Source organism: Microtus oregoni, unplaced genomic scaffold (assembly GCF_018167655.1).
Source record: "Microtus oregoni isolate MIOR12 unplaced genomic scaffold, Mior012 000010F_ref0000083, whole genome shotgun sequence".
Lineage (NCBI taxonomy): Eukaryota > Metazoa > Chordata > Mammalia > Rodentia > Cricetidae > Microtus > Microtus oregoni.
The window spans coordinates 9,984,339-10,128,517 of record NW_024543069.1 but is presented as its reverse complement, the minus strand read 5'-3'; the positions used below and the strand labels follow the sequence as shown (position 1 = coordinate 10,128,517).

General features: G+C 35.6%; 1 protein-coding gene across 1 annotated transcript; it reads right to left on the bottom strand.

Moving 5' to 3' along the window:
- Window positions 1-67,403: 67,403 nt before the first annotated feature.
- Window positions 67,404-133,470, bottom strand: Si (sucrase-isomaltase). Its single transcript, XM_041659225.1, has 48 exons — window positions 133,436-133,470; window positions 132,399-132,516; window positions 130,908-130,999; window positions 126,214-126,331; window positions 125,829-125,938; window positions 123,388-123,539; window positions 121,707-121,878; window positions 121,030-121,129; window positions 120,263-120,375; window positions 118,956-119,081; window positions 116,512-116,643; window positions 116,309-116,428; window positions 114,093-114,206; window positions 112,014-112,098; window positions 110,581-110,698; window positions 109,169-109,340; window positions 107,168-107,284; window positions 105,298-105,452; window positions 102,932-103,016; window positions 102,133-102,189; window positions 100,427-100,551; window positions 98,885-98,973; window positions 96,934-96,983; window positions 95,780-95,950; window positions 95,382-95,537; window positions 92,063-92,269; window positions 91,693-91,847; window positions 90,775-90,943; window positions 88,541-88,637; window positions 88,320-88,432; window positions 88,103-88,228; window positions 86,714-86,842; window positions 85,673-85,780; window positions 83,884-83,946; window positions 83,349-83,465; window positions 82,118-82,205; window positions 80,642-80,780; window positions 78,760-78,893; window positions 77,796-77,830; window positions 77,593-77,709; window positions 76,848-76,996; window positions 75,002-75,092; window positions 74,870-74,920; window positions 74,194-74,318; window positions 72,811-72,899; window positions 71,432-71,481; window positions 71,060-71,227; window positions 67,404-67,877 (listed from the first exon to the last, which is right to left on the bottom strand). The coding sequence occupies exons 2-48, from the start codon at window positions 132,514-132,516 to the stop codon at window positions 67,809-67,811; spliced, it is 5,436 nt and encodes a 1,811-aa protein (XP_041515159.1). The 5' UTR covers window positions 133,436-133,470; the 3' UTR covers window positions 67,404-67,808.
- Window positions 133,471-144,179: the final 10,709 nt, after the last annotated feature.

Below are 144,179 nucleotides of genomic sequence, written 5' to 3'. Positions count from 1 at the left end.
AGGACCAAGGCACTACTCCCTTTAAAGTATCCTTCCATAGGGAGCGGGCTCCAAAAAGCCAGTGAGTGCACTAGGGATAAATAGTGGCCCCACAAACAGCCCAAGCCACACAACTGCCTGTGAGTCTATATAGCTATCCTCTCACTACACATCCATAAGTAAATCTCATACACTATCAAAACATTGTGTTTGTGGGAACTGAAGAGGTTACATTTGAGCACTTGAAATAAAATCATTATTTAAATGACTATTTATGTATCATGGTGGTCAAGCACCCATGCAAAAATGGTAACTAAATAATTCTGAATCATCTTTAATTTTCCAGAAACCTCTATTAGTATAAAAACAGCATGAACCCCTGTATTGCTTGTACATGTAACATACACAGCTTCTGACCAAACACTTATCATTTATACCTTTCTGAGGACCGTGCTTAAAGTTTCTACTGTATTCTGTATTCTATCACCTTAAGTAAATAAATGTCACAGAAGAAAATCATTGTTGAGTTATTCATTCATAGTCATAATGGAGATAAATGACTCTAGAATCAAATATCATATACTAAACCACTGATCTTGTTACTTTGTGTAGGAACTTAAACAGTTAATCTTCAGAATTTTAGTTCCTTTACTTTTGTATAAGTTAAGCAATGCATTATTCAAAATAATCTTCACATTTGTATATCAGTGTAATTATAAACATTTGCAAACATAAAACCCTATAAAAAAAAAACACAGGAACTAAATCGTTCAATAACAAAGTAAAACAAGGCTATTTAAAAGAATTTTAATCCATATGCAAAAGCTTGCTAAACTTTGTATTATTCATCATGATGTCCTATATAATTGACAATTTTTATAAGTTGGCATCATCTATAATGATGCATTTATTTATTCATATTCCACTTACTTTCAAAATATATTAATAAATATACCAAAAGTAATACAATAAGTTCAGATACTATTAATAAAAGATGTAGGACAAATTGTAAAAGGGAAATGGAAATATTTTAAATTTTGATGGAATTATGTCACAGTCAAGTACACAGTACTAATATTCGCACAGCATTAAAAAACACGAGACGTCCTAAAAATAGATGAGAAGAGCCAAATCTCATCTACATTTTAGTAAATTATAAATACGTTTGTATCTTTGTGGCATTGTACTACAATTCTCAGTACCAGAGCTACTTTTGATGATAGCAGCCAGCAGAAGTAAAGCTCAGGAGACAGTGTAAGACAGGAAGTTAAGGCACGGTCTTTATAGTCCACCATGATGGAAATTCATCTCTGACCTGAGTTACCTGCACAGACTGGGGACATTATCAATATCTTTTTGTGTGGCCCCATAAATATAAATGTATGGTTTGCAAGCTGGTTTGGCTCTGTTGAATCTTGTGAACCACATCAGTCAACCATAAACTGAAAAATAAGTAATGGGTCACCTAAAATACCTTAAATTATCCCACCTAGTTCTTTTTCATTATAATGATTCAAGGAAAGCCTATGGGTTAGTGTTGGTTTGTAAAATAAATGAAAAAAATAAATAAATAGATAAAGTATTTTACTCTGCTTAATATCAGATGCTTTCTTTTTAATTAGTTTTTATGTAATACTTTCTATCATATTAAACCTAGTGAGAACACAAGAAAACAAATATCATTTCGAATGTTCTTCAAGACTGGTATTCTAGTAAAAATAACTTGTCTTGATAACTATTGAGTATTATGATGCTTTAGAATTCAGATGTGACAATTAACCTCAAATTTGGGTAGATCATTGAAAGGGGTCATTGCTGCTTTCAAAGAGCAGAGCGCAGTACAGGTGACCACACATCTATAAATGGTGTACACCGATGGGGTAAGAGTAACAAAACTATAGAGAACACAGTATTCTACTACTAATCTCCAGCAAGGGAAGGTGATGCTTATATTATTCATAAAATCAAAAAGTCCCAGAGATCCTTGGGATTGGGTGATAAACACGCTGCTGAAGAACAATTGTCGAACAGTTTTAATCAAATGACTTAAAATTTTATTCTGCCTTCAACGTTGGGAGGTAGGACATATTTGGCAAGTAAGTCTGTAATAGGTTGTGCGCAAAGTAGGGCATATTCAAATTATATTCTTGGTTCTGTTAGCTAAATAATCGCTCAGTCTTTTATTTGATTATGGAGGTATATTATGTTATTATACATTTATGAAATATCATGTTTTATGTCTTTTTAATTTAAAAGTCCTAAAAGTATTATTATTTTTCATGTGATTTTTCATAAACAAGTGGTTATTTTGTGGAAGTCAACATTATAGCATGTTAGTGTCAAACTATAGCATAAACTGAGAAGAAAATGGAGTTTTATAATGTTAAAATGCAGTTAGTGTTTGAAAATCTAATTAGTAAATTATTTTCTAAATTTTAGTTTGGATTTCTGCATACTTTGTCTTTATCAGAGCAGCAGGTGTGTGGATTGATACATATCTTAGGAAAGGTGTTTAAAGATGATAACTCCTTCTTTTTAATGGTTAATTAGAAATTTTCAAAAGAAAATTATTTCACTTTCCAAGTGATTAAAATCCTTCATCCATTCTTTAGACAAGAGCAGGTAATTGTACTAATTTTCTTATACACAATTCAGTGTCCCCTAAATAGTCACATTCATTTTTAGTAAATTCAATTTAATTAAGTCTATGTCATATACAAAGAAAGTAAGGAGATTGGGACACAGGAGTTTTTATTAAGAATTTTAAAATCATTGTCTATTACAATAGAATTAAAATTTATCAACCACAAAGTGATATAATAAAATTTTACTACAATTTTAAATTTTTTCGGGTAATAATGAATATAATTATCATCATAATTTGCTTGCACATGAACATTTTAAGTATTTCAAAGCCTTCCATCACCATTACCGCCCATTAGCTCAACAGCTATAGGATCACTGTTTTTGAAAACAATCTTACTTATGAGGTAAGGAGTATTATCCTTTGAAGCTCTCAGACACCACACCATTATTTAACAGCCTGTGTTCCTTTGAGTAATATCATAATGTATTTCCTTGGATATATTTATGTCCCTTGTTGTCAATTAGCTGAGTATAAGTTGTCATTCTAAGCAGCATCTTTACTTCTGTGTCTGGTGTGTCATTTGTCAATGTGTCCACATGAAAAGGCAGTGACTGTTGAACATTGTAGAGTATTTTCCATAATTACTATTTCATTTCTTGGTGTATACTTAAGCCATGTTTCCTTCAGATAATTTTAATTGCCTGAACACCCTAAATTCACACACAAATGAAAATTTTAAAGTATACGTTTATTTGTTTTATCTGCAATGCTTAAAAGAACAAAAGACGAAGGCATGGTATTTACTGGAAGCAGAAAATTAAAGAAGTTTGAAGCCAAGAAAGCATGATGAAGTGCAGTGGGCTTACACTCTTTATCATGCCTTTGATACAGAGGAAATAAAGCTTTATGCATTGTCATCAAGTAAACATTATTAAGCATATTGGTGTGGACCACTGCATCTAAGCAGAAATTTAGTATAAATTTCCCTAACGTACTGCATTAATCATGGAAGAAAATGAGAGTCAATTAAGAAGCAATAGTTGCCTGTGCTACAGATGTGAATGAATGTTGTGATAATCCAGGTATGCCAGTGTAACTTAACAATATACTCCAATGGTTATATTGATGATAAAGAATATAATAACAGCTTTACTCAGTGTTAATGGAGCTGAACATGAATAACTTCATTAAATTCATGGGCAGTAAATGGGCAACGATAGCCAAACAATATAACCATGCATAAAACTCAGTGTTGGAAGTAGACAGTGTAGCTGAGATTGCCCTCATTACACATCTTAGAATATTTGAAAGGGATTAAAATTTTTCATTGTGTTAGTGTAATGAGAGTCTAAGTATCAATTCGAGATTCTGACTCCTCTGAACACCATAACTAAGTGGTTCCCTAAGAGTATTTTGGAGAAAAATACAATTTTCTAGAACTTACAAATCATCATTTTTGGATAATAAGAAAATGAGTAAACAGGTATAGGTTCGTGAAGAAAACGAAACAGTTTTCAGATTACTCACATTTTAGCATCATTTTTTCTGAACATTCCAAGTTTCAATATAATTTTTATAAGATTTTTATTCAAATTTGTGTAAAATACCTGTCTTCCTGCTGCAGGACACTACTGATAGCCTTGTCCATTGGTCACTAGGAGCAGGTGTGACCCAGTGAAGCCAAGGACCCACTGACACACTTGCAGTTTCTTACTCGTCTCTGTTTAACCTGTGTAGCTATTAGTATCAGTAATGAAGACATAAATGTTAGGTCCACAACTGTTAAATTCTTAAAATGTTCTTAAATCCATCCACTTCATCATGTCATTCAGCAACCATGTTTTTCAGGCTCTTGTTTTTCTTACTGGACTCCCTCTCTACTATCACTCTGCTTTAATTTTATCTGACCAGAAAACAGAGTGTTTCAAAGTGAAATTCTCACTGTGATCCAGTCTTACAGACACTTCTTTGTTTAAAAAAAAAAATACCTACAAAAGAATAAACAGAAATTTTACAAAACCATTTTTTAATTTTTTTTATTTATTTTTCTTGAAAATAGATTCGTCATTCACACAATCCATAATCTAACCACAGTTTTCCCTCCCTCATTTCTGGCTCTCCTCCCACCTCCCCCCAGGAGCCCCAGGAGATCTCCCCTCTCTTCTGCATGCACTCCCCCTCCATTTCATCTTAAGAAAAACTCAGGTCTCCGGGAGAACATAGTTAGACATTAATACAAGATACAACATGACTAGGTGAACACACACATATTCATGCACACAAAGCAAGCCAACAGAAGGAAAAGAATTCACATATATTTATTATTTTTAATTTTATTACACGTTCTCCTCATATTAAATGCATTAATGTCTTATATACCATGCTTACAATGTCACATTTATAAGCTTATCTATTTAGTTATATTCATTTGTATGATTTACATCTTCTGATTTTATTTATATATATTTTAAATATTTTCATAATGCAACTTCTTTTTTTTCCAGTTTAAATAAGTTCCTTTCTTCACCCTTTATTGGAAAAAAGCCTTTTCCAGGGGTGTAGCAGCGTAAACGAATGCAGACAGAGTGTAAAAATATATATATATATATAGCTTTAATGTAGAAATAGACTTACAGAACCACCATTCCAGCGGAGCCCAGGAAAGCAGAAGGGAGAAGCTCGGAGCCTGCTCGCCAAATTTATAGGCAGACATTAGCCCGAGGCGAACACGACCCTTAAGGGGCGGGACTTATCCCTACATCTCCCCTTTTTGTCTAAATAAGACAGAACTAAACCAAATACAACTACATACAATAACAACAAATAATAAATACAACAAACAATATTGAGAACAAAAGCTTTGCTAAACATTCTATCTCAAGAAGTCCAAATAATGTAAAGAATAACTACAATTATATAATCTTCAACTCAGTCAAAGATCTGAGAAGGGAATAAACACTACTCAACAAACGAGATATATCCAAAATGTGCAACAATTGACAGAGACAACTGACTACCTGGGCAATCACCCAAAGTCTCGTTTGCAACGTTGAGTCAACCAATTTTGGCTAAGGCCTAACATAACTGACATACCATTATTAAAGGCAAGGAACTTTTCAAAACTATCTTACCCTGTCTTGGCAGGATATGACAGTCCTGTTTTATCCATTGATGCACGCTCTGTATCTGTGTCAGTGGTTGAGGTATGGGCATTTCTTTGCCCAAAGGCCAGTTCTGCCAAATAGAAAGGCTCCAGGTGAAGTGTTTTTGGTGCTCAACATTCTCTAGGGAATAGAGCGGTGTTGCCAGGAGCAATTGTGTCTCACTATCACGAAACTCTGAGTTAGATTAAAGGCCATTTTCTACAGCTCTTTGAAGAGGTTGAAGATTATCTATCTATACTGAGTATAATCTCTATATATCTAAAGAAACTGATTAGTCTAATTATAATGACAAACTTAGATGACTATTTATCTATATAATTCTCAATATCTATCTAACTTAAAGACTAAGACAATAAACAACTGTGTAACAAATGAGGATAATGACCTCCAAATATAAACACTGTACACATATACATAGCAATATGGCAAATATATATCAATACACAAACATTATATAAGTATCTTAATCAGAGGTAGAAATGTACATTGCAATATGGTAAATATATACAATATATATATATATATCAATACAGTATATGTCAATACATAAAAATGTTTTAAACAGACATAGAAACATGCAGGCATACAATAGTCAATATAATTTAACTTTGTTTCAATATACAAGAATCTATACCAATATATTTGTCTATTATCCCATCATCCCTCTTTTTTTTTTCAAAATGATCCCTGAGCTTATAAAATTCCTCCCCCAACCCTCAATCATATACTAATTATAATCAACCCCTAAATGATGTCCCTAAACCCAAGGGCAAACTTTACTGGGAGAGGGGACGTCGTTCTCTAGAATTACTTCCAGCTGTCATAGGGGCGACGTTCTTTCTGGGGGATCCTGTGAAAGTAAAATGATGGTTAAATTTCAAGATAATGTCTTTTAAAATTGCAAATAGTCTCTGAGTATTTTCATGCAGGTCTGGCCAAAATGTTGTATAAGATGTGCACCATTTCAGCTAACCAAGTTGGAACTGTCTTGTGCAGCTGGTACCCAAAGCAGGTCTTGTAGTAGCGCTATCAGTATCATGACGTCATATCAACCAGGTGGAGTTGTTGTTATGGGGCCCCATCTTCTTCCTGGAAACTTCAAATGTCACTTCAGGAAAAACTCATTGTTCATTATGAAAAACTTAAACATTAATCATATAGACATATATATATATATATATATATATATATATATATATATTCAATGAAAGACATGATAGATATATTCAATGAAAAGTATGATAGATATGAAGAAAATCAAAGATGTTTTCTAAACTCATATTTCTTTCTGTCCCATATCATGGCTCTTGACATGAGACAGAAACTCCAGAAACTCTGGGTTTTTCTCTTACTAACAGGCTTGGAATTGGAGAGGGACTGAGCCAGAGTCCAACTTCAAAACCAGCTTTATAAATTTAGAAATATGGTTTAATATTACTTACACAACCCATTCAGTTGTCTTGATATTTCCTATTGGGCAGGTATTTTTCCATCTGTCGGTATCCAAACATCCAGGGTCCCTTGAATTTCTCAAAGATGAGTGGTTTCTTGTGGAGATAAGAACAGAACCCTTCCCCCATTCTATATGTTTTTCTTACCACCTGTATGAATATCATCATTGTGGATGAGTTGTCATTTCTCCTTTCCAAGAGGTTTCTCCTCTTCAAATCGAAACTTTATTAATTTTGATGGTATCCACAATTTTTCTTCTCCTGTGGAAACAAGAGCAAAACCCCTTCCCCAACGTAGCACATCTCCTGGCTTCCACTGAGAGGTCAGCACATCTTTGAAATAAATCGGTTGATTTAGTTCAGCAGACTTTTCCATTATCCAATGTCTTTCTGCTTCTGTCGTTCCTTTCTCATTAGAGTTAAGAAAATTCAAGGTTAATAAAGCATTATGTAATCTATTTCTGGGGGTATTTTCAGTCCCTTTCTGTTTGTTCAGCATATCCTTTATAGTACGATTTGATCTTTCTATAACTGCCTGACCTGTAGGATTATTTGGTATACCTGTAATGTGTTTTATATTATAATAAGCAAAAAAGCATTTCATTTTCTTAGATACATATGCTGGACCATTATCTGTCTTTATTTGCGCAGGTATACCCATGATGGCCATAACTTCCAATAAATGTGTGATTACTGAATCAGCCTTTTCTGAGCTCAGGGCAGTAGCCCATTGAAAACCTGAATACGTGTCTATGGTGTGGTGTACATATTTTAATTTGCCAAATTCTGCAAAGTGGAACACATCCATCTGCCAGATTTCATTCCTTTGGGTGCCCTTTGGATTAGCCCCTGCAGGCAGTGGCGTTTGGTTATAGAAAGAGCAAGTAGGGCATTTCTTTACAATCTCCTTAGCTTGTTGCCATGTAATTGAAAACTCTTTCTTCAAACCTTTGCTATTAACATGATGTTTTTTATGAAATTCAGAGGCTTGTAGCACACTACCAATCAATAATTGATCAATTTCTGCATTACCTTGTGCTAGAGGACCTGGCAGACCCGTGTGGGATCGGATGTGTGTTATGTACATAGGGCAAAGCCTGTTCCTGATCAAATCTTGAACCTGGAGGAACAATGAGGTTAGTTCAGTATCATCAGGTATAAATTCAGCAGTTTCAATATGTAAAATATCTCTTTCTGCATATTGTGAATCTGTAACAATATTAATAGGTTCTTTAAAATCCCTTAGCACCATAAGAATGGCATATAATTCCGCCTTCTGGACAGAATTATACGGACTTTGTTCCACCTTACCCAAGTCTTCTGATTTGTAACCTGCCTTCCCTGATTTATTGGCATCAGTATAGAATGTACGGGCTCCAGTTATTGGAGCATCACGGACGATTCGAGGAAGAATCCAAGAGGTTCTCTTTATGAAGTTAAGCCTCTTGCTTTTTGGATAGTTGTTATTAATGTCTCCCAAAAAATTAGCACAAGCTCTTTGCCATGGTTCATTATCTTCCCATAATTTCTTTAGTTCATCAGCAGTGAAAGGCACTATAATTTCTGCTGGGTCTATGCCTGCTAGTTGACGAAGTCTCAGCTTGCCTTTTATAATTAACTCAGAGACTTTTTCCACATAAGTTTTCAGTTTCTTACTTGGTTTATGTGGTAAAAAGATCCATTCCAAAATAATATCATCTCTCTGCATTAAAATTCCTGTAGGAGAAATTTTTGATGGTAGTATGACGAGAATACAATCGAGCTCTGGATTCACCCTGTCCACATGTGCCTGTTGTAATTTTTCCTCAATCATTGCCAATTCTTTTTCTGCTTCAGCTGTTAATTCTCTGGGACTGTTTAAATCTTTATCACCATCCAAGGTTTTGTTCAAATGAATTATTAGATCAGGTGTTATTCCAATAGCTGGTCGTAGACTGGAAATGTCTCCTAACAGTCTTTGAATGTCATTAAGAGTCCATAGGCGATCTCTCCTAATTTGTGCTTTTTGTGTCTTAATTTTTTGCAAACCTATTTTATAACCTAAATAATTAACAGAATCTCCCTTCTGAATCTTTTCAGGAGCGATTTGCAATCCCCATTTAGGTAAAAGTATCTTTATTTCTTCAAACAGTCTGTTCAAGGTATCCATGTTTGAATCGGATAACAAGATGTCGTCCATGTAATGGTATACTATAGATTTGGGAAATTTCTTGCGTATTATTTGCAATGGTTGGTTCACAAAATATTGGCACAGGGAGGGGCTATTTAACATACCCTGGGGGAGGACAGTCCAGTGATGGAGGAAGGTCATTGGCTAATAAAGGAACTGCCCTGGCCCATTTTATTGGTTAGGACATAGGTAGGTGGAGTAAACAGATCAAAATGCTGGGAGGAAGGGGAAGTGAGGAGAGACTCCACAGCTCAGCTCTCTCGGGAGCAGATGCCTCAGAGAGAGACGCCATGCTCCCGGCTCCTGGGCAGACACACGCCATGAAGCAAGCCACCAGGTTAGACATGCTGAACCTTTCCCGGTAAGACTGGTGCTCACAGATTATTAGAGATGGGTTGATCGGGATGTGAGAATTAGCCTGTAAGTGCTAGAGCTAAAGGGCCAAGCAGTAATTAAATGAATACAGTTTGTGTGTTGTTATTTCGGGCATAAGCTAGCCGAGCGGGCAGGCAGCTGGGGTGTTGGGGATGCAGCCACGCCACCCTTATTACTTCATATGGCGCCCAACGTGGCGATTTTGATCTGTTTACTCCACCTACCTATGTCCTAACCAATAAAATGGGCCAGGGCAGTTCCTTTATTAGCCAATGACCTTCCTCCATCAGTCCAGTGGTACCTCCTCGAAGGTTGAGAATTGTTATAAGTAGGCACTGTGAAGGCAAATTTTTCTCTATCTTCTTTTTGCAAAGGTATAGTGAAAAAACAATCCTTTAAATCAATAACTATAAGAGGCCATCCTTTTGGTAATAAAGAGGGCAAAGGAATTCCAGATTGCAGAGGGCCCATAGGTTGAATAACCTTGTTGATGGCCCTGAGATCTGTCACCATTCTCCATTTACCTGATTTTTTCTTAACCACAAATACAGGAGAATTCCAAGGGCTGGTAGATTCTTCTATATGTCCAGCATCTAATTGTTCTTGTACCAGCTGTTCTAAAGCCTGTAACTTTTCCTCAGCTAAAGGCCATTGCTTTGTCCATATTGGTTTCTCAGTCAACCATTTTAGAAGCAAGGCTGTTGGTATCTCTGAAGGGACATCAATCGCTTGTTCTTGTACAGCCCGAATGGCCGGTTTTCTCCGTTTGTAATATCTTTTAATATTATTCTCAGAAATATAGGCTCTAGATTTAGCAGGAATGTTAATTTTGGTATTCCATTGATGTAATAGGTCACGACCCCATAAATTCATTGCGATATTGGCTACATATGGCTTTAATTTTCCTATTTGTCCCTCTGGCCCTATACATTCAACCCATCTCGTGCTCTGCCTTACTCGAGATAGGGTTCCAATTCCCAGGAGCTGAACATTTACATTCTGAAGAGGCCAGTATGGATGCCAAGATTCTGGGGTAATGATACTTACATCAGCACCTGTGTCCAGCAGGCCAGTAATAAAAATGCCATTTACACACACTCTCAGTTTAGGTCTTTGATCATTTATAGAAGTTTGCCAAAACACACGTAACTTATCTTTCTGATCATTATTGCTTGTAACAGTAGGCATGGGGCTTCCTAATTGTCCTGATGAGGCACGTTCTCTGCAGAAACTGGATATGACTGAACCATGTTTGCCATGGGGGCCTGTGAGGCCCCCCCTCTCACGTTTCCCGACTGTATCAGGTTGCCTTGTCTATCTCTTGTAGACCTGCATTCATTCGTCCAATGTCTCCCCTTTCCACATCTTCTACATAAACCTGAAGGCTGAGTCCTCCTATTTCTGTTATTTCTATTAGATGCATTATTATTATTTCTGAAAGATGCATTATTATTATTATTATTATTATTATTTCTGAAAATCCTTTGTCTACAATTCCTTTTAATATGACCCATTTTTCCACAATTAAAACATTTGGTATTCTGGTGTCTCCTTTTACCATTGGAAATTGCTTCTTCTACCCATGCTTCAGTGCCATAATCAAATGTATCAACATTGAGTGTATACAAGACCCATTCTTCCAAAGGCGCTGATCTGAGCTTTAAAGGACCCAAAATCCTTTTGCATTCCACATTTGCATTTTCATAAGCCAAAGACTCAATCATTATACGTCTTGCTTCTGGGTCAGATATTCCTATTTGTACAGCCTTAGTTAATCTTTGTAAAAAGTCACTAAAGGGTTCTCTCTGACCCTGTTTAACTCTGACAAATGATTCCATTCTCTGTCCTGGGTCTTGTACCCTGTCCCAAGCCCTTAAGGCTGCTGTAGTACACATGGAGAGTGTGTTTTCATCCAAATTAGCTTGTTCCTGATGATTGGAAAAGAGCCCTTCACCTAGAATTTGATCTAGGGAAATGTCAATTCCCTTCGCTTTTTCCTGCTGTTCTAAGAGTCTAGCCTCTTGCCTGAATAAGCATTTCCATTTCAATTGCGGTCCACTCTCGAGTACCGCAGAGCTCAGCTGGAGCCAGTCTGGGGGGGTTGCACTGCTTGTCGTGGCCCAAGATCTTAGCATCTCTTTAACAAAATAAGCTTGCATCCAAAAAGTCATGACAGCCTGTTTTATTTCCTTGAGATCATTCTTACGCACAGGCTCCCATGTATCCTCCTTGATGACCCTAGGGTTTTTGGAACCAATCACCTTCTCTGTTGTTATTACTGGAAAGGCAGGTAGAGCTGTAGGTAGAGCTTTGTGGAAATTGTCCCGGAGAGACTTACCCACAGATGTAGTTAAAATTTGCCTTTCTACCCTTTGCTCTTCTTCATCAGAATTTAGAAATTCCTCAATCTTTTCAATTCTATTCACCCATTGCCTTCTGCAATGTCTGAATCTCCTGTCCAGAATTATGTTCCAAAGCCTTCATTGAGGATTCTAAAGTATGAAGTTTGTCCGTTAGAGATAACATCTCATCTTTGGACATAATTTTTATGGCATAAACCGTGCCTTCTTGTATTGACAATCTTTCCGTCAATCTGTCATAAGCTTTAGACAAAATCCGATTGTCACATTCAGCAGTTTTGATTCTCTCAGTTAATGTTTCATTTCCTACAGAAAGGGACTGAATCTTATGGTCCAGATCAGCTGTTCCCTCTTCCATAGTAATGAATTTCTCCTTAACATCAGCCTGAAGAACTTCAACCTGATTCTTGAGAAGATTGTTATCAGCCTGGAGAACTTCAAACTGATTCTCGAAAAGATTGTTATCAGTCTGGAGAACTTCAACCTGATTCTTGAGAAGATTGTTATCAGCCTGGAGAACTTCAAACTGATACTTGAGAAGATTGTTATCAGCCTGGAGAACTTCAAACTGATTCTTGAGAAGATTGTTGTCATTCTCAATTGTTTTTAAGCGTTCAATCTCTACCTTAAGAATCCTGGATTCGTCTCGTAAAGACTTTATCATATTTCTATTATCAAACCATTTGGTGCCAATGAAAACTACGAATCCCAGAAGGATCCATATATGTGGGGTGATAGACACCTCTTGTAAAATCTCCCACATGGTACAATTAAAAAAATCATTAAATTCTTGAACAGTAATGTGTTCAGACATTTTATTTATAAAAGAAAATTTTTTTACCTGCAATGATCGGTTCCTGCCAGTGGTGGTCTCTGTGTTTTTGGAGCCTGTCCTAGAACTAGCTCTTGTAGACCAGGCTGGCCTTGAACTCACAGAGATCCGCCTGTCTCTGCCTCCCAAGTGCTGGGATTGAAGGTGTGCACTACCAAGGCCTGGCAGGCCTCAAACTCACAGAGATCTGCCTGCCTCTGCTTCCCAAGTGCTGGGATTAAAGGTGTGCTCTACCACTGCCTGGCCGGCCTCAAACTTGTGATCCTCCTGCCTCTGCCTCCTTCAGCAAATCCTACCGGCGTGGGCCACCACAACCGGCCAAGTCACTTTGTAACAGACCAAATCTGATGCTGTGGCAGATTTTATTGCAAAACTGCAAGTACTTGAGCTTCTGCTAATTCAGGCAGTGGGGTTCCGCTGCAAAACTTAGCCAAGGCAGGCAGAATGGGCCTGTGTCGCCGAGTGTGTCTCGGACTCGGCACTGGGGCCGGAGTCACGAACTGAAAAACAGCACCCGGGAGGGTGCTGTGTTAGCTAGCGGGCTACCCTCTTGAGTCGGGGGCAAAATAGCCCGATGTTGGATGCCAAAATGTAGCGGCGTAAACGAATGCAGACAGAGTGTAAATATATATATATATATATAGCTTTAATGTAGAAATAGACTTACAGAACCACCGTTCCCCAGGAGCCCAGGAAAGCAGAAGCAAGAAGCTAGGAGCTTACTCGCCAAATTTATAGGCAGACATTAGCCTGAGGCGAACACGCCCCTTAAGGGGCGGGACTTATCCCTACACAGGGGTGTTTTTAAGACAGTTTCTTTGTGTAGCAGCCATGGCTGTTCTGTAACTGACTTTGTAGACCAGGATGGCCTGGAACTCAGAGACCCACCTACCTCTGTCCCCTGAGTGGTAACACCTGAGGAAAATTCCCATAGTCTTTTCCAATACATTCTTTTTGTCTTTATATGTTCTTTTTGTCTTTTTTTTTCTACATACGATTTTCCAGTATATTGTCGTTGAGCTCACTGAATCTGATTCTCAATCGATTGTGCTATTTTTACATTTGTCTTTAAGTCTGATTTAGTGCACTTTTCAGTTCATGATTGGCTTGCTTTTAATTGGTTCCATATCTCTGTTAATCTTTAATATTAGAGTATTGAGTAGATCTTTTTCCTTTTCATTCATTAAGCTTCCCTAAAACAACTGTTTTGACCTCTCCATCCTAGTATCCATTCTTATTGCCTGGCATTCCTTTCACCTTTATGTGTTCTGCTTGCTAAGTGTCTTAGGGTTTTTATTGCTGGGAAAAAACACCATGACTGCACCAACTCTCACAAAGAAAACCTTTAGCCGGGGTGCCCTGATTACAGTTTCAGAGAGTCTGTCCATTGTCATCATGGTGGGGAGCATGGCAGTGTACAAACAGACATAGAACTGGAGAGGTAGCTGATAGTCCTACATCTTGCAGGCAATAGTAAGTCAACTACTCTGATCAAGATCAAGGTTGAAGCTTCCACATTAGTGAAGAAGAGAGCTTCACAACACCAATGAGGACACATCTGGTTCTGCATTGCACTGCTTGAGGCTTGGGAGACTGGACGTGAACTGTTATTTGCTTCCTGCTTTATATATATATATATATATATATATATATATATATATATATATCTTTAATGGAGAAATAGACTTACAGAACCACCATTCCCACGGAGACCAGGAAAGCAGAAGCAAGTGCTGCAATCACTCTAGCCAGATTTTTAGGTAAACATTAGCCCGAGGCGAATACGCCCCCTAAGGGGCGGGACTTATCCCTACATCTCCTCCTTTTGTCTAAATAAGACAGAACTAAACTAAATACAACTATATACAATAATAACAAATAATAAACATAACAAACAATATTGAGAACAAAAGTTTTGTTAAACATTCTATCTTATATGAATCTTTGTTGCTGTTAAAATAAATCAAACACTGTAGTATCTCTTTCAGACTTTGGAATTTGGCTTCATGTGTGAATAGTTACTTAAGCTGGGTTGTCTGTGAGATCCATCACTTGTTCTACTTACCCTTCTGGCATTTTATAATTATTTTTAAATGGTAATTAAAATGTCACAAGTATACTTTGATTTTGCTTTCTAAATCAATCGTCCTAGTTTGAGGCTAAAATGGAGAAAAGAATTAAGATAATAATAATTTATCTTTGTTATAATTTGACAGCTTATAACTGTTTTTGCATAAAATAGGCCTTCATAATTCAAAATATCGTAAATGTTACATGCAATAACCTGAATTTTAGTATGCAAAATAGGTAAGTGACAAGCAGTTGATTGATGGCTACATTTGTAATGATTATTTCTAACTTATGATTACAACATGTGGATTTAATCATCAAATTTTTATCTTGTTATATCTCATATAAGAATATTTAATTATAAAATTTCAGTGAGGTTGGAGCAAGACAGTCACCAGAAGAAGCATGAAAATTTGTCAAATTTGCTGAAACTATGAAGTGCTATATCCATGAATGCAGAGAAGAAAAAAAAAAGCAATACAGATTTGGATAGATTTGGTATAATAAAATTCAAATTACAAATAAGTCTTATCAGGTGAAAAGAAGAGGAGTGAATTGCAGGCTAAGTAATTAAAGTAATTACAAGTCTATTGAGATAAATAGCTGGGCTATGTATTTGCTCTAAGTAGCTGCCCCTTCATCTAGAAGAAGAGGAAGCAGTTGTTGCAAAATAAAATAAAATGGCATTTGTCAGAGGAATCTAAACTCCTTTTGTCCATGCAGAATTCTAAAAGAAAACAGAATAGATGATGTCATTGAATATCATCAAAATTTTCATGATTCCAGATGGTGATTCTTTGAGTAAGAATAGATAAGATATCTGGTGAGCTCTCCCATGGAGGGTATGGGGGACATTGCAGATGTTACAGCATCCTGAGTAGTAAAACAAAGTTCTGGTTTTGTGGGTAGAGTGTAGAAGGGTATATTTGGCTTTTATGTCTGCATTATTGTTCATCATCAGAGAAAATCAAGAGAACTCAAACAGCACAGGAACCTGGAGGCCAGAGCTGATGCAGAGGCCAAGAAAAAGTGCTGCTTGCTGGTTTCCTCCTCGTGGCTTGTTCAACCTGCTTTTTCACAGAACCCTGATGTTGATGCCCTTCCGTATACGTGTTGCTTTCATTGGTTAATGGATAAAGCTATTTTGGCTAATGACTTAGCAGAGTAATGTCAGACGGGAAATCTGAACAGATATAGATCAAGAGTAGGCAGAGACAAGGAGAGACCATGGAATTGTCAAAGGAGAAAGAAAATACTGGAACCTTACTGGTAGGCCACAGCCTTGTGGTGATACACAGATTAATAAAAATGGGTTAATTTAAGATATAAGCGCTAGCTAGGAATACATCTAAATTATTGATTATACATTGTAATTTGATGTAGGATGTCCTTCTGTATAAGTGTTGTTTTATATGATAATGAATAAAGCTGTTTTGAGCAATGGCTTGGCAGTATACAGCTAAACAGGAAATCTAAACAGAGGTATAGAGAGAGAGTAGGCAAAGTCAGAGAGGTACCATGTAGCTGCCAAAGGAGAAGGACATGCCAGAACCTTAGGATTTACTGGTAGGCCACAGTCTCATGGTGATACACAGATTGATAAAAATGGGTTAATTGAAAATGTAAGAGCTAGCTAGGAATATGCTAGAGTCATTGGCCAAATTGTGTTGTAATTAATATAGTTTCTGTGTGATTATTCCTGTCTGAGTGGTCGGGAAACCAACGAACAGCCTCTATTTACACTAATTAATATAGTTTTTGTGTGAATCTTAGTGTCTGGGTGGCAGGGAAATGAATAAGCATAAATGGTCTCAATTCTCCAGTTAAAAGAAACAGACTGTAGAATTAATTCAAAAATAGAATCCATCCTTCTGATGTATCTAAGAAATACACCTTAACTTCAAGGACAGATATCACCTCCGGTTAAATGTTGGAGAATATATTTTAAGCAAATGGAGAAAAAGATGCCATAGCCACTTTAATATCTGACAAAGTAGATTTCAAATTCAAAATAATTAGAAAAGATGGTGAAGAACATTACATACCTATCAAAGTAAAAATCTACTGTTAGAACATAGTCTAAGAATGGAGTTGAGTGAGGAGAATTCTGAGTACTTGTGATACTAAGAAAATCAAATTGGACTTTTGTGATCTTGTTAATCCCATAGAGGAGAAATACCAGCAATCCAAATCATGGCCAAAATATTTAAAGCAAGTTTTTATATTCATGTAAAAGGAGAGTCTTCCCTAAGGAAAAGAAGTTTAAGAATTTTAAAAGGTCAGCATTGAAGATTGGGAATATAAAGTTTTTATAGTTCAGAAGTGCAGTGTTTTCAAATGGTGTATTTATTTCAGTTACAGAAAAAGAACATAAGCATATAAATTGCTTATGTTCTGAAGCAAAGACATGGCCACAAGGTGGTCATAACAATATGGTCATAACATCCTTCTAAAACAAAGGCATGGTTGTCATTTTCTGGAAGACACAATAAGAACCATTTGTAGTTAAGATTATGGGTGGGGCACAGTCCAATCCTTCAAAAAAACATATTTAATCCATAAACTTTTGCCTGCTAAAAGTCTTCTATATCCTTTCTTCTCCTAAAAATGACATCTTTGATTAAATTCTAACTCCTTTTTTAAACTAATTTTGCCAAAGACCAGCTTCAACAAAACTCATACATTCCAGGGTAGGAGCATAAGGATTAAAAATATTAAGCAAAAGGAAAAAAGATAATAAGAGACAGAATAAGAGATAGAAACACAGAACGGCATTGGGAGGGACATTCAGTGAATACTGAATCTGCCTCGTTTATTTTCCACAGGCTTATATACTACACTCCAAAGGGGAAAGGGTATAAGGAATACATTTAAATTATCTGACCTTTGGGCCAGGTGGAGCAGATGTACTGCTGAACCCGACATATTAATTAACCACACTCTAGCTCTTCTTTTTTTTTCTCAACTTATCTATTTTTAGTTCTATGAATATAGGTGTTTTGACTGCATGTGTATGTGTCCATGCAGTGCCCATGGAGGGCAGAGGAGCGTATCAGGTACCTAAGAACTGGAGTTACACTTGTAAGCTGTGGGTTCTGGAATCAAATTTGGGTCCTCTGGAAGAGCAGCCAGTGCTCCCAGCTGCTGAGCCGTTTCTCCAACCCTGACTCTCCTTAGCATTTCAATTTTCCTACTCAACCAAGGATACCAGGAAAGGAAAATCTTCCCATACATCCACTGACTATTAGAATACAGTCTGGATTCTCACAAGCTGTCATTCCAGCCCCCATCACTATTTAAATGTAAATCTGCAATTTCTCCTTAGTGTGCTTGAAATAATTTGGACACATCTTTGTCAGGTACAGTTGTTGAAAAAAATATTGTCACCTTATTGAAAAAGATTGAATCTAACTTTGGAATTACTTTTTATTTTTCATGCAGAACTTATTCATTCAAGAACCAAAAACAAGCTTCTAAAATGATTTAAACGTTGAAAATAAAATGATTACACGAGCACTCGATGTTTCTTTGACATTTGCTCAGAATTAATATGAAGAACTGAATAATGTATACTAAAGTCGTGAATATACTTCAAACTGTCCTTCTGGTTTCTTTCATACCTCATGGAGAACTGTAATGAAGCATTTGGTTTAATTTGATTTCATGTAAGTGATGAAATTTTGGACATGTGGCTTGTTTCAGAGTCTATTAAATTACAGTGTATGCTGTTAGCACAGGGACACTCCCTCCCTCTTGGAAAAACCCACTCATTATCAAATTATGAACCCAACGCCAACAAAAAAAATGAATAAAATTATTTGCTAAAACTAATGTTTCCCACAATATCTTCACCCAGAACACCTAATCTCATTTTAGTAGTATTTTCTTTAAATACAGCTAACAACTCCAGGTGTATGTGTTTTCGGTTTTATATTGGAAAACAAATTCTAAAAGTAGATATCTTAAATACATAAAAGAACTTTGATTTATAAATGTGAATGCACTCTGTGTGCTTTTAGACAATGTAACATTAATCTATGATATAAGTTTTATACACTTACTTAAATTGTAACTTATTCAAACTCCTTATCTCTCCTAATTACAAAATATAATTTGAAGGAATAATGGTTCATATTGATTTTTAAACTGACAGGATATAGATTCAATTAGAAGACAAGTTTCTGGACTTATCTGTGAGGTGGGAAGACACAGCCTATGTATAAGCCATACATGGGCCCAGACCCCAAACTGAATAGAAAGACTGAAGCTGTTTCCCAGTCAGGCTATTGTGTCTTCTTTGCCATAATGGACTGCAACTGTTCTTAAATTCGAAACCAAAATAAATTCTCCCACCTTAAATTGCTTCCACTTAGATATATGGTCACAACACTGAAACAATGTAACAGATAAAGAGAGTGAGAAAAGACCCAGTTACTGATTTAATATTGGGTAGAAAAAGTCCTATGGTTCGACTTTAATCTAAACAGGAAGTTTTAAATAAAATCATAAATCAGAAATAAAACATAGGAGGTATGCTGTTGTCTCTTTTGGGGAGACACGGCATTTATATGTCTACAAAACAAAAACATAAAAATAAATTTCACAGAAGTGAAAATTAAATGATTTTTAATAATATTTTTAGATTTTATAATAAACAGGTGTTTTGTTTTATTTTCCTTTATCTTTAGCCACTCACCATATCTAGAGAAACACAATCTCTTATGATGAGAAAAAACAAAATGAAATTAGTAACTTCATGTATTGAAGTGATATGTTTTATTCTAAATCTACAGATATTCCCAGAAATGTGAAAATGTCTTATAATTTTAGGAAAAAAAATATAACTTTTTCTAAAAATTAGTCACATTGAATCACTTTTTAAAAAGCATATAATTCAAGGTAAACCTATAATACATTAGTGCAAGCCATGTTACTAAATGGTGATTTGTTGGAGACTATTAATCGACAAACTACAAGACACTGACTTCATCAAAGGAGTCTGAGAATTAAAAAAAAAAAGAGTTTTCAATACTTCAATACAGCTTTCAATTGGAAAATGTCTTTAAAATATGTAAACTCAATGGTGTTAAGTAAAGGACTCTTCTATTTCTTCTAAAAGCTTTAATATGTACATACCATAGGTTACAGTCTTTAACACATTGTCTTCTGGGAACCAAACTAACAGTTACCTACTCAGAGGGACAGCCTTCATCCAGAGAGAAATCTCAAAGCAGTTAGCATGTTTCACAACTCAAAGACTTTCTCCACTGGGCCCTGCTCATTGTTCTCCCTGCAACTTTTCACAAGTCAACAGCATATATGTTCCATTTGCTTTTAAAGCCGGACACAAGGGATATATTTATGTTCCAAATATGAAACAATAGAATCCAATATGGAGACTGAACATATGATAAATGATGGGCTAGAGACAAAGTAACATTTTTGTAATGAGTAATTATAGCAATGGTGAACTTCAATAGCAAAAATAACAGGTTTGCTTCACTTCACAAATGAGGTCAGCTATTATATTATCAGAAGAAAATTATTATAGGCTCGATACACTAAAAACACTCTCACCATTAGGTGAGAAAATAGAATTCTGTTTTCAATATTCATTTAGTCAAAATACTTCTATTATCTGAAAATGCAAATTGGCATGGGGTAGGCAGTGAACTAGCTGAACTCAAGGTTTTGTTTCTTTGAAATTTAAAAGGGAAGAAATCTGAAAGCCTCAAAATGAAATTACTTCATCAGAATTCACATTTGATTTCCATCGTTTCAACCGCTCAGCTGCATCAGGGCTCGGCTGACTCCGTTCCCAGCTGCATTACTCAAGGATGCTATTCAAGAAGGAGTGCTTGCAATGTGTGGCGCACTGAATCCTTAGCTAATTAAAAGAAACATGCAGCTGGGCTTTGAGAAGGCTTTCAGTGATTGTGATGGGCTAAAAACGCTTCGGGGTTGGATTCTGCTCCTTATACCCTGAAAGTGTAGTCCTCCCTTTTAGGACAATTAGTGAGAAGTTTTCATGAATGAATGAATTCTTTGCTTTCTTATTCTTCCTCGTACAACCTCATCAAATAGGTATTGTACATAAGCCTTGTTTTTAAAGAAATTTTTCCCACTCCCAAAAAATGGTAGGATAGAATACTTCATCCTACTGGAAGCGTCTATAGCTTGCATTCCTAAAACCCTCACATTAAAAAAGAGAAATGTGCTCTAAAATTGCCTTCTCATCAGTGGAGAACTGCAAAATATCTGTTAACTTTGCTATGGGTTGACTTTCCCCTCAATTGTAAAACTCCATTATTACTAACTTGACTCCAACACTTAGGCCACATGAAATCTAATGGGAGGAGGGAAAGAGATCATCTACAAAAAAGGAGATGTTTTATTTATTTCTATTAGACAAAAGTAAAGGGAAACAGACAGCTCTCTTTCATCCCGCTGGATAAGGGAAATGAACAGGCCATGGAATTCAGGCCTTAGTATAGTCCCTTAGCCTTGGGAAACACTATTTTGTCCTCAGCTCTGGAGAGAAGAAATTGCTTGCTGTCTTTTCCTATATGAAAGCATACAGGAACACAAAATAATGAATAAATTAAACACAACAGGCTGTGTAAAAACAGTGTTTTTGAATATGCATAGAGCAGTGTGTGTGACCTGTAATCCTTTGCTCCTGAATAGTGTCACTGTCTTCAGTTGCCAATAGCTGAACCCTGTATACCTGCGTTTTTATTCATAAAGAAAATCATTATCTGTCATTTCTGACTTAAGTAGGGGAGATGGCACATGAATTAAAGACGGAACAGAAACAACTCTTGGAACTGGAGCTGAGCTAAAATAGCACTCTTCCTTCAACCACATGGCCTATCTCTCAGTTCCGTCAGTGTCTGATCCATTCTTACTACTTATTTCCTTTCTCTTCTTCAAGTACTTTCTTTCTTCTGGTACCATAATTGAGTAAGTAGAACTGAGGTATCCTATACATGAATCCCATGTCTCCAAATTCACAGCCCTCAAATCAAACCAATTCTGTATGAGTCTGAGTCAGTATCTGCACTTTTGAATTAAGGGACGTTAAAGAAGTGGATGATGGAGCTCACTGTTTTGTGGTAGCATTTCATTTGTATTTCAATAAATACAAAGAGACCCAGGCAGCCCAACAATCGCAAGCAAAGCCGGACAAGCAACCTGTCTACCTTATTGATAAAGAGACTATTAGAAAACTTTGGAGGTCAAAAATCATAGTATGAAAACAAAAATATTTATTCAGGAAGCTAGAGAGATGGCTCAGCAGTAAAGAGCACATGTTGCTCTTTCATATAACCTAGATGCCATTCCCAGCACAGACATAGAAGATTATAACCATCTACAGAACCAGATCTAGAGACTCAGATGCCCTCTTCTGATTTCTGCAGACATCAGACATGCACATGGTGCACACATTTACATGCAGGAAGATACTCACACACATAAAATAATATAAAATAAAATGAAAATTTAAAGTGAGCTTTATGAGATCATTCAAAATAGTATTATTATTATTATTCTAAATATACTTAAAGTTTAATGTTAAGTATTGTTGGATAGACAGCATATATATGTATATATATGCATACACATGCATATATACGCACACAAACACATATATAACATATTACTATAACAAATAGGGATCAGTTTGATTTATTTCCCTGGTTAGTTTGGACAACATAACAAATTCTACTCCTAGCCTTTTAGAGTGTTTCAATTTATGCAAGACCCAGTGAGCCGTTCTTATCTAGTCTAAATTAAAAATTAGGAAAGAAGAATTGCTGTTTGCTTTATATCAGAAGAATGGTATAGCTGGACATTGAGTGCAGGTATATTCATCTCATTTTAACTACCAAGAGCACTTTTGTTCCGTCATCAGGGCCATGATCTTCATCAGAACACCTGTGACTACATACAAAAGATGCTTAACAACAGGCCTATTGACTGCAGAGATCTCAGCTATTCTCTCTTTTACCGCCTTGATAATTTTGTGCAAATCTGCCCTAATTGCATATGACCTTACTGGCAAGATGATAGAGAATATAAAGGATGGGAGGTTAATTAAAGCAGGGGCTCCTTTTATGCAGCAACAAAGAAGATATCATTTATACTGGGAATTTTTGGAAGTGTGACTGATTTATGGTCTCCTATGTAACTAGAAATAATACCTCATCCATTCTTTATAACTAAACCCAATAAAAATTTTGCTTCACCAAACTGGACTAGGATATAATGATTATTTTGTCTATCATTGACAATCTATCTGTGATGAATAGGCAATTATTTGAGTCTCCCCAAAAAGAGTACCTACAACATGGACTGATGATAAAAAAAAGAATAAGAAGACTGCAAATTCTTTGACAAGCTGGATAATATTGTGAAATTGTGTGTGTGTGTGCGTGTGTGTGTGTGAGAGAGAGAGAGAGAGAGAGAGAGAGAGAGAGAGAGAGAGAGAGATTGTGTGAATTACATTCTGAACCTCAACTCAAGATTCAAGTATCTTTAAGAAAAGTGAGCAGAGGGACTGGAGTGTTGACTCAGTGGTTAAGATCACTAGCTGCTTTGCCAGGGGACCCAAGTTCAAGTCCTATCTCACAACTGTCTATAACTCCAGTTCCAAGGGATCCAACATCCTCTTCCAACTTCTGTGAGCACCAGGCATGCAAGCAAACACCCACACACATAAAATAAAAAATAATGATAAAACACTAAAATATAAAAAAAAAGAAAGAAAGAAAAGGGAACAGAAAGAGCTAGAAGTGTTGTATGACTTTAAGACACAGCAGGGCAGATGTCTACAAGAACTCACAGTGACAACATGCATAAGACCTGTGCAAGCTCAGCAGACAAAATCTCAGCATAAAGAGAGTGGCCACATATCCCACCCCAGCAGATGAGCTATTAGCATTCAATAGTTGCTAGGAAAGACAGAATCAGCTTTCTTTAACAGAGTGGCATCTGGTATATCACGAGCATTCCTGGTCTGATTTGACTCGCAAGAGTATTTGATCATCTCTGGACTTGAAAGGCTTAAAAGTAAATAAATAGAGAGACAAGAGTGTAAAAGGGAGAGAGAAAGGCAAAGTTGTGTATAGAAAGGTGGAGTTTAATTTAGGAAGAGCTGAGGACATGGGGACAATACAATCAAAATATATTATTTGAAATTCTAGAAGAATTAATAAAATATTACTTTAAGGAATTATAAGTACACAAAAAGAACCCAGAGACACTGGAGTTTTGTTGTTTGGATTTAGTTCAATAGAAGAGTTCTAACCTAATCATACATGATTCCTGTTTAATTCTCAGTATGTCTCCAAATAAGATAGTTCACAATGTTAATGATTTCACTGACAGATTTTCAGAAATAAAGACACAAAGCCCAGGCACACACCTTGACTCTGCTTTATGCTCATCATTCTCTATATTTTGTTTGTAATGTGCACAGATACTTTCAAATCTTCCTATTCACATGCAATCATACAACTGAGCTAATATTTTTTTATTACAACTAGTTCAAGAAAAGTTTTCAAAGGAAATTATGAAGTTCTTTCAAATTATTACTCAATAATAATTGGATAATATTGTGTAAATATTATAAGCCTATAGTGTAATATAATATAAGCCTATAGTATAAATATATAACCAAAGAGGCATGATTCTTTTGGTTCATTATTTATGATTTAGGTAAATTCTTCTTTAGTTTGTTTGAAATTTATCCTGAACTTCTGTATGCTATGTAGGAGTACACTGACATGCTCATTGCTTATTTTTCTCAATTAACCTCAAGTTTGTGTTAGAATTCTAAGACTTGGAGGTTGCTTTCATACCAGTGTAACATATCTTAATGTTTTGCCAAAAACTAAAGAATAATAATTGTTTAAATCAGCTAACTTTTTGAGTCATGACTAAGCCTGAATATTATCTCATTCCAAAACAAAAAACAATAATCAAAACTAATAACTATAACTTATTCCTTGATTAAATATATCTAACTAGAATTCTTTTACTGCTTGTATTAATACGAAATTTTAAAATAATTATTAAAAAGTTAGTTTATTTTTCTATGTGTAGAGTCTTGTTAAAATCTAAATATTATCTCTAGTATTAGCAGTCATGCAGATGTTTACTAGCATGCATTGATGAGTACAGATGTTCCGTTGGCTCCCTTCACAGGGATGAAACTGAGGTATGGAAGCATGCTGCTGTTTTCCCATATACTTGGCAAGCAGTAGAACTGGTGTCTGAACTCAAACAGCCTGGATAGCAAATTTCCTTAGATGTCCTGTAGGTGGTTTCATGTTGATACAGCTTAGATATGGGTCAACTGGCTGATACTTCTATTTACCCCATTGGATTTCCCCTGTTGTGTAGCCATTGTTATGTAAATCCTTAATAACTCTTACTTTTGTTCATTGCCATTCTCTGAGTAGCTGGTATCTTTCCCTTACTATCTGCAAATGTATCTCTTGCTGGCTTTATTTCTCCTCATGCTGAGCACACTTCCAGGTTTAGAATAGCTTGCATTTCTAAGTTGAATAGCAAAACAACACAAACACATAGAAAATAAGAACTATTAATCAAAGACAGAAAAACATAGCTATCATTTGGATAATATCTCTATTTGGTCACAATTTTGTTGCCAACAAAAATATTTTTGTTTCAAATTTCCCTCAATTTTATTAGTCTTTTCATACAATATATGTTGACCATACTTATCCTCTTCCCCCAACTTCTCCCAAACTCAAACCCCCTGCCTGTCCACTCAACTTTTGACTTTTCTTAATAAACCCATCAAGTCCAAATAGTATTGCCTATTTTTTTTTTTTTTTGGATATATGGCCTTTCAGTGGAACATGTTCATCTTATTAGGGGTTCCACCCTTAAAGAAAAACAACTCCTACCCTCCCATAAGTTATCAATAGCCAATGTATTCCCAGGAAGGGGTGTGAATTTGTGCCCAGTTGCTGTCTCTAAGATGGGATTTTATTTGGCTTACACTTTTGCATACTTTTGGAGTCATTGTGAATTTATATGTGCAGCAACATTTCTATGTCTGGAATTCTGGTTTCTTATAGTTATCCATCACCTCTGTCTCTTATAGATTTTATGACCGCCCAAAGGGTTGGGCATGGATGTCATATGTAGGTATGGTCATTTTGCAGGCTCTTATTCTCTGCACCTTAACTAGCTGTGGATTTCTTTGTTAACCGGTATCAATTGCAAAATAATAGCAAGACGAAAAAGAAGAATAGAAATCTAAAAGGAAATTTTTCTGAAAAGTTGAAAAAGGCATTAATCTATGAGTATAATGAAAAGTCATTTTAAGTTGGATTATATGTTCTTTTACCAAAATAATAGCATAACCTTACCCTGAGGCTAGTAATTTATCAGGCAGCAGGTTCTTGGCTTTTCAACCTTACTAGGTATGAGATTCATTGCACAGAGCAGGACTTGCGCCCAATTGCAAAGAGCTAACTTCATGACATTTATGCTGCTATTGTACCAGTGGCTGTGTGTTAGCAGAGGGTTCTGTTCTGCCCAGTCCTGCAGCTTTTCAGTCTCAAAGAAACACACAGAGGCCTACATTGATTATAAACTGGTTGGCAGATTAGATGAGGCTTCTTAATAACTCTTATAACTTACACTAACCCATAATTTTTGTCTGTATTAATCATGTGGCTTGGTAACTTTTATCAGCAAGTTATTCTCACCTTGCTTCCTCTGTGTCTGGGTGACGACTGTAACCTGAGCCTTTCTTCTTCCCAGCATTCTCCTGTTCTTGTTGCTCTGCCTAGACTTCCTACCTGGTTGCCCTGCCTAGACTTCCTGCCTGGTTACTGGCCAATTAGCATTTTATTAAAACAATACACATGACAAATCTTTACAGGGTACATGACCATTGTCCCACAGCAGTCACACTTCGTCAGAGAAGTAGTCCTTGTAGCTCACAAAGCTCACAGCTGAATAAGGCAGATGGCTAGTATTCTCCTCCAGGAGTGTGCAAAGCAACTATCAGCACTAAGCATGATAGACAGTAAGGAAGAATCTTCCAGGTTAGCATCATCTTGAATATTTTATGATCTATAAATCAATTATGTGGTATCTTTAGCAACAGAGTCTAAATAAATAACAGTATCAGAAAGAGCTTGCAATTTGGGGAGATATATAAGACCTCACTGATGAGCAATTCCAAAAAAAGTAACCCATTATAGTCCTATGATTAATATTTGCTATCCAGAAGTGTTTAGTTGATATATCTATTATCACCATATGATAAGTTAATGCCATTTTAGTTCTTTTTATACATTCACAGACATACAAACACACCTATCCACAAGGGCACTTGCTTCTAAAAGAGTAGTTTCACATATGATGTTTTAAAAGGTTTTTAGCATTACTTGGCCCTCCTCACACCCTTCTCTGCCCTATTGTTCCATTTCCCCATGCAAATTTAATACTTTTCTAAAATTCTTCTATAACCCCTTATAAAACTACAGTTTACCTCTGGTCCTTTGACAGCACTTATACACATGGTCTCTTGACACTTTTCTGACTTTTATAAGTTTCAAAGTAAAACATGCATATCTGAATATTGAAAAGTAAAATTTATAAAATTAAAAGATGATGTTTTTCTTCTTGTATCTCAGATATTAAACTCAGAATGATTGTTTATAGACACATTCATTTACAATGCAACTCTTCACATATATTGAAAAATATTCTTACACTTAATATGGAACACAAAAGAATTAGGAGAGCTAAAACAAACCCAGCTAATTAAAAAATACTCCTGGAAGTATTACCATACTGGGTTTCAGGTTACGTTACAAGATACAGTGTTGAGGCCTCAAAATGTGAGCCTATTTCCACCTTGTCGGATGGTCAGAGAGTTTGGAGGTTGCTCAAAACTGTTGACAACCAGGGCTACACATCCTGACTCAGGATGTGATTACTTAGTTCTTTTGACATTAAAATGGCTCATACAAGTAAACCACTCCATCCTGACAGATGGTGAAGATATGCAAGCATACTTCTGCTTCTTCTTTTGTAACAGGAAGTTTAACCTAGAGAGTGGCTGCCTTCGAGATACTTGGTCTAGGGTGGCTTCACTGCCTAAACAACAGAATGCTAATGACTTGATGTCTCAAAGTGTTGGGCATTTAACTATTTGAGTTGTCCTTTGCATCATGTTAAAGAAGTCTTTTGTTGCCTTCTCTCCTCTTTTGTATTGGGGCATAAAAGTGTATGAAAAGTTAACCATGGGCGTTCGATTTCAATATTCACTGACACTCCCTTTCAGTACTATTCTATGTTTCAATTTATTATTTTTACTTACATTTTCATGCTACTTAATAACTTTTTTGAGTCCCACACTCCTAACTTGGTAAACTGTATTTTTGTCAAAGCTGGTCTCAAACACTACAGAAAAAAGAAAAAAAAAATGATATTGGTCAAGAAACACAATAACACTTTGTTCAATGGAATACAATTGAGAACCCACATCAAAATCCACTCTCCTACACACTCTTTAATATTGACAAAGAAGGCAACAGTAGAACTGGGAAAACATAGCATCTTTCACAACAGATGCTGGTCACTTTAGATAGCTATATCTTTAAGAACGAAAATTAGTCCTTAGCTCTAAGTTCTCAACCTGCATGAACTCAAAGACAACCTAACTCTGATAAAGAAGGTCAGGGATATGCTTGAACTCATTAACACATTAAAGGAATCACCGAGCTTAGCTAATGGTAGAACAGGCTTTTAATACCAATAATTAAAATGCAACATTTCATGCAACTAAAAAGTAGTGTAGGACACTACTATTTAACTAAAGAAAAAGTCTGAAGTTTGGGAAAAAAACATTCACCAGTTATTCATCTGATCAAGAGTTAATATTTGGAATAATCAAAGAACTTAGAAAGCTAAACATCAAGAAAATATTTTGAAAAATGCATGGAATTAAAAAGATTTCTCAAAAGATGCAATGTAAATGGCTGAGAGAGTTTTTTTTTTAATCAACTTTGTTAGCTCTCAAGGAATGGTTAATGGAACTACTTTGAGATTCCATTTTACTTCAGACAGAATGACTATGATTAAAAATATCCAATGATGACTAATGCAACTGAGGATATGCAAGGGGGGGTATACTTACTCACTGCTAATGAGAGTACATACTGGTGTAGTGTTGTGAAGTTCAATGTGGAGAATCTTCAGAAATCTAGAAATAGATCTACCACATTTCCCCAAGTATATGGCTTTTATCCTGATACACAGATAACTATAATCACAACAGCTTGGAAATGAAACAGTCTAGATCATAATCAACTTTTGAATGGATTGTGAAAATGTGATATATTTATCCAATGGAATAGTACTAATCTATAAAAAAATTGAAGCTTACAGGTAAATGGATTTATTAGGAAACAAACATGTTTATATTTATGTTGAGACACTAAAATGTTCAGAAGAAAAAAAGCTAATCCACTGATTACAGATATTATAAAAATAGTATTCAGTTCTCAGCATTATGGCTTATAATTCACCTAGCAATAATATTTCTGAAAGAATCTGTCATTTAACAAATCTCAGATTGCCTCAACCCTTTTACTTTCTGTGGTATAACTGGACTAACAACTTCATTATTTATAATACCATTTGTAAGCAATCAAAACAATCATCATTTTTTAAAACAACTCAATCACATCTCTGGGTATATTACTGAGTTAAACATATATTTCCAGCTAATTGAAGAGTTATTCTTCTCTAAGCATTTTTTTTAAAACACATATCATACTAATGACCTAATCTAGAAAAAAATCAACTGTTCTTCTGTCTGTCTCCTCTCTCTCTCTTTCTCTTTTTCTCTTTGTTGTGTGTGTATATGTGAAGAAATAACCTTTCCTAGATAAGCCCTCTTATTGGTGATTAGGTAAAAAGTAATAAGCCTAAAAATCATATAGACACAAAAACAATAGAAAAACAACTCAGAATTTGCACTTATATAATTGTGCATTTATATATTAAAACATATATATATATGTTTTATAAGGATATATATAACCATAATAAATGTAAGCAAAACAGGCTATCCACTTGAGAATTGGGATTACATGGGACGTGTCTGAGGGACAATGAAGGGCTGGAGGGAAAAAGGAAAATGAGAAGGTGATGTAATAAGAATTTGTAAAGCTTTAGAAGAAGCTTATTTGTTAGAATTTTTACAATTTCAAACACTAGTCATACAGAGAAAAATGTAAAATTGTCTGGCAAGAATAATACACTATGCCATTTATTTTCCATAACAACATTATTGGTAAATGCAATAAATAAATATTTGTTCAATTGAAGGGTTGTATTTGAATTCCAACACATTTTTATATGCAGTACGTAATAACAAAAATAAGCAATTATATTTGCGCAGTTTACTATTATAACAGAATTCCTGAGACATTCAATTTATATTTTTTGTTAGAGGATTCATGTCCATACTCATGTAGATCCAGCTATTTGGAGCTTGGAGTAAAAAAAAAAAAATTTATAATAGTACAGTGAAGTCGATTGCTGCTTGTTTATTTCCCGGCTGCTCAAACCTGAAATAATCACACAAGAACTACAATAATTACAATACTGTTTGGCCAATAGCTTAAGTGTATTTCTAAAATAACACATATATCATAAATTAACCCATTTCTATTATATTTTATTTTACTGTGAGGCTCCTGGTTTACCAGTAAGGTTTCTGGGGCATCTGTCTACTTTGGCAGCTACATGATGTTTCTTTGACTCTGCCTATTCTCACAATATATCTTTTCCAGCCTGGGTATATTGTGTTAAACCATGGGCTGAAAGCAGCTTCTGTATTAACCAAGAACAATAAAACATATTCACAACATTCAGAAGGGAATCCCACATCAGTACAAAGGCTGTAGTAGACAGAAACCGAGAGAGAGACAGAGAGAGAGAGAGAGAGAGCGCTTTGGTCCTCTTCTATCTCTCTGCCACTAGTGGTGCCCAGCAAAGCACCCAGCCTCCAACCCATTTGTCTTTTCAGCCTCCCAAATTATGTATAGACATATACATAATTTCATATGTACTCTGTCTTACACACTCATAACACAGAGACAAGGACAGAGAAACAATAAAACAAAAATAAAAATAAACGAAGTGTCACACAGCCTTTCTAATCCATCAAATATCAGCATGCTATTTTAAATAACCCCAATTTTAATAGTTTTTTCTTCATTTGGTGACTTTCCAAAATGTAGGAACAAATTGTATCATTGGGAACTATGCAGCATTAAAAGACAAAAGAAGTAATTGTGGGCATTTTTTTTTTAAAACAAAAGTTGCTGGAATAAAGCAGTAGTTGTTAATAAAAATAACAGATTAATTCTGCCAATTCCTTAATTATTGTTTTCTGGCAGGACTTCTCAAAATTACCATTTTAGACAATTAATTATTTGTTAATATTCACTGTAGATGAATATCAACAATCCTAATTTCAATCCAAAAGAATTCAATAGTATATACCATGGCCTGAATACAGCTTGTCTCCATTAAATCCCTTGGTAAGGCTTAATTCCCTAAACTAAAAGTTCTATATCCTTGAACCTGTAGGACTCTGCCTGATGTAGATGGATGCAGATAGACTAACTGCAGATCTTCACCTCTCCCTCCGTCTCCCAACCTCATGCCAGTTCTGTAGCAAACACCTCTCTGCACCCTCCAGTTCCTCTATGCATCTGCAGCAGATCAAGCAGATCTTCTGCTCCAGCCTTTATCTTTGCACCTCATCCTGCTGTCCCAGCCCCCAACTGCAGCAGGTCTTTCATAGGAATCTGCCAAGACTTCCAAAGAAGACATAGGCCAGCAAAGCATGTAGGAGAACTTCAGATCCTCACTCTCCAATCTCTCCTCTAAATCCATTGCTCCAGTCTCATTTCCAGCCCTGCAGCAGACTACCTGTTGTGACCTTTCTGCTCTCTCTACCCTCCCAGGGAACTAAGTAGACCTTGGTGGAAGACCCTGCTTTCCTCCCTCCTGGGATTCCTCTTAGCTCCCTCTCTTTACTATTCTATTCACATTCCTGTCAGATCAAAAAACCTAAAAATACATTCTATACAAAACCCCTATTTGCTCAACCTGATAGGAAATTCAGATTTTTTTATATTTTTTGATGTTGCGTAATCAGGGAAAAAACAGATTATGCAACATCAAAAAATATAACAGTTATTATCAATCATTGGTCATTGATATCTCTCAATAGCAGTGGACTAAGTTACCCAATAAAAAGACACAGGCTAACAGAGTGGTTGCAAAAACAGACGTTACCTCAGAGGAAATCATAGGAAAAATATTTTCCAAGCAAACTGATCATGCCATTCTCATATTCAAAGCAAAGCAACTCCCAGGCCAGGGGCTGGGGCCACGCCCCCAACTTAACAAAGATCATCCACTATAACAGATTAGACTTCATACAATAGTTACAGGGATGGTTCAACATACACAAATCACTTTCAGGAGTCCCCCTTCAGCAGGGTTCTGAGCCTCAGGATGGAGGTGTCATATAAAAAGGTCAGTGGAGGGATGGAGAGATGGCTCAGAGGTTAAGAGCATTGCCTGCAATTCCAAAGGTCCTGAGTTCAGTTCCCAGCAACCACATGGTGACTCACAACCATCTATAATGAGATCTGGTGCCCTCTTCTGGCATGCAGGCAGGCATGGAAAGAATGTTGTATACATAATAAATAAATAAACTTTTTTTTTTAAAAAGTCAGTGGAAAATAAAGAGTCTGACCATAAGTTGTCTTTGGAACAGATGACACCAAATAACTCAGTTTGTATTCATATAAGCTCTAATGTATTCAAGCACGAACAGTTTCAATACATTTTTCTTAAATGATTTTTCAAGAATTATTAATGTTTGCCCATTTTAGTTTCTTTTCCTTTTCTCCACTCTCTTGATGGCATTGACCTTTATCCTATATCATTAATTTTGTCTTGCAAGTCAAATGATTCTATCTAACCAGGCACATCCTATCCATATTGTGCCGAGCCAGCAGCAGGCATGCAGTTACGAAAATAAAAGAGATTCAAGCCCTATGATTAGTCCTTTGCAATATGACGCTTTTAAACTTTTGTAATCAGCTGACTGTTTTATGCCATACCTATGATATTATTTTCAGGTGTAAGTCAATTTTTAAATTATTTGTATAGCACCTTTATGTGCTCAACAGTTGTAATCCTATTCTTTAGAAATTCTATAAATGGATATGATTATCTAGCTTTTTAACTGTTGGCACCAAGTTTTTATTCTTCCTGGAAGTTTCCACTGGGAGTTTTAACTGAAAAAATATGTAACCGTTCATGTCCTGTAACCTGAGAGATATCTGACCTTTCATCTCCTTTATATTTTCCTTATATGTTCCTATAAGTTTTTAATGTCATCTCTTAAGTAATCATCCCCCAAGTTCTGAAGTTCTTTGGAATATAGTTATCTCTTTTTTAGGACAGTTACGTAAGCAAGAATCATTAACCTTAGTGAGTTTCTCCTGCTTTCTCAGAATGACTGCAAAGACAGCCAGTGGCAATGGGAGAAACCAATTTCTGTGATAGACTGCAGAGAGCCTTAATTTCTTTGTAGAAACTTTCTAAAAAATTATCAGTGTTTGTTCCTAGCAAACTCAACCACAATTACAACTGACAAAGTAAAACTAAGACTCACCATAAGAACAAGAACAGCTCACGTTAGAAAGCCCTGAAGCCCATAATCTCCCTAGGATAAGCGTAGGAGTCTGCTGCATGGTTTTTACAGGTCCTTGCCAGGTGGGTGGGATTCTCCAAAGGGCTTTATTTTATGATAAGGAGCTCCATTTGCAAAGTGTTTATGTGATGTTCCCAGGGGTAACAGCATGACTTCTGCCAATCTGTCACTGTAATACACACTATAAAAAAAAAAACAAAAAACAAAAAAAAGCAAAACAAAATATGAATCCCTCCTTAGATGCTGATAAAGCCTTTTACAAAAAAACAAACACTTGGAGCAATCAGAGATACAAGAGGCACACCTAAGCATAATAAAGACAATTTACAGAAACTCATAGCCAACTTTCAATTAAACGGAGAGAAACCCAAATCATTTCCACTAAAATCAGGAAGAAGACTATACTGTCCGCTTTCTCCATATCTATTTAATATAGTACTTAAAGTTCTAGCTAGAGCAATAAGACAACTAACGGAGAAAAGAAGGTTTGAAATGGAAAGGAAGAAGTCAAAATATCATTATTTGCATGTGATGTGTGTTGTGTGTGTGTGTGTATATAACAATATTATCAAGAATTCTACCAACTAACTCCTACAGCTGAGAAATACCTTCAGTAAAGTAGCTGGATACAAGATTAACTTTAAAAAAAAATCAGGCCGGGCGGTGGTGGCGCATGCCTTTAATCCAGGCACTCGGGAGGCAGAGGCAGGCGGATCTCTGTGAGTTCGAGGCCAACCTGGTCTACAAGAGCTAGTTCCAGGACAGGAACCAAAAGCTACGGAGAAACCCTGTCTCGAAAAAAAAAAAAAAATCAGTATCTCTCATATACCCAAATGACAAAAGGGCTCAGAAAAAATCAAGAAAACAACACCCTTCATAATAGTCACAAATAAATCAGGTGTTCATAGGTTTGTGGGATGTTCTATGGGGAATCCACTAAGGCCAGCTGGCCTAGGTCTGAAAAAGCATGGGATAAATCCGGACTAGCTGAACATAGCGGACAATGAGGAATACTGAGAACTCAAGAACAATCGCAGTTGGTTTTTGATCCTACTGCACGTACTGGCTTTGGGGGAGCCTAGGCAGTTTGGATGCTCACCTTAGGAGACCTGGATAGAGGTGGGTGGTCCTTGGGCTTCCCACAGGTCAGGGAACCCTGATTGCTCTTCGAGCAGATGAGGGAGAGGGACTTGATGGGGGGGAGGGGGAGGGAAATGGGAAGCGGTTGCGGGGAGGAGGCAGAAATCCTTTATAAATAAATAAATAAATAAATAAATAAATAAATAAAGTCACAAATAATATAAAATATCTTGGGGTAACTAAAACCAACCAAGTTAAAGACTTGTATGACAAAAACTTCAAGTCTTTCAAAAAAAAATTAAACAAAATAGTAGAATATGGAAAGATTCTCATGCTCATGGATTGGTTGAATTAACATAGTAAAAATGGCCATCTTACTAAAAGCAATCTATAGATTCAATAAAACTCTCATCAAAATCCCAACACAATTCTTTACATAACTTGAAAGGACAATACCAACTTCATATAGAGAAATAAAAGCCCCAAGATAGATAAAACAATCCTATACAATAAAATAATTTCTGGAGATACCACCTTTCCTGATTTCAAGCCTACTATATAATTATAGTAATAAAAGCCACATGATATCAGCATAAAACAGACAGTGGATCAATGAGATAGAAGTAATTACCCGGATGTAAATCCACACACCATGGACACCTGATTTTTGATAAAGAAGAATCCAGAATTAACCAATGGAAAAGAAGAATTTTCAACAAGTGGTGCTGGTCTAACTGGATGGGGACAGATTTGTATCTGCCAAGTGAATAAAAGAAATAAACACAAAGCCAGATACACTGAACCTGACAGAAGAGAAAGTCAAGAATACTGTGGACCCATTGACACAAGAGACAATATCCTGAACAGAACACCAATAGCACAAGCGCTAAGATCAACAATTAATAAATGGGTCGTCATGAAACGGAAAAGCTTCTGTAAGGCGAAGAACACTGTTGATAGGACAAACTGAAGTCGACAGATCATGCTACTTTTTTTCAACAGTTGAGTAATACTACATTGTGTTAATGTATCACATTTTTTTTTATCCAGTCTTTGGATGTCTTCTGAAGAGGAAGAAGGAGCCATTGGGTCAAGATCACCACAAGAAAACTATAGCATCAACTAATTTTCTTTTGTAGGAACTCATGGAGACTGAACTAGCAATAAGAGAATCTGCATGGGTCTGACCTAGGTTCTCTGTATATATATGTTATGGTTGCATAGCTTTGTCTTCTTGTAGAATTCTTAAGAATGGTAACAGAGGTAGTCTCTGATTATTTTGACTTCCTTTGGATCTTTTTCCTCCTACTGGGTTGCCTCTTCCAGTCTTAATATGAGGGAAGGTGCCTAGTCTTATTGAAACTTGATAAGCCATGTTTCGTTGATATCCCTAAAAGGTCCACCCTTTTCTGAATGGAAACAGAGGAGGAGTAGATGGGGAAGAGGAGAGATGGGATGAGGGACAGGGAGAAGAGAAGCAAGGGGGAACCCTGGTACAGATGTAACATATTTGAGAATTAAAAAAAAAAAAGTTAAGTCATGACAGCATAATCATAGGAAAGGATTAATGCAATTGTTACAGAATTGGGTTAGCTATTGAGACTATGCCTTGTAAAATGAGTGATCAGAGAATATTTTCACAATTTCCTACCTATCACGTAGTATCTTTTGCACATTTTCCTGTCGTGTGATGTCATCTGCCATGTTGTGATGACTCTCAGGAACCTTGCCACCCTCACTAGATATAGTTGCTCAATCTTTAAATATTGTTATTCAAAATATCAAATACCTCCATAAACAATAGTTGAAATACCAAAAGAAATATCCCTTTAATAATAAAGGATTCAGATACTTCTTTTCACCCTTGGATGCTGGTAACTAACACCCTCTCCAAACCTGAGTTTTATAAAAACAAACAAACAAACAAACAAACTTAAGCATTATCAGCCCGTTATAGCCTCAGGCTTAGTATTTTCTCATATCAAAACAAAATAAATACAAACCTCTGCACATGGCTCTCAACCTAAGACAACTGAAAACAGAGCAGAAATGATGATCACCACCTCTCAATTACAGAGAAGAGACCAGGCAGGTGAGAAGAAAGAAGCATATTTTACTTTATTTCCATCCAAACCACGTGTTATTTTTCACTTGCAAAATAGATTAATCATGTAAATACATATTACATCATGAGCTTGGATATCCTGGACGTGTACCTGACTATGAAAACTCACAGATTTCTACTACTTATCTAGAATTAATTGTTTTGAGTTTTTTTTTTTCCCCAAAGAAATTCAAGAATTTGGGGTCAAGAGTACTAGCAACTTTAGTCTGGAGTTTCATTGCTAGAGTCGAATTAGGAAGTGAAGAACTATTTAAACAAAGGATATTCATCTGAGCCACCAGTGGAAGGGATCTTTCCTTGTGCTGGCAAAACAATTTCTACAAGTATTAGCTGGCATGACCAAGTGCATCTCTGCATTTCTTGGTCTTCTGTAAGAACAAAGGAAAAATTTATAATGAATATTGGTACATCCACGGGTATTTTTTGAGACTTCAGGAAATGACTGAATGTTTAAAAACAAGAACCTCAGAAGAGCTGAGAAACTCCTGACTCAGGACACGCATAACATTATCTTGTTGACAAAAAAGGCAACACTTGATAGAGCACATTCACTGGTATCATTAAGCTTTGAAATTACTGGAAAAACTCTCATCCAAGGTTCCCTTTACTGCTCTATGAAGCTCACAGTCCCCCTCTCTGGGCACACAGTCATGACTCCTGAGGAGAGACTGATGTCCTTCAATTCTTCTGAATAAAAAAAAAAAAAAATTCGCTGCTTCTGTACAGGTCTCTCTCCCCTCCTCATCTCTCTCCATACACACACACACACACACACACACACACACACACACACACATCCCACAATACACAAATTTCCATATTACCTCCATCAGTCCCAATCTGAAAAGGATAACTTTGATTTTCCTCCCAGAGTTGTTTATTTATATTTTTAGATATGTCAAGACAGAAAGATATGACATTTGTTGCTTTGTTTGATATTTATATATCTATGTAAACTGGCAATGTCTTTAAGAAAAAACAGGCTGTGAAAACTGAGATTTTCATGCCTTAGCTGGTTTGACAGTGCTCGGGAGATTAAGAGCAGTGAAAAGGAAAGAACATGTATCTGTACCAGGTCACCTAATCCCAATAATGCAAGCACAACAAGCAATGCTGAGCTTTCAAGTATCCTTTGGCAATAAGCAGAGGACTGTCTCTAGCACCATAGGCAGCCTCTGACCAGTGGCATTTCAGAAGCTTTGGCCCTTTGGGGATACCCATGGACATAAGCAATTACACCAAGAACATGGATGGAATCTAAGTGAAGCCTTCCCTTCTGGCATCTCCAAATGGGAATGCTGCCTTTCCCACGCTTAGGTATCTGTCTAGGGAGACGATAAAGCGATGACACTGAATGCTAGTTTGACTCTGATTAATCTCCGTCTTCATCTGGGTTTCTATCTCTGTGATAAAGACCATGACCACAACCAACTTGGGGAGAATAGTGCGTATTTGACTAACTCTTCCACATTGCCATCCATCCTTGAAGTAAGCCAGGGAAGAAACTCAAACTGGGCAGGAACCTGGAGGTAGGAGCTGATGCAGAGGCCACGGAAAGGAGCTGCTTACCAACTTGCATTATCTAGCTTGTTTAGCCTGCTTTCTTACAGAAACCAAGACCAGCAGCCCCAGGACTGGTTGCACAACAGGATGGGCTCTCCCACATCAATCAGGCTGGCCTACTGCCTGATCTTCCAGAGGAATTGTATCACTTGGGATCTCCTCCTCTCAGATTGCTACAGCTTGTGTCAAATTGACATCAAACTAGACAGCACAGACTCTTAGCCAGTAAGATATATGGGATTAAAAAAATTGTGCGTTTTAAATCTATTTACTTATTACACCATAGTGATTTCTCCTAGGAAAGCATGTCCTATAACACTTTTCTGGGTTCTGCAACGTGACTGAGTCAAATGGTGTAGGGAGGCTAACCAGAACAAGCACTGAAAGGGACTTACTTCTAAGAGCTAAGCCAATTTCTTTTGAGATGCATGCTGCTAAATTATAGGACAGAATACACCTTATCTTATAGGAAGTCTCAGATAATAGGGTGCAGAAACCTGATGTTTTAAAAGAATTGTGTACATAATAAACATAATGAGAACAGAATAAAGGATTTCTTTTAAAGATACGTTTGAACCAAGTGCAAGCTGGCAGTCTCTGAGGAAAGTAGAAAAGCTGGGATAGAAAGAGAAATGAAAAAATCCTAATAGGATTTTTATAGGGATGAAGTCAATCATTCGAGTAGCCGACATGAAGGATTCTCTGTGCTGGCGTGCGTATTTGACGATGTAGAGAATTGGGAGGTGAGATGGAGAACTGTGCCAGGGGCGGTGTTTATCACCTTGTTGATGTGAGAAACAAATGAAATGAATGAAAGTCAAGGCTTCATGTCCTTCCTCACAAACTATTGCCGAGAACTGGACACTGCTGACAGTGTATTTACTGAAAAATGAAACACGCACGATTTCTCTTCCAGTACAGGAACCAAATTAAAAGATAAAAATGAAGATTGGCAGTGTAGCTTGAGACTGAGGATATTCTATGAAAACGACCACACACATACACAAAAACAGAGAGAGAGAGACAGAGAGACGAGAGACATGTCGACAGAGAGAGAAAGACAGAGAGAGACAGAGACAGAGAGACAGAGACAGAGATTGCAGCCTGAAGCAGGAAGGGAACAACAGCTGTGAAAGATCAAGCTTTTTGATGGTAGACAGAGAATTCATCTCTGAAAAGTGAAATAAGACTTCAGTGTCCGATGAAGACGGTCAAGTGAAGGTGAAAGGAAGCCATTCTGCACAAGCTCTCGAAGGAGAAGTGGAGGATTTCCAGTACAAAACAGCTCATTGTGCTGTAAAAGGGGAAAGGGTGAGGGCAAAGCTGGAAATAGTTGAGACCTTGACATGAGCCTGGGGTGAAACAAGAAGTGGATCATATAGAACCTTGTATTACTGGCAGGAAAAGATGGATTTTGGTCTGTGTACAATGTAGTCAAACTGTAGTGTTTCAAGCAAGTCTCAAATGTGATCTTTATTTTTCTACAAGTCTGTGTGGGGGATAGGGAAGTAAACAAGTTTTTCTGGACTAAGATGATGGCAAACCATATATGAAAGAAATTGAACAGACTTGTAGAATATTTTGAATTTAGAAATTAAATTCTTTGTGAATACGGTTGTTTTAAGGTTTTAAAAGGAGGAAAATTCCAGTAACAAGTTTTAGACTTTGGAATTAGCTATCTTGGTAGTAATGACATTTAAAGAGAAAAACTGTTAATAGAACATGTTTATTGTGGAAATGTATTGCGTTTATTTAGGTGATTATTAAAAGCTGAATTTTGAAACTAAGGAGAAAAGACAGATAATGATTGATGCTGGCTAAAACATTGGTAAACAAAGTTTTATTGGGGAAAATATCTAATTCTGGAGACAACCTTCATATCAATGTTGTTTCTCTAATAGTGGGTGCTTCTTGACAAGAAAAAGAAATCACCTGCATGGTGGAGAACGGACACACACACAGAGACACACACACACACCTTTTCTTCCTCCTCTCGATATGATACACAGTGAATTGACCTTTAATATATGATATTAAGTTAAAAAAAGTTAGTCACAGGAAGACAAGTATTTAGATTTCTACTACTTAAAGTAATACTTTAGCAGAGAATGGATGTGGCAGTAGAAAAGACGCATTTAATGTCTCATGAGACTGGAGTTGTAAGCCTACAACAGGAAATCATCTAGAGAGCTGTCACTCAATGTCCACGTACTTAACAAAGTACTGAATACTTAAGACTGTTAAGAAGGTAGATGCTCTGTCATGTGTTTTCTGTCCAGTTCAATAGCAACTGGATTGAAATACAAAGAAAAATTTAAGAAGAGGTGGAGTAGTTTGCCACTGCTTTTTATATAATCATCTATCTTAGCAGGGCTTAAAAGGCATCTTCCCATCACTCTCCAATCACTGGGACTAAAACACAAACATGCTACACAACAATAGGATTATGAATTCATTACCCTCATATAAGACATCAAGAAACAAGGCATGAGAGCTGAAAATATTGCTTGTACTAAGCTTCAGTAGCAAGGTCAAGTTTTTCATGTGATTAAGACAGTGAACCAATAAGTAAATAGTAATTTTTTAAAAAAATTAAAATATTAGATTGTTTCAATTTGAGGAATCATTCACTTTTGAAAAATCACTAACATCTGATTGAACACGGTGCCATATACTCTAATAATCTGAAAGTGGAAAGGAACATCTGTGTTTTCTTTGGAGCTATGTTATTACTAAAATAGCATGGCTACATCATACATGTTTGACCTTACAGTATATTTAATTTGGCATTTTGTAAATGAGAAAATGATCTTATCTAAGCTCCCTCATCTGTCCTGACACTTTACTATAGAATAGCAAGAACAAAGGGCTTTGTCTCTAGAACTACCTGGCCCATCCGAGTCATCCTGACTCTGTCACCATTAAGCATCCTAATGTTCTATGTAGAAGGTAACCTTGAGATTGTGTTGAAAGTTACTGTTGCAAACATCTGGAAAATAATGCTTCTAAACAGGAATGAAAATCCAGCCATGGGAATATTGTCTTAATCTGACTCCTTGACAATCAAAGCTTCAACCAGCGGTACCCTGGACGTTAAGACTGAAGTCATTTGATTTTCAGTAAAGAGAAAACTGTTTTGAATTCTGTTAGCACACTACATACATATACACAAAATACCCGCAAGACATCATACCCACATCTTTCCTTTCCTGTTCTATTCTTCTGCCCTCCCAATTACGTGGGAAGTTTTCCTTTGCCTCGTGCAGGCTAGGCAAGCACTCTCCTTCTGAACTCCATGCTGTACCCGTCTGAACCCTTTATGGAGTTCAGATAGACCTTTCTCTTAATAGCTTCATAATGAAAATTCAAACGTTGTCCCTAATGTGTTTCCTCATTTCAGGTAATGAATATCACAGCTGCACTTGACTATCGTGCAAGAGTTCATCTTACAAATAGAATCTCCCGCTTAAGGGCCCAGTATTCCCCAGTGCAGTTAGAAGGCCTATAATCATTAGCTATTCTTTTCACTTAGTACTTCCTCTTGAAAGTTAATCAGGTAAAATCAGATTTTGCTCAAAGCTAAATGCTTCTGCTTAATTCTGACGGGACCTTAGAGCTATGAATCTTTGATTGGACATAATCTCTTATTATTCATCTACTGTTACTAGAAAGGAATTGAATTAAGTTTCTGTAAATAATATTCTATATCTTAAATCTTATTCTCAAAGGCAAATTCCATCACAACTACATATTACCTTTATAAGGGCTTCCAAATTTAACTGCCTAATTTTCATCAATATTACCTATTAAGGGATCTTTCTTCCCTGTAAATTAATTCAAGTTTTATACCTCAAAGGAACAACTATATGAACTACATTTTAATTGTACAATACAATTGATCTTTCACTACAGCTTCCAGGCATTATTAAACTTATTTTAGGGAATGATGATTGAGATTCCATTATTTTAATATTCATTGCTCTATGAATATAAACATACATGAAAATTAATCATGTGAAATGGTTAACATTGGTGCATTTAACAGTGTATCTTTACTAAATTTTAAAGTGAAAATTAACTAATTTATGCAGGATGGTGGTGGTACACACCTTTAATCCCAGTATTTGGGAGTAGAGGCTGACAGAACACTGAGTTCAAGATCAGCCTTGTCTACAAAGTTCTAGAACAGCAAGGGCTACAAAGAGAAACCCTATCTCAAAAAAATAAAAATATAAAACAGAAAGAAAGAAAGAAAGGAAGAAGAGAGGGAAGGATGGAAGGAGGGAGGGAAGGAGGGAGGGAAGGAGAGAGGAAGGAAGAGAAAGGAAAGTAACTAATTTAAAGATGTCTATTACCTACTGTTACTTACAATCTTTTCATTAACACATATGCCTGTCATATGCAGAGTTTAGTGTTATATGACTGTTTCTCAATATTTTAACAGATGCATTGTAATGTATGAATTTGTTATCATTAAGGAATTTCTCATTTTTATACTCATTTATTGATTCTGTGTAGAAAAGGCTGAAAAAAAAGTAGACTAAGATGTTCCTATTTTAAGAAGGATATCTATATCACAATTCCTCCACCCAAGGCTCAGGAAACATCATAGAAAGGGGGTCATAAAGAGAATGAGAGTCTTAGTGTTAGAAGATACTGTGTCAGAGGATCTTCTGACTGTGACAAGGATGTGCAACCATAAATTCTCAGCTATGTGTGGTTGCCTGTACAAGAACTACCCAAGACCACTACCGTCAACACTCCAGCATGGACGGGGAAAGCTCACCATGGACCACCTTTAGTTGGAAAATTTAGGCAACTGTCAGCTGCTGAGGGAAACAACTCCTCGCTCCCTGTATGTCGCTGATCTGTGTGAATTCCTGCCTTGTTTTCCCTCAGTAGACTGGGTTTCAGGTATTTAAGCCAATTATAACCTTTCCTCCACAGGTTACTTTGTACATGATATATCATCACAGCAACAGAAAAAAAACTAAGACAAAGTGGTCATCTACCAGGAAATGAAAGTGCTTGTATGTCTTCTGTGTTTAACTTCTTTTTTTTTTAACTTTTTTTTTATTGAGAAAAGGAGAAAATAAAAACAAGTTTCCCCCTCCTCCCAGCCTCCCATTTCCCTCCCCCTCCTTCCACCCTTCTCCCCCTCCCCCCACTCCTCTCCCCCTCCCTCTCCAGTCCAAAGAGCAATCAGGGTTCCCTGCCCTGTGGTAAGTCCTAGGTCCTCCCCCCTCCGTCCATTTCTAGGAAGGTGAACATCCAAACTGTGTTTAACTTCTGAGTAACAATGACAGATATCAGCTACAAGTTGGAAATTACAGCGATCACAAATTGAAAGTTATTGGGGAAACTTCATTATTGTTTCTAAGCACTTTGATGCTGCATGGTGTCAAGCACATGAACAGAGCATCATGTGTCAGAAATTTATCAGCCAGGGAAGCTTGTCATAGATCCATGAAGAAATCAATATGCATAATGCTGCCTATGACAAATTAGTAACAGAAAACAAATATCATATAGTTTGTGTAAACAACTCATAAGTTATACTGAACATTAAGTAAGAAAACAATATTAAAAATAATAAAACCATTATAAAGTAAAACATTTCAAGGGTGACAATATTTCCAATTATCCTGTTAATCATCATTAAGGTCAATTGTAAAAACACCTAAGTATCTTTAGTTTCAGATAATACAAACTGAAAACTATAGAATCACTTTAGTAGAATATTTTAAATAATTTCCATATATTTTACTATAAGAGATAATAACAAATTCATATTATGTTATAAGATTATGAACATTAGAATGCTGTATTAATATCTCACTTGCTTCTAAAATTCATGCAGTTTTTATTGCTGACATTTCTGCTGCCTGAAGTATTCATAAATGCTTGAATATAGTGATGTAAATTGCTTTTCTCACTCCACTAATTTTATTTATTTTCAGTTTAATTTCTTTCATGTAAACACCTGACTTATTATGCTCTATAAGTGTCATATAATCTGACATTTTAAAAGCACTGCTTAATCATTTTTACTTGCTAATTTAGGGGACAAAAATATTAATTAAATATGTTTGCCTTTTATGTATGCTGAAAATATAATTTTAATCCCAGAATGGAAAGGTTATTAATATGCTAATAAAATACTTTTAGATGTTAGCAACATAGCTTATGTAAAGTTGATACTATTATGTTTAACTTTTTGCTTATCTTCTAGAAAGCATAAATAAGATGCCAAAAAGTATCACCCAATAGTTAAAATGACTAGAAAACATACGTATTTAATATAGCAGTCTTTTGAGACGTATATGAATATTACACTCTATCTGCGGATAATTCACATTGATATACATATTTTTCCAATAAAAGTAAAAAGTCTATATTTAAAATACAGATAAATATATTGAATGTGATTCTTAGTATAAACACATAACTCAATGGAATTTTATTTCTTGTCTTGAAGTTATCTGGAAAAGAGGAACTCAGTATCTCCCAACTCGGGAATATTTCCTTAAATGCATTTTAGTCATACTCATAAATGAAGTTCAAATATACATTATGCATGTATTTTATGGAGGGAAATAAGTAGTATATATTTGTTATTGAGTTGCCACATTGTCAATGATGATAGAAAATAGAAAACTCCCAGATTTTATTTATAAAATTTTGATTTACTTTAGTTATGGAGCTCATAAACTTTCTCGATGTTAAATTAGAGTAATTGACGGAGAGTATAAATTAACTTGTGTTATAAATAAATTTCAAATGTGACAAAGATGAACTTAGACACTTTAAATGCTCATTTGAAGCAGAAATGCTTTTCTGCCAGACTTTTCAGAGAGAGAACCATGTTATAACGCTTCTGGGAATTTACTCTGGTTAACTTCACCCAAGTTAAAGGGCTTAATTTCTTAGGAGTGGAAAAGCTAAGGAGGCAGCTCATTGGGGTTGTAGAAATAAGGAGAGAAATCTGCCTTAGCAGCATGTGTTGTTGTCATTCAGTCAACTTTATGTTCATGACTGTCTATAAAGAAACACCAGGGAAGGGAAGACAAATCCAGTAAGTGCCAGGAGCAGCCTCACTGTGCACAGACCACCTGTGAAAGACACACAAAGAATTGCATTCTTTGTCTCTTTCCATTACACCAATCTCAAGATTTAATAGTACTTAATTTGGCTCCTACAGGCAAAATCCTCACTGCTCTATACACACAGAGATACACACACACACACACACACACACACACACACTACATATATACACATATGGGGATACACAAATACACATTCATAAATATGTATGTATTCTTATTTAAATATATATGTATATAAACACACACAAAAGAAGCTTCCCTTAAAACTGACAGAAATAAGTGGGAAGGAAAATCCCCATGTTAGAAGGAAAGCCAAAGGTTAGAACTGCAAATGCGTCATGCCAGCAAATGAATGTTTAAAGTGCCTGATCCTACATTATCACATGTGAAGAATACTTTGATTTTAGCTATCCTGATGAGTTAGAATGAGTAATAAATGTAATAATATCATAAATGCTTACATGGTATTTAGGACAATCTGAATAATTATTGGCTATCACAGCATACTCGTATATTTCTTGAGAAGTCAGTTTTCTGATACTGTTTCTTTACCAGGATGTACTGTAAGCCAGTGCGAAGGACAAATGAAAGGAGACATAGATGTGTCCCTTGTAGTGGCATTCGTTATCCTAAAATATTCTTCTCTCTGCTTTTGTGAACATCGACTCAGAAAACCCTGAGTCTTCTCTGACTCCTTCAAAAGAATATTGACATAAAAATTGCCCTTTCAAACATGTAGTTGAAGAACGAAATGACATCCTGAAATTCACTATATTTGCATGAATTAATGTTCATTAATTCTAATTCTTCCTTTGAATTCAACCATCATCTCTTTAACACTAATGCTTGAATCTACTTCTTTATGGATATGTGTATATTGCCTTGACAATTGCTTCCAGAGAGCAGTGACTAAAATACCTTTTTGTTGTAAGGCTAAATTCCATATGCACAGATGCATACATCTGTACAAAAGGACTGGTCATAGGTTTCAGACTTCTGTACTAAGTGCTAAAAGTAAATATAAAGGATTATATTTTTGAGATACCACTAGTTGTCAGAAATATTCTCTTATTTTTGATTTTTCTGGGTTTCATGACATCATAGTCCAAGAACCTGTCAAAGATAATACCTCATAACATTCCTGATTCTTGATTTCATTACCTATAAATTCATTTCATTAACCTCAAGAAAAATAACTTAAAACCCACTAAAGAAAATATTTTGCACACATCCCACAATTACATACAGCTCTCTTACATTTCATCTGTATGCAGATTTTTCTTTGCAGGTTGAAAAGTCTATAACAAAAAAAAACCTTCTATTTGGATTAATATTTGCATTCATTTGAGTATTTGTCAGAAACAGTATAAAATGATTCTGAAATTATTTAAGCAAGAAAAATTTGTGAACTGCAGCAGTTGACATGTTTTATAATGCTAACCGGTTTCGACTATCAGTGAAATCATGTAAGCGTGCACTGTTTTTAGATTACATAATCAGAAAAAAGAGTAAAACAACCTAGTATTGTTTAAAATGTGCCTCATGAACCATCTGTATGTGATATCTGGAAATTACTCTATGTAAACTTTGAGCTCAAACTGGCTTATAATACTGAATTACAAACCAGTTAGAATAGAAACCAGAAGGTGACATGTACGCTTTTCTATATTGTTCTGAAGAAAAGATACTTAAATTCTCACCTCCAATCTCCTCTTGTTCATGGAGAAGAAAGGTCTTCAGCAAAGGAAAGGCTACCATCCAACTGACTCACTTGTGGCAATGCTTAGTAAAAAGGATAGAAGAATTTCATATATACTTTTCTACAAATTATTTTCAAATGACATTATATACAGAGAGTGCAATCTATTTGTTCTACAGCTTTAAGTAGGCATACTGCTGTAAATTTATAAATAAGATATGACCCTCCCAAGTGAATAAATTCAAACTAATAGTGGTCCATTGAAATGACGTTAGGAATACAGACACCAATATTCTAGAAATTTCAAAATAATAAAAATGTGAAATATTTACTTCATAGATATGTTTCTTTAAAATATTTGCCACTCTATGAAGAAAAAGAGAAACTTTGAAAGTCTTTGTAGAAAATCAATAAGACATGGCATATCCAGTTGTAGTAAGATTAAGCCCCTCCCCGTGTATTAAGGCTAGGCAAGGTGACCCAGTATGAGGAGTAGGGTCCCAAAAGCCAGTAAAAGAGTTGAAGACAGATCCTGTTCCGACTGTTAGGAGTCCCATAAGAGAAACAAACTACACAACTATAACATACATGCAGAATGCCTAGGTCAGTCTCATGCAAGTTCCCTGGTTGTTGATTCAGTTTCTATGAGTCCAGGTTAGTTGATTGTGTGAGCTTTTCATTGGTGGTCTTGAGCCATCTGGCTCCAACACTTCTTTCCCCTCTGTAGGATCCCAGAACTCTGCCTAATGTTTGGCTGTGGGTCTCTGAATCTTCCTCCATCAGTTGCTGGATGAAGCTTCTGATGACAATAAGCCAGTTCAAGCTACTTATCCACTATTGCTAAGAGTCTAAGCTGAGTTCTTCCCCACAGATTCATAGGAGATTCCCCCATGTGAGGCTTTCAACCAACCACAAAATGCCACCCCCAGCAGTCCCCCTGAGCATTTTCCTGCCCCAGTCTGATTGCTTATGTTCCTACCACTACCTGCCCTCAGCCTACTCGAGAAATCTCTTCTATTTCCCCTTCCCAGGGAGATATGGGCACCCTCCACCCCCCATGAACTCTCCTTGTTACCTAGTCTCTCTGGGTCTGTGGATTGTGTCATAGTTGTCTTTTATCAGATATATTTCCTTATGTCTGTATAGAAAAAAAAAAACCCAAAAACTTATCCTTGAAAACTAGTAATATATCTCATCTCTACAAGAGAACTGTACTTTGATACATAAATATACTATCCCTTTGTGTTAAATATATTTAATAAGAGGTATATTGGGACCAAAATTTATAAATGTTTACCTATTATGCATGGAAAATTGTCTATGCAAAGCAAACAAATAACATCAGAGCCAAAACTCAGGTCTCACCTAAAAGGGAATAGAGCATATTCTGAATCCAAATTTGAGTGGCCATAGCCCTGGGAGTATGGAACCAGATTGCCTCAGGTTCCGTGTTCTAACACAGAGGCAGTTTCACAATGTTTTTATTGGAGCAGAACAAACAAAAGTCATAAATCAAGGTGATTTGTAAACAGACTGTTGGGTATATCAGAGAAGGAGGTCACAGCAATGCTGATAGGTCCAGATACCATTTGATAGCATTATTCACTCTTTCGTTTTAAGTCTGCTAGGCCAAGGGCAGATAATGACTCTTTTGCGGGCCAGAGAGAGCCCCAAGGAAATTCTCAGAAGGCTATCAGCAACATGTTAAACTTTCCAGTCTTTGAAATTTTTCTTAGCCACCAATTTATTTTCAGGAATTCTCCTTTATATCCACAAGGCTGGTGGCCTGATCAATTCTGGACTCGGGGTGGAAAGAAAGAACTAAGTCTTGATTGCTGTGCTCCAACTTCATTCCTTCTTTGCCCCATCTCCACTCATATCCCAGACCCACATCACACATGTCTGCGAGCATGCATGCACAAGCATGAGCATGTACATGTGTGTGTGTGTGTGTGTCCGTCTTTCTTTCTGTGTGTGCATAGGAACACGCAAAAATGAAAGATTTCAGGAATCATCTATGATATTGAAGATAAAACACAAAGATCCTACTTCAACTCATGAGGCTCATAACCACAAACTTGTACCTGTGCTTTAATTAGCTCTTCATATTATTCTGTCCTCCCAAGAGTTTGTTAATTTATAACTTTAAAGTGCTTTAACTTTTCACAAGATTTTGGCTGAAACAGATAAGATGTTAACATATAAACAAAAACTACTGAATGGAACAGATAAGTTGCAATAAACAAGAAAACCAAGAGTACAGAAATTCGAATCATATACAAGTCTAAAATGGAGTCTAAGCTGCTCTGTGTCTTCTCTTCCTCTCACCATGTAAATGCTTGCTACTTTTTATTATGACCTGGAAAAGGACACCTTTGTTAAAAGTTTCCCTTTTAACTGATGTAAAAATATACTAACTGTTGGAAGAGTTTCATATATAGGAACAGAGACACTACTCCCTGTGCCCTATAAAAAGTATAGAATATGATGGGTCGAAGAGGGCTTCTACAGCTCTAGGAATAGAAAAATGTATCTTTGTGGCTCATTTTCTCCATTATTGGGGTGCACGTAGGCTAAAAATACTCACCAAGGCACCTGTCAGAAGGTCAGAAGATCTATTTTGGGACAAACAGGATGCACTTCCTCCTAGGTGGGTACTGATGGAGGCAGCACAGGAGGGGTCTGCAGGAAGAAAAGGGGAACTTATGTGATGGAAGTTTCCATTTCCCACACTCACTTGTTTCACACAACCTTTATATATCAGTCATAGAGGGATACAGTTGCTGTCTCTCTAGGCCCTATATCCTACTAGACAACAAACTCACTTACGGCAATGAACACAGAGACACTCTTTTCTTTTTCCTATTCCCCCTCTCTATTGCAAATATCTTTTCCTATATAGAACAATCTGAGATTGCTCACTAGTGAGCTGCCTTTACATTTTCATACGTGCTCTAGTCAGAGTGATGGCCATCCAGGATCCTAATCGATTTCCTTTTGCTTTTCAAATACAATGAATTAGCGACCACATTTTCAAACAGAGCACATATCTACTGCCAGAAAATGATGGAGGAGGGTCATCCTTCTATCTGTTGTTTTATTGGTTAAGTAATAAAAAAAACTGCTTGGCCTCTGATAGGACAGAAAATTAGGTAGGCGGAGTAGATAGAACAAAATGCTAAAAAAAAGATACTAAGTCAGACGGTCGCCATGATTCTCCCACTCCAGACAGACACAGGTTAAGATCTTTCCTGGTAAGCCACCTCGTGGGGCTATACAAAATATTAAAAATGGGTTAGATCAATATGTAAGAGCTAGTCAATAAGAGGCTAAAACTAATGGGCCAAGCAATGTTTAAAAAAAATACAGTTTCCATATAATTATTTCAGGACATAAGCTAGGCATGCGGGCGGCCTGGTGTCAGAAACATAGCCTGCTGCTCCTCTTACTACAAGAAGTGGATTTTGCACAGAGGGAGATGTGTGCATGTCCTGAGGCAGGAAAGGGGAAGCATGTCATGCTGTTTCTTAGTTACACCTGTATAGAGAGTTCTGCTGTGCCCTATTTTATATATTACCTCTGTGATAATTTATACACTACCTCTGTGATTTTTAGATTGAATTGAAAATTGGGGCAAAATTTCTATGTGTAATCTGAGACAAAGTTCCTTTTCCGTCGACATCGGTTTTGGAATTTAAAACTCTAACACTGCTGGATGAATCTTACCTGTGTCATGAAAGTAACAATATTTACTTAATGTAAAAGAGCTGGTGAGATGGGTCAGCAGGTGAAAATCACAGAGGTAATTAAATCTGAAAGGGTTAGTCTTAGAAGCACTGTTATCCACTTGGTCAAAGGGATGGCAAAGCTGTTTCATGAACTTCGCTGGCAGCATGCTGTGGTTATGGACATCCACACCCAAGAACATGTAGAATAACTAAGTGTCTATCCAAATACAGAATGCTGAAATGAAGTGATTATGAATGTTAATCACAACTGCAAAATATCTTCACAACAATGTTTCACTAAGATTTGACCAAACAAGTTAGACTAGCCAGGAGGGTGTATAAATTTATCTGTCACCCATCTGCCTACTCAGGTCTGTTCTTTCTCCTCTAAAGTGTTCTGATTTTGAGATTCATTCTGTTCCTTTTGCTTTGTGGTAGAACACTGGAAATAATCTGTGATTTCCCAATTGAATACTTTCAGTTAGGAAATGAAGAGCTCTTGGGGGACAACATTTCTACCCAGACTAAAATGATGTGGATGACTAAAGAACTGACTGAAGAACCAGATAGCACATGTCACTCTAGGGGTCTATTTCTATGTGATTTCCCAATGCAGAAGTCCAGTGAATTAGATTCATCCTTTGACAACTCACTCTAAACCTGTTGTTAATATTGTAATCAGCTGATATTAATATTTTAATCTATAGTTGAAAGCAAAATTTAAGCTGAATCAATTTTCCATTTATATAGTATTTGCAGATTGGGTTTAAGAAAATAAGAAAATGTATGCTCTACTCAACACTCAGTAATGATTGAAAACAATATTCTGCAAAAATAATATGTAGAAACAGGTTCAGATTGATAAAGTGTAAGAATATGAAAAACCGTTTTCAGCTGTAATTAGATATTTTCTATTTATATCAGAGCATAAAACAGTCCTTTCTCACTACTCCTATTTACTATTATCCACAAAGTCCCAGGTTATTTAAAAAAAAAACCAACATAATTAAATAAAAGAAATCAAGATACAGAAGAAAGATGTAAAGTCCTTATCTTACTGGCTGTGAATAGACACCATGGCCAAGGCAACATATAAGAGAAAACATTTCAATGAAAGTTTGCCTAGTTTTAAAGGGTGAGTCCAGGGTCATTATTGCAGGGAATAAATCAGTAGGTAGGCAGACACAGAGTAGACGAGGTGGGAGATGGATGGGCCTATCCATCCTGTCTCAAGAGTATGCTGCTTTCACTTTCCAGAGCTGCCAGATACCACTGACATTCAGAGAACCAGCCAGCGAGGAAGATAGCTACAGTATTCTCTGTCCTTTATATCTTTGAGACAGTGTTTATTTGAATAACAATGGTTGCCAGAATCTCATATATTCGAGTATTTAGTTTCCAGTTGGTGGAACTGTTTGGAAAGAATTAAGAGGTGTGGCCTTGTAGAAAGAGGCATCACTGGGGATAGATCTTGAAGTTTTAAAAGCCTATGACATTCTCAGTTCTTTCTGTCTTGTGCTTTTAAATGGCTAGAAAACCTCCCGGAGTTGGGAGACTCTCATTCAAGTCTCAGGATAACATGACCCCCCAAGTACTCACGCGAGACCATCCTTGCTGTAATCACACGAGGTTTATTGACAGGAACCAGTGAATTGGGGCAGAGACTCATATCCCACGCAGGGGTAGAGGAGCTTGACCCCGAGTAACTGGGAGAAGGGGTATTTAAGGGAAGAAATCACAACCCAAAGGGGGTAGGAAGGGCACCATTGGAAAATTTGGAAAACCCCAGTGATAATCACAAGGGGGTAACTCCCCGTTTCTCAAGATTTTTCTCCAGATTATAATCTAACTTCATGGTCAGCTAGTTCCTGGAACAGAGTCACTGAACCAGCTAACCTAGATTTTTGGCTCTTCTCTTCCTGCTAGATTTTTGGCTTTACTCTTCCTGCTAGGGGGCCTGGATTTATCGGGGCTTTCAGGCTCAGCTACAACTCCAGCTCTCTACCTTCCTAACTGTCACTATACACCCTTGCCCTAATGGTCACAGACTCTAACCATCTAAAACTGTAGGCCCCACATAGAGTCTTCTGTAAGTTGTTTTGGTCATGGTGTCTGATCAAAGCAATAGCAATGAAACTAAGACAAAAACAAATATTCCCAAGCATGACAAAAGATTTTATAAAGAAAATAAGAACCCATTAGTGGGTAAATATAGAAAGCAGAACATATTATCGTTATAGTGTTTACTGTTTCAAAATTTGAGGGACAATTTCAACAATTAAAGAAATTTGGATCTAAATAAACACTAGTATTCAGTATTCAGAGAATTTTTCAGTTATTTTTATGTATGTTCTTATGAAATCAGCATTCTAACTGCTGCTTGAGAGTTTAACATTAAAAATACAAGATTTAAGTCAAGTTGTTCTAGCCCGGCAGTGGTGGGGCATGCTTTTAATCCCAGCACTCAGGAGGCAGAGGTAGGATCTCTTTGAGTTCGAGGCCAGCCTGGTCTACAAGACCTAGTTCTAGGATAGGCTCCAACGCTACAGAGAAACCCTGTCAAAAAAAAAAAAACATAAACAAAAACAAATAAACAAAAAACCCCACCAAAATAAAAGAAATACAAAAAGGTTAAGAGGTTAAGTTGTTCTTACACTCTAGATTCAAATTAAAAGAAAAACATGCTTGATTGTAGAAGAAAAAGTATAGAAAAATAATTTTCTTTAATCATTTTAAAAAATAAAACCTATCTGTTTAATTCAGTATAGCTTTGACTTCTCTTAACAATGATTGTCATTGTGAGACCATCAAGAAGCAAATCCTTTAAGAAAAAAAGTCACAAGAAAGGCACTCTTTGGGCGGTGGTGGAGCACACCTTTAATCCCAGCACTCAGGAGGCAGCGGTAGGCGGATCTCTGTATGTTCGAGCCCAGCCTGATCTACAAGAGCTAGTTCCAGGACAGACTCCAAAACCACAGAGAGGGGCTGGAGAGATGGCTCAGTGGTTAAGAGCATTGTTTGTTCTTCCAAAGGTCCTGAGTTCAAATCCCAGCAACCACATGGTGGCTCACAACCATCTGTAATGAGGTCTGGTGCCCTCTTCTGGCCTGCAGACAGAATATTGTATACATAATAAGTAAATAAATATATAAAAAAAAAACACAGAGAAACCCTTTCTTGAAAAACCAAAAAAAAAAAAAGAAAAAAAAGAAAGAAAGATAGCCACTCTCACAAACCTCACAACAAACCTCACAAACAGATGAAAGACATTATCACATAATTTTAATGAGCTGATTATCATTAGTGAGAGGTTTTGAAGACAGGCAGGAGGTATCTTACCATAAAGAGACACCAAAACCACAGCAACTCACATAAAGAAAAATATTTTCTTGGAGGTCGGCTTACAGTTCAAAGGTTTAGTTCATTGTCATCATCTCAGGAAACATGGTGGCATTTAGGTAGTTGTGCTAGAGAAGTAACTGAGAGGTCCACATTTGCATCAAAAACAGGAAGAGAGAGTGAAACAGGACCTGCCTTGAGCATCTAAACTACAATGCCAGTTCCCAGAACACACTTCCTCCAACAAGGTTACACCTACTCCATCAAGGCCACACCTTCTAATAGTGCCACTCCCTATGAGCCTCTGGGGGCCTTCTTCTTTCTTTCCTTATCTATCTTTTCCCTGTACCTGATACTCTTTGCCATGTTATTCAACAAGTAGATCCTCTTTTCATTCAGTCTTTCATATTTTGGACTCCTAGATTCTTCACTGGAGAGCTAGCAGGAATCTTTAAATATAATTTACTCAGTTTATGATTGTTTTTCATCATAATACTGCTACTGGCTTTTAAAAAGTTTGCTTTCATACAATATTTTTTGATAATATAGTTTTCCTACCATAACCTCTCCCAGGTCTTTACCACCTGGCTGCCCACACAACTTAGTTTTCTTTATCTCTCTCAAAAAGGCAAAAAATGCTCACACACACACACACACACACACACACACACAAACACACACACACACACCGCAACTCCAATCAAACAAAAATGACAAAAAAAAAATACTAAATGAAAACAAAGCAGAGAAATATACAAAACCACTGTTCAGATTTTATTGAAGACTGTTGAGGACTGGCCTTGACAAAAATACTTCTTACCAGGGTAGGGGTCTGGGGATTTTAGAAATATAAGTAAAGAATATAAAAATACATAAAAAAATAAAAGGACAGAAGCCATAAAAAGTTTGGGAGGCTATTTCAGTGACTGAAATCATGAAACCACCAGCTTTTATTTTTCCATAACTTTTATACCCAATATAAATGGGGGGTTGAAAAGGTAACCAAAGACTTCATTAACTTAATACAAAGGATAACTCAACACCGTCAATCACTTTATCTTTCTGAGACATCAAATCATTAGCATTCCGTTGTCTAGGTAGCAAAGGTGTTCTGAATCAGTATCCACATCCTGGTGGCTGCTTTTCCCTAGGTGACCTCATAGTTACAAAAGAAGGAGCAGAAGTAGATTTGCATATCCTGACCACCTGTCAGGATGGAAGGCAGCAATCTTAATTTCAAAAAAACCAAGTCATCACATCCTGAGCTGGGGTGTGCAACAAGGCAGCCAGGGCTACAGGGGTTCTGTCACTAAAACAAGTAAATAGCAAACAAATATTTTTAAAATGCATAAGTTCACTGACTGTTGAAAACTAAAAGGTCTTAAGGTTGAAGAGAATCTTGGACAAGTAGGTGACACAATAGTAGAATCAGAGGAGCAGTTAAATCGCCTGTGAGGTTGCATCTTTGAGAAATAACACCCTTGAAGATAAAACAGGGATGCTTAAGAAAGACGTGAACAAATATGACATAATTGACAAGCTAAAATGGAAGGACAAGCTCTCTAGTCACCCAAATTGTTGATAAAGAACAAAAGGCAATTAAAAATGCTGAGATCTGAAGAAATCATAACTTTCTTCCTCAAGAAAGAGCCTGCTGAAAAAGTTATCTAACACCAATGAACAAACCTGAAATCATATATACATACAAGTAAACATTACACAGACAGAGAAATAGATATTTATTTAAGAATAACTTGTTATTTATATGGATGATTTCAGGGCTGACCACTTTGTCACACAGATTGTCTCTAATAACTTCCTTTGGCAATCTTAGTATGAGTTTGAAGAATATGTTTTAAATTTTCATTATAATTTCTGTACATGGAAATTTGAATCATAGAAATAGATTCCCTCCCTGCCTCTCCCCTTTTTTTCAACCCACTCCTAAGGTCCCCATACTTCCAATTTACTCAGGAGATCTTATCTTTTTCTACTTCCCATGTAAATTACATCTCTGTATGTCTCTCTTTGGGTCTAGGTTCTCTGGAATTGTGATTGTGGGCTAGTTTTCTTTGCTTTATGTTTAAAAGCCACTTATGTGTGAGTACATGTGATAATTGTCTTTCTGGGTCTGGGTTACCTCACTCAAAATGATGTTTTCCAGCTCCATGCTTTTGCCTGCAAAATTCAAGGTGTCATTATTTTTTCTGTTGCTTAGTACTCCATAATGTAAATGAACCACATTTTTCTTATCCATTCTTCAGTCAAGGGTCATTTAGGTTATTTCCATGTTCTGTCTATGACAAACAATGCTGCTTTGAACATATTTGACATATTTGAACACATGCCAATATGGCACGATTGAGCATCTTTAGGATATATACCCAAAAGTGGTATTACTAGGTCTTGAGGAAGGTTGTTTCCTAGTTTTCTGAGAAATCGCCATGCTGACATCCAAAGAGATGATTTTTTTTATATCTGTAGACAGGAGAGAGATGGGAAGGAAGGTCTCAAAGAAATGAGTACCTACCTACCGGTTGCTGCTACCTTGTCTAACAACCCTGATGCCAGAACGTGCCCTCAAATCTTTTGCCTGTGAAGAATATTTTCTAGCAAGTGACTAAGAGAGAATTTGTCTTCCTCAGAGTCTAAAAAGACAGCCTGATAGCATTTAAATAATTCAGAGCAACTCCTTGAAATTCAAACCAGAAGGGAAAATATAAATATGTGAAATGAAATGCCATAAAAACTCTCATCTTCATTTTTGGTTTAGATAATTCAGAAATGACAAGAAGAGTCTCTGGCATGGTAATTTTCCATTCTGTAGTGGCATAAATCCCAATCACATACATACCTGGACATTTATAGGAGTAAGGGTCACGTTTATTTCAGAATAGAGACCAGCTTGTAATACATCCTCATGTTCAAGGCTGTCTCTGTTGTCTCCATGTGAGCTGTTCCTTTGGTGATTTTAGTGTGGGTTTGAGCAAGTGTCCTTGTAGGTGTGAAAAATACAACTTACATTTTCATTATAATTTGCATATATGAAAATTTGAAATTTGAATCTTAGGAATAGATTTTGTGACATTCATTTACTCTTAAAGGTAAAAATTAAACAAGTTCTCTAAGCTTTCAAAGGAAGATTAAAGTTAGATGGAAGGGTCACGTTGTATTTGTATTATTGTTCTTAATTTCTGCGGGTTTGACGGCAGAGACGGTTACGCGAGGAAAAGACACAGACACGCGGCGGTCCCACGTGGGTGAACTTTTAATGGAGGAGGGGCAACAAACAGGTGGGGGGGGCGTGCAGACACGGTAGGGAAGGCGGGAAGAGAAGGGGCGAACTCGTGACGGTCCTTGCTTTTAACGGGGAATGCAAAGGCTTCTGGGAAATGTGTTCCGCGCTTGCGTGCGCTGGAGTCCAGAGGGATGCTGGGAGTTGTGGTCTCGCAAGGCAACAACATTTCACCCTTTTGGTTTGATTAAAAAAAATTGGGGGACCTTAAAGGGTAGGGAATGGGGGCATAGTCAGGTCTCTCATGGCTGCTTCCTGCTGGCTTTGGGCGTTGAGGGGTCCAGGAAATGTCCGATTATCTTGGCAATGTCCCATTGGCATTTGCGGTCACTGGTGTAGTTGGTTGATTGTACCGCTGGCATTTGAAGTCCTGGCTGTCGTCTGGGGTGGCTGATTGAAGAAATCTGTGTGGCTTTTCCTGAGTAGCTGGATCATCATTAAGATGCTGGAAGGCAAAAGTTGCATTAGTAAAAGAAAAAAAATTAAAAGAAGGGGGGGAATTTTGGGGGGGGGGAGCTGGGGTGAGGGGGGGGAGAGGAGATCCAGGTGAGGGGGTCTTAGGATGTCCGGGGTTAAGAATGATAAAAAATTAAGTGATACTTATTCCATTATTCCGTTTGTGTTTGATTCGTTTAGATGGGTTGGGCTGGCATCCTGGAGCTTAAGGAAACTGTCTTAAAAGAAATAGATTCTAACCATACATTTCTTAACAATTCAGGGGCCACTGCTGCAGTCAGCGGCTGGCCTGTTATGTTAAAGAGCTTTGTAGAGGAGAATCTGCTTACCACTTGACTCCGTATTTGATGGGGGTACCTGTAACGACAGCTAGACGGTTATTAATGAATTTAAAGAAGGGAGGGTGTGTTAACACAGCGACGGATCAGGACCATTGTTTTCCTTAGACTGTAGTAGGGGGGCTGAATCCGGCGTCCTTTGGAACTTAAGAGAACAGGCTCCAGTTTGAGTTACCGTATATGAAGGATTATCTTGAGCTGTGGAGATAAACGGTTTAAGATGTGACAGGTGAATCCAATGAGGAATTTCTTTAAGCTTGGCAGCTGTGGGAGTTAAAAGAATTACTTTGAAAGGGCCCTGCCATTTAGGGGAAAGGGGTGAAGGGCACTGGCCTGGAGGTGAGAGTAATACCTCATCCCCTATTTTAAATCGGCAGCGGACATGTATTAGCACATGGTCGAGGTAGTGAGTGTTCTGTGAAGTCCCATAGTAGTGAGCGTAAGTGGGAAAGGAGGGGAGTGAGCAGGTGGTCAGGAAGGGGAGAGGTCTCCGATGAGAAGCCGGGGGTTAAGACCGGCCACCCATACATGAGTTCAAAGGGTGAGATGAGGAGGGGGCCCCTTAGAAGGTCTCGGAGTCGGAGAAGAGCTAAAGGCAGGAGCCTTAGCCAGTCCAAGTGGAGCTCTTGTGACATCTTAATGAGGGCTTCCTTTAAAGAGCGGTTAGTTCGTTCTACCTTACCTGACGACTGAGGATGGTACGGTATGTGAAAATTCCAGGGGATCCCGAGCGCTTTAGACAGATTTTGAGAAATCTGAGAAGTAAACTCTGGACCGTTATCTGACTGAAGAGAAGTTGGGAGTCCAAACTGAGGAATAATCTCTCAAAGAAGAATATCAGAGACTGTCTGGGCCCTCTTGTTAGAGGTGGGGAAGGCTTCAACCCACCCAGACTTTGTATCCACCAGAACCAGGAGATATTTAATTCTCCTGACTGTGGGCATATGAGTAAAATCCAGCTGCCAGTCAGTTCCCGGAAGGGAGCCCCTTGCTTGGTGGGTAGGGAAAGGGAAGCCACGATATTTAGTCCTGGGATCTGACTTTTGGCAGATCTGACAGGAGGCAGTGGTGGCTTTTAGAAACCTGATGTCCTCAGGCGTGGGTTTGATATGTGTTTTTACAAAATGAAGCAGAGCTTTTTCATTGGGATGAAAAAGCTGGTGTAGGTAGGACAGGATCTGTTGAGTGTTAGGAGGTGTCTGTGAGGTTGTGGGCTGTGCTGTAAGGACTCCCTGAGGTAACTGAGGCAGATCTGAGCTAAGTGCTGCTGTCTTAGCTGCTCTGTCAGCCCGGTTATTTCCCTTGGAAACAATAGAACTGTCAGACTGATGAGACCGACAGTGAATAATTCCTATAGCTTTAGGTAGATAGGAGGCCCTCAGCAAGTCCATAATATACTCTGAGTTGGTAATGGACCCTCCCTTTGCTGTGAGAAGCCCGCGTTCCTTCCAGATGGCCGCGTGAGACAACAGGATATGAAAAGCATATTTAGAATTTGTGTAAACATTTAAAGATTGTCCCGCAGCTAACTGAAAGGCACGGGTGAGGGCTATCAGCTCAGCCTGCTGGTTGGTAGTATGAGCAGGGGGTGCCTTTGCCTCAACTATCTCTGTGTCTGACACTATGGCATAACCTGCTCTACGGGTCCCGTCACATAGAAAGGAGCTGCCGTCCGTGTACCAGGTGTGAGTAGCCTGGGGCAGACTGCCCTCCTGTATATGTGAGGGGTGGGGCAGTAGGTCCTCTAGGACCTCAATGCAGGAATGGGATGGGGAATCATTAGCACCAGGTTGAGGTAGAAGATTTGAAGTGTTGAGAGGTGGGCAGCACTGGAATGTGAGACTCGTATCTTCCACCAGTGCCACCTGAAGCAAAAGAACTCGAGAAGGAGGTAGGGTCTGTAGGCCTTTGTAAGTTAAGAGGTTAGACAGGTTATGATGAGAGAAAACCGTAGTAGGTGCTCCGAAGGTTAGCTTTATTGACTCACGAATAAGAAGTTCCACAGCTAACAAGGCCCGTATTCAGGGTGCCCAGCCCCGAGTGGTGAGGTCCATCTTCTTTGACAGGTAAGCTACAGGTGCGAAGGAAGGTCCCAGTTGATGGCCTAGAACTCCCAGGGCATAGCCCTCTTTTTCTGCTACGTAAAGAGAAAAAGGGCGGGTTAAATCCGGAAGATGGAGAGCTGGGGCCTGGGTAAGGGCCTGTTGGAGTCTCCAGAAAGGTTTGGTGATGGGGTGAAGCAGGGGCTCATGCATAGAGCCGAGAGCTGCTTCGTATAGGGGGAGGGCGAGGAGAGAGAATGAGGGAATCCAGGATCGCAGGAAACCGGCCACTCCCAGGAATGACAGAACCTCTTCTTTGGTGGAAGGAACTATAAGAGATTGAATTAGTCTCTTTCTGTCTAAGGTGATAGCCTTTTGTGTTGGGGTTATAGTTAACCCCAAATATGTTACCTGAGTGGTGGACAATTGAGCCTTAGAAGGCGAGACTCTGTAGCCCTTTTTGGATAAAAAATTTAATAAGGTGGCGGTGTCATTCCTGCTAGTCTCCAAAGAGGGGCTACATAGCAGGATGTCATCGACATAGAGTACCAGTTTTGATTTAAGGAGGGACAGTGAGAGAAGATCAGAGGCCAGAGCCTCACCAAAGAGGTGTGGGCTGTCCCGGAATCCCTGAGGAAGAACGGTCCAGGTTAGTTGTGTGGAGAAATTAGTGTCAGGATCTGTCCAGGTAAAGGCAAAGATGTTCTGAGACTGAGGGCTGAGAGGAATAGAGAAAAAGGCATCCTTTAGGTCTAAGACTGAAAAGTGGGAGGTCCCTGAAGGAATGTTAGACAGAAGTGTGAGAGGATTGGGTACCACTGGGTGTAAAGGAACGACAGCAGAATTGATGAGCCGGAGGTCCTGAACCAAACGATAAGTTCCGTTAGATTTTTTGACAGCCAGTATAGGAGTGTTAAAGGGGGATGAGGTGGAGCGAAGCAGCCCCTTCCTCAAGAGATCAGAGATTATAGGTTTTAGACCTTTGAGGCTTTGGGAAGGAAGTGGGTACTGGGCTTGAGTGATATACCCAGTAGGGTTTTTTAACTGAATAACAACGGGGGGGGGGGGGGGTGGTGGTGTTTAGCGACAGCTGGGTTTTGGATGTCCCACACGAGAGGGTCCACCTGGGAAGCTGGGAGGGGAAAAGGCATGTTAGTATCAGAGGGTCGCGGAGCCAGGAGAAGCAGCAGCTGTGTCACCGACGAATCTGAAACGAAGCGGGTAGGGGGCGCAAAAGAAATGGAAGCTCCCAGCTTGGTCAGAAGATCCCTTCCCAAGAGTGGGACTGGACAGGTTGGTAGAACTAGGAATGAATGAGAAAGATACCTTTAAATATGCAATTGAGAGGTGGAGTTTGGAGAGGTAGATAAGGCTGTCCCCCTACCCCGACAATAGGGGAACTTGAGGGGGAGGTTGGCCCCCAAAATTCCCTTAGAACCGAATATGTTGCTCCAGTGTCCAAGAGAAAAGAGATGAGGCGTCCCGACACTGTAAGAAGTACCCACGGCTCCTGGTTGCAGATGGGCGTAGCAGGCGGGTTGTCGGTGGAGGAGCCCGGGAACCTTCAGTCTTCCAGAGCCAAACCCAATAGGTCAACCTGGGGGTCCTCTGGGGCTGCTGCCCCCGTGTCACCGAACGCACGAGGCCAGTCTGTGGACCAATGACCCTCCCTGTGACACTTTGAGCAGGGGCCCCTTGGGTTGCGATGGGGATTGGGGCACGCCTTTGACCAGTGACCTGTCTTACCACACTTGAAGCATGGGCCAGGGGGTGGGGGAGCCACGCGCGGAGGGCGGGCAGTGGAGTCTATCACCTCTGCTGGCCTGGCGGGTGCGGTGATCACGTGGCAATGATTCTTGGCCTTGTCATTCCTCGCATGGTAGATCTTGAAGGCCGTCTCCATGATCTGTGCCTGTGGGGTTAGGGGACCCTTCTCCAAACGTCTGAGCTTTGCCTTGCCTTGATGTCTGAGTAGGACTGGTTGACAAAGTGGGTCATCAGGAGCTGTCTGCCCTCAGTGGATTCTGGATCCATGTTTGTAAACTGTAACATAGCTTTGGTAAGACGGTCAAGAAATGCAGAAGGATTCTCCTTTGTGTCCTGGAAAATTTCTGCAAGTTTAGAATAATTTACTGGTTTGAGAGCCGCCTTTCTTAATCCCACCAGGAGGCAGGTTAAGAATCGGTCTCTGGCCAGAATGCCCCCGGGGGAGTTGTAATCCCAGTGGGGTTCCTGTTCGGGCACTGCCTCTGCACCGGGTGGATAAGAAGGCTGAGTCTGGTGTACTTCATCAGCATGCAGTCTTGCCTGCTCCCAGACCCGTCGGCGTTCCTCAGGAAGCAAGTTGTTACAGAGAATCATATAAATATCATGGTAAGTTAGGTTGTAAGATTGGGTTAAATATTGAAACTCTTTTGTAAAATTAGTGGGGTCAGCTGTGTACGACCCTAGTAGTTTAGAAATATGTGAAAGTTCCGATAAGGCGAACGGGACGTGAACCCGCATTAAACCCTCAGCACCGGCTACATCTCATAAGGGCAGGACTTTAGCTGGTTTGAGTTGATCAGAGTCTGCTGTTGTAGCAGCGGCGGCTCGCGAGTGCTTGAGGGGAGGGGTGAAATTAGGCGCACGGCGGGTGGGGTTAGGGCCTGAGGGGGTTTTGGAAGACCAAGGCAGAGGGGTGGGGCGGGGAGGTGAGCTGGAAGAATACGAAGTTGATTTGGACAGCCTGTGCCTCCTGTGACAGGAAGAAATTGTGAATTGTCTTCGTAGTCGAGTCCTGCTGCGAGAGAAGTTAGGTGAAGCTGGATCGGAAAGGCTGGGATATATGAGACGGGGGGGGGGGGGAATGAGATTTTTTTGGGGGATTCAGAGGAACGGGAAGGCGACCCAGAAGGATGTTTACGCGGAACTCCTGGAGACCTAGGAATGAAGCGTTTAGAGGCTTGGGGGGAAGGTGTAAGCGACTCCTTTTTGTACCTAAAAGAAACCTTTGAAGGAGGGGGGATAGGGGAGGTGGCCCCCGATTGGGCAGGACGGGAAGGAGTGGTCCCACGAGGTCGGGGAGGTGGGGGGTCGTCAGCGGGGTCCATGGTCGGAGCGGAGGGGCCCATGGCGGGAGCTGAGGGTTCCTGGAGGGAGGGTAGGGCCAAAAACATGTGAGCAGGTGAACAGTGCGACGAGGTGGATGGGTCAGTCTTTAGAGCCATATAAAAGAAGGCCATCACGTACATTAATTCCTTCCATTTAGCTGACCGGTGACAGAAATTGGCCAGCTCCCGCAGAGTGTCAGGGTCAAATGACCCCTGGGAAGGCCAGCAGATAGAACCTTGTAAATTGTACTTAGGCCAAGTTTTGGAACTAAGCCGTGTTAACTTGGATAGTTTTATGGAGGGGATGAGGGCGTGAGGCTCAAGAGCTTCCAGAAGCTGCCCGAGCAGGGAGGATGGAGGGATTGGTTTTGAATGCTTAGAGCCCATAGTCGAAGCGCAGCCCACCCGCAAAAAAGGTCCCCAAAAGGTACCACGAACACGGCAGGCCAAAACCACAGGCGTCGGAGTGTTTTTGGGGCGTGCTAACGCTTAACTGGCCCGAACCCAGCTACCATATGGGGGAGAAAAAGCCCCGGCTGGGAGGAGACAATTAAGCTTTTCAGGGCCTGCGTACGGCCCAAAGGCACCACAGCAGAGCGGGCCGGAAAGAAGACAGGAAAGGTTAGAAAAAAAGAGGAAGAAGCCCGGAGCACCGAACTCCCGGGCGCGCGGACTAAGGCAGGCTTCGGCCAAGGGCAAAAAGCCGGGGGAGGGAGGTTGGCGACCTAGTCCAGGATGCGCAAAGAAAGCCAGCCGGACAGTCTTTGAACGCCCCGGGGGGAAGGAAGCCAACTCAGGTTAACTCACGGATCAGGATGAGGCGGTGGAGAATGGCTGTGGCAAACAGGTGGAGATGAATGCAGGCGGTCGGTTCGTTTAGACCTTGTGCAGGTGAAACCCAGAGGCAAAAGCCTCGGGCGCCGGGATGAAGAGGTCACCGAGTCAAGGACGGCACCAAATATTGTTCTTAATTTCTGCGGGTTAGACGGCAGAGACGGTTACGCGAGGAAAAGACACAGACACGCGGCGGTCCCACGTGGGTACACTTTTAATGGAGGAGGGGCAACAAACAGGTAGGGGGGGCATGCAGACACGGTAGGGAAGGCGGGAAGAGAAGGGGCGAACTCGTGACGGTCCTTGCTTTTAACGGGGAATGCAAAGGCTTCTGGGAAATGTGTTCCGCGTGCGCTGGAGTCCAGAGGGATGCTGGGAGTTGTGGTCTCGCAAGGGAACAACACTTATTAGAGAGGAAACGATAGCCTCATAATATTGTATAACAGTTAGAAATAAGCTAAGTAAACCCTTGCAGTGACCATTTCTTATTAATCTGTAACACCGTCTCGTTTATTATTTCCTCAGAAGCTGTTATATAGCAAACGGGCAAAGGGGGGAAGAGAAGGGTGTCAGGGGGGAGGGAAGGATGTCAGGATACTCAGGTCTGCTGGAATTCAGGTCCAGAGACTTCCCTAGCTGAAAAGTAAATAATGAGGGTCTGTGATTGTTGACTAACAAAGGAAAATGCTAACTGATTCCGGAGCCTGGTGCTTGCAGGTCTCTGCTAGGAGAAAGATGCCAGGTTGATTTCCTAGACCCTGAAGAGGGGCTAGAGGTAAATATTTTTCTTAACTTGTGATCTCCTCTTCTAGCCTCTGCAGGCACCTGCACTCACATGCACATAATCACACGTAGACATAATGAAACATTATATTTAATTTTGTATGGGGAATGTGTGTGTAAATATTTCATTTGCAAATTTTAAAGCAATATGATATAGTATTTAAAAGTTAAAGTAAATCTTTCGAAAAGAGAATAATATGTAATGTCTGAATTGAATTTACATATCTCTAATCGGAGACATGGCATGTCTCTTTCAAAGATGAACTTGGTTTCAAGTTTTTAGAATTTACTTATCTATAAGTATCAGATAATGACAATAACTTTCAAATTTCAGCTAAAGAGTTTATGTAAGATTTTAGGTTAATTGTATAAAAACCCCAACATTATAGTCTCTTTGGTATGGGAAGGTCCTCTCTATAGGCTAGCTAAAGAGAAATATGGACACCAATCCAAGCACAGAACCTTTGATCCACAAAATACTCGTCTGCAAAATATGCTCAGGCAATGGTGGCACAGAGCTGGTGAGATTAGCCACCCACTGTCTGATTTGACTTAAGGCCCATCCCAGGAGAAGGAATCTATACCTGGTACTGCTTGTGCAACCAAGAACCTAAGACTAGATAGCTCAGAGACCTATGGTAAAAACTCAACACTACTGGTCCAAAAATAAGAATAATCAACGAAATGATTCCTAATTATTTTCTGCCTTATTCATCAATTCCTTATCCATTCATTATCAGAAAGCTTCCTCTGGCAGCAGATGAGACTAACTGTAGAGACCCACAGCCAAAACCAGACATTACGTGAAGAGAAAGGCTAAATTTGAGATCTGCATCAAATCTCTACCCTAAGAACACGGAGAATCCAACAGAATAGGAGGCAGGTTGTAAGAACAAGAGAGAATGGTGGATACCAGGAGAACAAGGGACTCTGAACCAACTAAGAAAACCACATATGAACTCACAGAGACTGAAGTAGCAAGCACAGGGTCTACATGGGTCCGCACCAGGTCTTCTGCAATTATACTATAGCTATTAGCTAATTATTTTTAAATGACTCCTAACTTTGAAAATAAGTAGGTCTCTGTCTCCTCTGCCTACTCTTGAGACTCTTCCTCCCTCTAAGTTATCACATCCAACTTCAATATGATAGTTTTTGCTTCATGTTATTACATTTGATGTTGCTATGTTTAGTATGTTCTCTTAGAAGCCTGTTCTTTTCTAATGAGAGACAGAACAGGAGTGGATCTGGAAGGAAGAGGTATGGGAAGGAGCTAGGAGACGTAACTATAATTATGTGGGGAAGGAAAACTATAATTTGGGTATGTTCTTTGAGAAAAGAAACTATTCACAATAAAAAAAAGAAATAGCCTTAAAAGTTTGAAAAGGTTTTAAAACATCTTACATTCCTTGAGTCTGTTCCTAAGGAATAATGATTGCTGAGGTAACATGTTAGGTAAAACACTTCATAATTTCAGTTGTGGGTTCTTTTTTAACTGAAAAGCAAATCTTCATCCAGGTTGCCTATTCACTATTTCCAGATTTCTGCGATATTTTTGTATTCTGTTCCACTAACTTAAGTTTCTATCCTTTCAATTCCAGTCTTGATGCTGATTACTGTAGCTATATTAAAATCTAAAAACTCAAAGACAACATGGAAATCTATTTTTAAAATGAGAGCCCTACAGCCCGAATGCCTAAGAATAGACAACACTATTTTTTCCCTTGCCCCCAAAGTGAAACTAAACAAAGAAAAGAATTTTTTATTAAACACAGGAGTTTCAACATTGCTGTAGTCCAAACATCAATGTGATGACATTTAGACATGGATCCTTTGGGAGTAGGATTCATGAGTAGGTTATAAGGATGGAGCTCTCATAAAATTGCTAATGCCCACTAAAGAAGAGGTCGAGAAGATGCTTCCTTTCTCAAACTCTCTGTCATTGTAAGATGATTCTGTACACAGAATGATCTACTGGTACCCAAGAACTGTGAAAACTTGATGTTCTTGGTTAAAACACAAAGCTATATTAACTCAGTATCCCAAAATGAATGAGAGACTTTCTTAGAAAAATAAAGGGAAAGAAACCACATCTTAATGTATTTATATACCTTTATTTTCTGTTTTGGAATGAAATATGCATTATACAAAATTAAATATTGTGATTTGTTAAATAAGTCATCAGTGTAATTAAATATATCATATAAAATTTATATTACAGAAATTGTTTGTTTAAAAATTACTTTCTTTAATCATATCCTAGTTACATGCATACAAGTTTACAGGTTTAGTTGTTGCTTAAAACATAAATATTATTATTCAAATCCTTTTAAACCTGCAAAGCAGTGGCATTCAGGTCACATTAATAGAATAGGTTAGCACTTCTTTTGATGTACACAATACAGAAATATTGAAATAATGACTACTAAAATTCTGTTTTTAAATATGTAAGAATTCAAAAAGAGAGAGGTGTTTGAAGTTGAACTATGACTCTGATATCCGGAACTCCTCAGGAACTCAAACTGATGGTAATCTTCATGACCAGCTGACAATTATTGGTTCATCAAGGAACACACTCATCTGTCTCATGTTAATTATCAGTATCTAAAAACAGAAAGTGAAATCACAATTAATTGTTTAATTACAATTTTATTTTTCCTGTCATTTTTTAAAACAAACACTATTTCCATCTCAGGGTATCTGTAAGTTAAGAGTTACAGTTTTTCCTTGGTTGATGATGGCATTCATACATAATATTTTTTGTGTGTGTGGTTCTCACAGGGCAGGGGTGTTTTAATTCACAGCACAGTTTAGGGTTCATCATAGCCAGGAAGTCAAAATGGAACTTTTAAGTTGGCCACTTAAAAGAGCAAGTGACATCCCATTCACAGTAAATACTAGCAATACTAGCTACATGAATTCTTTCTAGGGATCAACTCACTTTGTCCTCATACAGTCTAAGACAGAGCCTCGGGATGGAATAGCGTACTGTGTCTTCCCACATCATAAACATGATCAGGACTAACTCTACGGACATGCCTACAGGCCAGCCTAATATAGACAATATCTCATAGAGACTCTTTTTTAGGTGATTCTGGGGTCTGTCTAGTTGATGATATCATCCTTTTTTCAAATTCATGGCCTTTGTTTTCTTTAGTTGTTGTTACTTACAAAATATTCCTAAATAACTAAATGAAATTTTCACAGTCTGTATAATGTCACTCATATGTATTTTTTCAGGTCTGACTATTTGGTAATGGATAACTGACATATGTGATTTTGGTGTACATATTAATTCATGCATGGTAGTTATTGACATAGACTTACAAGGAATTGTTGGTAGCTGCTTTTTTTTTTTTTTTTTTTGGTTTTTTCAAGACAGGGTTTCTCTGTGGTTTTGGAGCCTGTCCTGGAACTAACTCTTGTAGACCAGGCTGGTCTCGAACTCACAGAGATCCGCCTGCCTCTGCCTCCCAAGTGCTGGGATTAAAGGCGTGCGCCACCAACGCCCGGCAAAAAATGTTTATTTACTTATTATGTATACAATATTCAGTTTGTGTGTATGCCTGCAGGCCAGAAGAGGGCACCAGACCTCATTACAGATGGTTGTGAGCCACCATGTGGTTGCTAGGAATTGAACTCGGGACCTTTGGAAGAGCAGGCAGTGCTCTTAACCGCTGAGCCATCTCTCCAGCCCGGTAGCTGCTATTTTAAATTAATATATTTTTTTAAATTATTGAAGTAATTTTCTTAGCATTTAAACTTATAATTTCAAGGAATTGTAATTAATGAAGCAAACTTCTTTTGAAAAAGTATGCTTTGGGCTGGAGAGATGGCTCAGAGGTTAAGAGCATTGCCTGCTCTTCCCAAAGTCCTGAGTCCAATCCCCAGCAACCACATGGTGGCTCACAACCATCTGTAATGAGGTCTGCTGCCCTCTTCTGGCCTGCAGGCATACATGTAGACAGAATATTATATACATAATAAATAAATAAAAAAAGAGAAAGAGTATGCTTTTTTTTGCCAAACTCTTTTTTTTTTATTGAGAAAAGGAGAAAAAAAAAACAAGTTTCCACCTCCTCCCAGCCTCCCATTTCCCTCCCCCTCCTCCCACCCTTCTCCCCCTCCTCCCACCCTTCTCCCCCTCCCACCACTCCTTTCCCCCTCCCTCTCCAGTCCAATCCCAGACCCAAAAAGAGTATGCTTTTAAATGGTTTAACTGTCCCAAATGAACTTGAAATGCCACATGTTAGAATCCCTCATCTGATCCTGTTCAGCTGTCATTATGTCCTTCATTTTTGTATCAAAATATGAGATTTATTTACCATTGCTAAATAAAACCCAGGAAAATATTTAAAAAGTCATCTTTTTAAAATCAATCTAACTAAAAATAGGCAACACAACACAATTTATTTTAAACTGTAATTAATGACCATTAAAATCTGGACCGTGGAGAAACATTTTGTTTTGGCATGGAAACTGTTTCTTGGTTTTATACCTCTGTCCAAAGAATTAATAAAGTAGTATCATCTTGACTAGGAATTTTATAAGCGAGTACAATTTTTACAAACAAAATATGTTTGAGGGACTAAATTATCAACTTTTACCAAGGAAGGGCATCAAATACTCCAAACTGCTCCCCATGCTGACATAATTTAAAGAAATTTAGGATAGTTTAATGTCAAAGTAGTAGAAAGACTAAATTCTAAGTTGATGCAGAAATCCAGTATGCGGAGGAGACCTCACTATCAACACTGAGTATTCAGGCTCAAGTACAGGAGCTACAGCCACAGTGTCATTAAAATTTCACAGTCTGGGAAATCCTCTAAAACCTAAGATTGTGCAAAGTTTAAATGTCTGTCTTAAAATTGAGGTTGTGCAACCTATTACTCTGTAAATTAAGTGAACTTCAAGTGATTGATTGATTGCTAGCTCTTTTCATACAATATCAAATTTGAAAAGTATGTTTTCTTCACAGTTAGAGTCATGAATTTAATCAAAGGAAACACAGTTAACTAATTTCTTAAATAAATATCTTGAATTAAATCCACACCTTTGAGTCACAAATTCATACAACTAGGATGTGAAGGAACTTGAGAGACTACATACTTCTACATATTTGCCAAATTTAGAATAAAGATCTAAAATTATAGTGGAAAATAAAAAGGCATTGTAACCACAGGTGTTGTTCTGACTCAAGACTCCAGATGTCTGTGTCAGAGTCTCTATTGCCTCATGATAATATGCATGGTGCTAAGCAGAGTTACATTTATTTTGAAAGAACTTCACAGATTTTTTTTTATGAAAGACATATGCAACGCTCAAAAATAAACCTTTCTATTTAAGACAGTACTTGAGGAATTGTTCCTCATGATAGTAATTTGGTATTTTAATCTAAATTAATCTTGCTTATTTCATATGAGGAAAATTATAAAATAGCTGCCATTAACTTGAGGATAATAACATAAGAATAAATATGACGGTGTCACAAGATTGAATAAGTGGCAAACACCACATTTAATTTTTTTATTTTGGCCAGGCAGTAGTGGTTCATCCTTTAATCCCAGCACTCAGGAGGCAGAGGAGTTCTCTGTGAGTTCAAGGCCAGCCTGGTCTACAAGAGCAAATTCCAGGACAGGCTTCAAATCTACAGAGAAACCCTGTCTCAAAAAAACTAAAATAAAAAAAAAAATGTCATTGTGTTTACTTCTGGCAATGACCATGAAGAGTCATGCAGATGTTTTACAGAGGCATGCTTCTGTCAAGCACACCCATATGTCACTCACCTCTTTGGCTGCTTCTTGAGTGAATGAAGGTTTTAGTGTATTTCCATCATAAATCACAGTAACGTCAGAGACAATGGCTGTTCCTTTCCCCCACACATAGATGTCTCCAAGTCTCATCTCATTTTTGTTTCTATACCCATTTTTCAATACAGTGCTTGTTAACGTTGTCTAGAAAGACAAAGACAAAGAAGCAAAGACTCCATTTAAAAATTCAAGTAAATAGCCAGAAAAATACATAACTGTGAACCAACATGAATCTCATTGTATAGCAAACCATTGATTCAAGTATATTAAGTCATGTGTTTCATATAATGAATAGAAATAAAACTCCCCACATTTTTAGTACAATTGATTATAGAAGGTTTTACGTACGTGATTTAGACTGAATTCTATCAAGGTATATAGATCTCTTTCATAAGTGTCTGTGTAGAGAGAAAAATATGAAGTGATTTTATTTTTCAAAGAACAATAGTAAATTCTTACTGTTCTTTCTAGCTAACAATGGAGCCATATTCTACTGACGCATTTCTAGTTAAAGTCAAACACACAAAACATATATAATGTTATTTTTTACAAAAGACTGTGTGGCAAATTTTAGGTACAGTAACAAACACCGTAAGAGACATGTATTGTCATTATCACAATGATCATTATTTTTGCTGTTGTTCTCATTGTAGAAAGAGGCAATCTGCTATAAGACAAACACATGAAGAAACCTAAAAAAGGTGATATTATTTTCCTTGTACTTATAGAAGAACAGAGGGCTTAAAGGACGAATAAAGAAAAGGACAGTCACATATACGATGGAAACATGGGCTGGCATAGTGCAGTTCCTTGTCTACTCACATATGATAGAATGTGAAAATTACCGTTTATTTATGTCATTACTTTTTTGAAAATTAACTTGTTAATTTTTCTGATTCTAAATCTGTTATTTGGTTGCAAACATTTTTGTTTATATTCACATTGAAGACATGTATATTTTGATATATTTATGTGTATACATATATGCATGTATACATGGTTTGTGCTCATGTATTTGTGAGAGGTGAATGATTCTATCTCTCATTTTTTTTTTTTTTTGAGACAGGTTCTCCCATTAACCCAGAACTTGTCACATAGACTACACTGCTTACATCTTAACAAAAAGATCAGGCTGGCTCCAATTATTCAGTGTAGGAGTACAGGGACACACTACCATGAATTGGAGAAAAGGAGGGGTATGTTCTTGGGAAAAAATCAGATTCTCCTGTTTTCAAGATAAGTACATTGAAAATTGATTTATCTTCGCAATGTTTAGAATATGCACTCTTAACAAAAGCTTTATGTGTGCCTGATGTCAATGGAGAGTGAAACAAAAATCAATAGTAACATAGTAAAGAGACTATACTTATTTCAGTCTTGCTTTGCAGAGATCTGTTTTGAGCATGAATTATACACATAGAATATGGTGTTTTGGGCTTATTCATTTATCATGTCAATGTAAACAGCACTGTGCTAGCTTCAGCTATAGGTAAGTCCCGCCCATACAATTCACTAAACTTACTTTTTAATACAGGGATTAGAAAGTTTTAAAGTAAGAGATAAGCCTTTAAGATTTTTTTTAAATTGTATGTATAGTTTCAATCAATTATATACTTTTAACTTTAAATGATCTGTCTAGCTTTGTGTTCAACTTTTAAGTACAGTAAAAACAATGTAGGGAACATGCATGCCGTCAGCTTCATTCGTCTGAGGAATGGGAACCTCACCTATACTATCTCCATCGTCCCAAAATAGAGTTCCTTGTGCTCTGTGATTGTCGTCGGCAGCAACGATGAGCTTCATGTAATTCTGTCGACTACAAGAAAGAAAGATGTAATTCTACCCATGTTTACAGACTAGGATATTCTATGATATGATAGTCATATAAGAATATGAACTTGAATGGAAGTTAAGAAAACATATGTCTAAACAGAGAAAACTAAGACACTGGATGATAGTGATGTGTTCTTGCAGGTTCATCAAATATGGAGGGGTATTTATAATAAAGAGGCTATGAAAATGGCAAAGACATTGAAACCTCTAAACTCTCCTTTTAGTTTTCTATAATTCATATTTGTATTCTAGAATGTCTTAGGAAAATATTGTTTCCAGGTCTAGTAATATGACTCACTTAGACAGTTGGCCCAGCACACATAAATTCCTGGGTGTGGATATTATTCTTACAGAAGCTAGGAAAGGTGGGATACACCTGAAATCCTAGCACTCAAGAAGGAAAATACAGCAGGATCAGAAGATTAAGGTTATCCTGTGCTGCATAGCAAGTTCAAGTTCAAGGTTTCTCTATATATGAGACCCTACCTCAAATACAAAAAAATAAAATAAAAAATAAATTAAATTAAAAACTCAGAAAGAAGGTGTTTATGAGATGTTATTTTCATGTCATACTTGATTGGGGGAGGGAGAGGGAGATGGGAGGCGGTGGCGGGGAAGAGACAGAAATCTTTAATAAATAAATAAATAAAAATAAAATAAAAATAAAAAAAAAATAAAAATAAAAGATATAATGACCTTTTTTAGGCAGTCATTCCAAAGACCAAGTATTCGTTTGCAAATACCTCTGCATATCATACACGGAGTCATGAAGATTTAGTTTGTATTTAGTCAGGAAAGCCTTATTTATAAAGGGATATGTCATTAGAAGACCTCTTTTCATGAGTGTTCAACATTTATGCATGTTGCATGTTTAGAGGTACTAGCAATTTTCTTTTGAGATTACATTTTAAATAAATTTTTAAGTAGGTGATTTTGGAAGATAGGGTCAGACCTTGAAAAGTTATTAATCACTGTCATTATTCATATATTACTGCTCATTATACTAAAGAGAAAGAATGTCCTTGTCCAAGCTAAGGATGGGTATTTAACTGCATGACCTACCAGGATGACACTAGGGCATCCCAGTGGGACTACGGAGTAGGGAAAACTGAAGTTCATCAAAAGCCTCTTTTTCTGCCTTGCCTTCTGTTTATGATTAAGCTCCTGTGTTATTGCAGAAGGATCACAGGGAAAAAGGATAGATTCTTTCTAACTACTGACTTTATAACGGGATATATTACAAAATGAAATGATCGTTCTAAAAACAGTTCACTTACCTGTAATATGTGGTCCGCGCAGGTTCTTGGCAAGGTAGAATGTAACCTCCTCGGACATGTAGATTTATTTTATCATAAGGAGCTGAAAATGTTTGTTTTTGTCCTCTGACCTTTATATCTTCCCCCTGGTAAGGAGAAGGATGGGAAGGATGGACATGAAGCAATGAGTAATGAAGAATGTAAGAAGACACATTCATGAAGTCAAGGGTTACAGTTTTCTAGTCAAAAACTAACAAAACACAACATGATATTTTTTTAAAAGAGAAATCATTTTTTTAAAAATTGTATCCTTAGGTCCTGGTTACATTTTATCCTCATATTGTTATTTGTTTTTAAGATGTCCTATGCAGAAATGTGCGGATTTTGCAAGGTTACAAAGATGAAAAACTCTATTAATTATAGTGGCCAAATTTTCTAACCAAAAGAGCAACAGATGTTTGTAATATAGTATAAACTTTTGTGTTTACCTGCTAAAACAAAACAATACCTGTGTAAACACTAGAGTACAATAAATGATTGTTCAATAGTATGTTAATTTGCTGTCAGTAATAATTAACAGCATATTACTAACTTTGAATTTTTTTAGTGGAAAATAAACAGAATCAGAGCTTATTATATAATAATTCAAATATATATTTCAGTTTAGTTAACTTCTAAGAATTTTTATAAAACTTACTGTATGGTAATCAAACCACCGAGCATTAGGTACATAGCCGGTCACAGTGGTCTCGTACTAGAATTGAAAAAGAAAGTCATTGAAATCATTTGAAATCAAATCAAATCATTTTATGAATAAATACATGGTCACACTTACAGGTAAAAGGACAGGAGTCACCATAAAAGCTGGACCCCACAGGAACTGCTTGTATATTTCCCAGGTTTCCTTATCATCAAAGAACCTTCACAAAAGAATCGCAAAGTTTTCAATTAAGCCAAGGAACTTATTCTCTTCTGAACCCCATAAAATACTCATTCTAAAGCCAGTTTGCTCTAAAGGCTTTTGTGGATTCAACTAAAATCTATGCTCATATATAGGTAAAACAAAGAACTTCTTTGTTGTTTGAAACACAGTGTGAAATAGTATATACTTCTGAGTAAAACCAAATCATGTCTAAATGTTCCAATAAAAAGGATTGTTAAGGAGTATTTGAACATTAAAAAAAACATGTAACTATGATGTAGGGTTTATATAGGGGAGTTAATACAGGTATTTAAATATTCATTTTGCCTAATAAAGGATCAGTAAAATTGGAAGCAGAAATGACAACAGCCTGCAAAAGTTTGTAAAACTTTTACGATATGGATGTTTATAATTTCTTTCTAAATTTTAAAAGAAGGGTTTTTCATTGATTTTTATTGAGTTCTACATTTTTTCTGCTCCCCCTCCCTGTCTCTCCCCTTCCCAAGAAGGGTATTTATTAAGACAAGCTTTGTAGGTTTACATATGTAATCCCATACATGAAAGCTGAGGCAGGAGGATTGCCATGAGATGAAGACTAGTCTACATGACATAATGAGTTCTAAGTATTCAAAGTAAAATCCTTTTTCCAAAGTGTAAATACACTTAAAAACAAAAGTAACAAAATTAAGAGAGGACCAGTGATTTAAAAAGGCCACTTCAACAGCTAAAGTACTAAGATACAACGTTAGAAGCTAGGAGACATGCTGCTGGGTAGGGAAGACTTAGTCCAAATAATGAAGATTAAAATATCAATGTACTGGACTGGGGGAGATTGCCTATCTTAGAGCTTTTCATATTGTCTGCCATGTCATTATATCATTAAAGATTCTTGCATATATAAGTTGATTTCTAACATTGAAAAAGACATTACAAATTTGGAAATAGACACTAGCAAATGTTCCCATTTCTCTTGCTAATGAAGTCACACAACTAATCCCTCTTTAAATTTTGCTTTTGTTTTCTTTCATTAGCAACCAAGGGCGGTGGTAAAATAACAGTTGGGGTTAACCCCTTGTGGTAGTCCTTATGAGACAAAGACTGAAGCACTCTCAGTAGGGCAAAGGAAATGTTCAGAATCCATAACCATACTATCCCAGCCTTGTGGGTTCATATGCGCAGCTGCCTTGTGTGTGTTTTGCTGTAGTCATCCATAACCTCTGACTCTTGCAGTCTTTCTACCTCTCCTACAGTAATTTCTGAGCTTTGGGGAAGGTGGTACTATATTAGTGTCCCACTTATGGCTGATCACCCCCACGGTTTCTTATTTGCCATATCTTTTAATCTTTTAAACAAAAGTGAAGGCATACAAGTGAAAATTATTATTTGATAAGTTCATTTTGAGTACTAGGTCTTAATTTATATTACCCAGTTGTGAATTTTATTACTTTGTCAATAATAAAATTTGGCAGGCCACCACATTTAACTATTCAGTTAAAATCATTGGAGAACTGAGAAGCAAAATGCCTTATGAATAAGTTAAAGTGGTATTCTGAAAATAAGTATTACTTTTTTATCATTAGGGCATTTTATATGAGAAATGTCTACATTAGAAGGTTTATTAGACTTATTCTATAAATGCTTTCTTAGCTCTAAATATATAGTAAAACAACTACAAAATATTGTACTAGGATAGATAAGAGATTGAAGCAAATGGAAGCTGTTTGTGGAAGAATCAAATAGGTCTTGTACTTACTCATGCATTAGGGGTCTGATGACAGTGCCACCACTAACATGGACTTCATGCATCAGAGTGTAGAAATGGGGCAGCAAGGTGTATCTGATCTCTAGAACCTCCCTTGACATGTTAGCAAAAGTTTCATTCCAGGAAACAGGATCCTGCCTCTAAAAGAAAACATAATGAAACAGCCATGTTTCATTGTTTAAATCTTAACAGTCAAACTGAAGAATAAACGTAACAAATTATTAGCAATATCATGGTGCAAATAAGTTAATAACTCTCAGTGTTTGACACTGCACAGAAATCTGCTCTTAAAATTCATCCTATCTTTTCTTGTTTCTCAGTTTACCAACTTGTTTTTTAAATAATTGATTTTAACTCTTCCCATTTCATTCATCAGTGCAAATGTCTCACACTTTTCAACAATTTAGTTTCTAGCTGACTTTTTTTTTTTGATTGTTGCTCTGTCCTAGTGTGGAATGAATTCTATAGTAGAATATTCCCCTAACTCTTCCAAAATCTTATAGAGCAGCTATAGTATGTGTGTTCCAGATCCAAGCCATGTGCCCTGAGTGGACTACATGTCTTAAATGCATTAAAAAGGTGAACTAAATAATATTTCATAAATATAAATATATTTTAAAAATTCTTTAAAACTTTGACAAGTAAAATATGATTGAATCAAAAACACCAATCTAAGGTTGTGTAGGGGAAAAACAAACACAATAAACCAAACAGACATAAAGTAGTAATTACATACTCTAGTAAATTGAATGTTGTGGTTTCTTGAAAATGGATAAAAGGCTCCAACTTGCATCCAACGAGCACAGAGATGATATTCTGAATCATTGAAAAAACCACAGATATCTGCTCCAACCTAAAAGATAGTTATATTTAATGCATATTTATTATTGTTTCTTAATAGTTATAGACTACAAATGTAAACTGGATAGATCTACTTACATATGGTATCCCAAAAAGATTAAATTCCAGCATGCCTAAAAATTAGAATAAAATATATTATCATTTTATTAATGAAGATGCTCTCTTCAATGTAAGTTCTTATTAAATGAAACATTTTGGTATAATAACAAATTATTCCCTTATAATCATACTTGTTGAACTCAGTTGTATTAATTATATTTTCTAAAATAAGAGAGCATATGCTTTAAGACAACAACACTATAACATAATTTAAACACAAGTAAGCTATAAGCACACCATGGTGAAACAAGACAAAATAGTAGTGTTTTCTTCACTTTCATTTTGAAAAATAAATTGTCTTTCTACTATTATTTAACCATCATCTACCATATAAAACAAATATAATTATTCTTATTAAGTAATATTAAAAATGATGCCTTCAACAAAAGAGAATGCATGTAACTACTCAGCTGTCTGGTAAAGAGTTATTCTAAATATGGTTTTAATGAATCTCTCATTAGCCGATAATATTTAAGTAGAGAATCAAAGCAGTAATTATTTATTTGTGGTTTGAAATGATGTAGTCATTTGCCGTGTATCTACTCTCAGAAAGGCTTTAGTTTGATGAGTTTCCTTCTTGAACATTTCTAGTGATTTATTCTCTAGCAGATGATGTCTACAGATTGCCTTCGTAGCTTTAGAATAGTGTCTCCTCAAGCTCATGTTTTCTTCAACTAAAAAACAGGGTCCAAAATGGATGGTGGGTGATGCTTATCCAAACAAACTAGCTAAGGCTCGTCAGTCATTTGTTTCTCTGATCATTTGGATTCTTTGTTCTGCCTTCCTGACTAGTGACATTTCAATGATGTCCTGTGTTATAAAATTATGTGACTATTTTATTTCTTACAATTTATCTGCAATATTTATCTAGCACAAAGCCAAGCAATGTTTATTGAAAAGTTAAAGAAAACAATGATATGATAGAAGATAATTGATCACATACCAATGAGTGATTTTTCCAAATTATCCCAGTTTGCATAATTGTCTCCAAGCCAGTGTCCCCCCCATCGACCAGCCGTGGGATATGTGGACCGAGAGATGACTATCCCTCTCTGACCAGTGGTCTTCCGTACGGCACTGTAAAAAGACACAAGTTGGATGTTTACATTAGATATTTTCTTTAAATATTTCTTTTGTTGTTTTACAACACAGAGTTTTTCTGTGTGGCCCTGGCTGTCCTGGAATTTGCTTTGTTGGCCAAGCTGACCTTGAACCCAGAGAACTGTCTTCCTAATGTTGGGATTAGAGGCTTGAGTTACCACATTTGGCATAGTTCCACACAAATGACTTCCATGGAAACACAGTATCTACTCTGGTCAGGCTTCCCATCCAGCCCTTCACAGCTGTGTCGACACTCACTATGTAGGAAAATACTCGCAGGCATGACAGATCACTTTCTTTCCTCCTAATAGTTACTAGAGTGAAATACACATATAATGTGAAATTTTCCTTTCTAAACCTTCCAATGCATGTAAGTTACCCATAGATTATATCAATTAAGCAAATTAATCAAGTAGAGAATTTTATTCTACTTAAACTTGTAGCATTTAATAGGAGTGTAGATGCGATAACTCATTGTGGTTCTTCTCAGTTACAACCTGCCACTTTTATTGCACCTATCAGTCTGAAGAATATGTTTGCTAAGGCCTCCCCTGCTTTATAGTAAATGACGAATGGACAGATTTAATAGAAATTTTGTTTTTCAAAAAGAATCATTGTACTTTATTTGTGGAATTTAGCCCAAGTGAAATCTTACCAAGAAAATATATTATACAAATTTGTTTTTAATTAGTCTTCTCTTTCTTTTCTAGCCTTAAAGAGAGTAGCCTTGATGATTTGTGCATATTAAAATATATTCTAGATTAAAGAGTAATGCAACAATATATTGGTTTATATTATCTGCAACTTTTTCACTTTTCTTTTCTCTGTCAGTATTCAATTGTTTTCTCATCGCTCTCTCCCTATATACATAGAAGTTCTACCAACTGAAATAAAAGTTGATGATACTCAAAAACCTTTCTATGAATACAAACTACAAAAGTATTTCAGGATGATGGACAGAGGTGGTTCATGCCTTTAATCATCTCACTCTGGAGACAAAGGCAGGCAGTGAGTTTAGGGTTAGTCTGGTCTTCAGAGTGAGTTCCAGGACAGTCAGGGATACAAAGAGAAACCCAGTCTTGAAAACAAAACAAAACAAACAAACAACAATTCATAAGATATCACTCCACATGCATAACTAGCTTTTAATACTGACTAAGTTCCTTATTAGAATTAAATATCTTTGGGTCGCAGCAAGGAACACTGATTATTATGATCCCGCTTATCTCCAACAATTCATCGTGCTACTTTGTTATTCATGGGATGGTTAGTGTTAGCTACCAACTTGACATAATCTAGAATATTCTGAAGGCCTCTTTGAATGCCAGTGGGAGGTTAACTGATTATGTTAATAATTAGTTTAAATTACAAATTTACTCTATCTTTTTTTATTCATTTGTACATTCAACATTATTCGCCAAATATTATGCTAAGCATATTTTGAACAGCAAAATAAATAAGGCCTAGAACTCTTTGAAATACAATGAAAGAAATAAAAAAAAACATAGGAATATAATGAGGAAAGACAAATTTTGTTTGATTGCTTAACTGACTAATAGAAATGATTTTTTTCTAAGACTTATGAAGGAAGAAGTAATTTACAAAAAACAATTGGAAAAGAAAGAAATTTAGCAAGACTCTTGAAATATGAAACCTTGAAGCTGATATCATCAATATAAAAATGAATAAGAAAACCAGAGAAGAAAATGACAAACATTACTTACTCCAGAGTGGGTTTCATTTGCGACCATCCATAGAGATTGTGCACATCATAATGCAAAACTGACGATCCATCACTAAGAATCTGTTCTGTTTCCATGCACAAGGTGCGGAAATGTAACCCATCAGTTCTTTTCGTCAGTTCTGGGGAAAACCAAGGAAAATAGAATAACACTTTGAAGAACATGAAGAGCAAGGAAACATTCTAATCGGTATAAACTGGATCGCAATCAACTCAGAGTTATTAGTGAAATGATCACCCAAATCTTTAACGTTTTGTTATGGTGAATATGTGAAAAACCTGTTCTTATAAATATTTTGAAACATCATACACTGCTGTGAGCTACCTGATGTGCCCAATAAAACAGGCATTCCTTCCCTCCATTGATAAAATTGCATCCACTTATTTATTTTTGATAAACAAAATATGAGCTTGCAAATAATTGCTGATTTTAATCATGTGTACACTTGGTGTATACAAATTTTAAGTATCTATAGTTATCTGTGCAGTAATAACTGAATCTTATGTTTGCATAAAAATCTAAAATGAGTACATTGTCAATTACATACTTTTTTCTTTTCTTTCTTTTTTCTTTTTTCTTTTTTTTTTTTTTGTATACAACGTTTCTTTGTAGCTTTGGAGCCTGTCCTGAAGCTAGTCCTTGTAGACCAGGTTGATCTTGAACTCACAGAGATCCATCTGCCTCTGCCTCCTGAGTGCTAGGATTAAAGGTGTGCACCACCACTGCTCTGCTCAGTTACATACAAATTTTAAGATTTTTTTTTACTTTTTAGTTATGTGTATATGTGCATATGCACATGAGCAGAAGTGCCCATGAAGGTCCGAAGGCAGCGTTGCATCTTCTGCATCCGGAGTTTCGTAGCCAGTTCTGAGCTGCCCCGGGTGAGCGCTAGGAATTGACTGCAGTTCTCTGGAAGAACAGTAGGCACTCAATCTTTAAGCCACCTCTCCATCCCCGTAATTTCTACTGATTTTTACTCACTTAAATAAAAAATACTGATTCGGTATGTTTTCATTAAAAGAATTCAGTTGAAATACAAATCTCAGGACCCAAACCACTGTTGTCTTCAACAAATTTTGTTTGTTCCTTCCTTTCAGATATCATCTGTCACCACACCACAGGTGAACAGAGAGTATTATTTTCCATTTGCTATTCCTATGAATAATTACTGCAAACAATTTTTAATGAGCAACATGTATCCAATCGTGTAAGATAGAATATTCTGAAGAAACCATAAAAAATTAAATTAAGAATCATGGGTACAGAGAAAACATTTACTTTTCTACTCAAAACATGTGGAATTATGAGATATTATACTTGATGTTGAGCCTACTGCACTGTGAGACTGACTACTGATAATTTATAATTAATTTCCACTTACTGCAACTTAAGATCTACCTGAACAATAAAAAACAGTAATGGTGCCATATTATAAAAAGTATAGTCATCGGATTCTACCTGGGAAATAAGGTGGGTAATTTAGTGTATCATTTCTGCATCGATTAGTGACAGATCCGTTTACAAAACTCGAAGGCTCATTCATATCCTGTAAAACAAAATAAGAGGTTTGAAGCATTTTACTACACATCTATCGAAAACAATAATTTGAAAACCTTGATAGGTAACAAAAGTTTGTACTTCCAGAAGTCAGGAGACTGAAACAGAAGTGTCGTGATCTTGAGGCAGTGGGATACCTGGGGGTGAGGAGTTCCAGAAAATCAGCTTGGAGTGTTGGAGTGCACATAAGCTAATTGGGTTTGAAGAGTGTTTGCTCCACATTTCAAAATTGCAATACATCTCATCAAGCTGCACTGTTTAGTTCAGAATACTTAAAGTGATTTCTATAATCTGCCTAATTTTAAAAAAATATTAAATACTGTATTCCTCACTGTAGACAATGCATGTAAGAGTGAATTGAGCAAAATGCTTCCATGATATAAATTTATATGTCTTAAAACCTTCTTCCCCTCTAACCATTCTTTAAAGAGACATCAGCTGTTTTATTTTTTAAAAGACAAATGTAGCATAAAATCTAGACAATTTCAAGGGGCCTCTCTACACTTGACCTCAGCCCAAAAGCCAGGAAACAAGAAGTCTCTATACTGAGCACATGTATTAGTCTCTGTAATACTGCAAAATGGACACAAACCTGAATACTATATCTGAATTGTCTTAGCAGTACCTATATTATATTTTACTTCTTTAAAAACTAAGACAATTCAGATTTTTATTTGCAAAGCATCAGAGCAAGTGATGACATTCTAGAAACCTAGATAAGCATCATGTACATTCTCATGAATTAAATATTTACTAGTAGAAAAATGGATTTTTTTATACCATCTCAAAACTATAGAGCTAAGTGTTGACAAAAATAAGAAAGTTGTTTGAATGGCATCACGTTTTTTGTAAAAGCTTAATATTTGAGTGTGACATTCTTGCATTAGGTAAAAATAAAATAAGTGATTAATATATGTTTGTAAACAGATTGTTTACTCAAGTTGAGAAACCCAGAAAGTTACTGTCATACATATATATTAAACTGTTAAAGGTGTATTTTTACCATTTTTTTTGTATTATAAAATTCAGCAAAAAAAGAGCGAGCTAACCTGCACAGGAAAATATAATCATTATCAGATAATCAAAACTGCTATAGAATAAATATAAAATAAAATCATAAAAGCTCACTTACAATCCACAAGCCATCAAATCTCATTTGATTATTGTAGAAGTCATAAATTTCTGTTGTCCACCACTCTGATGTGGAGTTCCTGAAGAAGTCTGGAAATGCTACGTGTGCTCTGGAAGCCTAAATAAAAGAAAATTGAGAGGCACACTCAACAACCGAAAAGTGCTCAGAGACAATGCACATATGAACAGAACGTTGTCTTCAGATTCTCTAGTTACACATGTGTAATACTAGGAAAGGAAAAAAAGTTTCCAGAGAAAGAGAAAGCATCTCCCAAACTTATGTGAGTGATAAGAGAACAGCTTGCCAGGTAGTGGCACATAGCCTTAGTCCCAGAACTCAAGAGGCAGAAGCAGGTGGAGCTCTGCGAATTCAAGACCAGGCTGGTCTACGGAGTGAGTTATGGGACAGCCAAAGCTGCACAACACAGTGAAACCCTGTCTTGAAACACACACACATACACACATGCGCACACACGGACACATATATGTACAAGCTCATGCACTTTTTTTTTAGCTATAATGTATACAAAACTTACATTGACAGCGTCATCTTCTGATATACTCTCATTTATTTCAATACCAGGTAAATCTGGCCAAACCTGTCAAAATGTAGAAGTAAATTAATAATTCAAAGTAAGAAGGTATGACTACTATAAAAATTAGGAATATGTTATTAGAGGCATACTCTAACTTTCCTATCCTTGACTTTCCAATCCCTATAGTGATATCATACCCATTTCATTTTAGAATACTTTTAGAATTAAGAGAAAAAATAATGAAAATTAGTCTGTTTCCTTCTTCTGCCTCCCCTTTAGCTACCACAGGTGCAATATGATTAACTTGTGTTTAGAATGCGCTTGAATTCCACCACTTTCATAATTAATATAATTGTAGTGTGATTAATAAAAACCCAGAAACAGATACTGGGGTTCCACCTGAAGACCAAAAAAGCAAAGCAACCAGCCTCTGGCTCTTACCTCTACTTCAGACCAGAAGTTTTGTGCCACAATGATCAGCCATACACATCAGGCCGTGGTGGCACACACCTTTAATTCCAGTAGCCACACTGTTTTGCCATAGAAGCCAGACATTAGTGGTGCATGCCTTTAATCCCAGCACAAAAGAAGAATATTAAATGGGACAGATTTCAGACTCAGTCTGATTCTGAGGATTCCTAGAGGCAGGATTCCCATTTTAGGACTGAGGTATAGAGGTAAGAGCCATTGGCTGACTGCTTTGCTTTTCTGGTCTTCAGGTTGAACCCCAATATCTGACACTGGGTTTTTACTAATACCGCTAGACATAAGTTAGATCCAGTGATAATAATATAAAACAACAACCAGAAATTAGTAATTTAGAAAAAAAAAAGACCCAAAACCCCAAAAATATAAATTGCAGATTATGTCACAATCTCAGGAATTTGTGAAATTTATTCTGTTCTTAAATGTAATTATTGTATAGTTGGGAATGTTTTTCTTGAATATTAAAGAAAAAATGGCCAAAGGCCAGAGACCTAAAAGAGGCCTAAGGTTCCAGGAAATATGTTATTCATAGAATTCCCAGGAAGCTCCTAATCTTTACAATGGGCTATGAAGTCCAGAAGGCTGCAAAAAGAGCCACTCTGACTTAGCTCTCTCTATCCCAACACACAGTTCACACAGAAAAAGTTTCCAGGTGTGGCCAAGTCCTGACTTCCATCCCTCCCCCTGGCAGCTACACAGCCTGTGATTTCTGTAAACCCTTTACGATGTACCCTCTTTGCTGTCCCACTGGTCTGGACATGTCCACAAAACTGCGAAAGTCTCGTTTTGCTGTAAAAGTCACTATGAGTTTTCTTCCCTTCACTTCCCTTTGCTTGCTTAATATTAAGTGGAAACCAAACATGTTGCCGTAATCCACTCCGATCTCAGTGTCACTTCTAGTAAAGTCCTATGATTGAGTTTCCTTCTTCGTTTCTGACCTCAAAGTTCAGTTCTCAAAGAAAAACAATGGCAAATCCCCAAACCACTGCACATATTTTTAACAAAAGTAAAAATGTATAAGCACTTGCCCCAGCAGAGCATGAGCAACCACTCCACTATTGGAAGTCTCATCATAAAACACAAAATATATGTCCAATTTAATAAATTGCAATTGAGTGATGAAAAAAATTGATTTTAGGGTTTGTATGAGTTCCATATTTATGCCTAATAATTCATATTTATATCTGATTGTACACATGATATTTTAGCTATAAAATCTTTTCTGTCACACAAAACATTCTTTCAAAATATTTAAGGAAATAATAGCATTTTCAAAATTATTAAAGTTAAAAATAGTAAGTACCTTTGCCCAACAGATTTCATCTGTGTCAGGCCATTTGACAAACACATCTTTCTGTATTCCTCGGTCAAAGGCAGGGTAATTCGTCTCATTTCCTGAAATCGCTGGGTCCTAAAATCAAAGCATAATAATAAAACAAAATTAAAACAAACTATGTATTGGGCTTACCTATAGCTTGTTGGTGGCTGTTCAGAGACACTGTATCTTTCTTCTGCACTGTCCTAAACTTCTGCCACCATTTGAGGAAATGACCAAACATTAAAACCACAGCTATATTCTAAGAAAGTCTCAAAAAAATCTGTTAGGAACTCAAGCAAGCTTATTGAATGCTTTTTGGTTTCATTATTGCCTGGTTGTTTGGCTTGTCCCATAAATATATTCCCAAACTATCCTTTCCACTGATTATTTTTATTCAACCCAGGGAAAGCCAAATTGTAATGAGAAAACAACAGAACAAATTCAAAAGAACACCTGGAAATTACTTCGGGACAAAAATATCGACTCCTAGTCTTTGAAACTGAAGCCAGTCTTTGACTTGGGTGGTAACTGGAACACTATTTGGCTTTACTACCTGTCACTTGACTTGCATCTCTTTACACATCTACCTTAGTTTAAAGTAGATGGTAAGAGCCTAAGTAAATAAAAGAAAATGTTGATACAAGAAAATCAATAGGTAGGAGAAGTGTTCAAAACTAGATTTTTATTTATTTTTTTAAAATTTGTATTTGCGTGTGTGTGCTTGTACGTGTGTGTGTTTGTGTACGTGTGTGTGTGTGCACCATGTGTGCCCCATATACATGTGATAGAGTATTGGATTCCCTTGGAGCTGAAGTTATAGGTAAAAGTGATCTGCCCAAGACGGTGATGGCATCAAAGCTTGGGTCTTCTTAAAAGAAGCAACTCTCTTAACTACTAAGTCATCTCCAGGCCTGGAAGATGTCCAATGTTATACTCTTTTTTTTCTTTTTGAAAAGCTTTTATACCCTCATATTAGAAGAGAAAATATAAACAAATAATATAATTCATGTAAAAATAAATACTGACCAAGATAATAATGTATTTCATTCCTTCACTTCTTATTTGATCAACAAATGCAGGAAGACCCTCGAATCGTTCACCAATTGTGAAGTCTAGTTGCCTTTCCATGTAATTAATGTCTGTATATTGAACATCCTAAAATAGGAAACAGGGATGATTTGGTAAGAGCACTTTGGAGGTTGTGTCTAGTTTCACCTTTATATAAAGATGCGTGTTAAAGAAGGAAAATAAGAAAACATAGTCAAAAACCAATTTCATCGAGATGATTGGTTTTGTCAATGGTTCAGCAATAATTTAATTGGAGAAGTAAACATTATAAATGAGCAATACTACGATATCAGTTTCCATGTGAAGCAAACACAAAAATATTTTTAAGGCTACGATTTTATGGTAATATGGTCAGTTAAGAACTGAAATTCAATGCGTACTCAAAGAAATACTTTTGTCCTCATGTTAACCATAAAAATTTAAGATTTTATCAGAGACAAAAAGGAAAATTACTTACAATTATATCAGTTATTATGACATTTTCTTTTCAAACACATCAAATTGATTTTTGAAATTACTTAAATAATGCATTGCTTACATTTAAATATTTGGAAATATAGTCAAGCCACCAAATTTGAATTTTATTATGATAATTTCAAATGAGTCTCAACTAATTTTCCAAACATTTTATCTGAATCAAAATTACCCTTAATTATTCCAGTTTGCAAAAAAAACTGTATAATAATAATGGATAAGCCTCAATTTCAAATATCAACTCAAATACACTGTCCCTTTAATGTATGGAATTAATTTTCTGATAATAATGGAGTTATAACTATTAGATTCTAATATAGAATCACTGTCAATCTCATATAGTAAGGTTCATAATGTAAAATGATCACTTACATAGAAACTTCATATCCTACAATATTTATGTGTTACTAGAATACTTTATATTGATAAAAGTAAAATGATTTCTAAGCAGTGTAGAAAGAACATATTCTGTAAAGCCATTTAGCTCTGTGTGCTTCAATTGTATATCTTAAGGCTCAAATCACACAGCTTTAAGGCAAGCTCTTTCAAACTTCTTACAGTAAATGATACTATAGATTACTCAAATATGAAGAGACTATGTATGACTGTACGACCCATAACCCTGGGGAAAAAATGTGAAGTGTTTTGCTTAGAATAGATCAGGATTTTACTAAAGGAGCAAAGTAGATAAAGGTGGACTATTATAACTCCTTACTTAAATATCTGACAAAGATATATAAAAATTCCACATGCAACTATTAAGATGCTACCAAAATATGATCATTGTTTCCAAATTTTTAATTTGTTTCTAAAGAAAATAGTGTCTAAGTATTTCCTTCTGTCTTGAAAGAATCCATTTATTGGTATACGTACATAAGGAATCTGAGCTTCGACCATCCCTTCATACAGTTCCACAACTTGTGAAGTATTTCTGTACCCATAACGACATAATTGAAATCCTAGAGACCAGTATGGTGGCATGACTGGAAAGCCAATTACCTACAAAAACATTATGAGTGATATGAAAGAAGTACTTTACATTTATTTATAAATAAAACTTTATAGTTTTAAAATGCATATACAATCATACTTCATGGTATTGCTGTGTTACAACTTCTGGGGTTGGTCCCAAAAACATGTAAAAATCCAGGATTCCTCCAATTGTGCGGTATGTTACAGAAGGAGTTGGTTGGAATGTAACATCTGAAAATTCAAAATAAGACTTAATTTTTATTTATATGTGAGATAGCTATTTGTTATTGGATAGCATTTACCTTTTTAATATAAGAAATTCAACAAAAATAGCTTTACCCATTCCATTGCTGTTCAGTAACAGAACTCCATGAGCATTACCCTCATCTTCCAAAGCCATGTAATAAGGATGGAATCCATAGGAATTCAGTTTGTACTGAAACATAGAAAAACATAATGTATATTTAGGAAAAATAAAGTATAAACTAAATCAAGGTTGTTCAAATTTACTATGATTGAGTTTGGATGTTAACATATTCCTGATTAGTAGGCTACAGTACTTGAATAAATAAATGTAGTTCTTCATCTAAATATATTACTTCTTTTGTTTAAACTATTATTCCTATAGAGCATGCAAATGAATATGAAAATATGTACATCTCTAGACTATACACCAATAACTGACAACCCTGATGGCACAGTAGTTATGTTTCTTCCAAGAAATTAAATATTTCACTTTATCTGTAAGTCAGCATTTTTCCCAAAATAAAGAATCCTGGAAATACTCAAACTGATGTAAATAATCAACCTGTCAAGAAGAAAAAGTTTATAAAGAAAGATGGAGGTGGGTAGTCCTTGGACTCCCCACAGGGCAGGGAACCCTGATTGCTCTTCGTGCTGACGAGGGAGGGGGATTTGATTGGGGGAGGGGGAGGGAAATGGGAGGCGGTGGCGGGGAGGAGGCAGAAATCTTTAATAAATAAATAAATAAAAAACAAACAAACAAAAAAACAACAACAAAAAAAGAAACAAACTTCCATGTAATTTTTGTTTCCAAACTTGAATTTTAGTAATTTCCTGGAATGTGAAATCAAGATAAAATTATTAATCAAATAATTGTTATATTAACATTGGAGAGTTCTTTGGAAATGATTTTAATATAGCCTTCCTTCAAATAGATGCTGATGCAATTGCAGTACAGTAAAGGTAGCAACTGATGTGCACATCACCACAAAAATGAATGCAACATCAATTAATTTGTTCCTAAATTTCAAGCAGCAATTACAAGTAAAAATGAAGGTGAGCTAGTATTTGAAACATAATTACTTATGATATATTTGGAATTAATTATTATAATTAATATTTATTGTTCAATGAATTAAGTATTAAGAAAATGTGTTTTGTTATCAAATAAATAAATAAATGAATAAATACTGTGAGCAGTTATTTCCAGAATATTGAGTATGTTCTGTTTTATGTGGCTGGTAAGGTAAGAAACTGGTTAGATTTCATACATGCGGAAAGGTATTATTCAGGTTTCTGAGGTTAGGAAAGACATCAGTAGTCTAGTCCACTGCTAGAACTTACATGATACAATATTGATGCACCCAGCAAGATTTACACATTGGGCAATAGCAACAAGGTAGTATATGGAAGTGAGCAGGTGCTGTCCTGATTGGGCTTGAGATCTGCCTACGGGAGACTTTCAAGCCTAGTATTATAAACATGGTCAAAATCCATGGCTAGAAAAGCCATAGACTCCAGCAGAGAACCCAGAGATAGTGCATTTTGAAATGAGCATGATGTAAAATTGCTTTTCCAATTAATCTTTATATCTATATATTTGAGCTGCAACCAATCCTCATCATAGAAACTTATTATTCATGGCGGGTAGCTGTGTTTACCGCACAAATGTATCACTATTCAAGATGGTTATTCTAAGCAACCGTGACTACTCAATCACAAATAGGACATCGATATCTCTAACTCCACTTAGAAGACTCAGATCACATTTAAGAAGACGAGGCACAAAAGCTGCAAGGGTCGGAATGGAGAAGAATTCTGTGACATGCTGTCCTCTCGAAAGAACATGCGTGCTACAGACATGAACTCACAGTGACTGCCCTTGTCTGCAAAGGATCCATCCATGGACCAGGTAGGGGAGCCCAAGTGTGCCCCCCTCAGCTGAGAGGGAGTGGCCATTAATGAGTGCCAGGAAGAGAAAATCACTCTTTACAAAAGGCCACTAGTAGGCTCCCCATGCGCTACTAGATGATGTGCATATCCCGTGGCCATGTGCATATGAATAAACACTAATTGGACTCATCCAGTATCTTTTAAAGATATATAAATTAAAATTAAGTTTTAAAAATTGTTCAACAAGTGTGTCTTCTCAACTCTTTTCAAAAATTTATCATAACAGTTTATAATACAGAAAACCACTGCGCCAGCTCTACAAATCTCTAGCACCTTTCTCATCGTTTCAATCTTGAACTTTTACCCGGTAAAGGAGCGAACCAGATCCTCCTCCCTCTCTTATCTGCCTCATTAGGTAGTCACAGATTGGTACCTACACCAGGAGGTTGATCTCTTGTGAACATCCCCCAAGTATGCCAGTTCAAATCTCGCTTGTATGCTGTGTGTTCCACTTCCCCGAAACCATATAGATATTGGGATGGCAGACGGGTAGATATCTGAATGAACTGGTCATTGAAGGCAAATCCAGGCAGGCGAGAATCCCAGCTGAAAATAAAAAGAAACAAGCCTGTCAATGTAAATGTGTGCAAAATTAATTAACAGTAGTGTTAATTCTATCTTTGTGATCCAAAAAAAGAGTTGTTTCTCATACCCTTATTATATCCAGGTATCAAATAAATTTACACAATTACTGTAATTTATAATTTCTTTTGACTAAGTTAAAGGCTTAATAAGTAAAATATGTTATGTACTATTGTGTGGAATATAACATGATAGTATCCTGATATCTTTTAAAAGAATTCATAGAGAGCTTAAATGCAAATGCTTTTAGATTTGATACAACTGGTAAAAACAGGGTGAAATTTTAAATACATTTATTCACCACAATATTAACACAGATATTTCTCATAGAATTTTCATCAATAAGTGTCAGGCTACAGATTTCATATTCTAAACAGTTTTACATGTTTGCATTTTACATTCTGAATTTTATATTTTACATTAAAGTACATTTACATAACACATTCCTAGTTGTTTCTTTTATCAATATTCATTATGTATTTTAAGGCAAATCTGCTATACATAACTATAATACTGAATCTAGTATTTATTAACCAAAGCAATCATACCTATAGAATAAATAAAATTTTAGAGAGATTTTTATATGGTTCTATGAGAGTGTTATTCAAAAGTGTTAGAATTGGAAAAAATATTTAATATAACTTCAATTGTTACTATATTGCTCTTTTAAACTAAAAATTTCATCCTTTGTATCAAATAATTTAGTCACTTACATAAGCTTTCCACTGCTTCTCCTTCGAACCTGAATGCCAAAAGGCTTTTCCTTGATTTCAACATCATAGAGTCTGTTTTCATAGGAGCTTGTAGGGGTTTCTGGAATGTCAATCGGTACTGGAACTTCATATCTCTTATTATTGGGATCGTAAATCTATGACAAAGAAACAGTGACATCACAGTAGAGTTTGTTCTTGCTGCTAATGGAGTGCATGTTTTCAATAATATGTCCAAAAAAAGCATTTAGAACTGTTGTTTGATTCTGCATATCTGCCTCATGCTAACATTGCATATGCAGGTTCTAATGAAGGCAAATAGAACATTAAATTGCTGAATATTTAATAAAAATAAAGTTTATATGAAACTTACCTTAAACTGTAGCATTTCGTTTTTGTGATATTTTACTTCCAAACGGAGATTTGCGATGGGATTAGATGGAAGCCTTATTCTAGTATTTGCAGGATTCCACTGGAGGTCAGCTGTTATACCCGTTGACAAATACTGAGTTGAAGTTAACAAATATGGGTTGTGGTCGGCAGGAAAGTAGCAGTCAGGTGCCCTGGATGCCAAACCAACCTAAAAGCAATATATGATTAGCATCAGAAAGTGTAAGCACTATGACCTTGAACTTAGAAAATAAATCAGGAAGACCTCACCTGAGCTTAGAAACAATTCACGTAACTCATAAAAGAAAATTTTACCAGTCATTTGAGATGTGTTCTAAATTATATCACACATTTACATAATGACTCCAATGTTAAGCAGTAGAAATAAATGGTCAAATATTTGTCTTTCAATACAAAATAATATAAATTAATTATGCAATTTTATAAAAATTATGACAATTTTTGCTTGTATTTAATTTTACGCTTATCATGCTGTTATTTTCTCTTTCTAAAAATGACTATGTAATACAAAGTTATCGTTTCTTCTCTCCCATTTCTGTCGATACTAATATAGTATTTTCTTTGGCTCATGTTGAAAGTTGCAGGTGGAATCCCTAACAAGATTTAAAACAGGACTCTAAACAAAGATATTTTGTGTCTGTTCTTTGACACAGTAGAAGATACCCAAAAGGAAATTGAAAATTACAGCCGTGAACATTAAATAACTTACCACAATCTTTTCCCACAATCCTCCACAGTTATTAATACATTATCGTTTCTGAATAAGTAAGACATTTCATCATATTTGTCTATTTTTCAGAAATTGTACAAAACACCCGAATCTCCTTAAAATAATTTGACACAAGCTTTTTACATGGAGATGGTCGTTTTTCCCATCTTCCTTGTTTTGGGTATCTTGCAAATATAATGTCAATAGCTCTGATAAACTTTGAAGATAGAACCATATGGAACATTGGACACACTGATTACATTTAAAATGCTGGCAAATCAAGCTCAAGATTCCACTTACAAGAAAAAAAATAATTTTTTTTTCTGTTTTACTTCATCTATTCAGACTTTAGGTGCTTGAAGTATCAGTTCAAAGCAATCCTAAAATATGAGTACTGTGCTTCTCATTAGAAGTGCAATTTCCACAATGGCCACCTGTAGGCAGTTCCAGTCTAGGACTCTATCAGAGCTATTTTCCTAAATTTTATTTCAGCTCTCTTGTTCATAGTCATCATCAGAAATGATTTTTCTGAGCATGCATATTCTAGTATTAGTAATTTATGGAGGGTTGGAGAGATGGATAACCAGTTAAGAGCATTGATGTCTCTTTTGCAATACCTGGGATTGTTTCCCAGTACCATCATGAGGACTGATGACCTTTTGAAATTCTAGTCCCATGCTATCTGACATCCTGCTTTTGCCTTCATATGCACTAAACATATGGGGTATACATACACGTATATGCAAAATGCCCCTCTGTGTAAAATTTAAAAAAGTAAACTGAAAAAAATTCATAAACAGCCTAAATACCTATATGGTAACTATTAATATTCTTTTTAAAGACTTCACATATGCTGAGAAGTGATGAAAATGCATCCTTCAAGAGGTTTAAATGCATGTTGTGACTTGATCAATGTACTTGAACTTCTGTTGGGAATATTAACCTCAATATATCTAAAACAAAAGTTTATCCTCCAAGCCTACTTCTCAACAAAAAGACTTCTCAACCTCTGCAAATACACTTCTTGTTTGCCCAGTGGTTTAAACCAATGACCTGAAGTCAACAGTTTTTTTTTTTTCCACTGCTAAATGAGAAAACAAAAGTTTTTGGCTCTTTGATAAATGTGTGTAAGATTAACCACTGATTAATTCAAATACTATCACACTAAATTAATTCATTGGCTCTCTGACAGTCCTTTCAACATAGCAACAATGATGGTGGTATTAAAAATGAAATGAAGATCTGGCATTTGTAAATCTCAAAAACAACTTCCCTCAGGCTAAGACTCATCAGTTTATAGAAGGTCTACCTGATTGATCTAAATTACTTGTTTGCATGTTTTTCCGGCACAATTTCTTGGTGTCTGGCCTTTTTCTGTTGGTGAAACGTGGCTGGTGACTAGTCACTCAGCTCTATTGTGCCAGCTGATATTTCTTTCTAAAGTATTGCTGCCTGTGAAAGTGCATTTCAACCCCTTTTCATGTTTACAAGTTCTCCGTGTTTGTTCTTATTTATCTTTGAGATTGGAACCGTATTTAAAAAAAGAAAAACAGGACTCAGGATAGATTAATACCACTTGACATGACTCACATTGACTTCAAAATTGTTCCTTCCCTTCAGAATGTTTACAAATAAATAATTGTGGCCGTTTTTCCCTTTTACCTATCCCATGCCTAATTATTTCTAATGCTAAGTATTAAGCATTTTTTTTTTGATTTTCGAGACAGGGTTTCTCCGTAGCTTTTTTTGGTTCCTGTCCTGGAACTGGCTCTTCTAGGCCAGGCTGGCCTCTAACTCACAGAGATCTGCCTGCCTCTGCCTCCCGAGTGCTGGGATAAAAGGCATGCGCCACCACTGCCTGGCTACATTAAGCATTTTTTGTTAAACAGAAAGGAAAGGGAGGATTCGTCTGGAAGCAGAAATTATGACTTATTTCACATAAGTAGAAACCCCTGGAAAGTTGGTTGATGATGTTTCCTAGTTTTAGTACTATAACACAAAAATTTTAATTACCTGTTTTAATGGAGTAAATGCTGCCTGCCCTCAAAACTCAAAAAATACTTGAAAAGGCTGAGAACTGAGTAATAAGCGTAGCAAGTGAGATCCCTCTGTCCTATAGCACAGACTAAACACTAAAACACCTGCTATGCATGGCCATCACTTTTACAGTATCCAAAATAACTGGAGCATTCTGTAGTGTCACATATCCAAGGTTTTAAAGGTGGAAATTTTGTTTTTAAAATACTTGTTACTACTAACAAAATGCCTTGCCAGTTTAGCCAGTCACCTATCAAATTACAATATAAGTTCAACAAGATGCTGTTTGGTAAGGAAGAAGCTTATCATCCATTCTGCCAGAAAATAATGTATCTGTTCACCTTGTCTGTCATCTGCTAAGCTATGTATTTAAAGAATAATGTATCTAAAGTTTGATCGTCTATGAAATGTGCAAATTTCAAATGATTTATAAATGAATGACACATATGTTGTTGAATTTAAAATTTATGTGTAAATTTCCCCCTGATAAGTGATATGAAAACCATGGGTTTGTTCACAAGAAGACAGTTATTACCTCGTTCCATATGCAGCCTCGCTGTTCGCAAACTTCTCGTGTTGGTGTGCCTGCATCTGGATAACAACCGAATCTCTCATTCTCTGAGAAAATATCATTCCAGCTTACTACAAAGTTTTTCCCAAGATTAAAGCTGAGATCTGTGATTGAAAGAACCTGTGGGGGGAAAAATAACATTAATGATTAATTCTTGACCTTGATGAAACGTAAACTTAAAAGGATGCCAAAGTACAGGAAACCCACTAAATTTTCAAAATTTTTTACTACTCTGATAAATTTTTGGAAGAACAGAAAAGTAAAGAGGGGGAGAAAGGCATGTGACTTGAGTAGCCAGAGCTTCCAGATGAGTATTAGAGAAGATAGAAAACATAGCAAACATTTTAAATTGACCAGTTTACCTTATTGGAAGCATCAAACGTGAAGGCTGCATGAACATTCAGTAGCTGCTCAGTTTCTCCTACTCTAACTTCGGTTACAGTGTTGGTCAGCCCAAGGACTTTGATTGTTTTAAATGCGAGGGTCGTGCCATCTTGATATGATGAATGTGTGCAAGTGGCAACCAAATTATTCTGAGGAAAAACAGTACACAAAGTTAGCTGTTAATCCCTTTGATATTGACCAGTTTGATCGACAGAATATGACTGAGTCGTCTGCCATTGCATCCCACCAGTTACCACTGTGCATGTAACTCATTTTTCATGTATGCCACAAAATTTTACTTTTAGAATTAATAATGAAATAGAATATGAGGTCACTGATATATATAATGTCTCATAATCTAGCCCTTATATTGATAAGAGATAATTCAAATTCTTTGAAAGAATAAAGAAATTTAACCTTTGTGTAAAACCTCCTCAGTAATTATTTTAGAAATTTAAATGTGCAAATATTTTTCATTCTTATTGCCAAGTCCACATGAATTATCACTTTGACTGACATTTCAAGACATATGATATGGAAATTATTTTCCAACTTGTGCACATATTTTATGTTTATTGCCAAATGAACATTAATTATCACTGATTGACATATTAAGTATTAAGACATATTGGATACATAGAAACTATTTTCAAAGCGATGTTAAAATAGGATTTAAGAAGTACAAATGAGCCGGGCGGTGGTGGTGCACGCCTTTAATCCCAGCACTCGGGAGGCAGAGGCAGGCGGATCTCTGTGAGTTCGAGACCAGCCTGGTCTACAAGAGCTAGTTCCAGGACAGGCTCCAAAACCACAGAGAAACCCTGTCTTGAAAAATCCAAAAAACCAAACCAAAACAAAGAAGTACAAATGATACAATGCACAGTTTCATTATAATTTAGTCTAATACAGTTAATAAAAAGGTTTTCTTTGTTATTTATAAAGTCATAAAAATATTAGAAAAATAGGTTTTCTTTGTTCATAATGTAATAATTTAAATTTAACAATTCATTCAACTATTTATTTTTTCTGAATTTTATTGAAAACTGGAGAGAAACTTAAGCACTTCCAAGAAGTACTCTATAATAAATTATAAACTAGACATTAAAAATACATATATTTAAAAAAAACTTACGCTGGAAACTGCAAAGTTGTAATATATATAGTTTCCATTTTCTATGGTATCTGAAATTGAAAAATAAGTAGTTATCAGATCAAAATGAATTAAATTTTGTTTACTTATTTTACATTTACATAGTACTTAGATGTTTTATAATTATAATAATGAAGCACTGTTAAGAATTTTTACTTTTACATTTCTAGTAAATGTAAATTCCCGTAATAAGAAGAGTAAACAGAAGTAAGGTTAGAAGGACATTACTTGGGGAGCTCCAAGAGGAATCGAAGTGAAACAATGCATAGTGAATATAACTAAAGTATATCATGTATGTGGTGGAAAGCTTCTGAGGACTCAACCTTACACAAAGCAAAACAGACAACTAAAGTTGCTGAGAGCGCAAGGAAGATTTCCCCCATGGGAAGGATTCTAATTGGTTATCCTGTATACAACGATCAGCCCTGAAAAACATATATGCAAAGTAAAAAGACACACAATAAGGAGAAGATATGGACACACACACACACACATACATAAGCATTTATGTACGAAGGTATGTATGAGTGCACAAAAATTAGTGAAAAAAGAAGCCATGATTTTGAAGGAGAGCCAGAAGTGTTATATGGGAGGGATTTGAGGTAGAAAAAAAGAAAAAATTTGAAATTATGATGTAGTTATATCATAATATAAAATTAAAATATAATATACAGGTGTATATTTTTTAAATAAACAGCAATATATTAATTTTTTGTTATTTCGTTTTCTTGTCAATAAAATTGCTAAATATACTATATGATTTAGTTTTGCCATGAGTAGTAAAATACTAGAAATTTAGAAGAAAACAGAACTTATCCTAGTCAGATGTATTACCCAAAACCTGTAATCCCAGTTCTTAAGAGGCAGAGGTAGAAATAGGAGACTGAGAATATCAGCCAGCCTTGGGTATATGAGACTTTGTCTCCAGTAATAAAGCAATAGCAAAGATTGTAGAGATTGATATGTTGTTATAAATTAATATTTCAAATGATATGTATATCTTATAATCAAGTATAAGATTATTTTTTCCTATGAATAACTGATATAGCAAATTCTGTTTCACATCATTTTATTTATTATTTTTCATTATTTTGGAATATGGAAGGAATGTAGAGAGATGCTGAAACCTAATTTTAACCTGTAAATGAACTAACATTTAATGAGGAAAATGTAATAAAGCAATGATACCTGTATCATACGTGTGCTTAAAGAATCCTAAGGCATTGTTAGAAGGAAACTGAAGACTAGGACTAGCCAAATTTGATGGAAATTTATGATAATAAAATTTAATGATATTTGAAAAGAAGTAAGTTCAAATGGAATCTATGTAATCATACTTATAAAAAAATGAAAATATTAGAATAAATAAATCATAGTAATATCAACAGGATTGTAAAGGTTTAATTAAATCTTAAAATAAAGTTAACAGGCATGATTTAGCATAAATTTAGCATAAAAACAGGTTCATTTTTTTATTCATTATTTAATTTCTGTTTGTACTAAATTCTCAAACTGTAAACTAAAGGATTCTGAATAATGGAAAAGGATGCTTCTTTACCTTAAATTATTTGACACTGACATTAATCAACTACATCTGAAATTATTGGTTTTATTTTCATTTTCATTAATAAAATTTTACCTTTAAAGACTACAATGAGTTATCCAAAATATTCAAAGACATGATGCAATTTCTACACTGAAAATTTGGAAAACTGCATCAAATTAAAAGTATTAATGTAACATAGAAATCTCATGCATTTATCAAAGATGTTCTACATTGCCCCAATTCAGAACATTGATAGGTTAACCACCTATCCAAGTCAAATAGTGATGTCAAATCTCATGAAGAACCATGAAAACATCTTTAGGCATGCACTCGTTATGAATTAAGGTGAATCACCAAGTCACCAGAAGAGATGACAATGAGACTTACTCTTAGTTTCGCCGTCGTCCCAGAAGAAATCACCAACCGCTGCTCCATTATCATCTAAGGCAACAATAAGGCCTAGAGGATTCGTACGGCTGCAGGTAAAATGAGGTTTGTACAGAATTAAAAATAACTTTGTAATCAAATTACAACATAACAAATACATTTCAATGGAGAATTTTGGTTGTGGATTAAAATAAGAGCAATGGCATCTCTCCATATATTTTGCATTTATAATTTTTAATCTAAATATACTATTATGATTAAAAGCATACTTTATACACATGTAAACAAACAAAAGCATGATATGTAATTATGATGATATATAATCACTGAAGGATATGACAACTGCCAAATCTAAACAACGTAGCTATTCCAACTAAAACTAAAAAATTTAAATGTGTTTGATATTCAGTTTAGGGTTCTGGAAGGATTGCTCAGTTTCAAAAACACTTTTGCTATTCACAGGGACCCCTGTTTGGTCACCAGTACCCCTATCTAGGGGAGCCACAAGAACTGTGACTTTGTCATCAGAAAACCACACCCTCTTCAGGTCTCTGTATGCTTTACTCTGCACACATATGTTGTATATACTTACAAACAAGCATGTATGAACTCAAATAAAATTTAAACGTAAATAATAAAGTTCATTTCAACCAAATGTAACTTTAAAACACATTAATTATCCTGAAGATATAAAAATATAGCTAGAGTCATTTGATAGGAGGGAACTCAATTGAGAAAATAACCGTAATGATTCTGCCATAGGCTAGCTGGAAAGCGTTTTCTTATTATTTATACGGGAAGGCAAAGTCTCTTGTGCATGGAGCCATCCCTAGGTTGGTGATCCTGAGTTCTATAAGAAGACTTAGGAAGTCATGGAGAGCAGGCCAGTAAGCAGCTCCTGTTTATGGCTTATGCATTAGCTTCTCCCTCCAGTTTTCAACCCTGCTTGACCTGTGCTGATTTACCCCAGTAGTGGACTACAGTGTGGAAATGTAAGTCAAATACACCCTTCCCTCCCCAACTTGCTTTTGGTCATGGTGTTTCATCACAGCAATATTAACCCTAACTAAACTAGTGGTAGTTTCAAATGTTAAAAGAAGTGTGTAATAATTTCAAATGTGAGCTTGGTTAGAATGGGAATGAATCATGAGGTCAATTACATGCTGTATCACCATAAGATGCTGCTTCTGAGGCTATAGGGTCCTGGCAACTGTTCTAAACAGAATATGTTACAAACATCCCATAAGGTTTGAGTTTCTTGTTGAGGAAGTTCTGGATGGTGACTGATTTTTGAGAACACTGTCCTGAAACAGTTGCAAAATTAATCAATTTCAGGAAACCAAACTCTGAAACTGCTAACATAAGTGATGTACTCACTTGGATTTTCTCAATAAATAGTTGGAGAAAATAGAAGCCAGATACTTGAGCTATAAATTTATAAAAATGTGAGTCGGTGCATACATAAAGCTTGTAGTCTAGGATACCAGACATACAAACAAAGCATTAGGAGTCCTAAGGTTATGCAATGGTCCTTCACTTTACCTTGCTGTTGTTGTTACATTGGGATCCTGGGTTGGGATGACATAACCTCCTCTAAGATGCAATCCTATCTTATCTGCTGGAAGGTACATTTCAACTCTTTCTTTTCTCCATGGCTTTTTTTCACCCTATAGTTAAAGAATAAACAGTATTTTTTTTGTAAATGTATTTTTTAAATCCTGCTTCATAACGATTGTAATTTATACATTTTATTTACTTATCACACATTCATTTATTATTATGGGAAGAAAATAATTTTCATTTACTTTTCAGTGCATATAAAAATAAATTCATTTTCTTCTGAAATATAAAATGGGAAATAGAGAAATTTTTCCTGCCTATAATTAACCATTATACCTTTATTTTCTACTCTCTCTTAAAGTTATCACGCTTCTATTAATCATGCTTCATCATTCAGACTGGCAAATATATTTTAGAGAGAATGTGTGGCATTTGTCTTCAGTATGGCTCCTTCATTCAGTAGACCACCCTCTAGTCCCACCCATTAATCTGAAGAAGACAGGATTCACTCTTTTAATGTATAAATAATGATATGTTGTAGATATTCCACATTTTCTTCATGTATTCTTCCACTAGTGAGCATACATTTTGAAACATCCCTACCACTGCCGTGTATACCTTGCAAAGTAACATAATTTGATAATAAGACAAGTCTATCAGTAGATTTTGGAGCAGGGAAAGTAAAAGGAGATTTTGGAAAAGATAACAAAACACAATTTGTAGATAATAAAAGGGTACTATTTTTCTATTCCAGAATAATATAAGTATCATCCAAAAGAAGGATCAGAATTACAAATTTACCACTTCACAGCAATAACAATTATTAACAGAGGAGTTCAAAGGCAGTACACAAGTAACAAATGGTAAGGGAGTAGAAATGGTAATGGCATTGGTCTGACCAATATCGAATGGACAAAATCAATGAAATATTACACTTAACTAATACATGCATACATTTTTTGATATTTCAAGTAAAATTTCATGTAAAGTACTTGAGATGCAAGTATCAACTTATTTTTTCATTGCACATTGCATATTCTCATTACGTTATTATGTTACACCAAAAATATATGTAATTCAAATAATAAAGACATAAATAACAGGAAAGTGATACACACAATATAATGCTCTTTTGCCTTTAGAAAGTTTCTTCAAATGTTGTTTAAAAAAAAGTCCTCACCAGTCAAACAAATATGGAAAATACAGTCACGTTAAAAGTAAATATTTCTAAAGCTGAAGATGTCTTAGGAACATCTACTTCTGAAAAATAAATAAATGAACTGTATAGATGAATTTATGGATGCTATTATTTTGACCTTTCTAGTTGACCATAAGAAACATTTACAATGATTTGATTTTTTTCCTTTATTTCAAAACATGTAATCCTGTCTCAATTCTTCTGGCAAGAAGGCAAATGTAAATGAGGAGAGCAGAATTAAATAAGTTTCCATAATACTCCTTTAGATCCATTTAAACAAAAATGTGTTTGTTTAATAAAATATAGCTTCATATCAAAAACCTGACTCGTGTATAATGGAGAGTAACAGTACACTAATTTTTACACAGCTCTAGAATTCAGAAACATTTTTATGATTCTCTGGGAACTTCCCAAAATAGATGCAGATACACTGTGTGTGTGGAAATGTGAGGGAGAGCCATATATATGTATATATATTTAAAACACTTACTGTTTCAAAATCATACCAGGTAGCATCAGGAATGTATGCACTCACAGATTCTGCTCCCTAAATTAAAGAAAATCAATGTAAATATACAATATATAGTACTATATACAAGATATTATGCACATTTTTGAAATTCAAATTTTTAAAAATCTTGTCAAGTATTGCTTTAGATTTTCTATTTTCTAGAGAAAAAAATACTTCCCTATTCTTATACTCCAGTAGTTCTGAACTATTAGCATGACATCATAATGTAACATATGCATTCTAGTGGCAAAGGGGATACTATTTAGGTAACAATTATAGTTCATGTATGCACTTGTGGTATAAACCACTTGATTGCTGTGATATAAAATGTTCATTTCTAAATAGATACATGGACTCCAGATCTTAGAAATGGGAGACACATAAATCTTGCTCTATTTTTTTGTTTTACATATTCTTAAGGTCAGTTACTTTACATGGCTATTTTACTTAGATATTAGCAAAGCTGCAATGTTTATGTCTCCCAAAATATAAGCTAATTAACATTAGGATAAGCTTTGAGGTAATGCAATAAATACCAATTCTTCAATATAAAGCTGATTACACACCCTTGCTACATTATTTATTACATATTTTATAAGGTATCAAATAACTTTGTAAGTGTCAAAATCTTTTGAAGTTTTAAATTTCAGTGAGAGATTGTGAGCTTGAAATAATTCAATGAGTAATAAGTGTTATTCAGATATATCATAACATTGGAAAGATTTTGCTATGCAAAATTGTTTTTAAGTGATAAATATAATACATGTATGAGGCCTACCTGTCTCAAAACAGGAGTGATAAGTAGTGCATGGCCCCATAGAAATTCAAGGTCCTCAATCCAGCTGTTTGGGTCATCATAAAATCTAAGAACAATGATAACATTCAAGATATACTATTATGAAGCAAAAAGCTAAATTAATTATTTTCTTTATGTTTTCATTTCTCCCCTTGGAATCATCATTTTAAATTTGTTAAATGTGTCATTCTTAAGCAATAATTCTAGTGTAGTTCATACAACATACAATAAGGAAGACAGGCAAGGAGGAAGGGAGCGGGAGGAAAGGGAGAAAAGAATGGTAGGCATGCGTCAACTCTACAGAAAGCAGTGTTTCGGTTTCTCAGGAAATTCGGGATCAACCTACCCCTGGATCCAGCAATACCACTCTTGGGAATATACCCAAGAGAGGCCCTATCATACAACAAAAGTATATGCTCAACTATGTTCATGGCAGCATTGTTTGTAATAGCCAGAACCTGGAAACAACCTAGATGCCCTTCAACGGAAGAATGGATGAAGAAAGTATGGAATATATACATATTAGAGTATTACTCAGCAGTAAAAAACAAGGACTTCTTGAATTTTGCATACAAATGGATGGAAATAGAAAACACTATCCTGAGTGAGGTAAGCCAGACCCAAAAAGAGGAACATGGGATGTACTCACTCATATTTGGTTTCTAGCCATAAATAAAGGACATTGAGCCTATAATTCATGTTCCTAGAGAAGCTAAATAAGGTGAATCCAAAGACAAACACATAGGCATCCTCAGGAATATTAACCTTCATCAGGCGATGAAAGGAGACAGAGACAGAGACCCACACGGGAGCACCGGACAGAAATCTCAAGGTCCAAATCAGGAGCAGAAGGAGACGGAGCACGAGCAAGGAACTCAGGACCACGAGGGGTGCACCCACACACTAAGACAATGGGGATGTTCTATTGGGATCTCACCAAGGCCAGCTGGCCTAGGTCTGAAAAAGCATGGGATAAATCCGGACTAGCTGAACATAGCGGACAATGAGGAATACTGAGAACTCAAGAACAATTGCAGTGGGTTTTTGATCCTACTGCACGTACTGGCTTTGTGGGAGCCTAGGCAGTTTGAATGCTCACCTTAGGAGACCTGGATAGAGGTGGGCAGTCCTTGGGCTTCCCACAGGTCAGGGAACCCTGATTGCTCTTCGAGCAGATGAGGGGGGGGGGGGGGACTTGATCGGGGGAGGGGGAGGGAAATGGGAAGCGGTTGTGGGGACGAGGCAGAAATTCTTAATAAATAAATAAATTAAAAAAAAAAAAAAAAAAAAAAAAAAAAAAGAAGTCTACCACAGATATATGACAATTTTTAATATTTAATAAGTATTTGCTTTTTATTTTTTTACGTAAAGTTCATAAAATTCTAGAATTTCCCTAAGAAACATTCTATTTGCTCATAACATACAAACATGTAGACAATGTACATTTTTATAATTATACCACATTGTTGCTTTGCATTTGGTGATTTTTACAATGCTTGATTGTTACATTTTCAGTAATATTTTAAGTTAAATATTTCTGGTATTCCTAATTTACTTTTATGTAGTTGCCGTTATAAGTTCTGCTAAATTATGTCATTTGTAGCTTATTTTTGTCTACCCAGAATATTAATTATATTTATCAAAATCATGGTATATATCTAAAAAGTTTCTATACATTTAGAAAAATAATAGATCCACATTGCATCTTGATTTGTTTCTGTTAGTGTTTTATTATGTGTGTGTTCAAATGTACTTTTTTTACTATGATTTATGTGTATTTATGTGTCTGTGTTTGTGATAAATGTGTGTAATGTATTTGTGTATTGTGATACGTGTGTGGTAGCATGCATAAATGTACATGTATATGTTACATGTATGCATGTGTTGTGTTTATGACAGGGCTAAGTCGTGTGTCTGTATGATGCGTGTATGTGTGGTGGATGTGTGTAGATATGCCATGATGTGTGTATGTGCTGTGAGGGTGTATGCACGTGTGTGCAATGTATGTGTATGTGGTTCATGTGTGTGAGTTTGAAAGTGTACACACTCATTCTCACATGGAGAGATGTGAGAAATTTGTCTTCCTCTTTGCCTTGATCAAGGTACCCCCTGAACCGAGCTCACCCAATAGAATAAACTAGAGACAGACCAGCTAGTTCTTGGAGAATCACCTCTTTCTGTGGCCCCTAATAATGTGGTTCCTTTCAAAAGCTGTCATCTCTAGCTTTTTGCATAGGTGCTGGGGATTAGAACTTTATTCCCCGTTTGCTGAGTGAGGTCTCTAACTCTCTGAGATCGCTTTCCAACCCCTTAAATCACAATTGTCACTTATAATTCCCGCTACTCACTCATAAAGGAATGGCCTCGCAACTGTCTCTCCAAACACGTGGGCTCTATAGAACAGAGTGTAGAGGTAAGGAAGTAAGGTATAACGGATGGTCAGGTAGTGCCTTGCTGACTTTACCAAAAGAGAGTCTTGTCCAAAAACTGCAGGATCCTGCTCCTGTACGATATCAAAAAAAAAAAAAAAACCAAACATTAAAATGAGAAATGAAAATGAAAACAAACATTTCAAATTGAACCATTTTGATTATTGTTTAAAGCAAACTGTTTATATGTGAGCTCCTCTATGAAAAGTTAAATGCATCCCTATTATAACCTCTTTATGACTGGATGTTTCAGGGTTTGAATCCTCATTTATATTTTAATTAAACTCCATTTCAAAGTACACATTTCTCACTTAAAATTATTTTTCAAAAAGGTGAAAAATGACCAAATAGAAACTTTCAAACTCTTCATTCTTTTATGATGTTTTCCACTTTTGCTATTCTCTAAACCTTAGTCAAATAATCTGTGGTTTGTTCCGATTATAACGGCATGCCTAAAATTGAATTTGTACTCAGCTACATGGCATACTTTTACAAATGGGATGTACATAACTCATTCAAGCACAGTCATGAAATTTACTAAAGAATTCTGTCCTTTCTATAGCTACTGAATTCAGACGGAACAGAAAACACCTCCAGGTGCAGAACCACATGGAACAAAGTTTCTGGGACACTTAGCAAACCTCAGCTTTACTCTCCTGAGACCAAATGATCGTCTACTTAGAAAATACCTGCCTCTCTGTGCCAAGGAGGACCACAATAATAAAACTTGCTTACATTTTGCTACATGATTACAGAATTTACTGAGGTTTCCCCATAAATTTACAGTGACATCACCCTTACTATTACTAATCCCAGCCACATAATACACAGTGGGGCTGGGGTGACTGACCATTTGGGAAGATTCAAGGCTCTTCCAGGGGTCCTGTTCACCTTAATATCTTTCCCAATGACTTGGCAGAGCCTGTTAGAACCCAACTGCTCTATGATTTTCCCTCTAAGATTGCCACCCTTCTGTCAGCTTCATGAGGACCAGACTTAAAACAGTAGATCTGTTAGGAATCTCCTTTGTACCATTTTGCCTTTGTTCTCATAAGTTTCTTTATAGAATGAGCTGTACAGTTGATGCTTCCCAGACGGATTGAACTAAGATTTTATACGATAGCAACATGTGAACACTGACACTGTATTGTTTTTAAATTGCATGTTCTTAACTGGCTTGAAGATTCAAATTATAAGTGTCTTGACTTTTCTGCTATATATATATACATATATGTATATGTATATATATGTATATATATCACATTAGGTCTTTTGCTTAGAATGTTATATTTTCTTATAAAATAAACTGAAACGTCCACTATTAAAATCTAAGACAAAAATATGGCATCACAGCCGGGCGGTGCTGGCGCACGCCTTTAATCCCAGCACTTGGGAGGCAGAGGCAGGCGGATCTCTGTGAGTTCCAGACCAGCCTGGTCGAGAAGAGCTAGTTCCAAGACAGGCTCCAAAAACCACAGAGAAACCCTGTCTCGAAAAACCAAAAAAAAAAAAAAAAAAATGGCATCACTACATTTTGCTTTATGATTGCTCTCATTTGTTGACTTTTACACATAAAATATATTGATGTTGAGAAATGGATTTCACACATTTATTTATAAAACATATTACATACTTTTTTCTTACCACAGTATACTGATGAAAGGACATTGTTTAAAAGTACAGTTGTGGTCAATGATGATTGGTAAAAGGACTGATTGCACCAAATGTCACAGTTCCTTCTAAAAATAGAGTTGTTTGTTTGAGAACATCACAAATGAGTGTCACTTACCCTGTAGCCATCAGCATTGTGGTTCCTAGAAAATGGATAAAAGGCTCCAAGTTGCATCCATCTTCTGCACAGTTCTTCTGTAGTATCACCGCCAAACCCACAGATGTCTGCTCCAACCTAAAGAAGTGGGTGTCTTATTCAGTGTTGACATTCAGCTTTGCCTACTACATCTCAGGGTATGCACCAACTGATTGGTTTTGCTTGTTGTCTGCTTGTTTTACTCTTTTCAAACACATCCTCTGAACTGACTTTCTCTCCATGTGACATCATGATCCTCCTTTCTATCTATCCACGTTATTTTTATTCTCTGCTTCCCACCACCTCCTTACTTCCTTCACCTCTCCACTCTAAATCCTATGCTAATTTTCAGAGCTCTTCTTATTGACCAGGCTTAATGTTTATCACTGATTTACATAAAATGCGTCTCACTCATGTTTAGCTTTAATTTATTTGGTTTCTGTTTAGGTTAAGATCTTTTGAAGTGTTCATGTATGTGGAGGATTTTCTTTTAGTATTGCTTGTCAAACACACTTTCCTAAGTTTTCTATTCTTGTTTTCTATAGATTTACCCTGGGCATTGTAAATTCAGTATTAATCGTTACTGATTAAATAAAGTGAAACTATAATTTCCTAGTATGTTGGCTGCTTTCTACTCATAATCATTAAGACATAATTTGATTAGCAAAATGTAAATCCAATTTATATACATTCCTCTGTCAATTGCATCTATGATGTTCTGTTTGAAATATTATTCTTCTAACATGTTATAAATTAAACTCTTACAATTTCTTCCAAAATGATTAAAGTTTACCTTCATCACATTTTTTATCTATATGATATTGATTTTTGACAGAATATGTAAGAAATGTCATGGTGTTATTTTTTTCAAATGTATAATTAATCATCTGTAGGAATATTTGATACTTTCCTTATATAGCTACAGTTTGTGGGTCTTTTAGAAGATATATATATATGGGAAAGAATGAATAAGAGCATAATAGAGTGACATATATGAAAATTAATGTCTTCTATTTTTAATATCAGTGCTTTTAATTTAAGGAATATTTTTTCTCTTGAAATTTTAGTTTAATAACACATGCTTTAAATTAATGACTGTTCAGATTTTTAATAATCTCTTTTGCATATTTCATTATATTTCACTTTGCTTCATTGAAATAACCTGTCTTTCATTACTACACATTTTAAGTTAATTGCTTTTCTTTTCCTATCTTTAAATTCATGCACTAGTTAGAATTTGAACTATTTTCGTCTTTGATTTTTGTTTTTATTTGCCTACATCTTTTTGCTTCATTTTATTTATTTTTACTTTTCAAGACAAACATCTTACTGTGTAGTCCAGTTTTTCAAGGGACTTGATATTCAAAAGTATAATCTGATCTCATCTATAGCTTCCCTAAAGCTGAGATTGCAGGTATGCCCAATATGCTCACCTATTTTGGTTTTGATTTAGTATTTAAAACTATAAGATTTCTTTATAGCTGAAAACAAACAAGCATTTATTTAGAAATACCAAATTACTAACATTTAGAAGTTAGTTGACTTTTCTTAAATTTACCTTAAATTTATATATATATATGATAATGTATTTCTTACCTTATAAACTCAATATTGTGTGTGGAAACTATTTTCTTTCATTGGATTTGGGGTGTTCATTTTATTCATGTATATGAAAGCAAACTGAACAATCATTAGACATATACTTCACATATTTTTGATGGCTTTATATACTCTTGACTTTCTGAATTTTATGCTAATTTTATAGATTTCGTTTCAGACTTTTCATAGTTCATATTTAGAATTTACTATATTTTCTCGACGTTAAAACTTTTTTTTTCCATTTAAAAAACATTGATTGAATGAATGAATAATGATTTGTCAAATATTTAGAGCTGCCTCAAACTGTGATACTTTAGGAAGCCACGTTAAAACTTTTAAACATTGTTTTGTCCTTATCGTTTGACTAGTATTAAACTGTCTTACCAAAGGCATGCCGAATATACCAAACTCCAGCATTCCAGTGATGGACCATTCCATCTGCTCCCACGAGGCGGTGTTGTCTCCGAGCCAGTGAGCAGCATGCCTTCCAGAGCCGGCAAATGTTGACCGGGTGAGGATGAAACTTCTCTTACCAGGAAAGACTTTTTCCACAGCCCTAAAAATATAACCCAGTTAAAATGTAAGTGTTATTCCAAAAACAAATTTGAGTTCACTGACTTAAAAAACATGGCTTTCAAATATATATTTGATCATTTTACACAAGACATACATTTATAAAATTTTATAAAATTTGTAGCCTCAGTTTTGCATTTAGGTACCACAATGCAGCTCAATTAAATAAATTCTGATCAAACACATAAGAAGGACATCTTTGAAAAAGAACATTTTCTCTCAAAGGAAAATTATCAGAAACAAACAGAAAAACTAAATGTACTTCAAAGTATGATGTCAATCAGACTTGCTTTATAAAAATATTTTATCCTTATGTGCCTTTTGTACATTATAAGCTCTATTGTATTGAACCATAAGATATGGCTGTTTTATTCCTCCAATAATTTACTTTCACACTGCACTTAGGTTAAATTAATTCATTTTTGAATGTTATTAATTAAAATAGAATTATGATGTTTCTCTCCTGTCGTTTCTCCTTCCAGCCAGTACCATCCTTTGTCCTCTACTTTCAAGTCAATAAAACATTTTTTTCTTTTATTATTATTCTTACAGGTGGGTGTGCACAAAGAGGAGTATAAACATTATAATAAAAATATATAAAAGTTTTGGTACATTGTATGAGTTGCCACCAGCAAAGCATTAACACTTGAGCACTTACATACACTTGCAAATTTACTGACACTGTGGTCTGAGGGTTCTCAGTTACTGGTCTGTCGAACCTCATACAGAACTAGCTAAGGAACAGGAATTCAATGAGCGCCCGTTGCCTGGTTCTGTTCAGTGCCATGTTCCTTATTCTATTATGCTCTGCTGCTTAGAAACTAAGTGAATTGAAACACTTAATTTTGAAGACTGAAGAGCAGTTATTGCATCACCATTTTCTTAAGCCTCTTGAGAATGTCACGATTACTAAAAATCCAAAACTTTATTACTGTTTTCCATAAAAAGTAAACAGAGCAAAATTTTAAAGGAAACTTCTATTAATTAATCCAATTTTTGCTCAATATGTGTATTACATGATTCTTGATAACTTACTACTATTGATAAGTTCAATAGTAACTTGAGAGTAAGAGAAAGATATTTTAATACCATGGAATTTTACCATGAATTTTTTTTAAATTTCTTACTCTTGAAACTTTCTGTGTAAATTGCTGGACTTCCAGAAACACACAAATAAACAAAACATAATGAGTTATTGCATTTCTTCATAAAATTTTACTTACTTCTCTGTGGCGATAGCCATGCTGTACCCATACAGACTGTGGACATCATACTGTTTCCCCCAGTGCTGCACAGCATCCATGCAAAGGGTTTTGGAATACAAAAGTTTGTCAAGAATATCTTTGAGAAAAAGAACATAAAAAATTCTTGTGAGTTATTTTAGAATGGTATTTGTATTTTCTAATGTATTTTCCCATACATGATAAAAAATAGCAGAAGACTACATTTAGTTAAACAATATCCAATTATGTTTATGCATTTTATTCCTGTAGAGACTTGGAAATGATTTAATGCAATTTAATTTAACTAAATAATCTTCTATGGTTTTAATATTAAATCAATCCATGAGAAAGTCATTGATGAATGAATTGCAATGTACACACATATAGAATTTCCACAAATACTAATTTTTGTCATTTATACTACACAAGTTGACTTAAATGTGATTTTGGTTAGGAACTGGAGAGATGAGTCAGGAAACAAAGTGCTCAGCACACAAGCGTGAGTACCTAAATTAAATCTCCAGCACCCACATGCAAGGTACACATGAGGATGAGCTGTCTACCTAGCACTGAGGAGTAGAGACAGTTGGCTCTGCAGAACTTTCTCTCTCTCTCTCTCTCTCTCTCTCTCTCTCTCTCTCTCTCTCTCTCTCTCTTCTAGCCAACCAGTGATGTCTAGCTTTAATGAAAAAAATTCTGTCTCAAAAATGTGTTTTGAGGAAGTTTGGCTCAATAAATAACAAAGCTTTCTCTGAAAATTTGGGTTCTGGGATTTAAAGCTCTGCACCCACATAGCAAGATATATATATATCTTGAGAGAGAGAGAGAGAGAGAGAGAGAGAGAGAGAGAGAGAGCAGATCTGTAACTCAGTGAGTTGGAGCAAAAGTCATTAGGGTGTGTGGGAAAATGTGAGTCCTAATTTCAAAGAGAAACCTTTCCTCAGTGGAACAAACATTATTTGATAGGAGAGTAAAGAAAAAAAATCTTTCTGGTTGTATATGTGCTCATGAACATGTATGCAAACATTCATATAAACATAATAATAAATAAAATTTACAAAATATGATGCAGAATGATAGATGAAATTAGAATCTTATTTTCCACATGCTTTCATGTAGAAATATACAAACATGTACATATGTATAAAACACAAACAAATATTCAACATAAATAAGGTAGGAAAGAATAGACAAGACCCTAGGTATTTCATCTGTAAACTTGAAAACATGTATACATACAAACAATATATGCAGAAATAAGTATTATAGCAATGTAATCATAACTTGTTATATTTGACAAAGGAAAAGAAAAATCAGTGACTTTAGATTTCAAAAATTTAACAGTTTATGATTTAGAAATACATTTTAGAAATTTGTTAGTTAACAAAAACTTTCTCTTAACTATGGGTAATTAGTAAGAAAATGGAACTTACCAGGAGTAAAAGGAGGGTAATTCAATTCATTGACAGCGCAGCCTTTCAGAGAACCTTGAATAAAGCTGGAAACTTCATTCATGTCCTAAGTGGAGAAAAAAGGGAAAATAGCATCAGTTAAAAATGAAAAATAGCAGATTTCTTATGCTATTTAAAAAGACATCCTTAAAATTGCTTATCTCCTTGATTATATACATGTATGTGTGTATATGTGTATATATATACATACATACATATATACATATATATATATATATATATATATATATATATGGCATACATGGCATATTACATGACAGACATAAAAACAGGGTGCATATGATAGGACAGGAACTTTAAACTGGGGGAAAGGATTTTAAATATTAAAAATACCTCTCATTTTACAGAACTACAAATCTACACAAAGCACACCGTGCCTTCAATAAACAACTTTCAGAGTTGTTTCAATCTTCTCACTGTGACTTATTTAAACCCTTTCCCTGCAAATTTATTCTTATACATATTTGACTTTGATGGGCAGTTATCTAGATTTCATCATGCACGCAGCCTATTGCTGATACCTATATTCACTTAGTCCACAGCTTGCAAACTGTCATAAACCATGGAAGCATGGGATCATAGGAGCATCACAAAAAACCTTAATGATTTCCAAGGAGCCTTAAATTATCTTAATTTTTTTCTAAGAAAGTGTTAATCACATTTATTTTTTAAAATGTGTTGAGGAATTATTTTAAGGTATATGTGATGTGATATTCCTGTTTGTCAATTGGATTACACTTGTAGTTAACAAAAGCTCAAGCAGCTCAATACAGCTGGGAGGAATTTTTCCTAATTACACTGTTTGAAGTAATTTAATTAAGATCCACCTTAAATCTGGGTCACACAGCTGATGGCAACCAAACCTTGTCATTAAAATATTGCGTAATTGCTTTCTAATAAACATTGTTTTCTGAATGGTAGTAGGAAATTACTGACTTGGAGACTAGTGAGAAAATAAACCTAAAACACATCATAGATATTTGATTATTCTTTCTGCTGTGTAAGTATAAACAGTGTGACCTCATAGAATTATAATAAACATTCCATATACCCTTCTTCTATGAAAGTCTGCACAGGAATCGTGACATCACAGACAACTTTCCGTGTTTATCCTCCTCAAATATGGATAATTCAATAATTAAAACAAAACTCCCAATTAGGTAAATTAATGATTAACTAATTATATATACAATTTTCTCATTAAGATGGTAGCAGACCTAGACAACCAAGGAAAACCCATCTACAATATCTATTGCTCTACAGAGCTGTTATGCTTTTCCTAACCTCTGTTTCGTGTGTGTGTGTGTGTGTGTGTGTGTGTGTGTGTGTGTGTGTGTTCTGGCTTATGTTAAGTTTTTTCTAAAACTAGTGTTTAGAATGTATTATTGTCTTTTAGTAAAGTTAGAGTCACAATAAACACAGGTTTACTTTGACTTTCATCTGACTGACCTGTAAATGACTGAGCTGTGATTAAATAAAATTCGGAAAAACAAGCAAACAATATCATCCCAAGAATTTTCCAAGAATTATAATTTTCTTTAGTGACTTCAAATATGTATAGATAATCTAGGTATTAAATTTTAATTGCTTTGAAATAAAATACAGACCACTGCAATTTTAGATTGTTCTTGTCCATCACTTACTGGAAGGGAAGCCTCCTAAGGTGGGTGGGCACTAGTGATACAGGGTTCTGGTGATTTTCATATGTGCTTTGAAATTGTACTATTTTTATTAGGTGTGTCCCCAAATAAATCTTCTCAGATAAAAATGATAGACCAAAAGTATATAATTCCATATATAAAAATTATTTTTTTTTCTTCAAAGTCCACTAGTTGGGAAGAAAAAAATCTAAATTTACACTTTTAATTTTTGTTTCCTTTCTTCTACATGAATAGTGTTTGTGTTTTAGAAAGTGATAGAAAATGCTTAAATTTTATTTAGAATATATTCTATATAGAGATATATAATGCGTGTGTGTTTTTATGGATAAATCATTTTGTGATCACCAAATAGAACTATTTGTTTACAATAGCCACTTACAATCCACAGTCCGTCATATTCCACTTCATTATGGAAGATATCACATTCATTTGCCCACCACTCAATGGTTTGGGGATTAGTAAAATCAGGATACACTGTTAATCCTGGCCAAACCTAGAGGAAGAGTTCATCCACATGAGCACATGAATAAAAGAGAATTTAAAATATAAGTTGTATTTAACACACATGTACTTAATAATCATATCAGTATTATATTTCTAATATTGTACTTCAGTAGGTATGTATGATGCATGTGCAGTCCACATTCAAAATTATCTGGACATTATATTAAACTCCCTTAAGGGAAAGTTGGTTAGTAAATATAAAAAAGAAGCTTTAATCCCAGCACTCTGGAGGCAGAGGCAGGCGGATCTCTGTGAGTTCGAGGCCAGCCTGGTCTACAAGAGCTAGTTCCAGGACAGGAACCAAAAGCTACGGAGAAATCCTGTCTCGAAAAATCAAAAAAAAAAAAAAAAAAAGAAGCATTAAGTATTTAGAAGAGAAAACACGGGAATAGATGCCATCAGGAGTAGAAGTAATCATAACTCTTAGTATTCTTGTAGATTAGATTAATAAACCAGAGTACTGTAATGTATTCCAGTTTCATTAATTGAAAACATGTCACTACATTTCTAGACACATCTATCTCCAAAAGCTTCAAGAAAAGAAAATTTCATTATTACAACAATATACACTAGACATTTTCTGCGTTCTAAAAATTTTTATAATTTTTAACATAATATTCACTAAAAATTTGAGAGATATACTTTTATCATCATTTTACATTTCAGGTATGTTAATTAAATCCATCTTGCAGGTGAGACATGACACACAGACAAATCGAATAGGATGTTCAAGACCATACTCCTCACATTCCTGGTTGGCAGGAATGTACATTTAAAGCACCAAAGACCAGACCCTATGATATCAAAGGCTTTATCTCTTTATTATGTATTCCTTTTCAAACTCTAATTTATTATATATTCACTCAATAATAGCATTAATAAAGAGTAACTGGATTTTTATTAATTAAGAAAAGGATATATAGTTTTAAAACCATATAAACACAATTGCTTGCTAATCTGCTCGGGAACAAAATGTCAAGTTTTAAGAAAACATATGAAACATTACTGGGTAGCAACAGCAAAATCATGTTTGGCACTTGTGGAGTCTATAATCATGGAAAAAATTGCTGCCCTAAAGTTTAAGCTTAATAATTGCAGTAAGGATAAGTAGGATATTTGTCAATGTCATAAATAATAGTTTAATAAATACACATTTGAAAATTGCTATTTCCTTTTGCAGTTTTCTTTAGTTTTATTAAAACCACAGCATTGAATACCAACTCCATGTATAGAGTCATTATTTGCTATTGACAAAACTTATGAGTATACTTCTAAAAAAGAGTATTTATTCTGTCAAAATATAGGCATCACAGCTTGAGCAGGTGGCTATGTCAGTAAAGTGCTTGGCATATAAGCATGAGATTAGCATTTGGATTCCCAGAGCAGTCTGAAATCCCAGCACTCCTAAAGTAGCATGGAAGGAGACAAGAGAATCCTTGCAAGTTCCTGGAACGACCTAGTGCAGCAAACAAGGACTCTGTAACAAACAGGGTGGAAGGCAAGGACTGACACCCCGTTATTCTCTGACCTTTGCTGGCACACATAAGCCAGAACTCATATGCATATACATTCAGATTTACTGACAGACAGATGCATATATAAATACACATTTATCTAAAAGCTAGGCACATTTTGAATTCCTTCAAAACTGGCTCTGTGATCTTTGAAATTTCATTTTCATTTTCTATATTTCAGTTTTGTTCCTTTGAAGTGATTTCAATAATTGCATGTTATTTTGTGATTTAAAAGGAATTCATAAAACTCAGTGCCTAGTATATGGTTACTCAGTTTGTACTTGCAAATATTTTATATTAAATTATCTATGCAAACCTTACAGAATTTTTGTAAGACTTTAGACAGTGTATAAGATTTAGTGTTTATTGGTTTTGATTTTAACTAATCACTTTAAATAACCTGCTATCGTCTTTTCACAACTAGATTCCTTTAAAGACTAATGCATGTTTATTTGAGTAAAATATCCTTGCATAGTTATAATTCAAATCCAAAGAAGAAAACACACACACACACACCACATATATGAACAAAATTGAAAATCAGAGCCAATTGAACTTAACGGATTTGAGAACTTACCTCTCCAATAAGTGGTGTCGTTCCATCTGCCTCTCTCACCCAAACATTTTGTTCATTACCCCTCCTATATGTATCATATTCTGCTCCATTGGCTCGTCGATTTATAGATATCGCAGGGTCCTGATAAAGAAGTAAGATTCTGTAGGCAATATTTTAATGTACAATTGTATAATATTAAAAATATTTTACTAATTTATCCTTACCAGGATAATAACATATTTTTGTCCGTGGTCATGTAAATCCTTAGCAAATTCAGGAAGCCCACTGAAATTAACACTATCATAAGTAAAGTCTTTTTTGTCTTCCATGTAGTCAATATCGGTGACTTGTGCATCCTAGAAATTAGCAAAAAGTGCTTCAGTGAGAGTTGAAAGAGCTTTCTTGTAATGCCAATCTTTAAGCACAAACATTTGTTTCATTCAGAAAGTAACATAACAATGAACTCAACAAGGTCATAGGAAAGCAGTCTAGTGTAATTTAATCTCAAAATTTGGAAGGTAAAGTAGGAGGTCCTTAAAAATCAAGGACAGCCTGAACTACAGAGTGGAGACATTGTTTCAAAGGAAAAAATGATAAATTAATGTATAGTTTATTTTATATGAAGAAGAAATAATACTTTTATAAAATTATTTGCTTTCATTTATATGGCTCATTTAGCTTGCTTCCTCTCTTTAGTGCTGGTTATGAAAACTAGAGTCTAATGAATATTCTACTACCAAACAACTCTCTTAGCCCTAGATTGTCTCTTTTTCATGTGTAAAAGGCTTAAACTACTATTAATTGAAATTTGTCATTGGTGAGTTTCATCCATGCCATATCTGTGTGTGTATAAAACATTTAAAAAACAAAATTTTATTTAGCAAATTTAAATATATATACCTAAATGTGTATAATTGCTAACTGCATTCCTTATACCCACAGATAAGTGTGCCTTTTACTCCTAAGCAAAGAAATCTCTTTTTGGAGCCAGTGTAGAACTTTACAGCAATCCACAACTGATGAAAAGTCTTCGGACAGCTGATGCTGGTGTCCCCAACCCAGACTGATACATCTACAGTGCAATCCCTACAGACTCAGGGAATATTGCACAAGGATACGCAGGGAGATAGTAAGAGTCAGAGGTCCAGGACATCTGCTGTAAGATAGTGTCTTTCTATGTGACATCATAAAATCTTAATTTGGTCATCTAAGCTTGAACTGCTCAATGACAGTGCCAGTCGGTATATCAGCATTGATGGTAGAAATCTCACAAAAACATAAAACGTAAGTGAAGATTTCTAGTGAAAAATGACAACTGAGAGAGGGAAAATTAGTCTTCTCCAGGGACAAGCCCTGGAATAGGTTGTTTAATACTACATGGTCAACTTTAAATACATATAGGAACATTAAATACACTCAAGAGGATGTATTTGTATACACATTTATATACACATAGAAGTAATTAAATAAGAAGCTATGGATTTGAGAAGAAATGGTGGGAACACAGAAGGAATGAGAAGACTGAGAGGGAGGGTGGAAATGATTATATACAGCACTCATTTAGGAATTTTCAAAAATTATATTAAAAATTGACAACAAATATTTTCATTTTGATAAAACTCCTGATAATATCTTCAAAAAATGTGTTTACCCAAATAAGAAGTGGACATTAATTTGAGAAAAGCAAGGAGGTATAAATTAGAAGGTCTGGAGGGAAGAAAGGAAAGTAAGAAATGATGTAAACATATTATGATTTCAAAAAAAGGAAAAAGGAAATAAATTCAATCAACCTGTGAACATCATATAAGAATGTAGAATACTCCTGTGTGGGTCTCTGTCTCTATCTCTATCCATCACCAGATGAAGATTCTATGATGATATGCAAGATATTCGTCAGTATTGCTCTAGGATAGGGTCATTTCAGGTTCCCAATCCTCAGCTGCCCAAGGAACTAACTGGGACTGAGCTCCCAAGGTCCCAAGGAGGAGCAGAAGGAGGGAGAACATGAGCAAAGAATGCGGGACCACGAGGGGTGCATCCACCCACTGAGACAGTGGAGCTGATCTACGGGGAGCTCACCAAGGCCAGCTGGACTGTGACCGAAAAAGCATGGGATAAAACCGGACTCTCTGAACATGGCGAACAATGAGGGCTGATGAGACACCAAGGACAATGGCAGGGGGTTTTGATCCTACTTAATGTGCTGGCTTTGTGGGAGCCTAGCCAGTTTGGATGTTCACCTTCCTAGATATGGACGGAGGGGGGAGGACCTAGGACTTACCACAGGGCAGGGAACCCGGACTGCTCTGTGGACTGGAGAGGGAGAGGGAGAGGAGTGGGGGGAGGGGGAGAAGGGTGGGAGGAGGGGGAGAAGGATGGGAGGAGGGGAAGGGAAATGGGAGGCTGGGAGGAGGTGGAAACTTGTTTTTTGTTTATGTTTTTTTTTCTTCTTTTCGCAATAAAAAAAATTATAAAGATAAAAACAAACAAACAAACAAAAAGAATGTAGAATAAATTTACCATTAAATCACTTTCATAATTACAAATGTTCTATATCATCAATGTAACATACTTTATCTATTCGAGTATCCTGACTTTTCATCATTTCCTGTTATGTTAAGATGCTTGTCCTTTATCCCCCACCCCTAGCAACCTTTCTTCTCCTTACATATGGAATGCCAGCTTCCCGGTTTCTTCTGACAACTTCTTTCACTGCATCTAGTGACAGGTAATTCCAGCGACTCAGTTGAAAGCCAAGACTCCAGTATGCAGGCATTGCTGGTCGACCAATGAGCTTGAGGAGAACGGGCAGTCAGTTAGTTTCAACAAAGAGAAATGTCTTTAGGATTACTAATATTAATGTGCTCTTTATTCTACAATTCCTCTAGTATTCGCTGAACTATATGCTATAAATACAGACTGCCATCTAAATTCTATTTTTCTCTGCAAAATCTCCAAGAACTTTCTCATAAAACATTAAGTTTTTGTTCTGTCCCACATCTTTTTTGTATTTTGTGTTAAAAAAAAAAAACACCTAGGAAAATAACATTCTCAAGATATATTTGTTTATCATGGAAAATCAGTGACAAGAATTAATGTATGTCTGGTGCATGAGATAGCTTGTATGAGCCCATTCCCTATGTGGGCATGCCGTGGTCAGTATTAATGAAGGAGGAAGGGCCTTGGTCCCACCCCACCTTAATGTGCCAGACTTTGTTGACTTCTTATGTCAGCCCTTACCCACTGGGAGGAGTGAATGGCAAGTGGACTTAGGGGGAGGAGGGATGGGAGATAACTGTGATTGGAATGTAAATGAAATTTTTAAAAATAAAGTAAAAAAGAACTAAAGCATAGTAAAAAAAGAAATTATAACACAAAAGTATGCTTTTTGTCATTCACTCATATCCTATTTTGGTCACAACTGTGAATGCCCTATACTTTCATTGACTATTTCTATTCTCCAAAATATTATACTTTCTTTTGATTTATTTTATCAAAAACTATCATGACTAAATAAAGTTTTAATTAGTAATGTTTCAAATAAATATGATTTCTGAGGCTAGCTATCTCATTATAAAAATTAATCAAAATAAAAATATACATTTACATAAATTCAGATTTCATTATATATGGAAATAATGAAGACTATCAGCTAATGTCTTTAAATTTTTTTAAGAAACATACATGTAGCCGGGCAGTGGTGGCGCACGCCTTTAATCCCAGCACTTGGGAGGCAAAGGCAGGCGGATCTTTGTGAGTTCGAGACCAGCCTGGTCTACAAGAGCTAGTTCCAGGACAGGCTCCAAAACCACAGAGAAACCCTGTCTCGAAAAACCAAAAAAAAAAAAAAAAAAAAGAAAAGAAACATACATGGAGTAGAGAAGAAGTCCTATGCATGCAACAAGAAATTATTAAACAACTTATAAAGCAAATTGTTGTAGGAAAATAATTAACAAACTCAGTCTAAAAACCAACCTCTTGGTATTGTTGAACTACTTGTTCTGGTGTGTCTCCGAGAAATATATAGAAGTCTAGGATGCCTCCAGTAACTCTGTAAGTAATTATTGGAGTTGGCTGGATGAAGACCTCTACAAAGTAGAAATAGGACAAAATATACATAATTTGAGAAGTGTCCATAATGATAAAACAACTCTCACACACATTTAAGAGCACCTTGTTAGCCATATCAGTGGACATAATGTTCAATTATTAATAGAAAGGAAGCTACTGAAAATAAGAATAATTTTGGAGAAAGCAGAATGCTGCTTGTAAGGCCTTTCACAGGATAGCCAAGACTTCCCTTTCCAGAGTTGCCATGGCTACTCTAGAAAATGCAGAGCAGAGCATAAAGGGTCAGACTCCTAGCAAGATCAAACGTCTTGCTAAATTCATATCTTAATTAATTATTGCAATTTAAGATTAATTGAAACGCTGTATAACCACATATTAATTTCTTAAGAAAAATCCTAACTCTTTGACTTAACAGTGTACAAATAATTGACTGGATAATTATGAAACTTACTTCTCTTGCTGAACAGTTGTGACACAAGACAAGGTATGCTTTCCCAAACAGGAACATTCACAATTAAAACCTAATTTTAAAACCTTCTAATAAAATTTCACATGCTGTCGCTATTTACAAGGTTGTTCATTTTGAATTCAAACATATATGACGGGGATCAAAAGAGTAGTTGAACATGTCAAGATAAATTTCACATAAATATCAAATGAATTATTTTTACCCATTGCGTTGCTGTTCATGAGAAAAACACCGTAAGACTTCCCAGTGTTATCTTCAATGCCCATGAAGAATGTCTGATGCCCGTAAAGATTATGGTTATTCTGAAAGGTGAAGTTCAAAGATTAAATATTGAACTGAATCTAAAGTGAAGAAAAAATATGCTGAAATGGATTTACTTAAAACTTGCTTACTTTTTCAATTTGTCCTCCCATAGCTCTATGCTAATTTCCCTTTCTGTATATTACATAAAGGATTATAGTATATAAATAATAGAATGTACTTCAGTAAATAATTTTGTATTTGCAAAAGAGACATTAACATGTAGTAATAGATCACTTGCTTCTCTTTGCCTTATCAAAATTACATATATTTGAATAAGTCATTCAAATATATACATTCAACAGGATCCTTTTTTTTTCCTACAGGACACACAGAGAGATATCTATCTTAGATTCTGCAGTGTGTTTGTTAAGAGAAGATGAGGGCATGAGACGGTGCAGGTGAGTCCTAAAAATGATGGTGAAAGGAAAGTTAAGTCTTTCTTACTGGTTTTATATAGAAACCATTTTATAAAAATAGTAAAAAACTATTTTATATAAATAGTATTATCAAATGACATAAATGTATCAGCTTTTCCACTGTAATGATTTAATGTATAAAGCCAAGAAAATCTCGTACATCACCAGGACCTTCATCTCGAGTAAAGATTGGCCACGTTTTCCAGTATAAATCATGACGAAATCTCTTATGAATATGCTCCCCAAAGCCATAAATGTATTCACTCGGAAGTTTTGTTGAAATCTGCAGATACTGGTTAGAGTACACCAGTGGGCCAATACTGGTATCAAACCTGAACCACAAAATAAAAAGAAATGGTTTAGATACAGAAGAAATATTTCCTCCTTTTAGTTAAAGGTAGACATCATCCATGATTTCTAAAGCATCAGCCTTCAGATGCAGTCCTTAATGAAACCCCAAACTGTTCCACAAATAGAACGTGTTCATGGTATCAACGTAACTTTGTTTCCATCAATACAGTTTCTCACAGGCATTCTACTCTCTAGTCCTCCTCAGGTCTCAGAATATCACTTCCACTGTCCCTTGTGCTAGTCAGAAACAACTTACATATAAATAAATAATAGATGTATACATAAATAAATAAAGCAAGACACGTTCTCAATGACTATAACCCAGGTTCAGACTGTGTTGTGTTTGGTACTGCATCACTCTACTGATTTCATTCATGATAAAATTAATTTCAAAATCAGGGTTTTGAAATTCAATAAAAGATGTCATGTCAAAATTTTGAAAACATATTCTTCATTTCTCACTCATTATCAAAAGTCTCCATATCTTCTTCCATTTATCCAGCTTGAGAAAAATTTATTTTTTTGTGTGTTACTCAATTTTATGGTTAGAATTGTCTGGAGTTCACATGTAATTAATTCAGTAAAGTATTTCTCTTTCTGTATTGGACTTCTCTGCTTAGAATTAAGTACTTTTTAGGAAATACCTCAATGCAAACTGTAAAAATGTCCAAATCTATTTAGTTAATGTAAATTGATAAGATTTGGCTTTCAGCACTATTCAACATTACCTATATCCTCACTTTTTCCTATTTAAAACTTATTTCTTTTATTTTTAAAACAATCCTTCTTTTGAGATTAAAGTATAATTACTACATCATCGTTCGTTCCTTTTTTCTTCCAAACCTTCCCATATACTCCTGCTTACCTGCTTTAAAATCTGTACCTTTTTACTATTAATTCTTGTTACATACATTGTGTGTGTGTGTGCATGCGCACATCGTATGCAATGCTACCTGTATAAAGGTTCAAATTTTTCCAGTAAATTACTAAGTTATTTGCACCAATTACTCCTTGCCCCAGACGATGCATTCTAAATGGAAGTATTCAACTTCTCTTTAACTTGATCTATGTGAGCAAATGATTTGGATATTCCCTTATAAATTAATACCTAACTGAATAGAAACCTGAATATTAATATTAATTAATACTAATTCTGAATATTCTTTCAGAAAGGAGGAAATAATGAGCGTAACGTACAGAGCAGCCATTCTTACATATGAGTTATATTGACAATGTAAAACTGTATCAGCACTTTCTTCCATCTCTGCCTTTTGTTGGGATCAACTGACATTTTCAAATTGTGTTTTAGTTTATTTCTTTAGGAAACCAAAATTATTTCATCAGCATAGTATTTATAGATTCTTACTTACACTTTTGGGATATACTTTGTGACTGGCACCTGGCAATCAGAAGTTTGCATCCTCTGGCAACAGAATAAAATTGGCTACCTATTTGAACGGATGTAAAGGCAAAATGAAATTATCACTTACAAGACTCTGTTGTTGCTTTTCCTGATCACTTTGATGCTGAATGGGTCTTGAGTGATTTGAACATTATAAAGTGCATTGTCAGCTGAGATTCCAGGAACATCTTGTACAAACTGATGCGGAACTTCATATCTTTTATTATTTGGATCTGTAATCTGTTAAGATTTTATACATAAACAGTAAGTTATAGAGATACTCCCACCTCTGATTTACTGCATGTAAGCAGTATACATACATACACACATACTCACACACATATATATAATTTAATACCTCAATATAAATGTAACATTTGGATGATTTTGCAAGGATAAACCATACAAATTCCTAATAATTAATTATACCTAATTGGTTAAGAAGTTTTCTATATGGTTGGATAAATATATTTATTGGTAATATAAGAAAGATATTGTCACTAAGTATAATTTAAAACTACCCTTTAAAATTTATTATTTTAAGTACCTTTTTTTATTGAGAAAAGGAAAAAAAAAACAAGTGTCTGCCTCCTCCCAGCCTCCCATTTCCCTCCCCCTCCTCCCAACCTTCTCCCCCTCCTCCCACCCTTCACCCCCTCCCCCTACTCCTCTCCCCCTCCCTCTCCAGTCCAAAGAGCAGTCAGGGTTCCCTGCCCTGTGGAAAGTCCGCTCTGTCTTAAGTATCTATCTCTATAGATATTCTAATGAAGACTGAATATTTTTAATTTTAATTTTTTAAATAAATATTTTTAATAAATTAAAAACCTAATAAATGAAAAAAATTGCATAGTGAAATTAACTACACCCTAAATCTATACATCTCAATGAATCTCTAGACTATAAATAGTCATTAAGATGGAAGCTGTGAAGGTTTTCATTGGATTTTAAGCTTGCAGGACAGAACATTTTCTGTGCATGTATCCACATCTTGAAAGAATTAGAACTAGAAAACAAATAGTTATATATTCTCTTTCATATCTGCTGTTTATTACTTTTGTTCAGTACTTACTCCACCCATTATTCTTTTAACTTTTGTGATTATATTTTCTCTAGAATGGAATAGCATACTTAATATATATATATGCTATTATATGAAAAATTTTATATGTATATAGATATATATTTATATTTATCTATTCATCTGTTAATTGACTGCTAGTTTTATTCCAGTTTTTGCCACAGTGAATAAAGTGTTTTAAAATAGCTGGATATGGTGGCTCATGCGTTTAATACCAGCATTCAGGAGGTAGAGGAGTGCAAATTTTTCAAGGCTATCCTGGTCTAGAACGCAAGTTCCAGGACAGTCAGGAGGACAATTAAACAGAGAAATCTTGTCTCTAAAACACCATATACAAAAACATCTTTAATGATAAGTTTGACATACATTGTGGTAATATATCATTTTCAGCATATTCATTCACATGGGGGCTATCTATCTTTTTCAGTGTAAAACTGATATATTACATAAATAATTTAAGTCTTAAATTTTTGAATGTTTTCCTAAAAATTTGCACAATCATCCTTTTCTTCTAAAGATTATATGTGTGTATGTGAGTGCATACATCCACAACTAACCCCTTTCTAGAAGCCAGCAGTCTCTCTCTTTAAACTCAAGAATGAAGTTCCAGCCATTGATTTCATAAAGCACTATTAACTTCTGTCAACTCAAATTTTAAATTAACATCTTGGAAAGATCTCTCGGTGGGTAAGAACACTTACTGCGCTTATAGAGTGAGGACCCAGATTCAATTTCCAGGACCCTCATGGTTGTTAACAGATATTTGTAACTCCCTTTCCAGGGTCTGATAACCATGCCTAGCTTCAGTAAGTACTGGGCATACCCATAGTGCACAAACATTCACAAAGACAATACATCTATACACACAAAGTAGACAAATGACGAAAATGCTTTAAATAACAATCTTACAGAGACTACAGTTACATGTCTTTTTAATACGAACATTTATTGGGCACAAATTCTTCTGAAGACAATAACGTAAGTATTTTAAATAGAATATGTTACTTGAATTCTTGAATTATAACTACATAAGAAACTTTTATTATTGAAATTGTCTTCAATGGGAAAATGACACATAAAAGGGGAATTAGTTTGGTAGTCATCTTTTGGAGATAAACGTTTCTCATGGTGGACAACACATGGTAAGGAAAAGAGTGTGTTCTTCAAGTATACTTTATGTCAAAATCTTTCTAGAAATATTTAAAAGCAAAGGCTGGAGAGATGAATCTCTTGTTCATATGTCATGTTGCTCTTACAGAAGTCCTGAATTCAGCTGCCTTCATATTTATGGTGCCTCATAACCATCTATAACTTCAGTTTTAGGAGATTGATTGGCCTTTTCTGGCCTCCATGGGCACTGCTCTCATGTGAACACACACATATAGAGACAGACAAAGTTTGCACATATGAAATAAAGAGAAATAAATTTTTAGAAATAGTAAAAGTCAAACCTTGAACCGAAAACGATTTGCAGTTTGTCTCTGAGTTGTGAGGAGGACACTTGAAATGTCATTACCAAACAGAGTAGGAGAAGCGATTCTGTTCAATGTAGCTTCATGCCCTTAAACAAAATGGAGGGAAGCACATACATTTGGAATAGTTATAAATATTAATTACTAATTTGTATATTTTAATATTTTTCTAATAGTATCACAAATAACTATTTCTTTTTATATTGCAAGATGAAACCATGAAAAATATCTTAATATAATATTCAAAAATTTTGCTCTATCTATTTTTGGAATTCTATTGATGATACTATTTTCATCAAAAACTAAAATGAACTCTTTCTACTCAGAACACGCAATGAACTATGATGAGAGGGACACTCCTTACCTGAATCTTTTGGGTTTATTGACTCAGCACTATAGCCATGGTTGTTTGAGAAGAAGCACCAGGGAATGACAGAGCTGTTCCATGGACGCCAGCAACAGCCACGCTCTGCACATTTTGCCTGGGAAAATATTTTCAATGAATAACATGAATGGCATTATAATAAGATGTACTAGTATCTGTGTTACTATTATCAGTTTCAGTATGCACGTTTTAAAACTTTTTACCCTCTCATAATTATGTTTTTCCCTTCATCATTATACTAGTGAAGAAGAATTTGAATACTTATGTTGTGTTTACAAGACATCAAAGTCAGGTGAATTTACATAAATGAAAATTTAGATTTAGTTCATGCCCATGTAACTTATAGCAATGACTAGGGCTTACAAACAGGATCTTGTACGTGCTAGATTACTGCTCCTTCATCACAGTCTCAGCCCAAAGTTTTATAACAAGTTGTCAGTCATTAATTAGTTAAACATCTTGGTAGCTGAGTAATATTAAAGTCAGAACAAATTACTATAATTTAATAAACATTACAAAATGTTGACTTACAGTGATTTTACTAACTGCATGAGAAAAACATATAAATTAGAAAAATCCATAAGTGCAAGCATACTTAAAATGTTGAATGGCATGGTGATATTAGCATAATTGAAAAGTCATATTTTCAATTATGAAACATTTTTTGCAAAATGAATACTGGTATAATATTCACATAATTTTTTGTGAAAACAATATTTCAAGTGCTGCATGCTAATCAACTGAAAGTCCCCATCAAATTCCTATCTTCATATCACATTAAAATGGCTCCATGAACAAAAACACACATTTTGAAACATTACACACAAGAGTGCAAAAGGATTAGTTGATACTTCTCATAATATCAAATATGTAAGCCTTTATTTGAACAGTTTTATCTCTAGTTATAGAACCTATCCAAACATCCTTAATGACACAAAGTTATATATGTAGTAAAATGAATAAAACAACGACCGTTATAGCAGACTAAGTTGTTTTATTCTAACTAATTTTGTTCTGCCTGTCACCACGAGTAGTCATAATTTCAGTAAAATCCCACAAATAAGATGGCAAAAAATCCTAAGTTCTTGTTTAATTACGTGGCTCGAGTACATGTATATGCTTTAGCCAGAATTCTATGGCATACTTATGTAATACTTAGTTGAAACACTGGTATAAACCAAATAATGTTCTCATATTTAAATGTTGTAGGAAGGCCTTCCCATATTAGTTCATTTGGCAATAGCATTTTTAAAGAAGAATAGGGACTTCAATAAAGTCGTAGCATGGAGCGTCATTCAAGAATATTGGTGTCTTTATAAAAACAGGTTCCTCCTTCTGGTGTGCATACTAAGGAATGTTTCTTGGGGATGGCAAGAAGCTCTATCTAAAACTAAATTGTAGTAAGTTCTCTCTAGATACCCCCCAGGGAGGTAGATCATTTGCTCTGATGAATTAAGTGTCTTTTCTCAGCAGACAGAGACCATTACAGGAAACCATCTCTTATCAAAATAATGGTGTGTTGCCTAGGTCCAACTGACATATGTACATCCCAGCCCTTACACCTAAAATTCAAGAAGAGCAAGGCCTCTACTGTGGCACGGTACCTTCTAAATATGACAGGCAAGACACACCCATGATATTTGGACAATACGGTTACCCTTACAAGACAAGAAGATAATACAAGTAGTAGATATGCCAGCTTGGATGGGAAAAAAGTCTCACAAGGTCCCAGTCCTAGATGAAGAGTTACAGGCAGTCAGCAACTGCTGACCGAGGGGCAATGAGTCTTTCTAAAGGATAAGACCCTTAATTGGTTATCTAATACCAAACAGTTAGCTCTGAAAACATACAGAGGCAAGCAACTCTAAATGGACCAAGAAGGCTGTATTTATTCAATTATTTATATGTGTATATATACACATATAAATAATATATATATATTATATAATAATATATATAATATATATAATATATATTATTATACATCATATATATAATAATATATATAATATAATTATATAATAATATATATAATATAATTATATATAATATATATAATTATATATAATATATTAATATAATATATAAATATATAAATATAATATTTATAAATATAATATAATAATAATAATATATAATATAATTATATATATAATAATATATATAATATATATAATTATATATATATAGCAATTAAAGAAAAAGAAGGCATGAATGTGAAAATGGCAGAGGAATGAATGTTGTTGGTAGAGAGAAAGGGATGGGAATGTTGTAAATAAGCATATATACTTAAGAAAATGCAAAGTCCTCACTATAAACTAGAGAAAATGGCTACTTTGTCTCAGACAACTAGTCTCCAGAGCTATGGGAAATAAGTGAAGAAACTGTCAATTTTGAGATATTTGTATGACAGCCTAAGCTAACTAAAATACTGAATGACAATATAGCGGTTAAGTTACCATTTTTACTCTTCCTACCTTCCATTATTGAGCAATAAGTATGTATGCTTATTAGTCAATTATGATATGTTATCTTCAAATATATAAAACCCAAATGAATTTTTATAATGAAAAAACTTATGGAAATTAACAGAGAATAATCATTTTGACTAACTCAATCTGAGATGTCTTGTTTGGACTAAATAATATATCTTTAAATGCTAATTTTATATTTAGAGATTCAAATATATACTTTAAGTTAATAAACTACTGTTTTATGTTGTCACTAAAGAAAGTGGAAAACTACAGTTCAAGTGCTTTAAAGATTTTACAAGGCATTACTGAGAAAATATTATTGGAAACACATAATTAAAAATAACATTATAAAAAAATTCACATAACAAGTTTTGAATAATCATCACACTTACAATGTATATTATAATTTAAGTAGAGGAAGAAGGAAGAATACTCAGCCCATATTCTTGATTTCTGGCACATTTTATTTCTTATTCAGCCATCATTTGCTTTATCAGTGTTTTATAGTAAAAAAAAATTTCCTTTTAAAATTATCTTATTAAAATCATTTATTATACTAGTTAATGACTAATGCCTACTGAGTTTATGGAACAGGAGCTAAGCCTGAACTTTGCACCCACTTTCAGAACTCCTCTGACATACTCATTTAGCCTTGAGAAGCTCTTTGAATTTCCAATTATGTCTAAAGTTCAATGAGGGAGAGTTATTTTATTAACGGAATTTCTTTTAAACTATTTTAACTAAACTTGAGTTTATTTTTTATCTGAATGTCAAGAAACTTTCTTCCTGTTGCTGTCTCCTTTTCCCTCGACTTCATTCCCTGTACTTTGGATAAGACCAGACCTTACAATGCTATGTAAGCACAATCCCACTGGGTTGTACTGAAGACATGGATTTATATTCTTGGCTAATTTACCCAGGCTTGCCTCAGACTTATGATCATCTTATCTTCGGTTCTCTCATAGCTGGAATTACAGCCATGAAACATATGTTGGACCCATTTTGTCTTTTTAATGACAAATGCAAATATATTTACTTAAGTAGAGTTAAGCTTAGTTTTATTACTATTAGTCCATTACTAAGCACACGAAAATAAAAATATTCTTTAGCAACTTAATGGATTGAATAACAATAAAGAACTAAAGATCACATCAAACCTAAATCACTGTCTCTTTATATGGTACTTTCTTAGAAGACAAATATGCTCCCTAAAAGGATTGAGTGTTAATCTTCAATCATGTATTGAGAATAGTAATCAGAATATCAACTTTCCTTCATCTGTAACAGTAATCACTGATCTATTTAGCTGCTTCATTGGTGAGCAATAGGAGATAGTAATATAAGTACACTATTATGATTAATACTTCATTAATTTATTTAGTTTTTGATAACTTAAAAATAAAATCCTGTGTAAATTAAAGGTCTGTCAATATTTTATTATTTTGCTTGATAGGGAATGTTGAAGTGAAATTCAAACACAAATATTATAGAACTTGTCAAATATGGATATAAAAGTCATATACTTATTGACTTTTCACAAATTTTATGAATTAAAAAGTCTGGGTCATTGTATGATTACATGAATCTAACTAGCTTCTCTACTAATTGTCATAGAATAACATATAAATATATTTAGAAAGTGAATAGTATTTAATTTTCTAGAAATTTTCCTTTTTGAGAGTTTCGGAGATAGGGTTTCTCAGTAATTATGGAGTCAGTCTTGAAACTCGCTCTGTAGATCTGACTGGCCTCAAACTCACAGATATCCAGTTGGGAGACTCTGCTTCCCAAGTGTTGGGATTAAATGTGTTTGCCACCACTTCTTGGTGTGAAATAGTTCTTAATGCCACCACTACAAATAATATAGTTTAAACAATTCTCAAGTGTTATTCAAGTGCCCTGTACTATCTGTCATTATACATTAAGAAGCACACAATGAAACTTTCATGAGGACGTATTATATTAACAGTAGTTTGGTAAGTATAAATGGATATTAACCTCTTAATTTGAATTGAACAAAAGAATAGAAAGCAGACTTATTAATATCTATTCTTTCATGTATTTATATAGAGAAATAATGGGAGCATAAATAATGTTTTTGATTAGATCTTTAATAATATGAATTAGCTTATATTGAACAGTAATCTGAATATAATGATGTATATATTCCTAAAATCATCCAGAAAAATTTTGGCAGACCTGTGTTGGAGTTTGATCTGGAATGCAGTTTATTCTCTCGTTGACAGAATCATCTTGCTCAGTGGGACACTTTCCAAGGGTTGGAGTTATTACTGGAAGAAAAAAATGTGAAAATTATTTTATGTATTTCTCAAATAATTAATATTTTGTTTAACAAATGGATGTGATGTAGGTGGGTCTTCTGTTTATGTGTTAATTTTATTGATTAACAAAGAAACTGCCTTGGCTTTTTGATAGGGCAGAACTTAGATAGGCAGAATAGACATAACAGAATGCTGTGCGGAAGAAGGCAGTGAAGCAGATGCCATGCCTCTGCTCTCTGAGACAGACGCAGGTTAAGATCTTTCCCTGTAAGCCACCATATCATGGTGCTACACAGATTACTAAATATGGGTTAAAGCAAGATGTGAGAATTAGCCAATAAGAGGCTGAAACTAATGGCCAGGCAGTGTTTATATAAATACAATTTGTGTGTTGTTAATTTGAGTGTAAAGCTAGCCGTGCAGGGAGCAGGGTGGGATGAAAAGCAGGCCTGCTCACCTCCATGCTACAGAGTGGTCCCCATGCTACATGGATGGGTTCATTTTATTTCTAATTAAAATGAAATCAACTTCGGATTTTAGAAGACCTCTAAATTCAAGCATTTGTCAGTAAAACAAAAGGTTTAAATAGTATTTTACAGTTGTGTGTGTGGTCTCATATCTAGTAGAGATGAATATTGTCTTTCTAAAGCTGTCAACAATGGGGAGAAGATGTGAGAATGACAGTGGTCAGATCTGTAACAAGTGTTTGACTGAAGTACGATGTATAACATCCTTTTCAGTTCCTATTTGACCAATAGAAAATGGCAACGTGATTATGTTAGGAAAATCTGAATAGAAAGCCAATGTTTCAAGTCACCTTCTTTGCCCTTAGTCATGAAGTCTCTGTTTCATCAGTTATAACAAGGACAAAGAGAATTCTGTCTATAACATCCATGTATTGTTCAAGTTTTTGAAAACCAAATAAAAAATCTTGGCATCCTCAAAATTGAGTGATGACATGGGGTGAAGTGGGGAATATCCCACCGGCAAATTATCTCACCTGTTTTAAAGCTTTACTTCTCTGCCTCATTTCTCTTTCTTAAATAATGTATGCTGGAAATTCCACTAATTTAAAAGTGCACAGATCCCTTGATTATAGTGCTTCCTACTACAAACATCAGACTCTAGTGGACAGAAAATATTGTAGCTATTTTGGAACATACACTGAGCTCTTCATGTTTCATGTCACTTTTCATAAATTACTTAAAAACTACCTTTGATTTCCTTCATTTATTCATTGACCAGGGGGCATTACTTTGGTCTTGGAAACAAGAAGGCAACTTGTAACTTGAGAAAGTTAGTTCATTTCTTCTCTCTCCCAGGCACCAATAACAGCAGTTAACACACAGCTACTGTAGTAACATTCCCCTAACTTCCCTTTGCTGCTTAAATGGATAGCATAGCTTACCATCCACACCAGGCACATTTGTTGCTAAGACAACCACTAGAGCAATAGCTATTATTGTCACGATGATAAAGAGGACAATCAGAGTGATCTCTAATCCACTGAATTTCTTCTTTGCCATCTAGGGAAAGAAAGGAATTTTTGCTGAAATGTAATTTTTTTATCAGTAAGACACAATTGATGATAAATATTTATATATTAATTTCTAAGCAAACAGAGGTGTGGGAATTTATATCTATAACAACAGTGAAAAACGAAACTGCAGTGAATTGGAAAGAGGTGAGGGTGAGGGGTCTTGGGATAGAGGAAAGGATAGGAGGATGTGATCTAGTTACATTTTAATCTCAAAAAAAATATGTATATATTCAAAATCTAATATAATACAACAAAAAAAGATGAAAATTCATAGTACTATGACAACAACCTTTCTTTATGTAGAAAACAAGAACAAAAATTATAGGCAAAGATCAAGTTAGATATGACTATTCAAAAACTCTAGAGGCTAAAATGATCCATTTTGTGAGAGAAAGTTGCAGCAAAAATCATACAGATCATGTGAATTTTGAACAAAACTTTATAAGCTACAATTTACTACCAATTTTACAAGAAAAATACCTTATTAGATGGTGGTTTGATGGGTGTTAATGGTTCTGGTAGCAATAATTGAATATGCAATAAATCTAGAATCTATTCTGCCTATGCAGATATTCTTTTTTAAAAAATACTTTCACAATACCTCAAGCTTTGCAGTATTTCTTTTAGATTTTCAAATCTATTTTATACTATAAAACTACTTAAACAAAACCAAGATTCCACCTGTATTTGAACAAAAACCGCTAGAACAAGCTAGAAAAAAATGCTTATATCTTATAAAATTTGAATTTATTCCTCTGCTTTTAGAACATGCTACATACTTAGAATGACAAATTTACTATTTGACTATCAAAAAGTGCAGGTAGAAATATTTCTAAGATAGTTAAAGCAAAAGTATATTTGCTTAGAAACAAAGCATAAAGATCTAATGGGACCTGGAGACTTACCTTAGCTCATAGCCTGTCCTATTTGCTGTGCTGTGTTGGAGCTGGAAAGGCTGTTTAAGAGAAAATTTCTCAGGTATATATTGACTACTCATAAAGTTTTATTGCACTTTCATAAGCTTATTGACCTTTAATGTTCTTCTGTTCAACATTCAGTTGCTGAAGCCTTAGTCCTAAAAGTAGTTTACATAAATAAACCACTCTGCCGTCCCATGTTAATTAATAACCACGTTTTTCGATAGCTTTTGATGTTTAGATAGTAGGACATATTGAAAAAACACACCATGATTGTTTGAAATTGTTTTTTCCCTTTAAAAAGTCTGTTTTTATTTCAATATTTGGATGTGGATTTAGGAATTTATATCTCATTTTATGAGATTTAAAAACATTTGAACAATGTAGATTATAAAATATTTTCAAGGACAAATACTTAGCTAGCATTTTTTTACTATGATAAATCAAAGGTTGGAGCTGATATTTTACTTCGCAAGTCTTCAAATGACTGGAGAAGATTTGGAAAATCACGGAATATGGTAGGTGGATTCAAAACCGCTTCCATGTTTTTCACATTGTCTTCATACATGGCACTGAAGCTGTTTCTCTACAGATTTTGATTTTGTTCATTCTTATGTTTGCCTTTCACTGTATAACGAGATAACTAAACTCAAATTTATCTGGATGAAAACAATAAAAGATAATTTTATATTAGAAATAATAATTATATAAGAGTTAATCATGTATATTACAAGCTCAAAGGCTGCAGAACTTAGGAAATTTATAAGAAGAATATATTAAAGTAGGGCCTAAAGAACATATATTTCTTTTATGTAGGACACTAACTTATTCTGAAAAAAAAACATGATGTAAATGTTTCTCTGTTTATACTGCAAACTTTACAAACTTTTGATGCTGCTAGTTGATGATATTATTACTATGGTTTTTGAGAACATAGGATATAAGAGATCTAACTTGACCACAGATTCTGTGGGCAAATTTATTCAAGAATATATATTCTTTATGTAAAGGGAGTTAAAGAAAATGCCTAATGCTATGCTCAACAAGAGAATAAAATCCCCTGTATGTTACCACTGTTTCACCCTGACTGTTACAAGAGCAATCGGATTTGATGCTTACTTTCTGCTGGAATTCTGCAAACACTCTCTCACTTCATTTTCAGCAGAGAAATATTGAAATAATAGACTCACAGAGTATAGAGCAATCCCCTCTCGAGGCAATCTGGGTACAAATGTGAACATAAACAATAAAAGGCCAGTAGATAAGACTCTGGGGAGAGATGAAAACCTGTAGTTACAAGGAAACAGGATGACATTGCCCTGGACTGGCCTTTGTGAGCAGAAAAACAAGCTCAATACAACAGAAATTTTGAGAGGGTCATTCTTTACATATAGATTGTGTAAACATATGTAGAAAATATCAGCTCTCCACAAATCTCCTAGGAACAAAATATACAAATATCACCATTGTTTAGAAGGCTGATTCATATTAGTCTATTAAGTTCCAAGGTAACAATGACCATATATATATATATATATATATATATATATATATATATATATATATATATATACTTGTTCTTGTAAAAATCACTTTACAAGAACAAAAACCACATACCTGGGTAGAATTATTTTCTAACTCTAAGAAAATACTCTATTCTGAAAACTTAAAAAAATATTGATGAAAGAAGAGCCAAATAAAGGAAAAGATAGAATTCTTGCTTATTATCAGGCTGATGGTTCTACAAACTTATATATATGTTTTCAAATACTGTAATAAAATTTCATTTTTACTCTTTCTGTGTCTTGGGGGTAAGTGTTTTAATGTAGATGAACAAATTAAGACTCTGTACCCTATACTCACATATTTTCTGTAGTTTGGCCAGTTGAGGATTTTTATAATTGTTTTGCTGGAAGGCATGGGGATAAAGAATTAATCTGTGTGTATAAAGATAAAAATTTATAATAAAGTTATAATCTATATTTTTTAAGAAAATAGAGGTTATAAGTTCTCTTCTGGGGCCAATAAACTTTTTGGTCATGGATAATTGGCTGTGTGTTTTGTGTGAGAAGTGAATTCCCTTCCACTTAATGGAACTTACATCCAATTAGACAGTTATTGGCTATTCTCTCTATTAAGGTGATGCTTTTTAACCATTGGGGGTATATTGCTGAGACAATAATGGTCATAGAATCTTCAGCTGTTTTCTCCCTTACATAGCACCTTCCAATAACCAGTTCATTTTCAATTTGAATAACAGACAATTTCAATTATTTCTCTTTTGTGTTTTTTGTATATTAATGTGTTTTAAGAAGGAACTTTTGTGTTTTCCAATTGCACTGAGTTGTCCCAGATTTAGAAACATAAAAATCATATGTTCTCTCTCATACGATCTCATTTAGGTTCTCATGTGGATCCTATATGAAATGGAGGTTTGTACGTAGTAAATCAGGACATGTGAGAGTGTAGGAGGCCCCAATACTAGATAAGCTAGTGTTGAAGTGTGTGCAGGAGGAGGGCAAGGATCACAGTTGGTGTTGAGAGAGGTCAAAATACACAAGTGAAGTACAGGAAGCTACTAAAGTGTGGGGTGATAGAAAGGGAAAAGGGAGAGTGTGGAGGTGAAGAGAAATCACAAATATCATTGTGAAATCTAAAATTTACATGCTAAGAAAAGTTTGTTTTTTAAAGTAAAGTAAATCATTAAACACATAAGGTTGCATTTTAATACATTTTCTTCTGTTATTCTGATCTGCCTGATATTATGAATTGAACATTTTTTATCCTTTTTTTTCTTTACCATTGTTTGATCTGTCTTCTTACTCACCTCTACCAATGTCCTTAAATATTGTTTAGAAATTACTAAATGATTAGTTCAAATAAAATCACGATAGTTTTTCAATTATAAACAAAAGCAAATTAAAATGCAGTCATCAAGGAAAACCTTTTAATACAACACATTTTGTAATGGAATACAAACATGAATTTTAAAGATTAATTTTTAATTTTGATTATTTGTACTTAAGGGACTTGGGTACGTGCAGGTTGTCCCCAATGACTAGAGTTCTTCATTCCCATTGGTGCTGCAGGCAGATTGGTGCTGTCTGTTTTGGGTTTTGGGAGATGAATTCAGTTCCTTCTGCAACAGCAATGTCCTAGTTTGCTTTGTGTTTCTGTGATAAAACACTGGCCAAAAGAAAGCTTGAAAGGCATCACTGAAGGAAGTAGAGGCAAGATTGCCTGGGAGGACCCTGGAGGCAGAGGCTCAAGCAAACCACATGAGGTAGTGCTGCTTACTAGATTGTTTCGCTGGCTTGCTCAACTACTTTTTTTTTTTCAGGAGAGGATCATCTTTACCTAGGGAGAACATTGCCCAAATATTAGTCTAGGCACTTCAGAATCAATCATCACACAAGGTAATGCCACCAAAGTCATGCCCACAAGTCAATCTATTGTAGGTAACTCTTCAACTGAGGTCCCTGCTTCATGAATGACTAATTTGTGCCCAGTTAACAAAAACCAACCATTATCAACGGTACCTGCTGCAAAGCTCTAGGTTGAAATAACCCAAATTTGAGTTAGAAAATAGGTAGAAGTTGCAAACACTAGAGTAGAACTAAATAACAGTGAGTGACACTATAATCACCACAGATTTATGCTAAAATGTTTTCTTTAAGGTAGACGTACTTAGACATATTAATTTTCTGGATTTGAAATTTATGGTAGTTAAATAGAGTATATCAAATATGCATATTACAGTAATAGTTACAAAATCTTTAGAGTTAAATGTTGATTTTAACATTGTAGAAAGATTAAGTAGCAAAATTCTAACATTCACAGAAATAATGCAGAGATATTTAAAAACATCGAATTATCAGGGTTACATATTAGACATGGAAAGAGAACTTGCATAGAAAGAGTGTCAACATACAATGTTCATGAAAGAATATAAGTTTTCAGATAGAATAAACTCTTTCCTCTTCTGAGTTGGGTTCCATGTTTTAGTCCAGAAATAGAAAAAAAAAAAGAGGCAGAATTTAAATTATACAACACTTATATGCTAGCTCTGTTACCAGAGGGAAATTTTAAATGATGGTCTCAGTAAGATGTTGACAGTCATAAGAGAATCTTTATAAATTACTACATCTGTATGATATTTCTAATGTTGTGTCTACCAACTCCCAACATAGGCTTTTTTATGTCCACATTAACAGTCATTTCAAGAATATGCTTTCGGGGATATGAAGGGTCATTTAGCCCATGTGCTTTCTGAGCCAATGAACATCTATTGGACCAAGAAAACCTTCCCAGTCACATATTAATAAGTGCCGCATTTCGAGGTTTTTGTGTCCATGGTTACATATTATCGTATTAGGAAAGACCAGCTCTTCATGAGGAGTAAGGAGTAAGGAGAGGAGTAAGACTCTCTTCACAGCCTTGTTATCTATGAAACAGCTTCTCTTTGGAACAAAAGCCCCAGGATATAGAATTCTTTATGAAATGATAAGAAAACTCTCTAATTTAAATAAAACAAAGACTGAAAAGACTCTTTATGTGACCAGTGGCTTCCCTATAGTTTTTTCAGGAATATACAAGTAAATCTTACACTATTAACTTCATACTTAACCATCTCAGACTGGCTGAGAGACTCTAGCTGCCACATAAAGTTAGAATGCTTGTGATTAAATTTAGGTTTAATCTACAGTACATGTATAATATGCATTACAAATGCTACAACACATAATTTTGATGATTTTAACATGATTTCCCTAAATGTTTGTTTCATCTTATGAATTCATAACTTTTAAAAGTTCGTGTGAGAACAGGGAATTTACTAAACAATACATTTTTATCAAAAACTAGTAATAGCAATGAAAAATTCATGTTCAAATCCAATTCTGGATTTTAGCTAAAAATGTTTCTAGTCCATTCTGGAAAATAAAGATAATTTTCCTCTTTCTTTAATGTTTTCTATGCCAGAGGGATCAGGTATTTAGATGAAATATTTTTTTCAAAAGAAAAGATGTGACTAGATGTGAAAAGATATGCTAGTCACACACACACACACACACACACACACATATATATATATATATATATATATATATATTACTGCTTTGTTAAAAGTATGTTGCTGTAAATGGAATTTGATATAAGCCTTTGTTTTTAAGAAAGGTATTTGAGGCAGCAGCTTTACTTTCTGAACATGGACTCTTCATATTTTTCATGATTGTCAAGAGAATATTGAGCTAGATATCAAAAGACAGATCAACAAAAAGTTTTATTGGCTTTTAAAATTACTTTAGACCCATGCTTTTTTCTTACAATTCTATTCCTGGGAGAACTCATCCTTCAATTGTCATCTCTTTGTTGAAAACTGCTAAACTTGGTTTTCTACTTTTCCTCACCTGAACTACAGTATGCTGAACTTTATCCTCTATATTATTTCTGTTTTCATCTTCTTCGCTCCAGGACCACAAAGATATACCATTTCCCTGTAAGTTTTTCCTTGATTGAGTTTTCATTCCTCAAGGTCAGCGGTTCTAGAGTCAAACTCTGTAACATCTTTTCTCTTGCTTTTTATTCCTACAGAATCCCTAGAAGTTTTTCTGCCACCAGTTTTAGAGAAAGCATTACAGATCCACTTCTTGTCCTTCAAGATTAGAATTTGATCATTCAGGTCAACAGAGTGACTTCCTGGGGAAAATATGTCTCTTGCCAATTCTAAGTTTGACCCTTAAAGCCAAATGTCAGGAAAAAGAAAATATCTCATTCACACAAGCTTTCACTGACCTCCTCATTCACTTGGTGCCAGACACATGCACAACCATGCTGCACAAATACATATACAAAATTCAGCTCTCAAGAATTTTCCCTTCTTAGAATTTTCATGGTATCATTGTGTGTGTGTGTGTTTGTGTGCAGGACCTTTTTTGTTTAATACATTAGGTAAAATAAATTTACTTAAAAAATACTTTAAAATAAATCTAACATTAGATACATCTTATTTTATTGCCCAGGGATTCCAGAGTGTGGGACTCAGCATGTGAACGTCTATGTAGCTATAAATATTATATGTTGTCCTCCTTATACAACCACTAGCTCATATTAAATTCTCCTAAGTAAAAATTTTAATTTCCATTTTAGATATAACTCATGGCTTGTAAGGATAATAATATGTCTGTCCCAAAAGTCACAGAATGCAAATTTAGTTTGATTCCATTGTGACTTTCTTTATTTTTTTATTTTTTTTCCATTGTGACTTTCATAATATCTTTGTTGATATATCAGAAAAACATGGTATTAGACTGTACACCCCTCTGAAAACAATTCGGATATTAAATAAATAACGGTTGTTGATCATGGATGAATATGAGGCTTGCAAAACACAAACAATACTATTAGGTATTGAAGAAGGAAGCACCAGCTTTCTTGGATAATAAAATCGCTGTGCATTCATGTGGATATTCTGGGTTATTTATGCTCACAATTAAGAGTCACTGAATCACATATAATATGCAAAACATAATACAATCTTAAATCAAAAGACAGGTTGCCAAATGTCAACATGTGTAAAGTCGATTAAACATGATATTGGAGAGGGTTCTAAAGGACAGACAACATAGATCAGTTTTAAGTGTACACAGCATCTAATGTAGAGTAACATTATTTAATATCACCATTTTAATAAAGTATACAGTTTAGTATTTTATACCTCAAACAGACACCCAGAATAAAGTATTATTTCTAGCATCTTGAAATCCTTTTGGCTAAAAGAAAGTTCCTGGGACCTTAGAAATGAAGAACATTCCAGAGAGTCTCCTCTCTCTCAACAGCAATGTTAACTGTGACAGAGAGAAAAAGCAAAGCTGTGGGGTAAGCAGAATTCCAAATCTTCTCTGGGAGTTTAGCATGTTGACTTCAAACAACTAAGGCCCTCTGGGTTTCCGCTAGTACCAGAATTTTCCATTAATGCTAGTAACAAAATTAGTGCCTGTTAAAAGTCCATAAAGAAGCTAGGAAGAAGATGTAAGTATACATGCATAATTTCAATGTTAAAGCAATAAGAAAAATATTGGACAATATAAAGTGATTCACTCCACTTGATGATCACCAAATGTTTCAAGTTCTCAATGTGACTTCAGAGTTAAAATGAAAACATCACGTGAAATGCAGTCTTTAAAAAAAGTTTATATTTAAATGCATTCATTCATACTGAAAATTAGTCTTTTATCCAATATTTTTTTGAACATGATGGTCTTGATTTTTTTGCAATCAGTGTCTAGTTGAATTACTTCAGCAGTTACAGTCTCAAAGATTCCATAAAGATCATTAGTCTCAAATGAAGAGACTTCATGGTCATCAGAAGCACAGAACATAAGTACCTGCCAGTGATGGGAGGAAGAGCACATAACACACACTGGACTTCGATATCAAGAGTTTAGTAAAGAAGAAAAGTTAGAAGTCCCTGTTACATATTTAGAAGTTAGAAGAAACAACCCACTTAATAATAGCCACTAAGTCCCTTCAGGTTTCTGGTTCAGACTCCAGGCAGTCCCAGAGGAGTTAGTTGTTAGAACGGCAGATAGCTGAGCCGGTGAAGAGTGAGGGGTCTGGATTCGGGTGTCTCTTACTAGAGTTCTGAGTCAGGTGAAGAGTGAGGGGTCTAGATTCAGGTATCTCTATCTAGAGTTTTGAGTCAGGCTCCACGTGGTACTTAATCCCAGCTGTGCTGATAGTGGCTGATGAAGAGGAGATGAATTGACTCTGGGAATTCCAAATTCTTGTTGAAACTCCTAATTCAGTTTCCAAGCATTCCCAGATCAGCGCATTTAAAATGAATGAAAGAATCAATCAATCAATCAATGCAATGAAAGCCTAGCTATTAGGGAAAATGTTAACCACGTAAGGATTGCTTCTACCTGATGGGAGAGGGAAAATCAATTTTCTTCAATGGACTGACACAGGCCCAATATACAAAGAACTCAATTTTTGTTTTACATGTGTATGTGTATGCTTTTATTTGGTTATAGCTTGGTGTTTTATTTTCCTTTTTGTTGCTTTTGTTTTTCATCTTGGGATTTTGTTTTCTGTTTTAGTGTTTTTGTTTTGTTTTGGGGAGTTGTTGTATTGTGGTTGTTCTATTGGGGTTTGCTTCTGAAGAATAACTGAAAATTTGGGTAGGAAACTGGAAGAACCTGGGGAGGAGAATAGTATGATCAAAATATATTTAAATTTTAAATTTATTTTTAATAATTTTTTAAATAGAGGCAAAGTAAAGAAGGCATTACCAGAGACACATTCAATGCATTGTGATCAGGCACACCCCGTAAGAGATACAAAAGTATGAGGACATGGTCCAGGATTGAATCGTTTGAGTTTCTTAGTGCTTGTGAGATAACTCCAAGAGAACAAGACAATTGTCCTCTGTTCTCATTTTCTTCAAACCCTGGAATTGTTCTTGGCATGCGTTTTTGTGCTCCTTCCAGGTGGAACAGATAGGAGTGAATTTATTTCAGAGTATTCATTATTGCTTGCTGCTATTATCCTTTCTATCCCTCTATGGAAAAAAACACGTTTTGCCAGGTGTTGCTGGTCATTGTGATTGTACACAGCTTGAACTTGGGAAAGCTTTACTCGAGTGACCTTTCTTAACCCTTGAAGTATTAATTGTAAAATGCTGTGAATAAAAATGGCTCTTGCAGGAAACTTTAGTCTCCCTCATTTACAAGATCCACTCTCCCAAGTGCTACTGCCTCTAGAGCAGTGACACTAGAGGAAGCTCAAACCAAAAATAAGTGGTTCTGCAATGTGACGTGTGTGTGGAGGGTGTGTGTGTGTGTGTGTGTGTGTGTGTGTGTGTGTGTGCGCGCGCGCGCGCACGCGCACCAGTAAAGGTTATTTAAAAGTATTACAGTGAGAGTGTAGAGAAGATTACGAAAGGAGAAGACAGATAAAAAAGAGAGAGAAGGGGAAAGAAGAGAGGGCAACAGAATATGTGTAACTTGGAAGCAGAATGAGGGTCTGTTTGACAGGAGGAAGGGGAACAGCAAGATCTGGGAGAAGAACCAAAGAAGGCATGAACCTAGGTTAGTATCTTTGTATCTTTGGAAATGGGCTCTCCTAACCAGTTTTGACCCTTAGTCCTAGAGACAGATGCCTCTGACAAACTACTGAATGTTTACACTTGAAACTGATCAAGTCATTTGACACAAATCTTAGGGGTTTTTTTTTTTGTATCTTTATGCTAAGTTTCAGTTTTAATAAAATTCTCTTACCTTATGAAATCTAGATTTAGGTATGTCAGAAAAATACTGCGTTTCAACTATTGTCATTTGCTGCTACATCAAAATTCTGGGTTTAAAATTAGAAAATTTTTCCATACACATAATTTGAATCATGCACATTTTGTGAATTGGTGTGAGTTTGTGGATCTAACTATTAGAGATAAACACAAATCCCAACCTCTGAACTCTTTCTTCTTGATTCCCATATTCTTTAACCATATCTTTGTTCTTTATAACGATGCACTTATCCTTTGTGGCTCATTAATCCCTCCATTTCTCTCTCGTCTATCGCCTTGCTAATAATATACCCACTGATGCATACTAGTTCTTAGATAAAGCTGCTTGCAGTTAGGATGACTGAGAAAATTGAGAATTTCTGTACATTCAATTGACTGCTACTTAAAAGCTCTTTATTGATTGAGAATACCACAGACTTGTTTCAGATAGAACAAGAATCATAATAGATATAAGCCTATTGTGGATCTATTGATCAGGATTCAAACAAAAAAATTTTAACTTTTGTGACTAAAACATAACTCAGGAAATGAAAAATAGAAGTCCATTCTGAAAAAATAGATAGTATGTTCATCTATTTGTCTGTTTCAAACTTCAATGTCAGCCTGAAGACATGAAAAACTACAAACAAGCAAGAATGAATTCTAATCAAGTTGAATGTGGGAAGTCATCATTCAAAATTACTCATTCTGTAATTTTTATATGACTTAACTTTCAAATTATTTACATTAAAAATGAAATAAAAATGTGCAAGAAAAGCTGAATATTTTAATATTTTATTGGTCATATTGAGGCATTTAAAAGAAAAGAGAAACTTTATGCTCTTTCCTTAGAGAAAATCTGTGTATTTTAACATCTACAAATAGATTAACAACTGTTAAGATGATGTAAATGGTTGGAACAGAATTTGACATATTTCCCCTTTCAAACCCAATAATATACAAACAGTTTTAAGGGGAAAAAAAAACACCAAAGAAAGATCTAAGAAGTCAGATAAATACAAACTCCATCAAAGACATGCAGAGGTGAGGCCACCTGAATCACAAGGACAATGAGAAATTTAAAGTCATTTACTTGTAAAATTGTCCAATGTTAAATGACTCTGTGTTGACTTTTCTCCCAAAAGTTTGCTGATTTGTGAAATAAAAGTAATTACTTGAAGTGGTTTGCCTATTTCAGGTCACTCTCCGAAGTCACCTTCCTCTGGAAAATGAAGTCTACATGAAAGGAATTGGGTTCCACAGAAATGTTTTAGAAATTAAAGCACAACTTTGTTGTATGTATGAGGTGAATCGTCACAGCAGCTTTGGAATTAGGCACAAGGATGGTGTCAGGAAGTTTTGTTATCTATAAACCAAAAACAAAAGTACTACATTATGCTTTGTTTTTGCTGTATACTCAAGGAAGGGGATGGGAGGAGACACAGAAAG

What these genes read in the sequence shown, in the direction of transcription:
- Si (XM_041659225.1), bottom strand. Translation starts at nt 132,516, where the DNA reads ATGGCAAAGAAGAAATTCAGTGGATTAGAGATCACTCTGATTGTCCTC. An exon ending in GCGAGGCCATTCCTTTATGA is followed by an intron (nt 103,017 to 105,297) that starts GTGAGTAGCGGG and finishes CATTGTTCTTAG; the next exon opens with ATTTTATGATGACCCAAACA. An exon ending in CAAGAGATCAACCTCCTGGT is followed by an intron (nt 88,638 to 90,774) that starts GTAGGTACCAAT and finishes TCTATGTTTCAG; the next exon opens with TACAAACTGAATTCCTATGG.